General features: G+C 32.7%; 6 protein-coding genes and 2 pseudogenes across 16 annotated transcripts; 4 read left to right on the top strand and 4 right to left on the bottom strand.

The window, feature by feature from the left end:
- Window positions 1-964: 964 nt before the first annotated feature.
- LOC148626048 (uncharacterized) lies at window positions 965-12,040 on the top strand. 3 transcript variants are annotated; one of them, XM_088569656.1, is made up of 4 exons: window positions 965-1,016; window positions 5,509-6,207; window positions 9,633-9,890; window positions 10,357-12,040. In XM_088569656.1, exons 2-4 carry the CDS (start codon window positions 5,517-5,519, stop codon window positions 10,761-10,763), a joined length of 1,356 nt encoding a protein of 451 aa, XP_088425782.1. In that variant the 5' UTR covers window positions 965-1,016; window positions 5,509-5,516; the 3' UTR covers window positions 10,764-12,040. The 3 variants fall into 3 exon arrangements, with proteins under 3 accessions (XP_088425782.1, XP_088425781.1, XP_088425780.1); XM_088569655.1 differs by lacking the exon at window positions 965-1,016 and adding an exon at window positions 1,038-1,242; XM_088569654.1 differs by lacking the exon at window positions 965-1,016 and adding an exon at window positions 1,255-1,342.
- A 297-nt stretch (window positions 12,041-12,337) lies between these two features.
- Window positions 12,338-45,584, bottom strand: LOC148626049 (ectonucleoside triphosphate diphosphohydrolase 1-like). Of its 8 annotated transcripts, XM_088569658.1 has the most exons (8): window positions 44,941-45,584; window positions 41,488-41,529; window positions 21,199-21,532; window positions 20,213-20,399; window positions 18,164-18,405; window positions 16,509-16,798; window positions 14,876-15,038; window positions 12,338-12,614 (listed from the first exon to the last, which is right to left on the bottom strand). In XM_088569658.1, exons 3-8 carry the CDS (start codon window positions 21,527-21,529, stop codon window positions 12,466-12,468), a joined length of 1,362 nt encoding a protein of 453 aa, XP_088425784.1. In that variant the 5' UTR covers window positions 21,530-21,532; window positions 41,488-41,529; window positions 44,941-45,584; the 3' UTR covers window positions 12,338-12,465. The 8 variants fall into 8 exon arrangements, with proteins under 8 accessions (XP_088425784.1, XP_088425786.1, XP_088425790.1 ...); XM_088569660.1 differs by lacking the exons at window positions 41,488-41,529; window positions 44,941-45,584 and adding an exon at window positions 27,887-28,004; XM_088569664.1 differs by lacking the exons at window positions 41,488-41,529; window positions 44,941-45,584 and adding an exon at window positions 27,464-27,482.
- Window positions 45,585-47,726: 2,142 nt separating this feature from the next.
- LOC148626050 (ciliary microtubule inner protein 1-like) lies at window positions 47,727-52,502 on the top strand. The gene is made up of 3 exons (XM_088569667.1): window positions 47,727-47,814; window positions 48,996-49,080; window positions 52,206-52,502. Exons 1-3 carry the CDS (start codon window positions 47,759-47,761, stop codon window positions 52,455-52,457), a joined length of 393 nt encoding a protein of 130 aa, XP_088425793.1. The 5' UTR covers window positions 47,727-47,758; the 3' UTR covers window positions 52,458-52,502.
- Window positions 52,503-55,217: 2,715 nt separating this feature from the next.
- On the bottom strand, window positions 55,218-71,236 carry LOC148626051 (putative RNA-binding protein EIF1AD). 2 transcript variants are annotated; one of them, XM_088569665.1, is made up of 5 exons: window positions 70,768-71,236; window positions 67,553-67,639; window positions 62,169-62,277; window positions 58,262-58,370; window positions 55,218-55,597 (listed from the first exon to the last, which is right to left on the bottom strand). In XM_088569665.1, the coding sequence occupies exons 1-5, from the start codon at window positions 70,840-70,842 to the stop codon at window positions 55,411-55,413; spliced, it is 567 nt and encodes a 188-aa protein (XP_088425791.1). In that variant the 5' UTR covers window positions 70,843-71,236; the 3' UTR covers window positions 55,218-55,410. The 2 variants fall into 2 exon arrangements, with proteins under 2 accessions (XP_088425791.1, XP_088425792.1); XM_088569666.1 differs by having other exon boundaries at window positions 70,664-70,818.
- On the top strand, window positions 64,535-66,031 carry LOC148626052 (uncharacterized; annotated as a pseudogene).
- Window positions 71,237-80,517: 9,281 nt separating the features above from the next.
- On the top strand, window positions 80,518-82,316 carry LOC148626053 (toll-like receptor 4). The gene has a single exon (XM_088571207.1). It carries the CDS (start codon window positions 81,238-81,240, stop codon window positions 82,216-82,218), a length of 981 nt encoding a protein of 326 aa, XP_088427333.1. The 5' UTR covers window positions 80,518-81,237; the 3' UTR covers window positions 82,219-82,316.
- Window positions 82,317-89,623: 7,307 nt separating this feature from the next.
- On the bottom strand, window positions 89,624-91,409 carry LOC148626054 (uncharacterized; annotated as a pseudogene).
- A 34,671-nt stretch (window positions 91,410-126,080) lies between these two features.
- Window positions 126,081-133,992, bottom strand: LOC148626055 (uncharacterized). The gene is made up of 5 exons (XM_088569668.1): window positions 133,740-133,992; window positions 131,731-132,504; window positions 127,599-127,639; window positions 127,118-127,264; window positions 126,081-126,352 (listed from the first exon to the last, which is right to left on the bottom strand). The coding sequence occupies exons 2-5, from the start codon at window positions 132,479-132,481 to the stop codon at window positions 126,299-126,301; spliced, it is 993 nt and encodes a 330-aa protein (XP_088425794.1). The 5' UTR covers window positions 132,482-132,504; window positions 133,740-133,992; the 3' UTR covers window positions 126,081-126,298.
- Between the last annotated feature and the right edge of the window lie 7,985 nt (window positions 133,993-141,977).

Consider the following 141,977-nt stretch of genomic DNA (forward strand, 5'->3'; position numbering starts at 1 on the left):
TTTTAATTTTAAGTTTTACAAAATTTGACCGGGGTAACTTAGTGTGCGAAACAGTGCGCCTTAATGTAACTGTATAGTGCACACTAAATGTGTGAAAATAAATGTCATTTTCTGTTTGTTTGTGATTGATGATCCAGTCGGTTTTTTGTTTGCTTTTTTATAACTCAATATTTTACTAAAAACAATGAGTAGGGGTTTACCAGTCATGCCCGGTTACACATAAAAAGGGGGAGGGGCCTTACTTCGGGAGCAGATGTTTACACACAGAAGGGGGTAGGTTTATTTCGAAATGTGCTAGGCCTTTCCATGTCTGGACAGTTTTGCAATTCAGAAAAATGGTTGATGTCGTTTAATTAAGCAAAATAACGAACGTACAGTACAGGTGTAACACATGTACACATGATACACAGGGGCGGATCCAGGATTTGAGTTTAGGGGGAGCGTTAATTGAATTAAATGTCGTGCAAAGCAAGGCAAAACATATTATGGGGTGAAATTTGTGGTTCTTACCGATTTAGGGGGGGGTGGCGTACGCCCGGTACGCCAGTCCTTGAATCCGCGCCTGATCCGGACAGTACGACACGAGGATATTTCTGTTGCTCAATGGTGACCAGAGATCCCCCGCAATAGAATAGTGCCAGATGATCGCGTACTAATTTACATATATTGAAGTTTATTTATATCTAATTTCACTTTACGTCGATTGAAAAGCGTATTATAACACACATGCACCAATGACGGTCTCCAAATTGGGATATTTTCCCAAAAATTCGCGTTTTTCGTAGAAAAATGATTGTTTCAAAGACAAATTTAGGAAGTACACAACACTAAATTTATACCTCATACCACAAATATATTCGACCTTGTATAGTTTTAGAGGAGTTGCGGCTCAAAGAAATCGGTCTCTTCCTTTAGTAGTATTGATTATCCCGACTTATTGAACCAGTACTAGTTATCCAATGGCTTTAAAAATAGACATGACTTCATAATAAAACTCCCGCATTATTATCAAGAAGGTAAGTAGATTAAAACATGTATATATATACTGTAGGTTTGAGGTGATAAGTACTATTAAATGTCAAATAATCCAGCAATGAATGATACTTTGAACAGTAAAAGGGCAGCCGTTAAATAGGTCGATCGGGATTATGATTTTATTTTCCCGAAAACCAGTTTGTCAGTGTGTTTAAAAGCTACATAATTGTTCCTTATTTGCATGTTCCGTGGCACAGTGCCACTCAGGTAAGACGATAATGTAGTATATTCTGACTGTATAAATAATGATTTATTAAGCTACATAATTGTTCCTTATTTGCATGTTCCATGGCACAGTGCCACTCAGGTAAGACGATAATGTAGTATATTCTGACTGTATAAATAAGCGACAATCTACTGTACTATGTGTTTCTTATAATTAAAATATGTATGTAAAATGCGTACAGTCGTGCCAATTTGGTAAACCATTTTGGTGAGTTTTTGGTTGTTATTACCCCGGGCCGCCTTTCCGTTCTCATATTTCAGATTGAATAACCGAAAGGGGTACACAACACCCAAGGGCGGACTAAGATACTTTGAAAAGAGGTGGGAGTGCCAGTCTTGGTTCCTCAGTAAAAAGGGAGTAGAACTGTTACATTATTTGCCAGTTTTTGTCAATTTTACACATGAAAATGACAAATTTTCCAAGAAAAAGGGGGTGCCAACCACTGTAACCCCCTCTGGATCCGCCACTGACACCTAATGGAAATTAATCAGCAAAACGTTTTATTTTATCAAACTCAAAGCATCTTAGTCATAAACAAGTTTTGTTGATGAAGCTACTCTATGCCCATAGAAAATTATTCCAATCAAAAATGTGGTGAAAATTTCTTGAAATTTATATATTATGCTTCTTTTATCAATATATAACATTGAATTAAATTTCAAGACAATAAATATGAGAGAAGATGTTAGGTACCCTCTTAAATCGTGAAGCGTTCTTGGTACGAGTAATTAATACATTCTGCTTATTCAGGAAAACAAATTTACTATTATCGGGGTACATATATAGAGTACGTGTATTGTTTATTTTCAATATGAATTTTTAATTAATGGGGTGGTCGGCATATTGATATTTGTGTTGTGAAAATTTGGCGGGAGAAAGTTCCCTTTTTCAGCTGTGAATTGTTGAAATTTATCACACATGGAACAATTCGATAAATCACTGCTATCAATTTATGTATAAATATCAGTGGCCGTTCATGTCAAAATAGGGATATTTCTATCGGCTTACTTTCAACAAGTACCGGCTTACTTTTCAAAAGTATCGGCTTACTTGTCAAAAGTATCGGCATACTTATCAAAAGTATCGGCATACTTTTCAAAAGTAAGCCGATACAAAAACTTTATGCATAGTGAAAAAAGTAACGGCATACTTTTCAAAAGTATCGGCTTACTTTTCAAAAGTATGCCGATACTTTTGACAGAGTTTACAGAGATGTGTAGCCAATCAAATCGATCGTATCAAAGGTGTGAACCCATAATTAAACGCGCGCTTTCTTCTATGCGAGAGTTAAGATTAAACAAACCTCATGGCGGACGTTGGACCTAGATCGGAAAGGGAAAGATTTCTTCATCAAGTATTCTGTCATTAAAACTGCATACACATATTAAGCAAACTTTAAAATTACAAGCAGTCCATTACCTATGGACTTTAATTTTTCGTTCCACAAACCTCCTGGTCATATACTTTGGTTTTATTTTTTTTCTTTCCATATCAATAACGCGCATCTACAGTTTATTATTTTCTTTCCCAAAACGACCCCCTATCAACCTTTGGCGTATTTTTTTTATTTCCAAATTTCTCACTTGGTTTACTGCACCTGGTCTTGCTTTTCCTCGTACGTTAAACATTTATTTTTCTTTTACTTTTTTATGATTTTTGTATATTTTGTATTATCACTTAGTTCGTTATAGTTTCATTAGTATACATATTTTTTTCTTTCTTTATTTTGTTAGGTTATCAATTTCAATCTTCTAAATTATATAATATATTTAAACTATAAATTACAATATTATAGCGGGATAAAGGGTCGACCATACAGAGTCACTGGGATATATAGGTTACAGACCACCAACCAATGAGCATTTGGAACGTACGCAAAAATAGTCCTACGCAGAAATTACCCCTGTTCCTCATAGTGCTGTGAAAAAAGTTCTCATCTTATTTAAAAAATTTAAACAGTTTCTGAAAGGAAAAACATTTCTGTACATTTTATAGGTGCATTTTGCTTCTTGTGATGTGAAGCCTAATCTCCATAATGATTTTTAAATATACCCCTATCTTGTGAAAACACTGGGATTTCCCATGCTATTTATAGACCCTTCACTTCCGGTGACCAGTACTGCACTGCAAGTCTGCTAACCCCACATGCCATTCTGAGGATTGTGAGCTGACATATGTAGAATCATGCTGATATATAGTCCTCTGCAGGTTAAAGTTAAGGTAAAGTCCAGAGAAGCCATTGAATATTGTGAAATTAGCATAGAAGCCTATGGGAAGTGGAATTAGTGGTTTTTAGCCTATATACAGGTCTTTAAACTCCTATCGTCGTCATCTCTGCTACTTGAATTTGAACGAAAGCCTCACATAGATCATTTGTGTTGGTTTTCAGAGAAAGAAGAAATTTGCGGTGACTATGTTAAGACTTTTGGATAAGGATATAAACAGGATAATAGATTAAATAAAGGAGACAACATTTTATACCATTATGGTTAATTGAATTAATGCAATACATCATACATGTAGGCACCAATTATTATAGCCCTTATTGCTACTAATAAAATGAGTTAATTATTACCTGTCAGCCTTACTTGACTGATTCATAATTATACAATTAATTGTTTATTGTTTGCTATTGCTTCTTTAATTTGATCTTTTTAATTATTTATAGCTGAATTTTTAACTGTCACATGCCCAAAGTGGGCAAGCGATTTTATGTACAATATATAGAGAGATTGTTTATTTAATAAAAGGAAACGCTACTAATTTTAAAGTCTTCACTAAGCATCATTAATGACCTCCTGATGGGACAGACATAGTTTATAGGCAGATCCCTGGCGTTCAAGCTATCGCGTGGTTTAGGTGAGAAAATGCTCAGATGTAACGGAACATTGGATTGGTTAATATCTAAAACAAAATGTAAGCCGTTACTTTTGAAAAGTAAGCCGATACTTTTGAAAAGTATGCCGATACTTTTTTCACTATGCATAAAGTTTTTGTATCGGCTTACTTTTGAAAAGTATGCCGATACTTTTGATAAGTATGCCGATACTTTTAACAAGTAAGCCGATACTTTTGAAAAGTAAGCCGGTACTTGTTAAAAGTAAGCCGATAGAAATATCCCTATTTTGACATGAACGGCCACTGATATATAAACACATGCTCAATGCACATTGTCCCAGTTAAATACAATACTTCTCTACGTTTATATCCATTATGAACTATTCCGATGAAGCAATATTTTGGTTAAAAAATTTGGCGGGTGTGAATATCCCGTGCCTCAATATACCCATCTGCACCATGAGAACTGATTTTTTCAACGTGTCAGTTTCCATTTCCTCTTTCGTCTACCCTGGACTTCGCATTTTATGAGCAACTCGGCGGGTGTGTCTATAAAAGCAGGGGACGTTTACCCTACCTGTGCACCTGGTTCATGTTCCCAGTTTTTAGTGGAGTCCGAGTTGCTCATTTACTTTTGTTACTTTGTGTGTATTAATTTAGTTATTTTGTGTTCTGTGTTGTGTGTGTCTGCTTTCCATGTCCAGTCTTTGTCCCTGGATTACATTCTTTTGAAATCTAGAATCTTGGCTCCCTTGATTACTCTCTCTCAATACATATTATATGATGCACATTTGTTTGTTTACAACACACACACACACACATATATAGAAGGATCTAAAAATTTCCCAACGATGTTAGAACTGTCAAATTTGCGATGCAAATTTTTAGTCGTACCCTCCGCAGGATTCGAACTCGTACCGCTGTGACATATATGGCAACACAGTCTGCACAAAGTCCAGTGCCCTAGACCACTCGGCCAGCTAGTCTATATAAAAATACATGTATAGCTTTCGCTGGCCGGGTCATTCCACCTCGTAGGATTAATCTAGGGCTCTAACTTAGTACACGATGTATGGTAGTACGGGACAGTTCATGTAGGTGTTATTATGTAGTATATAGGATCAAATTAATGATGTATGTCACAACAAATCAATATTATACAAACGTCTCAGAATGTGACGACTCTATTCGCTACATTGTTCCATCGGATTAAATTGATACAGGGAATATTGCGGAGGGAACGACTAAACATTTGCATAGCAAATTTGACAGTTCTAACATCGTTGGGAATTTTTCAGACCCTTCTATAAGTTTACGTTGTCTTCCCTGTATCAATTTGATCCGATGGAGCAATGTAGCGAATAGAGTCGTCACATTCTGAGACGTTTATATATATAGTTCTTATTCAGGTTCAAAGATGACATCCACTTCAGTTGGGTTCCGTGAAGAGGGCAATAAAGTGTACATTACTGCCAAAGATAACGTTCCAGCAAAAATTCAGCTGGAAAGACTGCAAACAGCTTCAAACTTGTACTACAAATCATATAATACAAGTAAAAATATGGAAGAAAAAGTTTCCTCAGCTAAAAATATAGGAATGGTTTCATGGAGAATAGGCACATTAATGGATCAGCTTAATGAAAAGAACTCTCTGGTTTTACATTTCTACAAAGAAGCATTTCAACACTTATCAGAAGCATGGCAGAAATCACGTGACGTAAAGCCTGAAAACTGGCGGGATGGAATATGCTCGTCTGCCCTAAATGTCTGGGAGGAGTTTAAACAAGGCAGACTCGGTGAAATAGAAATCGGCATAAGGGTTAAAATATGGTATGATATTCTTCAGAAAATTTCGATACCAACAGTTCGGGCAGAATGCTATGTACACTTAGGAACTTGTCATTTTCATGCCGGTGTAACAGCTATTCAGGCGAAGGACTTCAAGACTGCAATGTACGAAATGAAAGAATGTTACCTACCTGTTACCGAGGCTACATCACTAGGAAAAAGTCTATCATTGGATCATATCACGAAGGACGCCGATACTCTAGAAAGTGACGTAACCATGCATTTATGTCTGGCTGAATCCATGCAGGCTAACCAAATAGGTATAATATTGATATATTGGTGTTGCCTCTGAGCATGGTTTCATCTTGTTATTGCTAACTTTAATATTATAATACAAAATTGCTGTCACTCTACATAGTTTTTGGGGAAAATTAGCTGGAACTTGAGTTATTGGCATGTGATCTTCCATAGGAAAACTAAAATATCTCTGGCAAGAATTTCACGTCGTTGATACTGTCAGTTGATTTTAATGAATTTTTACCTTTACAACACTTCATAAGCCCTTCTGGTATAATGAATCATTAAAAAATTATTGCAATACTTTGCAAGTTTCTTCAAAACTGCTAATTTAAAAAAAAAACAGATGAAATATTCAAATTTCCTTCCATAGAAAATGTTTGTTCAGGGTATGAGTATCTCGGGCGATATATACATGTATACTACACAGTGTACTCATGTGCGCTCATGGCGTCATATCGTTTCAAGCGTTTCACAAACTGACGTTAAGCCAAGTCAGCAAAGATCAGAGGTGGATCCAAAGGGGGTGCAAGGGTTGGCGCCCCGCCCTTTATTTGAAAATTTGTCATTTTCATGTGGAAAATTAACAAAAAATGGTAAACAATGACCTAAACCCCCCTTTTCTGAGGAACTCCGGTTGGCACCCTCCTTTTCAAAGCCCTGGGGATATAACGTAAAACATATTAGGTACGATGCATTATAATACGGAACTTACATTTACGGATAGGGAAACGCAAAAAAGTAGTTGCAAAGTTTTATAAAATGGATAAAACGAGAACAAGAAGACATTGATTCTCTGTCAGAGTGGTTAAAGGCCGTGAGGTCTTTAATTTTGAAACGAATGAACGTTTAAGTAGGTCAATGAGTGCCAAAGCTGCATCGGTTTTCAAAGACCCCGATGTAGCAAAAACATTGTCTACTATACATGACAAATATGTTGTCGTACCAGCAGACAAAGCCCCAAACAACATTGTTTTTGTCTGCAAAACCTTTTACATCCAATGTTTATTATCAGAGGTAGATGTGGAAAATAATAGCAGTGATAAGACCTATATTGCTACCACACTCTCCGAAGCCATAAATCTGTGCTATCCTCTTTTTATCTCTCTGCCAAGGACGATGATTGTGATTTACCGCCTATGTACTGGATTCCTAAACTCCACAAGAATCCATACAAACAACGTTTCATAGCTGGATCTGCAAAATGTACCACCAAACCTCTTTCAAAACTTTTAACTTCTATACTCACAACTGTCAAAGAGGGTCTACAGTCCTACCACAATACTTGTTACTCCTGTAGTGGTATTAATTCAGTGTGGATCTTAAAAAATTCGAAAGATCTTTTGGAGACAATCAGTTCAAGACTATTATCTGAATATAATAGCATTATAACCTATGATTTTCTAACACTGTATACTTCTATTCCCCATACTCAGTTAAAATCCCGACTTAAGAATATTATTCATCGTTGTTTTTCCAAAAAAGGTGGTACACCTAGATACAAATATATAGTTCTTGATAGAGATTCCTCATACTTTGTAAGAAATAATTCCAAATCATCTTCCAAATATACAGAGGAAGATGTTTGCAAAATGCTGGAATTTTTAATCGACAACATATTTGTCCAGTGTGGTGGACGTGTTTTTCAACAAACGGTCGGCATTCCAATGGGAACAGATTGTGCCCCTCTACTTGCTGACCTTTTCCTTATCTCTTATGAGGCTAACTTTATAGCTGATCTAATCCGAAAGAAAGAATATCGTTTAGCTAGATCCTTTAATCTCAGCTCCCGCTATATAGATGACGTATTATCTTTAAACAATCCGAATTTCGGGGATTTGATACATCGCATCTACCCCAATGAACTTGAGATAAAGGATATTACAGACACTGTGAAGTCAGCATCATATCTTGACGTGCACTTAGAAATCGATGGTAAAGGAAAACTATTGACCAAACTTTACGACAAACGTAATGTCTTTTCATTCAAAATCGTCAACTTTCCTTTCATCTGTGGCAACATCCCTTCAGCACCTGCGTATGGAGTGTTCATATCACAACTCATACGTTATGCCAGAGCTTGCCGAAACTACGCAGACTTTTTGTATCGCGCCAGAACTCTAACAAAGAGGCTTCTGGAACAGGGTTATGTTGCTACAAGATTGATGTCATCATTACAGAAGTTTTATGGTCGTCATCATGAACTTGTGGATCGTTATGGTGTATCCATCTGCACCATGAAAACTGATTTATTCAACGAGTCATAGTTTTCCTTCCCTCGTTTGTCTACCCAGGACTTGACTTTTTATGAGCAACTGTTTCTAGAAAAGCAGAGGACGCTTACCCTACCGATGCACCTGGTCCATGCTCCCAGTTTTTAGTGTATGTCTGTTGTCCATGTCTGGTCTTTGTCCCAGGAGTACATTCTTTTGATCACCGCTATAACCTTGCTTCCCTTGATTACTCTTTTATTAAATCATATTATAATTCACAGTACAAATACGGAGAGCAATAGCAAAAACGCTATTTATTTTCATTAAAATTTTAACTTAAAAAATTGAAATTAAGCATTATAATAATAGTGGAACGAAATCTCACCACAATGTCTTTCTATAGACCACAGTATAAATTCATACAAAACTATTTTTAACCAACATATGGCTCACGACGCATTTTGGGGCAAAATCAACCAGTACATTTCACCTGGTGAAATCTTATTATTGAATGTCAACATCCATCTTATTTAATTATTAGGGGTTACCTTATATGCCATCGAATTATAAAAGTCATCATCTAACTAACCTTAATGAACCTAGTTCGGAAAAATTTCAACGGACGTTGAGCTTTATCGTCGCGCGCCAAGTAGGTTGTGCGCTTACCTTAGTGGAGCGTATGACGTGTCATGACCGGATCCATACGCTTTGAGAAGGAGGGGTGCCAGCCGAGGTTCCTCAGAAAAAGAGGGTGCTGAACATTATTTGCCATTTTTTGTCAATTTTTCACATGAAAATGACATATTTTCCAATAAAAAGAGGGGTGGCAACCCCCTTCACCCCTCTGGATCCAACACTGCGTAAACTTTATTGTCGCAATCAATGATCATGGTTTTGTGTGTTTTGTGTGTTTTTGTATTTTTTTCTTATTTCTTAACATATTTTGTGAATTGATGTCAAAATATCACTGGGGAATTTCTCTCTTGAAAATGTAGGTATAGTTAATTTTTGTCGGCGCTCAAATGACAAGTATGTGTTTTTTATTTTGGCTCAAATGCCATGTGCCTGAATCTTTTCTGTAGGAGAGAGATGATTAAGAAACGCATATTATGCATGCTGCGAATTCACACAAACATTCAACGCACAAAAGAAACCATAACATCCTTGTAATAACGATCAAGTACCAAAATTTAGGCTGTAATCGTTACATATTTACATAAAATTTATGACTTAAGGTGAAGACTTATTCAAGAAGTTGTTGATGGAAGAAGAAAATCTCAACATTGATATGGTATACGAGGTAATCGATTGGCATAAACAGGCCGTGCTACGGACAAGGGAGATTACAGAAGTTGAAGTAGAGGCAATAGCGCTTAGCAGAATTGGCAAAGTATACGATAGAGTGCTCAAATTGAAATCTAAGGCTAAAGAATACTTGATGAGATCAATGCAGCTTGCAAATTCAATGCATCCTAGGACATTCCATGGAGAAGGTATTGTTTTTAGCAAGTTAAGGGAGGATGAATAAAAAATTTCAAACTTTTAAAAATATCAAATTTAAAATATTTAAAAAGACACTTATTTCGGCTTATGTGATTGAAGGGGTATATACTGAGGGGTTGCAGTGACCTTTAAATAGAATTAATTAATGTCTTTCACTAAAAAAAAAGTACGGTATTGCGGTTTTGGGGCAAAGGGTTTGATTTGAAAAATGTTTGCGTTGGTAGACAAACCGATAAAATGCTAAAATAAGCACCCTTCCATAATCAGCAGTAATGGAAAGTCCAAGTTAAATACTTACGATTGTTAGTACATGTATATTTAATATTTTGCCTTTTGTATCAACATAGATATTGTAAAATAAGGTATCCCATTAAACTTCTCCTCAGGACTTGACAAGCCCCATCCCTGAAAAAAGAAATATCAAACAGTAACTTATTTTTAAATAAATCATTGTAGAGTGGTTTGAGGAATGTAAAGAAATTCTTGAGAGATATCAAAAAGATGTTGTAGAACAGGAAAGTGAAGCGTGGCAAAAAGAACGAGAATCGTTTCTGAAAGAGTTAGAGAAAGAATTAAAAGATTTAAAAACAAATGATCAACAAAACACATATTCTAGATCGGAGGGCTTCCTCAAGTTTGTGTACAAGACATATCCACCAACTAACCCCGCGAACAAATTAGAAGGCGTTCCTGATCAAGGTCCGATGGATCCGTCAGACCTGAAAAAGGTTCTACAGAAGGCTGTTGTACATTACCATCCTGATCGTGTAGACGTGGAGAAGTTTGGGAAGAAAAGGAAAGTTCTTTGTGAAGAGATTACTAAGTATTTGACAAGACGATATGAATCGTTTAAAATAGGGTGATATGACGGGTAGTTTTAGCTTTTGAAACTGTTTAATTTTTGAATTTGAGTTGTTGCGTCTATTTTTTTATTGCAGTTTATTGGCAGTTTTTTGTTCTTCTTTCAAAACATTATACCTTATTTTGTTGGTGTGAACTTCGTCTCCTATAGCGTTTGTAAGTCTCGTTCTAATTTCATTTTTCTTACCGGAATTTTCTATGAAGAACGTGTTGAAGTCCGAAGACCGATCTGCATTTTATTGTTTGATTTTCTGTGATTAATTATGGGATTTTATTCGTACAAAGATTGAATGATTTTCGAAACCCTTGCAGCTATGTCAATGAAACTTTAGTGAATTATTTACTTATTTTTATGTAAGCTCTCTTTTAATTTTTGTATATTTCCGATTTTACGATTTAGAGTTATTGGACTTTATTTATAAAAACGAAAGATTTTAATTTTAGTAGTGGTTGCACATATTTTCATAACAATTACTATTGATGTATAAAACAATATAAATTTGTGATTTTTTTCCCGAGCTTTCAGACTTTATTCATAAAAAACGGATGCTTTCTCATCATTGCACAATACTTGATTCAAGCAATTTTCATGGAACTTTTTAGAAGTTTAACTGCTTTCCTTTTTTATTAAATGTAAGTTAAATATTTTACGTCAATGTTTAATCACAATCAAATTTCAGAGCTGTACCAATCTTGAATTTTGCGTCTATAGTTGCCTCATTTGTCAGTGTTGGACCTCTGCGGGCATATCCAGCTACGTTCCGTGAAGCATTTTATTTTGGAGTTCATACTGCAATTGATTTATTTTTCTGTGGTGTCTCGTCTCACGTTTTAGTTATTGTATTTTATTCTGTTCTCTACCCTGTGTATGCAAATCGTTTCAGTTTTCTGTTTTACGTTTAGGTTATTTAGATGGCTCTGACTTGCCCCTCTTTTTTTTGGACGCTTCAGTATTTTTTGCCGCTATTTTACAATATTTTCTTTAACAATTAGTAACTTGTGTTGGACTAATTGATTGATTGATTGATTGATTGATTGTTAGGGTTTAACGCCCGAGCAGCAATATTTCAGCTATATTCAGGCGATACAAATTAAAAAAGACGTAAGTGTTCTAGTATTATTGTGGTGTCTGAAAGTTCTTGATTTTATTTTTCCGGTGTGTAATATAATTAGTTTGTTAGTACAAGATGCTGTTTGTGATAGTGGCGGTAGATGATATCTTTGAGGAATTCTAGCCTTAGGGTAAACTAATAAACACTATTTCATCTTTGCTTTATAATATGTGTCAATGGTAAAGTAAATTGGAAATGTTACAGTACTTTTATTTTATTTATACACAGGGGCTTGCTCCCACTATCAAATTTGCAGATCGATAAGTATACTATCAAACACGCAGTCCGGCTAGTACTAATCTGTTTATAAACACTGTATTTAATACTGGAAGCAGGCTTTTGTGAAATATGTACGACTTTTTTTCAGTTAACTTTCTTTTCCCCGTTCAACTTGATATTCACGAATTACTATATTTTAAGTATATGTCAAACCGAATCACCTTCTGAGACAAAATAGATAAACATTATCTTCATGTATTTAGTAGTATATTTATTATAATTTGTAGTAAAAAGTATGAAAGTGAGAAAGATAAGTTATAAGGTTATTTACATTCATGCATTCACAGTATTAATCACGAAATAAAGAAACTAGTTACAATTTTGCAACACTGGAAACTAAGTATACAAATGATATTAATACATTTAGACACAAAATGTTTGGATATGAAATTGAACCTGCTGAAGTTCCGCAATATGTCTCAAAGACTTCTGTTTCATAAACTATAGCTCCTAATGTCCAGTCTGTAATAGAAATTAATATGATTATACTAGTATTTAACTACAGCGAGTGATATAGTTAACTTGATTAAATTCCAATCATCCGATGAACTTCCTTAGGTATTTAACTAAGCTATTATCTACCTATGGAATAATAGATTCTCAGTTCCGGTAATGGACACTCAATCAAGGGAAGACCACCTTTACTATTTGTAAAAAAAAACCACATAGGTCTATAATTATTTTTCCTCATTTACCCCAAACTCAACGAGTGGATGGGTATTGGAATCACCTTGTCGGTTCGTCATTCAGTCCGTCCGTCCGAATAAAGTATCCCAATGGATGAATTGATTTCAAATATGGTGTGTTGCTTCATATAGATGGGACATACGTTGTAAACCATTTAGAGTACTGTCGGATATCAACTTACGGTTTCGTGGGACTTTGCCACTTTTCACTGCATGGAATGATAGAGAACATTTTTGTCACAAAAATCTTGGTTCCCAATTGTGCATTGATTTATTTCACATTTGGTGTGGGGATTCATATAGATTGGGCATATGTTGTTACAGAAGTTATTTTGGTTGCACTACGATATTAACTTCCTTTACGAGTTGGGATATACCTATAACGACAACGCGTGCTACTTCATGTTCAATTTGCTATTGTTATCTTTGCCCATCAAATTCAGTAAATAGTTGTTACTTCGACTTCGATATGATGACAAACTGTGATATTTTCTTACTATGTACTATGGTTTGAATATAAAATAACAAGGTCATTAATTAAATCAAGTTTATAAGTGATCGGGATTCAGAGGACACTGACCGTTTCCTTCTTTTAGTGCTTCCTGTAAAATAAAGGGCTTGTTATGTCAAAACCTTAAAGTAGTTTATAATGAGGACAGATAAATTGTCAAAGAGGTCGTTTAGTAAAAGACGGTGAGATTTGGAAGATGACATTTTGTATTTTAATGGGAAAATGGAGAATCGATAGATATAAGACTTTTTAATAGTTCTAATTGTTAATTGTGAATTTCTAATTACAGTGAAACATATTTCAGAAGGTAGACCTAGGTAAGAGACACAACTCTTACAAATCATTGGAACGTTTGTATTCAGCATTTTACATCAATCTCGTGTAAGCATCAAAGTAACTTTGACTAATTTCATTGCGTTTCAAATGAAAGCTTGATATGCTTTGGTGCAATTGAATATGATACAAACATATCACTGATTTCAAGAATTAAGTCCCATACCCCAAGTCTACCTCCTTAAACGTAGCCCTTTTGGACTTAAAATTGGTTTGGTTTATACGGGTTTCCGGTTTACTAAGGTTCAAAATACTTTTATCAATATATATTTTGATATAAGTGTCATGTTTAGACAGGTTTTGGGATTATTTAGCTTTCGTTTTCGACAGGTGGCACCGTATTAAAAAGCGTGAAAAACTTGTAAAAAATAAGCGACTCTATTGACTTGTCTTTGTACATTATCGTTTCTCAGTTACACTGTTTAATGTTTTATTGTTTTATTATGTAGTTTTTATGCAATAACCCAATAATATTGCGACACTCTGGCAGATGTCCACACGTTGCACTCAATACACTATTTTATAAATCAAAGCACTATTCCGTTATTTGTTTTATTAGTTTCAAACATTCCAATTCAGATTTCTGGGGTTTAGAACACCAATAGAAGAGGAACGAACGTGTTAAGTGCTTTAGAGCAGCTGTTTATTTGTTTTGCTGTAATCGAATAATAATTTAAGCTTCAATCAATTTTAAAGTGAACTTAGTATGTATATTGTATGTAAGTGAATTAAAAACTTCAAAAGTATATCAGGGCCGGATCCAGACACTTTGAAAAGGAAGGCTGCCAGACGAGGTTCTGAAGAATAAGTGGGAGAGGGGTGTGCTTGGACATTATTTGCCATTTTTTTGGGTTAATTTTACGCATGAAAATGAAAAAAAATCATTTAAAAGGGGGAGCCAACCCCTTGCACCTCCTCTGGATCCGCCACTGTACATAACTACCTACATCCCAGGCTGTTAACGTTTACCATATAAAATATGGTACAATAAAACTGATCCTAATCGAACCCTGAATAATCCAAAAGCCTCTCTAAACCAGACACAGTCCCTTCATATAATTTCAAATGTATTTTGTACCTTAGTAGACCAAAGAACTGTCTAAATGGAACGAATTTAAAAGTCCAAAGGGTTTTAGTTAACAGGTTTCACTGTATAAAATCGATTCAGTGTAGAACTGTTTCAGTATACTTACCAACAGATATACCACCTATTTTACTGACTAATTTGATTTTTTTAGTATCAGGAGTGAAGCCATAGGCTTGGGACAGTAAGGCAGGTATGTAAAGTCCCATCATGCAATATGACGATCCGTACTTCCGTAAAATGGAAGTGTTATTTGTTGCATCGGTTAATGTCTGAAAAAAAAACATGAAACGGATGTTATACACTGTTTTTAAATGTCGTTTTTCTCTAACTTGAAATTGATAATATGTCAACTTCGTTTTGCTCATTTTGATAGTGTTCGATATCATTATTCTGGCAGTTTCAGCTGGGTCCATTCCTAAAAATAGGTTCCAAGCTGTGGTTTGCTCATTTTAGCCAAAATTTTACACGAAATTAACCCATTTTTTCGACAGAAAAAGGTGTTTCGACCTCTAATCTGAACCCCCCTTGATCTACCATTGATATGTCGACGTGAAATAAGCAATACTTTAATAACATATTTCTGTAGAAGAGATCGCGTTAGCCATTTATGTAAACGTAAGAACTACTTTCTACAGAACATATTCTTGTGCTTATTAATAGGAATAAATTCAGTAAAAAAAACCGCTTTAATGCAAACCCATTTTCTAAGTTATGCTTCTTGTAAATGAACGTTTAGAAATCAAGAAGTTTTATGGAAAATTACTCTGAAAGGTTCATAAGCCAACTTATATTTTTCAACTTTCACAAAATATATGTCCATGCGCCATTTCTTGGCAATTTACATGACTTACATACAATATAAAAATGTGCTAAATTTTTATCCCAGTCCTTCCCACCCTGTTTAAAATGCTGTGAAAAAATTAGATAAGTGGCATTTTTAAAGTGCAAAAAGAAATGCCTTTTTAAATTATTTTGAATGGAAAAAAAATATTCTGTAATAATATGTTTCCGTCAATAAAGTCAATTAATTCTTATTCATGTATTCCCGAGAGCTTGTTGGCGACATTTGTTTTTATTGAAAAATGAAGTCATGATCTGAGTATTCGAATTTTCAAATTACAAGGTTGAATTAAAATGTTTATATCCTACTATTGCAGCCGTTAACCAGCTCAGGGTCAATGTCCTTGAATAAGCCATTCAGTCAGGTAACATGCATTTAGTACGATAGAAGTTCCAACAGGTTTTTTTCAAAAATACCTGTATACTCAAAGATTATTTACCAAAACCGTCAGTATTACAAAATGCCAAAAAGCCATCACACACTTAGGCTACTTTTCTTGTATTGCACAGTTTATTATTTTTTTTTTATTTATTATTGTTTTATTTAGATCTTCCTATGTTTATATTTGGTTCTAATGCAGCTGATGAGAGGTTACTTCTTGAAACACTTGTAGAGCAATATTGTGAGTAGTATTTTCATAATTGTGAATAATAAATAAGTAAAATATTTCCACATCCAAAAGGTAAAAAAGAAATAAAAACAAATAAAACATGGAAAAAAAGAATGAAGGGAGGTCTAAATTTTCTGTCTTGCGCATTTCGTCAGGAACAAATATCACTGGACAAGAGAAGCAACACAAACAGCCAACCCAGAAGACAGAAAATAAAATGATCTTGAGAATATCAAAACTTAAGATTTTAGACTTTGCGGACTTGTGATTTTTTTTGTATTTACCTACCTTTTCACAGTATTCGAATGCTGTGGTATTGAGTTTATCTATATCTAATATCCCTGATTGGTCAGCTGCATTTAAGGAATTTGGTGCATAAGTAAAGGCAGCTATAGCATAGAAGTGATCTGTTCCTATAGAAGGCTGATATGTCCGACCAATTGCACAAGGTTTTGGATAACACATATCGTCTGCGGCACTTTTAAGGAAGGAATTGATTATTTTAAGGCACTTTGATGGATTTCCCTCTCCATTTAATGTTTTTGTTTCTCCTCCATATTTCGTGTCCCTAATATCTTCTGTTAAATTGAAAACATTACATCATATTTACATATAACTGATTTTTCCAAAATTATAAATTTGTTTACACCGAGGCTTCATTAATGGTGTTCCACTTAGTAGAACTTCCGGTGCCGGATTTGTCTTCCCATTTTAATATTTTTGAATTTAAATAGTCATACAATACATGTATTTGGTTCAAATTCCGCTAATGAGATATTACTTCAATCTCGTAACACGTATATAATATACATGTACCGAAATTTGCAATTCTAGTATGAGTGGTATTCTTGTATTCAGAATGTGTGAACATTTCTCAATTGGAAAGTATCTATTTATCTTTCCCTATACCTTACTTCTCGCAAATTTCTTGTTCGCTCATTTTTTATTTTCCATATTTTCTAATTTGCTAAATTATTTTAGATAAATCTTTTTCGATTATATTGATCTCTCTTTGCTAAAGAATACAGTTACACACAAAAGTACTTTTTCTTTATCTAAATTGCAAGGACAGGTTGTGTTTTTTCATTTCGATATACTGTGGATAACTTTTTTCAAAAGTTTTAATAGTTTAAAACTTATGAACTATTGTATTTTTGTCTTACAATTTTGTCAACGTTAACAAATTTTCAACATATGCATGTATCTTGATTATTCTACGTGATTGCATAGTTTTAATAGTTTTTTTCTAATGTATTACATGTAGTTAGCTGGAAACCCCAAAAAGTTTTTTTTTCTAATGTATTTAAATTTAGTTCACCAAAAAAGGAGCTTCACAAAATGCAGAAAGTTTTCATATGACTAGTTTTCGAATATTACAGCGCATATTATGATGATATTCAGGGGATATAGTTGGTCTTTCCTTGATTTATTGACCATTACCTGATAAAAAATCTTGGTTAGTTAATTGCCCAATTATGAAGATCTCTTTTTTAAAAACTTTCTATCATTGCATATATATTTAGTGATCCAAGGTAAATGGAAAGTTTAAAACTCATCTGTTTTGTCACCTGACCAGTTAACTACCCAAGACATTTTATCAGGTAATGGCCATACAATCAAGGTAAAACCAACTCTATTCCCTGAAGATAATTATATTACTTGCTGTAAAATATACATATATAATAAGTATCTTGCGTGTAATCAAATGTGACATTTTATATATCGGATAATGACAGGAAGCCAATTTCCAATCAATTTCTCAATGTTACATGTATCTACTACAAGTAGTCGGCTCATATCGTTGTTTATATCAAGTGCATACTTATACTTTATATCGCTCTTAAAGGACTAAAGCATACTTGAAATCAATTATCTCTCTTGAAAGAGCCCATTCTAATTACTTAATATGGTCATTATATTATTCAATTAACTGGTGTAATTACCTTTTAGCATGCATGGATTGTGATAGGATGAAAGTTTTGGGTTTTGCTGAATAACATATTTTCCTACTCTTTCTATCATATAGGATTGTCCATAATAAAGATAGCTATGTGCGTAAAGACTGTATCGTTTTCCAGCGATGCGGACTTGAAACATGTTAGCAAGTAATGGTCCGTCGGGCAAAAAGACAATCTGCGTCGAGCCACCGCCCATTTCCAGCACTCCAATGGCTTCAGATGGACCACTACAAATTATACATTACTTAGGGATATAAATAAAAGAATATCATATTTATTTCTATAACATGATATAATTTATCAATGAAAAATGCCATTCATAATCATACTGTCACACAATTTGAAATAGACAAATTTGACTTTGTGCAACCTGGCGAGTGTTTCTAGAAAAGCAGAAGACGTTTAACCTACCCGCGCACCTGGTCCATGCTCCCAGTTTTCAGTGGAGTCTGAGTTTACTTTTGTTCTTTGTATGTGTTATCATAGTTATTTCATGATCTTTGTTTTGTATGTCTGTTTCCCTGTCTAGTTTTAATCCCTGAATTACTTTCTTTTGATTTCCCCAAGAATCTTGGTTCCCTTGATTACTAATTCTACCTACTTAGTCGTCTAGCCAAGTGTAAGTTTTTATCCTCTTACTTTTAATCTTATTTTCTGAACTTTTTTCGCGTAGCTTTTTATACAAATGCACTTATCTGCGATTTACTCTCCGCTCCGCTCGGTAAGGTTTATCTGCAGCCCTACCTTATATACATTTTTGTAAACACAGACCATGGAGCTAAACATATGCGCGAAACCTTGAGAATATTATTTTTTCCCTTAAATTTAAACTGTTGCAAGCATGGCTTTGAGACACAATTTAACTATTTCTTGTAGTAAGAATCATCTATTATCTTTGCTTTACTCCAAAGTAGCTATGAGACCCACCCGTTCATCCGTCTGATACTGAAAAAAAAAATGCAACTTTCCTAAATATTAATTGTAGTCGAAAGCCATGTTAAAGCAGTCTGTGTCATTAGGCCGTTATGATTAACCTTCCAACAATATTTTTAAGCACTGCACCGGACCGACCGTAAGGAAATAAAATTTTGGTGAAATCAGCTATACCCAAACGTGAGACACATTAAATGAACACTTGTTTATTTTATTACGTTGCTTGTTATTGCATCCAACGCTCGTTACTGCATTGTGTGCACTTTGTACTAAATTAGAGGCGCATTAAATGTATGTTTTACATTAAAGCAATCAATTTTCAGGAAATTACATTACATTGTAGAAACGATAAGAATCTCATGTGGTAACAGATAAACTCCTTGCATAATCTTAGTTCTGTATTTCTTAATTAAAGAAAGCGGTACCATCAATTCTGTAGATATCAACAAGTATTAACAAATCAAAGATTGATTTAGATGCACTTGCGACTGCTGGCATCATCAATGTAAACAATGAATGTTTTTTTGGGTATTTCTAGGTTACCCTTGTCTAAACAGATTTCTCTTCAAGAAATACTGATTACTTCGTGTTTATTATCTAATCTCAGGAAATCTTGTTCTTAACTCTTTTATTATTGGCCTTTATCTGTTAAAAAGATTCCTTATTTTGTATTTTTAAACATATGAAATTTTAAGATAACACGGTGTAAACAATAATTATTAAATAAGGGGTTTCAAAAGGAGACCCCGATCCTTATGCACGATAATTTGGTGGAATATATAGAAAATCAATGGAGTGTGCCTCGTAGCTAAGTCACTGACCACACTCTTTTCAGATTTAAGTACTGGAAACTCTGGCAAGGGGCGTCAGAACAGCATCCTCAAGGGGTGAAAAGGCATCTTATGCCAAACGTGTTACAATGTTTTGATATTTGTCTGTGTGAAACCGTTAATAATTCATTTTATAATACACTGGATTTCGGTTACTCGCATACCCTATTTGCCAAGAATGTGCAATTAAACGGAAGGCGATGACTCAGCTGGTTTAAACTAATGCTATCTTCTTAAAATACAGAAGGTTTATGTGATGAAGATGTCTTACCGGTTGGACCCAAAAAATTCTTTGAGGTAGTTAACTGTTATCCAGGCGAATACACCCTCCTCCTCCCCGGAAAGGATCCTCACATTATGTCGATTAAAAACAAACGGATTTAATGATTTATTACTTAATATTGCCCTGATTTTACCCATTAGGGCAGCTGCATCTGATTCCGGCAACACCCGAAGACCTGAAAAGATGTCGAAAGAGGAATAGCTTTTATCTGTAAAGGCAATGAAATTATATGTCTGTTTCCTGCTACCCTTCTTACCTATTTTGTTGTGCTTACCCTAAACATTTTAAAGGCATTTTGCCGTAAGCACCTTTGAAGTCTAGCTTGTTTACCAACTAATTCAATGTAAAATGTTTTTGAAAAATAAAACCAATGCCCTACTTACTTACACTATTTTTTCCTTGCCGGTAGCAGGAAACAAGAACTACATTGTTTTCTAGCCATACTTTTCACCCAAAAAGAGGACGATAAGAAAGTAAAAAAAATTGCACATAAAAAAATCATATATATAGGAAATTTACCACGACGTATGAAAGTTCACGTAATTACGACGAGCATTTTCAAAGACAAGTATGATTTAATGTAATTATAGTTTCGGATCTCCATATGCATACATTTTCTAAGACCAATTTCATGAAGAGTTTCATCAAATTCTTTCTCCACTCAAATTTTGACCAATCAAATCATTTTCGGAAAAATTCAAGAATTAAAGATATTTCATTTTTTAAAAATGAAAACCAGGCCAAAACGCAACAAATATAAGGACCATTTACAGTAAGAGATGAAAAGATTGAAGTTAAGAGTATGGAAGAAAAACAGCTTGAGCGAATAAGAATTAGAACTTCAAAATGACGAACGTGACGGAATCAAGTAATTACATAAATATTATTCTTTGATTTTACAGTAAAGTTTATTGCAAATTAAAAAAAAAAATAGTTATGTTTATTCGAGTGTTTATCAAACAAAATAAACTTACCAGCTGTGGCTAATAGGTACAAAGACGTCGTGCTATGTACTGACTCTGGAATACTTTCCTTTACTTTGGAAACCAATTGTCCGATATAGTCGTCCAAAGCAGTAAGATTATGTACAAAGTTTGAAATTCCCGGAGATTCCTTGTGTACTTTACCGACTTGAGCTATTTTCAACACTGTATCCAAAGAAGTTCGTGGCGGCCAACGGTATATTTTTACTTTAGTACTGGTACTTCCAGCATCTAAAATAGCACCATAGTGCCACTGTGAGCTGCCGAGTGAAACTTCCGGTAAAAGTGTCATCACGCATATAATCAGGACATTTGTGTCCATTGCCTGAAAAAAAAGAAGAAAATAAGAAAAATAAGTTTTATTTCAGTTTTAATATACTAGTATATTGAAAGATATCATATTTTAGCGTTTCAAAAAGTTATCTAATTTATTATATATTATATTATATATTATTTAATTTCAGAAGTAACAAAGAAGTAAAAAAATGTCGTTTATCATCCCATAGACCACATTTTGTAAGGATTGTGACGCCATCAATCTTTTAATCATTTACTCGTTATATTTTGATACTTAAATTAAGTTATGAGGAATGACTGTTATATTTTTTTCGGAAATGACCTCAATGCCCGTGGTGCACACTTTAAAATAACCTGCAGTTTATTTATAAGTAGTGTGCACCACGTGATGGAGGTTATTTCTTCATAGACGAAAAAAATATAACATTCATTTCTTAAATGGATGTGAAAAGACACTATTTCATTTGATTTTTTTTCTGAAATAAAAAAAAAAAACAACTTCAAGTACTACGTAATGAACGTGGCAATGGACGCAAGACGATCTCTCGACTAGAGTACTCATTGATAATTATCAGATTATTTTCAAGTAGAAAGACATTTACAGCATTTTTTTTAAAGGTCATTCGATTTTTTTGAAACGATAGCTTTAATAAATCCTATATATTAAACGAGAGGGAAGGTAATTTTCTAAATATATAGAGCTTGGTATTAATTCTAAATGAGATAAGTTGATATCCATTGGAATTACTCCTTTATGTCATTCAGTGCATCACATTAATTTTTTTTTTGTAATGAGGAATTGCAAAGTACAATCGTTTGACAACCCTTCAAAAGTCGAACATCCCAAGCAACATAAACTTTCAGAGTGGTTTATGATATGTCAAGAAGTTTTTACAGTTCGTTTAATTACATACTCGGTTATTAGATATGCACGTTATTGCATAGTTTTAACAGTTACTGTAACCAAGGGAACAAAGATTCTAGCGAAAATCAAAAGAATATATTACAAATATAGTGAATAGACAGGGAAAATAGACACACACAACAAAGAACGTTGTCTTCAAAACGGAAGACAATGAAAACTTTAAAGTCAGCGTCAGAGAATCATTTCCGTTATATGAAGTAAAAAGTCATTTTTGCGGATACTATTTTTCGCTTTTACATTTACCGCGAAAATAGCGAAAATTAGTACACGGCAAATATTCATATTTTTACAATATGTCATGGAAATACTTCCCACGGATGGTATTAATAGGTTTTACAGCCTCAAAATATCAGTTCCTATCTTCGACCTTAATTGACAAATACAGCAATTGCATATATTCAGATGTATGAGAAATATATAATTGAACAAGACATTCGTATGTATAAAAATGTGAAAGAGTACTCAAGGGGAACCAAGATTCTAGCAGAAATAAAAAAATGTAATCCAGGGGCAAAGACCAGACATGGACAACAGACAAACACAATTAAGAACATAAAATAAATATAATAATACATACAAAGTAACAAAAGTAAACGAGAAACTCAGACTCTACTAGCCCGTGCAGGTCCGGGTGTTAAAAGAATAGGCCTGCAGCAGCGCTAAGCTTGTCGTAAAAGGCGACTAAATAGTGCTCAGAAACCTAGCCGGGGGCTCGGCGCTCTGCCCACAGAGCAACTGGGATGTTTACCCCAGGTGGTGGAATGGGGTACCCCTGGCATGTTACATGCTGGGGTTTTCAGGCTATAATACGGAAAACCTGACCGCAAACCATAGTGGTGCACCGTGTTGGGAAAGATGCACGTTCCTCGCACGTTCAAGAACCCTGATGTGGTATTCGATAGGAGTAGGAACCTTTGCGCTCCGCCATAGGATGCTAAATTGCCCGACTTTACCCATCCTCCCTTTTTCTAGTGGCAATCAAAATTTGTCGACCCTATTATCCTAGTGTCCCATTCTTTTTTTTTGTTCATTTCATGTTCATTTTATCATCCATTTTATGTTCATCGTCTGAATATAGCTGAAATATTGCTGCTCGAACGTTAAACCCCAACAAACAAACAAACAGACTCCACTAAAAACTTGGATTCAAACTGGCATTATGGCACTAATGGTATAGTTAAGTATATGAATATGCATGACAAAAGAGGAAGAAAAGTACAACGTATACCGTGGGAAAAATCACGATAAACAAAAGCATGATTTGATGTTCACTTTAAAATCGTACGTGACATTCGACCCAAGGAATATATCGTTTAACAAATCTCATTTTCTGTCTTAAAATATTTCACTATTACACTGGAATTATCATGTCAACAGACATATCGTTTTAATTATCATTACTTCTCTAAATTAAGTTTCAAAATACTCTATCCTTCTCGAAAAAAGTTTTGGTAATGACGGAGATAAATCACACTTAATTAAATACAACACATACTTTTATAGTGTTTTGATATTCTATATTGAGCTAATAAAATAACAGTCTTCTACAAATTAGCTTGATAATTTTTCGATATTCCATTTTATTTGTGACTCATATCGCCGATTCCTCCACGAAAATGTTTCAACAACAGCGATTTGACTTTTATCAGTAAGAATTTTTTTACTGCCTGTCGCTTTTCTTATATAGAGAAGTCATTATTTGTGTGATCTAGCTTTCAAAAAAAAAATAATGAACATAATTTTGACGATATCTTTGATAAAGAAATTCCTGAGAATTTCAGTATCAGTCCATCTAAAATTCAGACATTGTCCTTATTATTCACGGTGAAGAAAAACCTACAGGTCAAACAATGATTTTTCAATCTTCGTATGCTACATATTGACGTAACAATTCTCCTTTCAATATTGAGATCTGTACTTTTGAGAAAATCATACATTTATCTTCCATTAAAATCAACCATATTGAACAAAATCAAGAACGTTAACTCTTGCAAAGTGCTAATTTCATGTACAATCTATATACAATTTCTCCCAAAAGCGCAACACCCAAATGGAAAACTATGACTGGTTATGTTTTCTGTACCTGAATCTGAATAAGAAATAAAAGTGAATTTGTTGAGTTTTTGACATGCATGAATCACCTCCTGTCTGATTTTTATAAAGACTGCTACTTAACAGGTTTTTTTTCAAGATGAAGGAAAATGTTTTGTCCATTATCAAAATTCTGATTCTGATATAAAATGATATGTATGTCTTTGAAATTCTAATTGTATCCTATTAAGTATAAGCTCTTATTTGTTTCGCCCTATACATGGAAAAAAATGCAGAAATATATCGATAAAACGCAATTCACAAAACTTAAAACAATCCCAGATGGACTGCACCCATATAAATATATGACCATTGACCATGTATCTGATGAGATATATCGGGAGATGTAAGGAAGCTTAGGATGATAAATGGTAATCTGAAATCGATGTATACAGGTCGGAGTGCTAAGATCTGTTTCCTCACGCGATATGCAGGTAGGTAATCTTGAGAAACCTAGCATTTATCATCATTAGTTATCTAATTAGGCGCTTTTATACAATCGATCACTGAAGATCTACTGTATGATGTATTGAATATGTTATCGATATAAAACAAAAAAAGTTAATATATTCGTTTCAATCGCGAGGTTTCAACAGTGTACAGGAATTCACGAATAAAGATGGATAAATTTAAAAAAAAAAAAAAGAAAAGAAAAAGGAGAAAGTTCGTTAGACTTAGACCAAAATAAGAAAAAGGATCAAAAGTTATTTAGAACTATTTTTTTTTCAAACCAGCAACAAATCATGTGGAGATGAACAGAAAACTGTCAAATGAAATGATTTGCAGATGTCGATATTCATAAACCTGTCTCATCAGAAAAAATAACACTTTATATCAAGCAGTATCCATATGTTGCCAATTATCAACACAATATGTAATATAATAAGCAGGATTGATATCATTTATAATACCAATAAACATACGCTAACCTAGAACAATTATAAAAATAACTACATGTAGTAAACAGAAAAATAACTGTAAATTTTGCATGTAGACATCTTTTTTACCCTTTAAAGCAACCATGCTGCGACGGCTAGTTGCTTAAACATTGTATATTATGGGTTAACATTATCCAATGGATAAAAAAATGTCTTACCCATTATCGTCTATTCTAAGTCATTTTGAGCACATATCTCAAGACGACTATTAAAACATAGCCTCTTACGAAATAGGAATAAAATTTACATAGACATCCGGTTTTTATAAAATATCCCTCTAAAACATAGAAATGTTATGTATGAACATTTATCTAGAAAACTGGTTTTTATCATCAACCTGTTTTTGCTAAGATGAGGTAAATTAGATATTATGTAATGAAACTTCAGAAGTTGGAACAAAATGCCAGTCTAAAACAATAAGATTGTTTATCAAAAATTAGACAGACATAGAGATAAAAGCCAACAACTTCACAAAAATATTTAATTGTTAAGTAGATAGAAAGTAATGACGTCACATAAATGCTTTATAATAACGTCACAAAGTATTGTTGATTTAACACTAACAGCGTTTTGTTCAATTGACGGCAGAATCATAACTGGCCATAACACTTAATATGAATTGATGAAATGATACCGAGAAAAAAATAAAAAGTAATACTTCGGTGCCTGTTTTCATAACGAATATTTAACAATAAAAATTTTTTTCAATATTTATATTTGTGAACATTGTGATGAAAAAGAATATTTATAAATCTTGAATCTATTTACAACTAAAGCAATACAAGACTTGATAATGTACCTTTACACATCAGAAATGTACGTATTATTTTCGCTACAAGACATGTAATTGCTTCCATGCACATCCATACATCTCACATACTCTCTTTAACCATAATTTCAAAATTTACTACATTCATATCAACACTGTAAATATTCATTGTAAGTCAGTATTATGTAACTTACAACAAAATGAATTATTCAAATAACATTGCCTAAGATTTTTAAAAAAGGAATTTGGTGCAAAGATTTCTTACCGCAACTATTTCAAGTTATTCATTGTGCCTTAATTGTTGACCTCTACTTACGCAAACTATATCAGTGATAAAAAGGCATTATCATTAGCACCCGTAATTTAAATCCTGATTTCATAGACACAAAATAAATAACTCTGTCAACTTGCTACCACGGGATACGACGGGCCATGGGAGTGTTGTCACAACTAGAATACAGTATTAAGCATAAGTGAATATGTAGCAAATGCTTTTTTTACGATATTTATCTCTCTAAACCGAACAATTTTATTTAAAATAAAAAAGTGTTTCAGATTAGACAGGTCTTAGGGTACTATTAGCATGTCATGTCACTACACTTATAAACACTTCCTGTTAATTGACAAAAAATTAGCACATTTCCTGTAACAACTAAACTAAGATTGATTCATATTCACTCGTCATATCAAATACTGTAATATTGCTATAAATATAAAATGCACTTACATACACATGTATATATTTAATCCAGTAACGCAAACAATATAATAATGTGGTCAGAACACTATAACATATGCTGCTTATCCATCATGATACATGTTATCACACTGAAATCCTCCAGCTTGCCAAAAATCAAAAATATATGGGTGGAGGTTTCACTTGATATCATATGAATGCTTCGTCGAATCGTTGAAATTTCAAATGCCATGGAACTCAAATTTCACAGTGTCAATTAAAATTCATTTCTTAAGAACTACTTGTACAACAAAGTATAGTCATACGTTTGATATTATATAGAGTACATTTAGTTTTTGTGTAGACCTTTACCACTGAGTGTGTATATCTCTATGACCTTTACATTTAATTGTCAATGTAATTACATCTAGTACTTAACATAGCCCAGAGTCAAAAATAAGAATAAACTTTATAGCAATAAATGTCACCATCTTAGCGCTAAATTAAATTTGTTATTTCTTCTGAATTACAACTGTCCAATTATATTATATAATAATTACCAATGAAATTGGACGTGGTCAGACTATTGCTCCATTTTCATCTACATAACTTGAACTTCGATTCCTTCTTTCCTTTTTATGTACTTTCATGTACATATATTTTCACAATACACATGCATTAAATAAAACAACAATAAATAAAATATTTAAATTGCATTAAGTTATTTAAACATCTGAAGATCTACCAACATTTATTAACAAACACCGCTTACATATATCAAGAAGCGCCACAACTATTAACTAAATGTACATTTGTTCAACAAAAATGTTAATAGACATCGTTGTTTTAAAAAAAAACCTTGTGCCTTATCCAACTTTCACACTAAGCATTAGAAAGAGCACACCCATAAAAAAGCAGTTTGAGTTTAAGTAAATAGGAATTTAAAATTAGGGTTAGGCTTGACACCTGTTTAAGTAACTTACTTTTAAGGGTGAAACTCGGCCCCGAAGTTTTTCATCATAATGCTAGTAAAAATCATTTCATTTGAATTAAATATATAGTTTTTAAATGATTATGAGAGCGTATACTTAAAACCCATATTGTACATGAACAAATAATTGTTTTGTCAGAAAAAAACCAAACAAACCTACGTTTACCGGAAATTAAATATTAAGCATTTGAAAAATACTTGAACTGAATTTCCGTATATTTTGCAATGCCTTGTAGTACTACCCACATCACATCGCCAAAGGAAGCATCAAGAACATATAAATAAGTGAAAAAGAATGTAATCAAGGGACAAAGACCAGACAGGGAATAAGGGTAACAACAAAATTACCGAGCATTAAAACAGACACACACGACAAAGAACATAAAATAACCAAAGTAATAATACGTACAAAACAACTAAAGTAAATTAGTAACTTGGTTTTTTCTTACACAAAATTAAATATCTCAGTTTAACCATCTTTATATAAAACCATTTGTTTTGACATACTATGCTACTAATGTTGCGAATTATTTTCCACTCTACTACTCTTATCTTGAGAACGTACTTGGTCAGCTGTATCAAAATTGGCGTAGATTACACAAAAAATTGGAAGATATAAAACGTTCCGCTTACATAAGTCAGATTTCTATTTAAAAAATACGGAAAAATAAAAAATAAATAAATAAAATAAATAAAAACAAAAACTCTCACCAAACAACAACAACAACAAAAAAAGACAAAACAAATCAAACAAACCCGAGTAAAAACAAACAAAATTTGCATTCAATTTAAAGCAAAATATGTCGATGATACATGATCATTAATTTATAACTTTTATTTCAATTTTTTTTCACATTTAACATACTTTGCATACTACAAATGGTTTTTTTTAAATTGGCCGCAGAGTTGACGGTAAAATCCTGCAGTAATATGTGCATGTCCGGATATAGGAGTTGCAGTATTGCTTTATATGTTTGATAATTTTGTATAAGATCATCGTCGATGTGAATCTTTTAATAATACAAAACTAGTTGAAAATAATATGGAGTTATGGACTTGACCAAAGTCAATTTCTATTTGAACAAAAAACTTTGTAAGAGTTACATACAAATATAAAAAGTATCTACTACTTGTTCCCATTGTAAAAAAAAGATTGCTCGACAAAATTCATACTATATAGGAAAAGTATATGTCAATCTTTTATATGCCTTTAATCCTTTTTCGTAATGAAATTTCGATTCCGATTCACTTGTATCTTGGAGATGCATTTTATTTTGGTTAAAAAAGTGATTTGTGTGCTGTACCGAGATGTTGAACTTTTGAAACATTAAAGCGTGTATTTTTTGCCGATGCACATAAAGTCAAAACCCTTAAAACACTGAGGCATCGTTCCTTGTAATAAACACGGGCATACAATGTTGTAGAGTCTTTGACATACTTTTTAGACCTCAAAGGTCTTCCCATTCCGATAATTTTGGTTTTGGGTTCCTTATGTACATAATTAATTTTTGAGTCTTGAACTTCCTAAGTGTATTGTTGTAAAACTTTCGATAAGAAATTACTTCTTTAAACACATGTATAGCATAACGAAATAATTTTTTTCATAGACCGAAAAAATATAACAGTCATTCCTTAAATAATCACTTTTCCTTTAAACGGGCTTTACTTCAAGCTTCCTTCCCAACAGTAAAATTGCCTTAATTTTTATTCAATGAACAAATTATGTACATCCTCGCCAACAGACACGTACAGCGAATATAAAACTGATTGCACTTCCAATTTTACCCAAATGTACGTAACACGTCGTTTGATTGGTCACTCATTAATCAATTAACAATATCTATATGATTGGTATTTTGTTTATTGATTGAGGAATGACTGCTATATTTTTTCGGTCTAGGAGGAAATAACCTCGGTGCACCTGGTCCATGCTACCATTTTTAGTGAAGTCCGAGTTGCTCATTTGACTATGTTACTTTGTATGTATGATTTTAGTTACTTTATGTTCTTGGTTGTGTATGTCTGTTTTCAATATCTGGTCTTTGTCCCTGGATTACATTCTTTTGATTACCGCTATAACCTTGGTTCCCTTGATTACTTTCTCAATCACGTTGTGCACACTAGATAACCTGTGTACACCACGGGCATTGCGGTTATTTCAAATAGGCCGAAAACATATAACAGTCATTCATGATAATTTATTTTTAGTATCAAAATTTAACGCGTAAAGTACTGAAAAAGGTTGATGACGACATGGTCATATACAAAATTTGGTCTATGAGATGATGGACAAATTTTTGTTAATCCAAATAGAAAGCATGTTACTTCTGGAATTAAATTATACTCAAATAATCTTCAAAGCAAAAATGTATTCTACTTTTTACTGCTAATTTTTCATATGCAAAATTTATGATTTCGTTTTTTTTTAAAGTACACTTTTTTTTAATTTAGCTTTCCATGATCGAAGAATAAGCTTTTGATTAAAGCGGTTATAGGGACCAAAGATTCGAGCGGAAATTTAAAGAACATATTCAAAGGAAAAAGACTAGACAGGTAAATAGACCAACATAACAAAGAAAACGAAAAAACCAAAATATCACGTACAAAGAGACAAAAGAATACAAGCAACCCAGACTTCACTAGAACTGGGAGTATGGACCAGGTGCAAATATAGCTTTTCAAAACTATTTAAAAGAGTAATCAAGGGAACCAAGGTTATAGCGGTAATCATAAGAATGTAATCCAGGGACAAAGACCAGACATGGAAAACAGACTCACACAACAAAGAATATAGAATAACCAATCATACATACAAGGTAACAAAAGTAAAGGAGCAACTCGGACTAAAAACTAAAAACACTGAAAACTGGGAGATGGACCAGGTGCATCGGTAGGGTAAGCGTCCTCTGCTTTTCTAGAAACACCCGCCGAGTTGCTCATAAAAAGTCAAGTCCGGGGTAGACGAAAGAGCAAAGGAAAACTACGACACGTTGTATGTGTTTACATTGGTTCAAGACCTTATGACTACCTTCTGAAGGTATTATTTGTTTGTGCATTTGGAGATTGTCATTACTTCCGTTCTTTTTTCATTTATAATTATATGCATGCTTGTTCTTAACGAGTCTGCATACTTAATTTATATTTTGACTGTAAGGACATTTGGATACCCATCCATAATTTAATTTCTGATGTAACACGCTTTCTGATTGGATGGAAAATTATGTCGATCATCTCATAGACCAAACTTTGTAATGTGACTGTGACGTCATCAACCAGTTTTGCTGATTTACTCCTTGAATTTTGATACTAAAATTAAATTATAACGAATGACTGTTATATTTTTCGGTCTATTTGAAATAACCCGTGGGGGCACTTTTCAAAATAACCTGCTAGGCAGGTAATTTAGTGTGCACAATGTGATTGAAGTTTTTTCCTCATAGACCAAGAAAATATAGCAGTCACTTCAAATTATTCCGAATATCATCATTGTAGATGTTATCGTATAAAAGTCATTTGAAACACTGCATAAAGTTTATACCCAACAATAAAGAAACTTAAGTCAAGATGAAGGATAAGTACAGACAGGCATAAATATCCCTCTTCCTTCTTTTGTACTTCGCTTATTTACTTACAAATTATTTTGATGCAACAGATAAATACAGTATATGATATAGTCTTTGGCCTTGGAATATAATTTTGTTTACGTAATATAATAGCAGGTTTATAATATGTATCGTTTTAATTATGCAATCATAGAATGGTGTCATCATTGAGTAATTAATATCAGAACGTTTGAAAACAGGTACAACTGTATTTAATGCTTTAATACACAACAATTAATAGTGATTCTGCATTGATTAGTACATTTGAGTGTAAAATAAGACATTCGTCTCAAACAAAAAACAAAAAACAAAAACACCCCTCCCAAAAAAAAAAAACAAAACAAAAAGACAAAAAGAAAAAACAAACAAAAAAAAATACGAAAAAAAAACCAAACAAGAACCACAAAAAAACACAAAATATACCCCAAAAAACAAAAAGAAACAACAAACAAACAAACAAAAATCACACAAAACATAAAAAAATATAAAACAAAACACTGCATGAAGTGACAATTTTGGTTAGATCTAAATTTATTACTCTCACTTACTTCAACATGTATGCATGTGAGCACATTTCTTCATGATAATTATGAAATATAAATTGGATGGTACAGTTAAAGGGTACATTTTTTACCTTTCAAAATACATGCGAGAGATAGAATTGTCATCGTCATGTGCTTTATATGTGTACGTAATTGTGATGATTTAAGAACAATAAAGCGCTGATTGTGAATGATTTCGCAATTTTTTTTTTTTACCGTAAGACCTTTTGTTTAAAAAATAAGGTAAGAGTGTCCTGCTCCGCCAGTGATTCCCGCCATATTGCAAGTGAGTATAATCTAGCAATAATAATGCAATTCCGCGACACGTGTCGAACACTACTGACAAGGTTGTAATTTTAACTAACATCATAGATCGATTTTATCTCAATATGAAATTTTGATACTAGACATACTTAAGTGGCATTTGGTGGAAATATGATACTGTTCAATATTTTATTTGTTAATATAGTTACTATCATTTTGTATTTTAATAATTACTCAACAGTAAGATTGAAAAACAAACATACGTAGGTCTATTTATTTCGAAACATACTAGTATAATAATAGTGAAAAGATGTAGGGGCATAAAAATTATTCATAACATAGTAAAATATGTACATACAAGGAAAACTGCGGTATTCGTTCATTGCAAGGAGGTTTTTATGGTGCCACAATTATACGTCATTTAAAAGAACTGCCAAGAATTGTAAATTTTGGTCTTTTTTCGAACATATTCACATCCAGAAAACTATGTCCACACAAAAAAAACGAACTTATTAATTTCACATATGATGTAAATGTTTTCACTGAATATGAAGTTGTTTCTTGGGAGTGGACATCATTTCCTTGACAAAAATATGAACGGAAAGTGAACAAAAAGTGAAAATTGACAGTATATCTGAATTTTAGACAACTTCAAGCTACTCGTTTGTTCTTTTTATACAAGCATTATCGAAAGTCTTTGTGTGTTCTCTTTTGGCATGGATTCCAGTCTCCAAATTCACAATAAAATCTTTAAACACTGTAAGAATAACTTTCAGTGGTATTATTACTTCATCACTCCTTCTCGTTTGTTTTTATCTTTGTCAATATGACAAGTTTTTAATTTTTTTTTCTAATTTCAGGAATGAAGCATGTTTTAAACTAAACTACATTTGCAATAAATGGATTAGAAAGGGACGGCGTACCATGTGCCTTAGCGCAGCTGTTTTGAACCTAGAGTCATTTGTAGTATATAACAACAAAAAGTACCTTTGCATGTTAAATCATGCCTTTTTATGACAATTTTCCATGTAGGAATGTCCCTGTGAGTGGCATAAGGTTTAAAAGATATTGGATGTTAACTATACTTTAAAATACAAAATAATATCAATCATACAAAAAGTACAACGTACCTATCATCAGCATCATAGAAACCCAAACATTTTTAAGAAGTTTAAGATCCAAAAATAAATTATATACAAATTAACACAAAGTGCTAAAAAACCAAACATATTGAAATGTGAAACTAGATCCAGCAACGATGACTGAAATAAATTCAGGGGTAACACTAAGAATAATGCAAAATCGTTAATCATGAATTCGTACATTGGGAAGACAATTTTTTTTAAATGTCTCAAACCGTTTTTATTTTTAAAGATGATTGTACTGACAGCAGAATACAATGATACATATTAAAACTTATATTCTTAATAGGATCATATATCAGGTATACTGGGAAAGAACGAGTCCACTGCTTAAAACACATACTAAGTTGTTTATTCATGACCTACAGTTTTACCGCTGATATATACATTATAAATCGATTAGCAAGTCAAGATAGTGGTCGTGATACTATGTTTTCAAATTTGCAGCTTTTAAGAAAATCTTCCTTTAGACGATGAACAAGATATTTAAGTCATTGTTACGTCAGCAAAATCTTAAATAACGTAATTGTTGAAAGATAAAAAGAAAAAAAAAACACATCTGAAGGAGCACATGAAATGTTATCCAAGATAGATCACAGCATTTTTTGAAAAGTTTGGTCAAAAGTATTTCCTCTTCATCAATTTGCCTGAGCAGGTAAGTACGAGACAAATTTCATAGAGTGTGTGGTAACTTCAATCTTACATTCCGTTCTGTTTGTGAAATGCGATGGAGGAAACCCCGAAATTTCGTTTTGTTAAACATTTTATCATCATCTCGTTTTCGGGACGATGAAATAACGGGACTTGGCATCCGAAAGAGGCGTGGTCTAATCCACCAAACAGGAACGCAGAAACAAGACGGCGGAATGCAGGGGGTTCCGAATATTTCCATTTTAATGCTTAGTTATTACTACACGGTTAGGTCAATTCTAAGAATATGGTCTCATTTTGTTGAAGTAAAGCTATTTTGAGGCAGTCCGCACAGAAATTTCAAGTGTTTCAAAAGTACATATTTTTCTAATCTATAGTAAATGAGGTTCAATTAATTTAGAGATTATTGTTACAAAATCCAGTAGCCATGGTAACATAATGAAAAAATATAACTGTTTTCATTACAAATAAAGACTGCCTTTCCCAAACTAACATCCAAATACTATGTTTTATAAAATATCAGGCACCCAGGCCCTAGACAGGATGAAAGCATGCATGGAAGAGGTTGAAAAAGGGTAAAAATAACACTCTTTTCGATTCATTTTTTCGCAATTTTAGTTCCTAAAGTTCGTGTGAAATAATGTATTTTGAAAATTAGCCAGCTGATGCTGTGGAGAGAACCAAATACAACTGGAGACTGAAACGTTCCGGATACCATTTAAATTACACCTGTTTATCATTACATATATTACATCTGTCTATGTATAAATGCTTAACTACATTTAAACAATATATCCACCAAATTTCAACTTTTAAGTTTAAGTTTTACCAAATTTGACCGGGTCAACTTGCTGTACGAAACAGTGCGCATAAATGTAACTGGATAGTGCACCCTTATATTTCGTTAAAAAATGTATATCCCTAATTGGAGAAAAAAGTCGTTTGTGCAACGAGAAAACATTTCGCACACTTCCTGTTGAGAAAGAACATGCAAAAATACTAATGAATCTGTTTGCTCTTATCTTTGATGAGGTCATAACAAGGTAAAGAACCTTTATATCTTTTTCTATCATGATTTGAGGTATACACGTGGAACTGAACACCTGACAGGCGAAAACAAGAGTCCTGATCCTCGGAATCTCTTGGTTTACCAATCACATTAAAGTAAATAAGATGTGGAGGTTTTTGAGTTTTCAAAAAAGAATTAATCAACATGCCATGAAAGTTATATAGTCCCGCTTATCGGTAGCATTATAAAAGGGTTTGGTGGTACATTTAGCAGGGCATCGCTTCACAAAGCCAACGTAAGACCCACATTCACGTAAGTCCCTTTGGTTTGTTAATGATTTATTTGTACATAAGTCTTTCGAGTGTTTTGTAAAACAATTCCAAGAACCAGTAGTTAGAATACCAATACAGTTTTTTTGTATCTGTCTATACATGCAGATCTGTTCACGGTAAGTGTTTTGAGTTTTTCAATGATGCTATAGGAATTTATGAACAAGATTTTAAATGCATTTTTTCACAGTTAATTGGCATAAACTTTATTACTATCATTGGTAATAAATATATGGTCAACAGCTGTTCGCATAAAGAATAACGGTAAACAAGACTGTCTACTGAACTAGAAAAAACAATCATGTTCACAAACAATTACATATTCACCCTATCAGTAACAGCTGTCCACTGTTTTGTTTCGTTAGGATGTGTTTTACATACTTATGAAGAAAACAATTATCATTGATGTCAACAAGACGTTCGGCAGTAGATATAGTCCTGGTTATGCTGCCCGACCATCGTAATCAAATCAGATGAACGTCTATCACTTTTATTTTCACATGGTTTAAAACTCTAATTGTGTCATTTCTGAATGCTGCAACTACGTTAACGTACAACAATCATGATTTTACCTACAATTTAAGGAGGTAGAGCTAGGATAAGGGACATAAGTCTTGAAATCAATGATACATTTGTATCATATTCAATTTCACCAAAGCCTATCAGTCCGAGTTACTTTGATGCTTACAGAATATTGATGTAAAATGCTGAATATAAACGTTCTAATGAGTTTTTCCTCTTATGTGACATCATATTTATCTTTACAAATGAGAGGAGAATTGTCAAAAAGGATTCACTGCAAAATGCTTTTAAATTTCATGCTTTATTTAACTCAGACAATGAACTTTATGTTCGAAGCTGCAAAATACTGTAAAATCATTCTTTAAAAATGATTGAAGTAAATATATACTCATAAATTTATACAAATACGATGTTTATATGATATGTACGTCTTCCATATATCTGGAAATGCTTATCATGTATACCGGTACATATTAACTTCTAATTTTAATGTGTAACATATACCACGCTCTCACGAGCCCATTGATACGGACAATAAGTTTTCTTCTTCTTCTGTTCTTTGAATCAACCTTTCTGATATATTAGGTCAATTCATGTTCGATTATATTTATCAACAAAACTTGGTCAACTCAAATTTGGAATAAACTTGAAACCACTTTGGGTTGGGAATGACACGATTCAAGACACGGATTCAAATGTTCTAAATTTTTATCTTGTTTGTTGCGTACGTATGTTATAGGGGTCGTTGGATACAATATTTCTTAAACATTCTTATTGTTGAAATCAGTCTATCAACTAAGTATTTATACTTCCTGCATAATGTATATATACATTCTATAATATTATTTAGACAAAATGATTATATTTCAAAACAGGTGGTAGTTGTTTTAGTCTTGATTTCTTTCTTTTTAGACAGGCTATGATAGAACTTTCAGTTACTAGACTACTAAAATAGATTTATGGTAAACTATTTGCGTTGTTCACGTAGAAATAATCTCTGCATGTACAGCAAATTATGGTCATAATCATTTTCAAATATTTGATGTTCAGTGTTTCTGTAAAAATCAGGCAAAATTGGAAAAATCAGAAACATGCATGCCAAAAACCCACCGATCTGACAATATAATGTCACTCAAGGATGCTTTTTCTAAAACCACTATAACTCAATTGACCAATTTAATATGAAAAATATTAACTTTTTTCCTTGATTCTGATAGTGCAAATAGTCAAATTACACTTTCAAAACGCTGGTTTTTTATACCATGTTTCAACCACTGCCCGATTTTTACTTAGAATGACAATCAATTAACAATGTCAACATTAGTTTTAAAGGTACTTGAAGTTAACACAAGGAGATAAATAGGTATTCAATATCCAAGGCTGTGTTTTGCATTGAGCATATAGGTTTAACATTGTATTACATGTAGGGTTGGTCTGCGGTCGATTTGATCATCAATACTGGAAATTTATAGACCGTTCTCAAGTGAACAGAGAAGTTTTTTTTTTCAATTCCATTTGACATGTAAGTGTCAGATAAAATCTCTACCCATACAGCGCAAAATTAGGAACGCCTTGCATTATTTTATATAATTTAATGTAATTTATTGTTTTGAGTGATAAAGTATAACGAGTATGAGTATGGTGTATATGTCAAAGAGACAACAATCCCCACTTGGGTGAAAATATCAGCCCAAGGCTACCCATCAGTCTTTAATGAACAATGAGGAAACCCTCACACCACAGGGAAGGCTGCAGCTGCCCCCAAAACATCCTTATACACAGGTACAGCAAAAGAGTTGCCTCTAGTTAAGTATATAATTAAGAACGTTACAAAATTGTAAGAATTCAAAAGTGGTTTGACAGTCAACCAACTATTACGCTTATAACAAAACTTGCATGGTTGGTTTGTTATTGATTTTGAGAATCGTCGCTATTCTCTGACCTGGTTTGAATATTCAGAATTTAAGTCATATATTGCTAATTGAAGGTGGTAGATTCTTCACTAATGATAGATCCAGATCTGGAAGAGTTTGACTTTTATGTAGCAAGGAAAAATATATACAGGTGACGAGTTACATTAATTGCTAAACTTCCATCTGCAATCACTATAACTTCATTGTAACTATAATTATAATATGTTCAACTTACATCTGCATTCATCATTTTTTATTTCAAATATAGTCACACGTATTTGTTCATGCATTATTTATATTCAGTTCATAAGTTGTACTATTATGTCTCATATGAGACCTTTAGTGAAATAAAAGTTTCAAAAAGTTTCAAGTTTCTATATAATTTTTATCTTAAAAATCGCAAAAACCAAATGACAAGTTAAGGCTGAATATTTTTACCTTAACTACTCCTGAATTAGAAAAAAAATTAAATTTGGTGTCTTTTTGATGAATCACCTCCTTTTTAAATTTTAGAAATACTATTTCTATTCCAAGCTCCGAACAGCATCTGATGTTCGAAATTCATCGTCGACGCTGCAGCCAGCCGTCTCAGAAAATGCAAGAATCTTGCAAAGAAAATGCGAATATTACGCGACGTCATCCGACTGTCAAACGACGTACAATTTGAATAACGCCCGATCGAAGGCATGTCTGCAGCGGTTAGCGAACGAGGAAACGAACGTCTGCCGCAGCTTGGAGCTTGCTTCTCATGTTTTGAATCAGGTAGTTTGTATTCGGGAATTAAAAAAAAATCAGAGATAATCCAACTTATTTATTCTACTAAAATTGTACATTTTTTACAGATTAGAATGCTATTGTTAGGTCATTATCTTCTTGAATTTGATAATATTACAATTCGTTAAATATTATCCGTAGATGAACTTAATATTGTTATAACATTCGTCGCCCCGTTAAAGAAATATTCTTTAGTTTCTAGGTATATTTTGCTGGCGCAGCCGCTTTCTATTGAAAGCTCGCGTTTAGTTGTCCTAAATTTTGTTAGCGTGACAATATCTTTATTGTTTAATATGGTGAAGTAGTTTTTTTAAAAAGGATTCCTTGTGCAGACGGTAGTTAAGTACCCTCGAATACAATCTTATGTCACGAAAAGACAAATGATTTATAACATAAAAATAGGTGATGTGGCATGTTTGCCGATGAGACAGTCATCATCCAAAAGTAATTAAACTTCTACAGGACACCACACGGTCTTCAATGATAAGGAAAATCCGTACCTTAAAGCTGTAATAGCCCCAAAAATAAATGAAGTGAAACTATTAATAAAAGACGAAAGTCGACATTATCTATAATAGAAAAAATAAACGTAAGACAAATAACAATGAACGCAAAAACAATGACAGCCACTGGACTACAGGTTTCTGACTTGAAACAGACATATAAAGTATGTGGCGGAGGCTAAAATTGTTTGTGAGCGCTCAACGCTCCACTAATCTGGGACAGTGGTGGGAAAATACAACTAAAAATCTGTTGAATTCGGATTTGACTCTTGAGATTGATACAGAATACAATTACTTTAACAACTAGGACAAAAGGCAACAAAAGCTGTATCTACTTCGAAAGAGTACTCGCTTTTTCTGTAAGCTTGTTCAAAATCCAATTGCAACTGATAAGTACACTTTGTTTTACTTAAACAAAACTATTAATAAAAACACGTTCAACATGATTCGGTGAAAAAAATATGATAAAAGGTCTTCGTGCAAACGCAAAATCAGTTCTGCATTAAACTTTTTGTAAACTGACAAACGAACAATTACGGAATGACATTTTTAAAACTGTACAATACATATACGCCTAAGATGAATGTTGTAGGCGTATAAGCAATGGTAAAAAGACACCAGTTAGCTTAATTGACTTTAATTGGGCAATTAAAGTCTATTTAAGGGAACCCACATGTGGCTTGTGTAGCGTTCTAGAGTTTCACCACGGCTTCCTTGTTTTTTCATAACTATTTTATTTAAATTCTGTCAGATGGAAATCATTGTGACAAATAATTAAGAGCACGTATAGAAAAACAAAACAAACAAAAACAAACAAACAAACAAACAAAACAAGTACTCAACAAGTTCGATTGCTTGTACACTTCATAAAAAAATAGGCTTACTGGAATACTTTTCACTGTATTTAAAATTTATTCCAAAGTTTGAGAATATCTAGAAATCAAATTGAAAAGCCTTTCTGTTGAACTAGAAAATTGTTTTCTAGTAAAATGGCAGTAATGTCCTAACCAGTCCTAATTCATCATTGCTCATATAAATATTTTATAGAATGGATTCACCATGTCCGACAAAACTCGTAAAATCCCAGCACTGCGCCAGACACATAAAGCGTTAGTTCCTCGCATAGATCTCCTCTTAACTGTGAAACCGCTTACAGATAATACGGTTGTTATTCTCTGTGACAAATTATAGAGTTAATTGTACCGTAATGGTCTATCTCGACTATCTCTAAGCAATAAAGTCGAACAACAATACGGATATTACCCAGTAATTGTTATAAAGCATTGTTACGTTTGGCTTAATGTACAAGAAGTTCGTTGCCTTGGCCTAAATTACATAACATGTCTTGATCACTGACCCACTACCTCGAAAAGCGTTATTTTGTGATATCACAAGATTTATTTATATTGCATAAAAGAGAATTTCGTATTTCAAATTAAAACGTTTAAGACAAGTGCTCTGTATACATTGGGGAGTTTTACGAGTCTTTATTAAAACCGTTACACATCACATGTTTGAACGTAGATTAAAACGTCCTTTGCCATCTTTACGAGAAAGTATTGTTATTTTTTTAGTATAATTTTTTAAACAACTACGAGATGAAATGGACATCGAGAAGCACGATAGAAAAAGGGTATAAGAATGGCATATAAGGCCAACAAGACGAGAATCTTTTCCAGTCAAAGCAAATTCCAGGCGTTGTTCTTTTTCATGAAATTCGATAATGTCATTGGGTACAAAAATGCATGTATGTAGTACATGTAATATCCCCATCAAAACCAATCTTTGACTCAAAAGTATAATCTTTTAGAGAAAACGATAATATGCCATTTTTATAAAGTTTGTAAGATCGTCATTAACTCAACTCATTAATATATATACAGTGTATATGGATCAACTATTCAATTCATATTTCTTTACATTCCGTTCCATTGAAGATGAAGCATTCCCAAGTAAATAAATATAAAATACATGTATATTGCCGGGAAATATCAAGTTTAGGAACAGTCAGATCGCGAGGGTTCCCCGAGCTAATCTGACTGTTTCGCAGCGAGTACAAATATACTGATATTTTCAGCAATGAATATATACTGTTTTTATCCTACAACCACATTTTCTAAATAAAACAAGCGAAATTTGTCCACAATACTTTAAATTTTTCAGTAATCTTTTGAGTGGGGCGAGGGTACCTTTAAACTTGTTACCTGTTTTTGACGTTGCTCACAACTGAAAAGGTAACCAGGAGACGATATTATGCGACACTCTTTATTTGTATAGTAGACAGCTTACTTGCTGGATAAATATTATTTTTTCTATTAAGCAGAGTAAGAAAATGAACTTACCTATTTTTTTCTTTCCATTCCTCTCAAACCATCATTGCATACCTGTGATGAGATAATGTATATTGATCACCAATATATTAAGGTACATGAATGAACTGGGTAACCAACAGCAGATTGTTTTTAAATGATTAAATTGATTTGTAGAAGATCAAAAGATGAAATTTGCAAAGTTATGTAAATGCAATTCAAGACAGAGAAACATACTCTCATTTGCACGGTAGCCACTTAAGAACAATGGCGGATATAATACCTATAAAATTAACGTGTTGTAAGGTAATCGTGACGGAAGACTGCTTAAATTAGTTTTACATGTAAGTCGAATGAGCATGAACCTCGTTAAAGTTAATAGTAAAAGTGTTGCAGATGTATTGCAAATATCTTCCACGTAGACACAATAATACGAACGAACTCAAGGTTGTCAACTTATGTGATGCATGTATCACAAGGTCAAGCTCCCGGAAGTTATGTAAAGCAATGAATCGGTATCAGAAGCCAGTCCACTGATGACTGATGAAATAGAACTGGCAGTCAGTTTAGTATTTAGCTTGCATTTTGTTTTTATTAGTGATAAAATCATCTAATGGACTGATATAAAATATATAATGAAACAAGAACTGTTAATAATAACATGTTTTCACTACACTCGTCGTCTAGTCTAATTATGTTTAATTTTCTCCTTTGAGTACACAATAGAAACCTACAACGGAACTCTTATGACCACTATGGAATCGGCAGCTTTGGCTAGCCTCGAAACCTAGTCCCTGAAGAAATGTTTTTACCGACACAGGAACATAAAGGGTTTTTAGGGGTTAATACTTGACTTGGCCAGTTCATGTCTCATTAATATGTCCTTTCAATTTGTGATTTATTTGTTCGTTATTACCAATATTTTAGCCTGAAGGGTTCCAGTACAGTTATTGGGTTACAGAGGACAATCACCCTACCGGTGCACCTGGTTCATGCTCCCAGTTTTAGTGGAGTCCGAGTTGCTCATAAACTTTTGTTGCTTTGTACGTTTTATTTTGATTATTTTGTGTTCTATGTTGTGTATGTCTGTTTCGCTTTCCTCTTGAATCTTGGTTCCCTTGATTACTGTTTGTAGAGACTGGCAATTAGCAATGTTGAGCGCACCTCTGTTGTTTACGTCAAAAATATGATTTCAAGGTAATATTGGAATTTTAATGATACATGTATAATTCATCAAAAATACGCAATGCAAATACCATATTTTATTTTTCGGATTTCAATTTTTAATGGTAAGTAATTTTCTGATAATTCTTATATCAGAATAAGATGACTGCAGTCTTCATTCTCATTTACAGTGACTTACATTGCTGTTTTATTTGCAGTAGCAAAAAGCAAACTCCCAGGTGATGTACAAAATTACTGCACTGACAGGATACAGTTGGAGGTCGTTTGTTATTTTGGACAACAAACATTCAATTCATGGCAACGACCGTAAAATGTTTAAAGGGACGACCTTATCTATGGGCCACATATCCTTGTCCAAGAAGTATAATTAATTACTACGGAAGCAAGAGGAATTAGCGCACCATTTACCAAAGGAAATGCCTTTTTCAAACCAGGACTGTTGGGTTGTTTTCAACCTTTCGGTTTCTGCTTTGATTGTGCTATTTACTTTTGCCTGTAATTTTGTGTTTATCATTTCGGTAATTTTGTTATTACATCAGTCTACAACTGACAAGGTCATGCCGCAGAGTGTATGTAACGGGTCTAAAAAACTGTAAATTTAAATTATGCAGCAAATTTCTTTAGTCAAATTAGTAAAATATTTTAAAAATTACGTTCATTGGAAAGAAAATTTTGTAATTATATTACATTGTTTTCTAAGCAGGGCACAGGAACTTGCGCAAACACTGTTCAGAAAAGAGTGTAGATTAAGGTGGTAGACCTAGGGTAAGGGACATAACTCTTGAAATCAGTGATATGTTTGTATCATATTCAATTTCACCAAAGCCTATCAAGCTTTCATTTGAAACAGAATGAAATCAGTCCAAGTTATTTGATGCTTGCACGAGATTAATGTAAAGTGCTGAATACAAATGTTCCAATGATTTGTAAGAGTTTTGTCTCTCACTCTACGTCGACCTCCTGAAACTCGTCACTATAAACATTGTATAGTCGTCACCATGGCTTGATTGACCAATATGGAGTATTTAACATAAATAATCTAACTGTCCTTATCTTCACCCTTTACCGGACATAACCTTCAGCTTGCAGCAAGGCTGGTATTATATAAGAAGCAGGAACTGCTCACGTCTCCGGAGCTCCTACGTTCAAACTCTTGCGCCTCCGGAGCACCTGAGTTTATACTCGGTTTTGACTGTAGGCCGTGTGTTTTTTTATTTTTTGTGTGTGTACTTTTTAGTTCTTTTGTGTCGTGTGTGTTCTCGATGATGTTTTTTCTGTATCGACTTCCCTTCTTTGTACTTTTGGCATTGCTACGTCTTCTACAGGTTTTGCTATAATATACTTTTTTAGTACGACAGGGCATTTTTTAAATATATATGCAAACAGAAAAAAGTGATAAAAACAATTATCAGAACTATAAATAATAATTTCACTTTTCCAATAAAAGCATTTGGAAGAATTGAAAATTTTGGTCCTAAACCCTTTGAAATATTTATGTCTGTTAAATGACTTCAATAAATTAAATGAGTTTTTTTCAACTACTGTTATATGTTCGACACCTGTTATGATGTTATCTCCCGCCAACGTGTAACAATGCGCATGCTATTCAATTACCGGAACTTTAACGCATATCAGTCCAGATTGATAACTTCCATTGTCCCTGGCTGATAACTTACTTTCACTTCCGGTATTGTAAGATAAAAAACTGTACGCATCAAGATTAAATATGCAGTGATAAGTATATTTACAAGTTGCTTTAAATCCTTGCTTTGTTGGTCTTGATATAAATTTAATTATGTGTGCTGTTTGCTATTAAGCTGGTCAAACACGACCTAAGTTAACTCTTAAGTATGGCAGCTTTCTTTAAACATAGTGACATCATGAATCAAATGCAGTAGATGGTATTCCCCTAATTTACATTGGCATACAGAAAACTTTATTAAACAAGTTCTACGGAGAAAAAAAAATAGACACTCATATGCATTGCGATGACAATACACCAGTTTTTAACAGTAATTCGTGGTCTCTCTTATTTGGTCCTAACAAGTAACACATGCAAATACTTTTCGCTCCCGTAGAAACTGACGGTTCTGTAAATATGGTGAAGCAATTTACAGACTAATCCTATCAATTAACTAACGTTTAAATATTCACCAAACTTTAGATTAAATTAAAAAAACACACATTTGTATAGAAAAAATATTAACTGCGTCAATTTTTTCCATATTTGTATAAACTTTTTCTGATTGAAATTGAGAATATGAGCATATGCGTAATAACAAGTAGAAATAGATGGCCTACCTTGGAATGACTTTCCTTATATTGATAGTATCTGTTTATTGCTATTGACTGATTATCTGGATTATTGCATACACAAATACCAATATGGAATATCAATTTTCTGTTAACTGTTGTTGTCGCTTTCTCATTAAACTCTATGAGATTTTCCTATGTGTGTCATCCTGTTTTATTGGCCCCCGTCTCTCTATCAACCGTGATACTGTGATAGTTCATTGTTCTGGATGCATATACAGAGCATACTCTGTGATTCGAATTCTTTGTCTCAAAATGAACAGCTATTACATTTTGAGAAAATTAGGAAAACAGAAAACAAACTTTAGTATTTCCGATGATTGGTATTTCTTTAAAGATACACAAAGATCCCTTTAGCTTCCAGAAATGTTAAATATACTATGTAAGAATGATTATAACCAAATACCAGGAAATATATACAATTCAAGCACCAGGAAATATATACAATTTAATACGAATGTTCCTGTCAGTGATTATTTAAGACACTTTAGTTTATATCGAGCGCTTGTAAATTACAACTCAATCATGCAGAGGATACTAACAAGCACCCGAATGGATACAATCCAATCCGTCGACGAAAGCTTGCATAGTTTTTGCTTATCTATAAATCAAAAAAGAGATTACCGTAAAATACACAATCAATCACTATAGTTCATCATAGAATAACGGGGAATCCTGCTATTGAAATTGTTTTTCATTGACAAAAACATATGCTCCTCAAACTTCATCTTATCTATATTACATTCTTTCATCGTAGTCTGGCTGATTTGCTTATGAAACTATTCTTGTAATCAGAAAGATTGTAGAGCGTTAGAGTCATTTGTTATCAGTGAACGTCGAATTTTCTATATGATTCTTCTCATTTCTTTCTTTTACAGACCAAGCAGTTATCTTTATGTAACTCAGAGGAGCAATTATAATGTACTTTAAGACGATCTTCTTTTTCTTTTCGACGGCATGCTCGATTACGCAAGCTTCAAGGATTTGGAACCAACTTCGACCTTTTTTGTGTGTATTTACATAATATAAAATACAAGTACATGTACATGAATGAAATATTAAATAATTGTTATTTTTTGTTGTTGTTTCAAAATATCACATAGTTAAAAACCGAAACCTTTCGGACTACATATTTCGTTCGTTTTAGGCAGGTATTCAGTATACAGTACAAAAATTCAAAACGCATTGAAACTGGTATGAATGGACATCATTAGATGTCTGATTTACGCATGCTTCCCGTAGATCCAGGGTTTGGTTTAGACGAGTTTACTGTATTTTTAAATCATTACGTATTTTTTTCTCAAGAATCTGACTTCACTACCATGAACATACAAATAATAGTTATTATCATAAATGATACACTGACCGAAAAAGTAGCATCATCAGCTATCTGAGCAATGATACAACAATCGTCGCGGGAGTTCTGAGCTTGTAGTCAATCAATGGATATTATAAACAGACGATAGATAACATCAATGTTCTAATAATATCATCAGCGGGTTTCGTTAATTGTAATTACACGTATCGAATCGCAGGACGGATTCTCTAAGGTACAAATGCAAAAAGACAATTAACTGGTATACATTCGGAACAGAACACAAACTGATCACTTTAGTGAATCCCAATGAATTCCGATTCGATTAGGATTTTCCGTTATTAGATGAACTAGCCATGAGCCCGTGTAACATAGATAAAGCTAATAAAAACAACACCAAATTAATAGGACAGTAATTGATATACGAAAAGGATTACCTCATAATGTTGCAACTATAGATATTTTGAATTAGTGTTAGCGGATTTAAATGTGTCATATTAAAACGGGACACAGATGACAAATGACCAAAATACAATGAAATTATTTTCCTGAATAGAATCTTGTCCTAGTTTAACAAAATCTGGGTGAACTGATCGTGAATGTTGTGTTCCATTCTAACAACATAATTTGTAGAAGCAGATATCATCATTTTGAGTTCTCATGAATATTGCTACTATGGTCTTCATTATTTGATACAAAACATAAAAAAAAACGGTCTGATGCATTTCAAAAAATAAAAGTTTCGCGTTTTAAGGTTAATCAGAACGTGCCATACAGTGATGAAGACTTTTTGTATGCTCAAGATGGTAGGCATAACAGAAGTAATTTATCCATAATGTACTTGATTCTTTAGGAAAAGAAAACATTTAAAGGTAGTTCTTCATTATTTGAATTGATGCAATAATTAACTTTTCCTTCCCTTTCCTTTTCTTTTCTTTTCTTTTTACTCACTGACTTCTTCTTCGTCCCAGAAGATGGCGCTAATTTATCTTTGGTAGTTTCAGTTTTCCCGCCACAGAAATTTCTCTTTTTTATCTCTACATTTGTTGGATCTTCTCTATATCTTATTTTTCTTTCCAGAAGTGGATATTGTTTCTCCCAATTCTTTAATCTCGGTGTAACATTTTTACTGATTTGTCTGCATTCAACTCAATAGTGCACAACAAATAAATATGTCTATTCTTGAACGACTGACTGGCATATTTTGTTGGTTCTTTTGAGTACATATTCGTCATTGTGGCGTTTCCATCCGTCAGGTCTATAATTGAATCTCTTCGAAGATGACAGTTTGATATTATATAGTCCGACATGTTCTTTATAGTACAGTTTGTGTTAACGATTATGTCTTCATTTTCACCATGCCGAACAAAAACGAACACCATGACTGCATCAAACCCCTGTCTACCGCAGATCGACGTCGTCCTCTTACGTCGACGTCATAAACGTTATTATGTGACATATAGTCACTGCCATTTGTCATTTAGTGCATAAATGGCTAACAACGGGAAAAGATTGAACCTTAATTTAGTACATAACGATGAGATATGGTGAGTTGTTAATTTGTTCTTGTGTAAAGAAGTCTACGAACAATCAGGTGTATTGTCGAATTTGAGACGTACTCTATGATACTAGTGCTTCAAAGGGAGCTTTAAGTCCTGCATGTTTAAATTGTGAATTTAATTAATTACATTTAGAAGGTCCGACTTTTTTTTCGTTTTTCCCTTTTATCCGAAAAGAATGAGACTTAATATGTTATGCAAAACTGAAGGCGTTTTTCCTCTAGACAATTTAATTATATAATAATTAAGTAGCAGTCTTTGTAAGAATCTTGTTGCAAAGTCTATAATTTGTGATATACCCTTAAAAGGCTACATATTTTTATTTTTGTTATTAAGTTGCATTTTTGGTAAATGTGGTGAAATGTATAATTATTTATTCCAATCTGTCTGCTCGTAGCAGATAATTCACACTGAAAATCCAATAGTTTCTTTTTTATTTTAATGTTAACTTATCTCCCTTAATATTGAATTCTATAGTACATTCTATATAATTTTTATCTCATATGAACAGGGGTTATATGAAAAGCCACATGTTTCTGTTAACAAAAAAAAAATAACAAAATATAAAAAAAATGTGTAGGTTTTCCAAACATGAATCACATTTTGCATGATTCTTAATTGGAGTACTACTTAAGTCTGTACGCGAAGGCTATTAGTATCGATATACCTACTCCCAAAATTAAATGACTGCATTGAAATGATTTATATTTATATTTTTTTATTTTTTTTATAGGTAGCAGTCTTTATAAAAATTAGACAGTCCTTGAGGTGATTCATAAATAACAAAATCTATTAAATTCACCTTCATTTCTAATTCAGTCCACATAGCTTATCTTAGTTCGTTAATCGACTTATATAGATTGGCAATGCAATTTGTATTTTGCAAGAGTTATCGTTCTCGATTTGGATGATTTTCTTTTTCAAAAATGCAGCTTTGAATGCAGAAAAGGCTATCGTTACATGAAGATATAAAAAATTCACGATAAAAAAGCCAAAAACAAAAACAAAACAAAAAACAAAAAGACATTTGTTCGGTATTTTTTCTCTCACCCTGAATCACATCTACCATAGGCATTGTCTGAATTGTATATTTTTAAGAACAACAAATTTATTATGATTGTAAGCATGGTAAAGTTATTTTGAATTCCTTTTCGATTCTTTTATTAAAGGAAGGACCACGTTAGACACGAATTTTTCTCACAAAGATCCAAATGGCCAGAAAGATGGGGATATCTGGTTGATGAGTACAATTCAGTAAGTATGGAAACATCATTTTAAAGAGAGACTCAGCGCTTATCCTACAGTCAGTTATTATAGCAATTTATAGTGATTCTGATTTCGACACAAATCTAGCCAGGTTTCTGAGTCATTTTAATAGCTCTATAGGTAGAAATCTACCCGACATTAGACCAATGTGTCCTATTACCACAGAACATCTGCGTGATCTTTTCGACACTGCCTTTTAAGTTTGAATATCTGTCAATTACCTGGTTAATTATGACAAGATTATCAAAATTGGCAGCTACATGTACGCGTATTCCAACTTGTAAGACAGCATCACTCTATTTCAAATTGCTATAAAGGTTTTTTCCCCCGACGCAGTCGGTATTGAGTTCGCTTTGACATCACGTGACATCCATGCTGGTTAACCATAGCAACCTAACCAATGTATCTTGCAACCTCGAATTTCATTGGACAAACGTGATAGCAACCGTGAAATTTAAGGCTCCATTGGGAACATTGGTGTCCGGAATATTTTCGATTACATATATATATTGAACAATCTTTTATACATTGAATAATTGGAAATAGTCTACGTGCTGAACCAAGGAAATTATTGAAATATGAAACGTAGTACAGTGATCTCACATTTCGGTATTAACAAAACGAACTTATGCGTCGGCTGTTTTTTTTAAGGTAGTACTTGTTTGAAGTTTCGAGGTAAAAATGACAAACAAAAGCCACACGTGCATGACATGTACTCACGAAGTGAGAAAAAAACTGAACGTGGTATGGCCATTATTTAAGAAATAAATCACGGAAACTCCATTTATCATTGTTTAGCCAGAGGGGTTGAATAACGACATAAGAGGCCAGCCCGTGCAAAAACAATGATAAAATGAAGCTTCCGTGATCTATTTCGATTCTAATAGGACTAGTTTTTTTTCCATATTTTTTTAATAGACGTGGCCTATGTGTTACTCGACATGTTAGTCATGTGTTTATCATTTTTTTACCACGGCTGTGGTCAAAAGAGCTTTGAAGCATGCCATATTAGAATTCTTCATAACACGAATTTATCTGTTTTTGGAAAACATCCTTTAAAATTACAACCAGTTTCCAGCTTCCTTGATTTTTAAATTTATTTTGTTAAAGCCGAGCATTTTGATAAGGTCACTAGAACAGAAAGAAGAATGGATTGTTTGATTCTACATACAGTGATTGAAAGAAACAATTTGTATATCTATTTTTTTGGGATTTGATGCAAATCAATTTTTAGGAGCATGTTGTCAATAGGGGAATGGGGTATCAAATCAGTGAACGTAGAACAATATAAATTTCAATAACACAAAGTTCGTAATTGTACTGATTAGATACATGTATTTCCCTCAACTTTTGATTTTTTTTCTATACATACGTGTGTGTGTGTTTGTGTGTGTCTTACACGTCTTGATCTTTTAGTCAGGCCGGAACCTTATTGGGTGGTCGTATTCAATTATAATGGTCTCACTAATTTGTGTTATGTAAGTGATTTGCTGATCAGAGAACGTCCTAAACAAAATGATTTAGGGGTTTGTTTGATAAAGTATAACAGAAAATTATCACAATACCTTATTTTACCTTTTCTGATAATGAAGCTATCCACTTTTTTCTAAACAAAACAAGAGGCTCCCAGGAGCCTGAATCGCTCACCTGGTTGAATTCCGTCTTTCAAGGGCAATACATTTAACAAGTTGTCCAACGATTTTGATTCAAGAAGAATTTGGCAGGACTTGAAAGTTTCTGTCTATCATAGTTTTCAAAATATTGGCTGAAAACTGTAAAAAAAACCCCGTCATTTTTCCCATTTCAAGGGCAATAAATCTTATAAGGAGTCGTCTGACAACTTTTATGCATGAAGACTTTCGTAGTCTTAAAAATAAAGATCATTTCAGCTATTGAAAGATTTGGCTAAACCTAACGGTTTTTGGAGATATATGCGAAAAACTACTGTCTGACCCCTATGTTCTATGTTCAGAGGAGAAGATTTTTGAAAGAAATAACATTCAAAATAGCAAAAACCGTTGAAAAAGGACAATAACTCCAACATGGCTTAATGGATTAAAATGAAAATTTGACCGCTGCTGGATCTCATCATGCTGAACACTTTTACCCAGTCAGACTTTAGCTAAACCTAACGGTTTTGGAGATATATGCGAACAACTACTGCATGACCCTAATGTTCTATTTTTAGTATCAGCGGCCATGTTTTTGACGGATCAAAAATCCCCACATCAGTTCTATGCAGGATACCCCAAAGGAACATTCATACCAAGTTTGGTTCCAATTGGTCAAGTGGTTTCAGAGGAAAAGAGTTTTGAAAAAATATTAACGATGAATTGAATGAAATGAATTGGCTTAGTTACATAGATTCTATATTTAAACTTGTGTCATTACTTGTTAAGGGAAACCGGTAGGAACTTCCAACGCTAGCAGACGTAATTGTTTTTATAAAACTACTTTATATATGTCGGTTTATTATTTGGAAAATAAAATGCTCAACCTGGCACAGTTTGAGACCGCCTCAAAAATGGAATCCTGAACAGTTTTTTTTTTTTTTTTTTTTTTTTTTTTTGGGGGGGGGGGGAGGGGGCAATTAAAGACACTGGCATTCAAGCTATCATCAACTCTGAAAATGCAATGATTAAATATTTGACACATTTTAGACTGCAACCATAAGGTAAGTGTCCCTTGTTTGTCCCTTATTCGTGAATGGTTTCAATCACAACCCCAAAATCAGTCCCAGCACCTTCTGACGACATGTCACAATGCATAGGTAATTAGAAAGAGATCCATTTAATTATGGTAAAGTTATTGTTCCGACTTTACGAATTTGACCGTTCCTGTCCCCATTTTGGTCCCTAAAGTCCTAAACGCTTCAAGTCACAACCCCCACATCCTTTAGTGGTATGGCATCTTAAAGTAAAATTTCATTAACTAAAACTAGATGGAAAATTACAAAACTGCAGTGATAACACTCAAGACACACCCCCTTGCTTATTCTTTATTGACTAACATAAATTCAATACTAACAAAAAAAAAAAAAAACAAGACTCAGTTCTAGCTCTGCATAAGCGTCAATTGAAACCGATTACCTTGTATCTCATACAATCTTTCAGCTTACAAGAGAACTTCTGGGACCAGAAATGAAGTGTGTTCCTTCCTATGCGTCTAAAAAAACAGCTGACCTAAAACTACCTCCAATAGTACCCCAACATAAACGGAAGAAACCTAACATTCCGGATACCACTTCTAGATGGATTGGTTGGAAGTCTAGTACAAAGCTCGAAATATACGGGAAATACCCCAAATCACGTGGACAATGTGGTATTCTGAACTTACTAAATTGGCCAGAGGAAAGCCATCCGTGAAAAGCATGGTCAATATATATATATATATATATATGTTTGAAATGATGAGTGTGTTTTTTATTTGTTCTAAAAATGGCCGTCTGAGTGGTCTTTGAATATCGTGCTCGCCTCGGCTAGTGCAAGAGATCGTGGGTTTCCAGGCTGAATCACCCAGACTTTAAAAAATGGTACATGTAGTCACAATCTAAAGCTTTTCGTTCAAACTATAAGTAACATGGAGAACAAAGTGGTTAAATCTATCGATGTAAATTTGACTGTGTACTAATCCAAACTGTTAGTTTCCCAATGCCCAATGGTTTTAATTTTGCATTTAACCAATTCAATTAAAATGAAAATTATAATATAAAACACTGATCAAAGTTTGATACTATTTGAGTTACATATTACACAGAGTACCCCCAGGTACTCCCTAACCATTAATAATGACGGACAGACGGACGTACAGATATAATCAAGTGGCTAATATACCTGCTTTTACCGTATATTGATTAAGTGTCAGTCTTTGTAAGAATCAGGCAGTGGGTGAAACATGGTATTAAAAAAAACATTTTGATAGTGTAATTTGACTATTTGCATGAATAGAATCGAGGGAAAAAACAAGATTTTTCATATCATATTAGTGCATTGAGATATAATTTCATTCAGATGCACTGTAAAATGAACATTTAAAGGGCAGATAACTCTGTCAAAAAACCTCATTTTCCTATCATTCTATTGAAAAATCCAAAGATGCACAGAACAAATAAGATCAAATAATGGTGGTTCAAATAGAGAAAGCATCCTTGATTGAAATTATATTGTCAGATTGGTGGGGTTTTGACATGCATGTTTCTGAATTTTCCCATTTTGCCTGATTTTTACAAATACTTACACTTAACATATTACAGCTGATTGACAAGCAACATGATCTAGCTTTTTACCATATGTTAATTGTCAGATGAACATGCAATAGGCACATAATATTTTCTATGTAAATTAGTACATGGATTTAACTTCATGTCTAAATATTTATAGTTATGATGATAAAACCGAGACAGCCTTTTCACTTAGGTCATAATTAATATTATATCAAAAGATTTTCATAATCTGTTTAAAGAACCTACTTTAAAATATTAATTTAAGAACATAGTACATCAAGATAAGTGAGCCTTACTGTTGACAGTTTTTTTTTTACAAGATTTTATATAGATTATACACACATTTTTCACTATTTTACAATTAACAAAACTTTTAAGATTTAAAAAAAAAAAAAACTAGGGGACTTCAAACTTTTTTCCTGTTAAAAAAAACCCCAAATTTATATCCATTTCCATAGGACATATTTTAGTCAATTACCTCTGCCTTGAAATTGGCATTTGAAAAATAAATGTTTGGAAATTTACCATATTTTTTATGACATTTTTAAGATATTTTAAGGATATACAACAAAGTTTTTATGCCATATCAGAACTTATTTGATCATATATATTTCTATATAACTTTCCATGATGAAATAAAAAAGATGTTTTCTTTTTTCAAATCAGTATGATCTGCCTTGTGGTAGATCATACATGTACCTATAACACTGAACATTCTTTTCTGTCATCTTACAAAATCATACAGACATATTTATTTTCAAGGAAGTTATTATATTTAAAATGATGTAAAAATAGTATGTTTAAATTATTTTTAAAAATTTTTTGATATAAAGTTTGTATGGTAAAATAACAAACATTAATTAAATATAGCCTAGTTAAAGGGGAAATAATTGGTGGGAAATGTAATGGAAATTTTTTAGTTTTTTTTTATATTACAAGAAAAAAGTTCAGTGACCCCCAGTTTTCTTTTTGAAATTTGACAGAATGTCAGTTACATGTAAGTGTTCATTATCTGAATTGAGAAGAAATTCTAATTACCAGATTTTTGATAGTTTGCTAAAAAGCGAAATTCCCCACAGAATCCATATAAAAATGACTCGAATATCTAGATAAGTTCGGGCACCTATGATTCAAAAGTATGCTCATTCAAGGTCATCTTCCCGTAAAAAAACCCAGCAAAATCTATCTACCAGAAATATTAGGTATGATCAATCTTAAGTACCATTCTGTGTAAGTATCAGGCAATGGGGTACATAATTATTCTCAGCTTGGCAGGGCCTTATTTAGATATTCATGAATTTAGTAAATTTTGTATAAAAATTAGCAATATTGACTTTTCTGTTTATGTAATCTATTACAAAAGCTTCTACCTGTCAAGACAACTGGGAGAGTTGAGCAAAAGCAAGGAGAAGTTTTTGCTTATTTCTCCCTGTAGATAAGGCCTTGATTTTGGTTGTCTTTTAATATCTCAAATATATTCAATATAACTAGAAAAATGACCAAAAAGTCATTCAAATTTATCCTCAAACATTTTTGTTGTAGTTATTTTTTAACTGCCTTTAAAGGGAATAAAAGCAGGAAAAATTTTCCTCCATTTTCCATAGTGCATTTTAACTAATTTTGGCTTACAATGCATCAATATCTTAAAAATCATACTTTACAAAAACTTTGATAATTATTTCTGGAGGTTATTAGGTAAAAATACTTAAATGACGTAATTAAATTGTTTTTTCCTTAATGTGCCACACCTTATACACATTTTGCCTGATTCTTAGACAGAGAAGTACTCACAGAAAAGATTTTAAAATGTTTGAATATTATTTCAGATTACATCTGAGGTTCGTGGATATCACAAAGTAATGGCATAACACCACAAAGACCTTGTCTAACTAACAGATCAACATCTGTTCCATGTTTTATTATTATTATTAAGATGAAGATATTCAGAATATTCTCTGTGAAGTTCAAATCTGTCCAACAATTATTCATGACAGTCATTGATACCAAAATGGGTGATCCCTGATGGAAATATGTACCAGCTGCACAGCATAATACTCCCCCCTTGAAACTTCAGTCCAAGGAAACATTTTTTTTTTTCATGTCCCATTCACATTTTCATCACTAGAGTCATTGTCATTTTCCTCATAAACAGCCACATTTTTACGATTAGCATTGACAACTAAATCTCCGATTTCATCATCAGAACTGTCACTAGGGGGCAGCATGTCATCTGGTATCATTTTGTCATCTTCAGTAGCGCTGGAATCTGTGAAAGCCTCTGGCCTAGAAACAAATAAATTTTTGCTTACAATTTGATAAAATTAGATTTAAAAGCTCAAAACCTTGCAAACAAGCTCACCAATATGATAAAATAAAAATGGAGAAATCCCAAGGAGCTTGAAATCTCTCAGATGAATTTTAAATACTTACACAAAGTAAACAATTGTAACCTTAATGGTTCTGTAAAATCTACTGAATACATATATCTTGATTAGTAATCCTACTAAGAAACAATAAAAAAAAACCTAGAGACTCTAGAGAGCCTGAATCACTCACCTGGTCAAAAATATTCTTTTTAGCTTTCTAAAGCTGGACTCTTGACCCTACCATACTATTGTCACAAGAATCATTTAATCAATAGAGAGCATACAAGTTATCCAACCAGTTTTCATATTAAAAAATAAATCTCTCATAGTCATTTTTTTACCCTCCAGGGGAATAGCTCCAACTTTAAGCAACGGATTTTATGAAATTTTGACATAGGTCTGCCTCACCAAGCTGATAAATTTTTCCCTGAGAAAATTTGGCTAAACCCATTGGTTTTTGATTAATTTCAACAAATCTTCAATTTTTAGAAGTGATGGCCACGTTTTAAACAGATAAAAATAAAAAATTGTAAAGGATATCATATTAAAGATTCACACCATGTTTGGTATATGGATCTTTCTGAAAATTTCGAACCCTGCCAGATTTTAGCTAAACCCAAATGTTTTGAGTTATTTGCATTATTTTGCAATTTGAATCCTTTGTTCTATTTTTAGTAACAGTGGCCATGTTTTTCGCCAGATCAAAAATCCCACACACATATTGTTACAAATGTTCTACATAACATTCATGCTAAGTTTTGTTTCAATCTATCCAGTAGTATCAGAGGAGAAGATTTTTAAATTGGAAATGTAAAATTGGGGAAAAAAAAAATTTCAGGACCTTTAACTCATTCATTCGTCAACAGATCTTTCCAAAAATTTCAGCATAGGTCCATCCTATCAAGCTGAACAATTTTATTCAACTAAATTTTAGATAAACCCAAATGTTTCTGAGTTATTTGCAAAATTCTGCAATTTGACCCCTGTGGTCTATTTTTAATAACAGCAGACAAATTTTTTGCCAGATCAAAAATCCTCACATAAGACTGTTAAAATATCCTTAGGAACATTCATGCAAAGTTTAGTTGCAATCTGTAGAGTAGTTTAAAAGGACAAGATTCTGAAAAAGTTTACAGACCATGACGATGGACGACAGTGATGGCATTAGCTCACATGGCCTGTAGGCCAGGAGAGCCAAAAAGCGAAAATCAATTGTCATACCCAAATTTACAATAAGGTGACTCTAACGGTATTGGATAAGACAGTAGAGGATCTGTAACAGTATATATAAATAGACACATCTATCAGTAGTAACGAACATATATGAATCATTGCAGTAAAGAGTGGAAATTTCTACCATATAACTGCCAGTAGGTCACCAAAAAGAAATATGCCATGTAGGAGGATCATGAAGAATAAACATAAGAAATGGATGCATAAGAATACAATTTTTTTTTTCATGGTCAACCAGATTTCAAAGGTTGAAAAAGACAATTAAGTAGAATAAAGTCAAATCTGCCTTAGTAACCACCAGTTTTCAACAAAGATCTGCCTCAGCAACCACCAGTTTTCAACAAAGACCTGCTTTAGTAACCACCAGTTTTCAACAAAGACCTGGCTTAGTAACCACCAGTTTTCAACAAAGATCTGTCTTAGTAACCACCAGTTTTCAACAAAGACCTGCCTTAGCAACCACCAGTTTTCAACAAAGACCTGTCTTAAAAGACAATGATAAAAAATATCCCTATGAAGTAAAATCTATTTTTTTTAAATTTAAGCCAACTTGAAATAGATAGATATCATGAGAAACAGTAGTAAGAATAACACAACCTTGTTTGTCTATCTAGACATAGACTTCAACAAATTGGCAAAAAGTATTTTCCATAAAGTTATCTTTTTTTGTGGAATTCCATACTGAATATGAGTCAAGCATATCTCTATCTATAACAATGTGTAAAAAAAAATACAATGTATGTCTTTTGATGCTAACATTAAGTTGCAAGCAATGTCCTGCTAGGTACATATATACCTCCACTCGTACAGGGTGGTAATACTGGTGTCGGACAGTAACCAAAATCATTTACAATATACACATCTACATCTATTGGCAGCTGAGATAATTGTGATGAAATTTGGATGGACAGACAGAATGACTGACAGTCAAAGTGATTCAAATGTATCAGCCACTCATTGATTGGGGATGTAATATCATGACAGGTTTCTTCTATTCTAAATTGTCTTTGTAACAAAGCTGGTCAATTATATACAGTAAAATGGGAGATAACTCAAAATTACAAAATATAGCATTCAATTTTGAATTTATAAAATGGAAAGTTCACTAATTCAATGGTAAAAGAAAAACTATTTGGATGTAAAGTAGCAGTGGTAGATCCAAGGGGTTTAAAAGGTCAACCCCTCTCCCTTTCTGGACAATTTTGGCAAATCTCCCTGGAATAGAGAGACTAGTGATATAAGATACTAAATCTACTTACAGCTTAGAATCATTTTTACTGACATGAAATTTGATAAAAAACTCCCTTCATCAAATAAAGTTAGTCTTGATAAAAATATACACATTTACCATTTTCCTTCATCTTTAATGAACTTGATTTGTTCCTTGTAAAGAATTCTACAGATTTCTGCTTTTACTCTATCGCCTTCTTCAATAGGTTCTATAAACACAAAATCTCCTGAAATAGGAATAATGACATGTAAACATTTCAAAACAACAAAATTAGCAAAAAAACTGGAACACATGTGCCAAACTAGCCTCTTTACAGTAAAAATACCAATAATAAAGCTCATGAATATCAGGAAGCACTGAAATTCTAAAACATATAAAAAAAAAAAACAAAAACAAACAGAAAAAAACAACTAAAAATTGAAGAACCTTAGTGAAGGCGCTCACATACCCCATGTGTCTCAATGTTGGATACTTAAGTAAATTTGTTTGTAAGAGAAATACATGTGGAAGGACCCTGATAAAAAAGGAAAAAGAGTGTTTTTTAGGCTTTAGACCTTTATCTTCTAACTAAATTCTGTCAAACTCCAGACTGTGATTTCTTGGAGTTTTAGTTAAACCAAAGTAAATATAATTGTGGCGGAACAAAACATACACTTGACCTGTAACTTATCACGGTGAACTTATAAATCAAAAACCATGTCATAATCTGCAAGCATTTAGAAAAAAATGTCAGAAAAACGGTTATTTCTGTGAATTTAGCTAAGTTCAAGGCCTGTAATTTTGGTAAAAATCATTGGAGCGGAACCAACTACAAACTTGTCATGTAACTTTTCATGATGATTTATATACTAAAAATCATGTTACTATCTGCAATTGTTCAGAAAAGAAGTCCAGAAAACGTTTTTTTTTTTCTGTGAATTTTGCTAAGTTCAAGGCCTGTAATTTCGATAAAAATCATCAAAATGTAAACCTGACCTGTAACTTACCATGGTGAACTTATATACAAAAAAATCATGTCAAAATCTGCAAGCGTTTAAAAAAAAAATCCGGAAAACTGAAAATGGACTGACTGATGGTCAAAAACATTATACCCTTCGCAACTTCATTGCTTGGGGTATAATAAAAGTGAATTTCCTTTCAACATATGAATAACAAAACTCAAGGATGATTTAACGAGGTCAACAAACAAAGTGAAAATTGGCAAAATCAGAAGTAAGTATACAATAACAAAAAAAGGAATTGTGATGGTAAAATCCAGATTTCAAACAGCGGAATTCCATTAAAAAGTAAAAAAAAATTAGGCTTGAAAACTAGACAAAGTTATTCCCCTGCACACCACATGGAAGCATGTGTTTTACAAAGAACACTTATAGAAGGACTGCCTTAGAAACTTAATTTATATCCAGGAGACACGGTTGATAACCCAACACATATAATACATTGACTTTTATCAAAACAGGGCATACAAGGGAAAATAAGTTATGTACATAAAATAAGCCATGTACCCTAATAATATATTCACATGGATAAGTCAAACTATCTCTAATTTTGGGAACATTTAACAAAACCAAATCTTTCTGCCCTTCATACCTCCATTTAGTGTATGACCATCCTACAATATTTACATGTAAGTAGCACTCCAAGTAAGAATAATGCAAAATGTGATTCATGGTTGGAAGGCCTACATATTTTTATTTTTGATATTTTGTTTAGAATGTTATAGTAAACAGAAATTAACATGTGGCTTTTCATATAAAACTTGTTCATAGGATTTAAAAATTATATGGAATGTACTGTAGAATTAAAAACTAAGGGAGATAATTCTATAAATGACACTGAGGTCTCACTAACCACTTCCGGGTCAAATGACCACCCCCTATGTAGTACCAAAAACACACTGAACCTAGACATATGCATTGTAAGTGCATTATTTGTGTGTATTATGATTAAAAGTAGTCAAAATAAAGCTGAGAATGTGTACTTTAAAATCATATATGTAATTAACTACAAAAGTGTATGAATATTGTTTACATGTGTGAGTAATTTGCCTCCATGCTGTCAGTTAGCAGAACAGGTAAAAATGTGGATTTTCAGTATTATTTATTCAAGCAAATTTTGTGAAGAATTTCTACTATGATCGTACTATTAGCATAATGATTTTGGAAGCCTTATTTTCCAAGCTTCGCAACGGTATGCAGCTTTAAGATGTCATTTGTCCTGGGAATTCACAGTGAGACTTTGAAAATTACTTTTTTAACATGTAAAGTAATGGAAACGTTAGAAGTGGTTAGTGAGACCATAAATTAAATTATGGCATATTTCAGAGAAATGCATAATTTGAGGAAAATTGCCTTTCCTGGTCATTATTTCCATTTCCCCATAAAATCAGTATTGTGATATTGGTAATCTGGCTATATTTTAAGAGGTGCATTGTGCAAGGTATTTTAAAAAACAACATAGCAACAAGATTTTTATCAGTAACAGTGACTCATAACTTGACGTCATCCATGAAATACACAACGTCTCTGCTTGGGATATTCAAAGTACTCAAATAGTCACACAGCACAGACTAAGAATCACACAGTAATGAAATAGGTATGATATAAATTGTTGAAATCTGTTATTTTTTCATAATGATAAATGATATTTACTATTACAACTTCTTGAATTATCATAGGTATCAATTTGGTGTGACAAGTTAGTTAAAATTGTAATTTTTTAGTAATTTAGGGAAAATATCACTGAGGGGCATGATATAAAAATGACCATTTCTTTGTAATCCTATGTCTGATTTTGATAGTTTTGGTCTTATTAGACTCACAATACCACAAGCTTTCATAAAATGTAAAAAAAGAAAAACATAAAAACTCATAAAATGTTTTTAAGGTCTCACTAACCACTTCCGGGTCAAATGGCCACCCCCCTATGTAGTACCAAAAACACACTGAACCTAGACATATGCATTGTAAGTGCATTATTTGTGTGTATTATGATTAAAAGTAGTCAAAATAAAGCTGAGAATGTGTACTTTAAAATCATATATGTAATTAACTACAAAAGTGTATGAATATTGTTTACATGTGTGAGTAATTTGCCTCCATGCTGTCAGTTAGCAGAACAGGTAAAAATGTGGATTTTCAGTATTATTTATTCAAGCAAATTTTGTGAAGAATTTCTACTATGATCGTACCATTAGCATAATGATTTTGGAACCATATTTTCCAAGCTTTGCAACGGTATGCAGCTTTAAGATGTCATTTGTCCTGGGAATTCACAGTGAGACTTTGAAAATTACTTTTTTAACATGTAAAGTAATGGAAACGTTAGAAGTGGTTAGTGAGACCTGATGTACACAAAAGAAATGTAAGATTGGATTTTTCTATGTAAATTACCTGCTAAGACAAGACAGATTGCATTGAATTATTACGCACTTCATCATAAAAACCCTTAAAACCGCTTAATAACAAAATTAAAATGTGCAGCCTTTACCTATTTGGGGTGTATCACATTAAAAAGAATTTGCATGATTCTAACAAAGACTGCTAATTAAATGTTTCTTAATTTTTCTGACTGTTACATTTCTTTTATTATACATTTGTATATACCTCAAGTAATATTATGTGGTTTCATGCAGTATTGGACAATATCTATATCTTTGTAATATATGTCTCTATGACACTAAAATACAACAGAAACTATTGGATTTTCCTTGTGGATTATTTAATGAGATCAGACAGATTGGAATGAATAATTATACATTTCATCATACAAACCTATCAAGAAACTTAATAACAAAAGTAAAAAATATGTAGTCTTTTTTAAGGTGTATCACATTTTACAGAATTTGCATGGTTCTTATAAAGACTGCTACCCTACATCTCTACCTCATAAACTATAAATGAGGATAGTCAGATGAAGCATGCATTGCTATAATGACTGCTACCTAACATCTCCATCTCAAAAACTATAAAGGAGGATAGCCTGATGAATCATGCATTGATACAATAGAACAAAAAAGAGTTACCTCTCTTGATCCATACATTTTTCCTAAACCTGGTTGGCATACTAACAAGGAATGTTTCATTATCAGCAGTCTGTATTTCATGTAGGTTGTTGCCTCTTCCTCCTAAAACCTTTTTAATAACAAAAAAACATAAGATAAAAATCTAAAAATTGAAGGTGGATATATTCAATACTAAATAAAAGAACAACCTTCCAATGTCCCCCACGCAAAAAAAATAGTGAGCAAAACATTAAATTCACTGAAGTCCATGCGCATAACTTCCATAAAAATCAATCAACCATAACCAAAGTCGAACTTAATCTGTAACTTCTCATAGTAAGACTACATACAAAATCTAAAATCAATAGGTAAAAGCATTACAAAAAAAAAAATGCAGAAAACTGTAAATTCATTGAAATTTTCTAAGTCCAAGGGCCATAACTTCCGTAAAAATCATTCAACCGTAACCAACGTTGAACTTAATCTGTAACTTCTCATAGTAAGACTACATACGAAATCTAAAATCAATTGGTGAAAGCATTACAAAAAAAATTGTGGAAAACTGTAAATTCACTGAAATTTTCTAAGTCCAAAGGCCGTAACTTTTGTAAAAATCAATCAACCCTAACCAAAGTCGAACTTAATCTATAACTCTTCATAATAAGGTCACATACCATATGCGTCGCATGGGACAATAAATGCTTTAAATTCTACTCAGGGGTGTAGGAGGAGTAACCAATAAGAGGTGGGTAAACCCATGTCCCCATTTTCAAAAATGAAAAAAAGAACATGTCTTGCTTAAAATTTGAAATCCACAAATTGATTTGGATTAAAATCATAATTATGAGGTGCACAAAAGAAATATGTAATAAAGATTCTGTAAAAGTTTCATTTAATTCCATTCAGTGATGTAGGAGGAGTAAGGTATAAAAGATGGGTCCCTTACAATTTTTCATTTTTATTTTGATATTTAAATTAAAATAAAGATATTACATACAGTTAAATGTAAATGCCTTCTCATGTACGTTTTTTAGAACATTCTGACAAGTTTCTCTCGCCCATATCACTACTAACTACGACATAACAATACACATATAAGTGTCTTGTGATAAAAGAGTACATTATAGGTTCATACCAACAAAAAAATTGTAATATAATTTAGTACCATACTATGTAAAGGAAATGAATGGCACATAATTTTCCCCAATTTAGTCATTTTTGCCTAAAACATATTCAGTGCATCTAGAAAACAACCAAAAAGCATTTAAAGTTTATCCTGAAGCATCTGTCATGTAGATATTTTTTGACTGCTTATATAGGGGAAAAGTGCAGGAAAAATTTCCCATCATTTTTCCATAGTGCATTTCAACTAAATTTGACCTATCAATATCTCAAAAAGACAAATTTGAAAAACACTCTGATGGTTATTTCTGGTGGTTATCAGGTATAATGAAAGGGAAAAGTACTTAAAGTACTTGTATGTACATGTACATGTACCAAATCAATTTTAAGATATAGACAAACATGTTCATTCCAACGAATTTTGTCTCAATTGCAGAGTGAAAAAGCCTCTCTGTATAAATTCAAATTAGTGATAATTCGTGTATTAATTTCTAAATTAAAGTAACATGCCTTCTTGGTAACATAATACATGTACCTGTATGTTGACTCTGGACCCATATTTATACATTAACAAAACTTTCCTTCATAATCCAGTGATAAAGTATAAATCTTATCAGTTGAACCAGGGGCTCCAAGGAGCCTGAATCGCTCACCTTGTTAAATTTTTGCCTTTCAAGGGCAAAAACTCTAATAAGAAGTGGTCTGACAATTGACTCAAAAAGACTTTGGTAGGACTTATCATAAGGACCCTTTCATTAATTGAAAGTTACATTTATCTATCATAGTTTTAATTGACTAAAAACTGCTAAAAACATAATTTTTACCTTTTGAGGGCAATAACTCTAACATGGAGTCCTTCGAAACCTTTGATCCCTGCAAATCTTTGTAGGCTTCATCATAAGGATCATTTCTGCAATTTAAAGTTTCATTCTATCTATCATAGTTTTCAAGATATCGGCTGAAGAATGTCTGACCCCTATGTTCTATTTTCAGTTAAGGTGGCCATGTTTTTTGATGAATTGGAAATCCCCAAATCAGTTCTATGCAGGATACCCCAAAGAACTTTCATACCAAGTTTGGTTTCAATTGGTCAAATAGTGTCAGAGGAGAAGATTATGAAAATTTGTTAACAACGACAACGACAGATGCCAAGTGATGGTCATAGCTTACATGGCCTACCGCCAGGTGAGCTAAAAATACACCATATAATAAGATTTTTTTTTCAATTTAAAATCCTTCAATCTAGGTACAAATGTATTTACCTGGTATCTACTAAATATTGATTTTATCCTATATGAACAGTGGTATATACTGATATTATATATACTGTCAAGAAGAAAGGAACCAGCAAGTGAGATATCATTGTGCATGATACTTAAGATACATGTATGGGGTCGTCAAATTCAGTTGTAAGAGCTCAAGACATTATTTCCTGTAATTTGTGTGAAGTGGACCCAAAACTGAAATGGAAGTGCCTGAACTGTCAGCTGTTTATGTGTCACAAGTGTTATAAAAAGATTCATCCAAAATTCAAAAATGCCAAGGAACACAGAATAATAGACATTAAAGATGTGGGAAGATATGCTGGTCAAATTACTGAAGCAGACCTTTTAGACATCAAATGTAGGCAACAAGAGACCCAAGCATGTTGCCTATATTGCTCTACATGTGAGCTCCTGGTGTGTCCTGTGTGTATTACCCAAGGTTAAAAGGTCATGACTTCATAGATATTAAGGATATCTATATCAGGAAACATGAAGAACTTCAAATGAGTGAAATTGACAAAAGCAATAAAGTGCATATTCTGAAACTATCAGTAAAAAATGAGTTCACCATAGAATTACAATGATGTCACTATATAGCTGCCTGGGAAAATGGAACAATTTGTATGGGTAATCATACTAATAAAACTATCATTTATAGTCTAAATGGAAATACTATTACAAATCAAGATACACTTAACCATCATCCATATGATATGCAACCTTATTCCTATAGTACTGTCATAATAGCTGATAAAACCTCAACACTGAAGATTATACAGAGTGAAGATGGTACAATTAAAGATTCCAAATACAATGCCCACCCTTACTTTACTATAGCCCTTCATGTCACTTGGGACAACAGGATTATAATAGGAGCAAGAAACACTGAAAAGGCATTCCTCCCTGACAGTCGATGAGTAATTATAAAATATCACAGCTGAGGGAATATGGAAAGGACATGGAAATACGACAATGACAATAGGAAGATTTTCACATCTCCTCGACTTTTATCAAGTGCCAGTAATGGGAATATTTTTGTGTCAGACATACTTTCAAAGGAACTGGATGGGAGGATAGTGATTTTGAAGGAAGATGGAGGGATACTGAACACATACACTGGACATCGAGACATACATAGAGATGGAACAATTTTCATGCCACATGCCATAACACAAACTCAAATACATGTAATAACATTTTAATTGTGATTATAACACAGACACCTTACATCTACTGAACAGTTCGAGAGACTTCATGACCTACTTTGACACCAAGACTATTGGCATAATATATCCACACTGCATGACATTTAAAATTAATGGGACACTATTCATTGGTACTACTCCAGATACTGTTTCAGACAAGGCCAAATTGTTTGAACTAGAATTCAGTGAAATATTTTAAAGAAGTATAGCTTTTGAATTATGAATACATAAAATAAATATAAAATATAATTTTAATTCCAGAGAAAATAAAATTTTAGCCCATTTGCCATAATTTGGGTTTATTTATTACTCATTGCAGAAAGACAAAACTACTGATCAACAGTTGAAAAACAGATGTACAATACTTGAGTGGAAAATCTCGAAATTGGAAATGCAAAATTCGGGAAAAAATCCATTTCAGAACCCATAACTAATTCATTCATTGGTCAACAGATCTTTTCTAAAAATATCGGCATATATAAGGTCCATTCCATCATGCTGAACAATTTTAACCCCTACCAGATTTGAGCTAAACCCAACTATTTTTTATCTATTTGCATAATTCAGCAATTTTATCCCTATGGTCTATTTTTTTTTTAAATGGTGGCCACATTTTTGGCAAAATCAGAAATCCCTGGAATCAGATTGTTAAACATACTCTACATAACATTCAAGCAAAGTTTTGTTTCAATCCATTCTGTAAATTCAGAAGAGAAGATATTCAAAGTTGAAAATGTAAAATTTGGGAAAAAAATTCATTTCGGGACACATTACTCATTCATTTGTCAATGGATCTTTCTGAAATTTTGGCATATGTCCATCCAATCATGCTGAACAATTTTACCCAGTACCAGATATTAGCTAAACCCAACTATTTTTGAGTAATATGCATAATTCTACAATGTAACTGCTATGGTCTATTTTCCGAAATGGCAGCCATGCTTTTAGCCAGATCAAAAATCCCCACACCAGGATTGTTCAAAATACCCTAAGGAACAATCAAGCAAAGTTTCATAACAATTTCTTAAGTAGTTTCAGAGCAGAAGATGTTTGAAAAAGTTTACGGATGAAGACGACGGATGACGGACCCATAGTGATGGCAATAGCTCATATGGCCTTTTGGCCAGGTGAGCTAAAAACTGGACTGTTTATATTAGGACAAAATCGATATTAATTTTGTTTCCAATTATCCCTACCTAACCATAAAAATTGGCCCTTTCCAAATAATTTTATTGCCATTCTCTGACAAGATTTAAACAAGTTTTTTCAAAGCAGCACTTTTCGCTTCTTTGACGATGATTTTTACAGAACCAGATGAACTTTGGGGAAAAAAATTTTCCTACCTACAAATGCAACTTCCCAAAACCAAGAAGTAGGGTCAGGTAAGGGGAAACAAGCTTTATTTTAAGTGTGGCCTTATTCAACAAGTAAACATATACATGTACCAAATAGATTCTTATCTTAAGCCTTATTTACCATAGATATAACATGAAGTTAGCAGTTGCACATGTGCTGGGTATACATACTCCTACTTGTACAGCAATCCCAAGAAATGAGAAATTGATATCTGCTAGTCACAACAATGTATGCCCCCATCTAATTAAAGTCATACACCACATTTGAAATCAACCAAATCAAATTTGAAATAAATTCATCCATTGGGGGCTCAATATAACTGTGACCACATTCAGAGGAGTGGACAAAGCCATTCTGATATACCACCCACTCATCCAGAGGGATATAAACAATGTCATATTCATTTGCATTGTCATGTGCACTTGTTTGTACATGTAGTTATGCACAGTATACTTACTTTGACAATTTGTTGTTTGTCCTCTGGTAAAACAAACTCATCTAAAACTTCTTTGGTTACATGCTTTCTTTTTGTGGCTTTTGACATCTACAATACCAAATGAAAAGCAACCATTATAAACAACAAAATATCACATTTAGTATTTTTTTTACAAGAAACCACCAATGTCATTTCGAATATGCTTCACTGATAATTTCATGATGGACTTAAAATTTAACCAGGTTATTAAAAGCTAACATCTCAAATAATGTTATGGACTGTTTACTACCTACATTATGTAACAGTGACACTAAGCCATTCCCAAATTATTGCTGATTGACATTAATCACATCTACTCAATATCCAACAACAAATAAAATGCATTTTGTGAAGATCAGCACCCTCCATTTTGTGCTGATACTTGACAACAATACAATACTATTGGAGGCAATTTCAGAGGGTTTTATAGTAATATTTTCTTCTTCATTGACATGCAATACTGGTTTTCTCCACTTTCTTTATTAGTGACATCTAGGAACCTCAGTTTTGAGAAGTTCTTTCATAAAGTTAAACAAACACATTAACTGTAGTACATTTTTGTGATCTTGAGGAGGTAGACCTAGGGTAAGGGACACAAATCGTTGGAACGTTTGCATTGAGCATTTTACATCAATCTCATGTAAGCATCGAAGTAACTTGGTCTGATTTCATTCTGTTTCAAATAAAAGCTTGAAAGACTTTAGTGAAATTGAATGTGATACAAACATATCACTGACTGCATGAGTTAAGTCCCTTATCCTAGGTCTACCTCCTTAAATGAAAAGATGAAAGGATAACAAGGGTTCAGATTTACTCTCTGGAGTGAAAGGTCCTGGACTTTTTTTGCATCCTATTCCATGATGAAAGATCCTCAACAGGAAAGTAAAAAGTCCTCAATAAAAGTAATTTAAAAAAAACATGGTACAAGTAGGCCCATATACTACATGTTGGTAGATGAAATTTAAAAAGTCCTGCATCAGATTTTGAGGGTCCTTGACCCTGTAACAGAGCTTATTTGAACTCCTGAATAAACATTTTCATAAAATAAAGATATTCAAATTATAATTATAGGTTTCATAATGTGTAAAAGTTTGATATCACAAAATAATATGAGAAAGGTGAAACCTTAAATACTCCCAAAGAAACACCTACATGTAAGTCCTTTAATAATTTTTGTCATCCCTGTTACATGTTATTGTCATGGTTTAAAATGTCCAGCTTTGGAACTTTGGGTTATCAGTTTCGTAACATTTGGCTGCCATGTTTGACCATCCATATCTTGGAAAAAGCTAAGATTTGATTGTATTTAATCATCGAAGCTAGCTATGTTTCCTAGACTGGTGTGGTTCTCAATTAGTATACGAAAATGAAGCTGCCAGGATGCTGTTTTTAAGCTCTTGATTTTACATGCACAAACTGGATATTGATGGTTTTTCTAGCCATAAGTATACTGAACCCAATTGATGATACAACCATGTATCAACTCAAGTTACAATGTACATATATGTAACAAACAAGCCTCAACAAGTACTGTACTACATACATATAAAAATGTACATGTATGTACATGTTTGGTGATGAATTTGAATAAACCAATATTGGTATTTTGTGAAAATCAAGTTCAGTAATATATATTTCTGAAGGAATACTTGACTGCTTGACAATTGGCCTTCACTACGTTATGGCAAATACATGTACATGTACATTCTGGCAATTGTCTACCTGTTACAATGTATGTCACCAGTTGTTTAGGAAAGTGATGTAAGAAACTTATGTGTAACAACATTGCTTTAGATTTTATAGACAGACTATACTATACAATACTACCTCATCTTTTTTCTATTGGGAAATTATGCAGCACTTTTTAAATTTGGGAAATTTTAAATAACCATATGAAACCTTGAATTTGTAGTTCAAAGAATTAATCTCAAAGAAGATGTAAAGAAAAAAGATACAAACTGTAAGTCATAAACAATTGATCATTGTAATTTTGAAACACTATATTCTACCCTTTGGCTACCAATTGGGAAATACATGTACATGTAGTTCATCAAGTTTGCGATTATTTTTGAGCCATTATTTTGACAAATTGGGAAACTTTCATTTGGGGAAACAGCCTTTAATACTTCAGAGATAAATTTAAGCAAACAATACTACTGAATGATGTGATGTCACAATTATCTAAAAGTTCGATAAGTAGATAAAATCACAGAGCATTTAAAATTAACTGATAACCAATACCCAAGGTGGCTTCTACATGTACATGTACTTAACAAATAAAATGATTACATAGATTTTTACTTAAAAAGACTTACAATGTAAGACATTGCACCTTACAGTGTAATCTACAGTGAAAAAAAGAGAACTTACAAAAATAGTTCAATTCCTACATGTAACTGGTTATTATATTATCATACATGTTTTTGTATTTTTTTTTTGGTATTTTTTACTCATGACATCAATTCACTACTGTCATGAGCATATTTTATTGTATTTTAAATAGTTTTAGCCAGTGTTATCCACATTACTCATGGACTTAATGTACCAGTCTTGCATTTCAAATCCGTGAGTTGGTGCGTGTTAAAACATAGAGAGTATTATAAAAAGTGCTTTTCTTTTTGTTGCTATATAAATTAATTTTGTCAAAAAATATTAACTACTTGTACATGTACAATGTACATGTATATGAACTTAAGACTTTTAAAAAAGAGCAAAGTTTTTGTTATGAAAATCAAACACTATAACATAGCAATGTCTCTCTGAAAAGGCAGGTTTGATGAGTGCAAATTGAAATTGAAAGTAGAGTAAATGCCTATTTATACATAATTTATTGTAGGTCAAGACTACAATGTACTTTTCTTCCTGATCTTCGTGGACACCCCTTATATATATTTTGGCAGAAAATTAAATTTCTACATGTCGTTAGTAATGCACGAGCGAAGGAATTATTGAATCATTTCATTTTAATTTTACAGCAATCCTAAAGATATGCATTTCACTGACAATGTACATGTGTACTGCAGAACAGAAGTTTATGGGAATGGATACAAACTGTTATGAATTTGAAAACTAATACGAGGACAATAGACATACCTCTATCAAATTCTTTTTAAAGATAACATAAGGTTGCTTTTGTCAGTTCTTTCCATAAAACTCACATTAGAGTTTAATTTATGATTTCAACACGAGCAACTTGCCTTCGTAAAGAGGATGTTGTATAAAAGGGAAAGAAACATCAATATATGTTTAGAGTACCGGATATTTCGTTCCATTCCGATTTCGTCCCAGAAACACTCCAAAAAATGGTAGTATTTATAGATTGAATCAAAACTATTTAAAAATTAAAGTAAAAATATTAAACTTATCAAAAGTAAACGCCGAAGACCAAGGCAGGTCAAACCAATGTAAATAATAAAATAATCGATGGAACATCAGCACACATTTATTTATATAGTAGTTATCAGTTCACAAACCAAAATGTGTAAATAGACAAAACATTCCCATAAGCAGGGGCGGATCTAACAATTCAATATTTCTTAAATAAATAGAGGCGTATAATTGAACTATACAGCTAAGCGGAGCGGGGCTCCATTTAAAACTTTTTAGGGGCAAATGTTTTAGGAAGTATCACAATTTAAGCAAAACTAAGCATGTTTTCAACTCATAGATGGATGACCCGTCCCTTTATCAATTTACAGAATTTATGATTTTGTGTTTAAATGCATGCAACAAAATGTGTCACTGTTGATCAAGGATTTTTTGTGGGCCCTGATGGGCCCCTTTGGAGGTTCTCTGGTTCCGCCACTGCAACAATCAGTAAACCGGAGAGCAACTATGCAAATTTCTGCACATTAAAGTTCTAAAGATACGATAAAATAATCATCTAAATTAGATTTGTTGGGGATTTGACCAGGAATTTATATATCCCAAAAGGCAGCGGAAATCGCCAATCGATAGTACAATCACTGTGAGCACGTGACTGTGATTGCCATGTATTGTCAATATATTATCTGTGCACATGGTACAATAGTCTTGGTATGCTTATTATCTAACGTTTGTGTAGGCTTTGTATCATAATACCGAATTATTTGTAATTCCAATAAAATATGACCCAGAGCATTGACTAAGAAGTACAAACGGAAGAGTTGTTCGGAACATGTACATTATTTCCCTCTCCTTTTGTAAAAATGAAAATTTAAATGTCGTGCAAAACCTTGACCTACTATATACATGTATTTCATTTACGTTTGTATTATAAGCTCTATTACACTTACAACATGATCACGAGTCTCTCCATTAAAGATTTCGTGCAACTGTTTTACATATTATACACGTAAACCAAATATTTATGACATGTAAATAAATGTTTCTATTTCCTTAATTAGCACCAGATCAAAATATCCCCGTCAAAATACATCGGTATGTATATTTTCCGGTGATTGATTTTAGGAAGAAGAGAAGTAAAACCAAACGAAGAGAAAGCCCTTGACAAAACATCACATGGAACACCAAAATCACAACATACAAATATTTATTACAATAAATAACCGGAGTGTACACATAGAAAAAAAACATTAAAATGATCTACAAGGAGCCCACTTAAAACGGGGATAAACTCATGCGCCCGGGAGGTTGAATACTGGTGGCTCCTTACTTAAGTCATACTATTCCTTAAAGTTCAAGTCCAGTGAAGAGGAAGACAGTTTTAAGTCGCTAACCATATTCGGAAAAGATCACTAATTCTTTATATTACTACTGGTCGATCATGGCGACGACCGTAGAACATTTGACATGTCGACTTTAAACTAGCCCCCTTGCAGCCTTATTTCTAGAAAAGTGCATAATGCCTTGCAAATAACTGCTTTACTTGTACCAATGATCTTGAACTTGCCCAAAATTACTGACAAGTTAAGGATCGTAGTACCCACGGTGTTACAAATTTTGATATAATTATTTCTTTTTAATCCATCTAACATAAAGCTGATTCGTATGACACTTTGAGGTCACTGGTCATATTGGATATATATCATATTTACCAGTAAGGTATGGTCATAGAACGTTTGAAATAATGACTAAATCTATTGGCAACAAATCCCCGTCTTATTAGTTTATGCGTCATTCGCTGAACACTCCAGGAAATAGACGTAGTTGTCGCAATATCTAGAAAAGCGTACGAGCCGGACGACAAAAAACCACAGGTTCCATCAGCTGGAATGTTACCGGTAAAGGAAAGGATAAATAAGAAAATCAAAGTTGTCGCGTTTATCACACACTTTACTAGTAGATGAATGCTATATATATATAATAACTTTGTTGCTAAATGTATCGTACCAATCCATCCACCAAACTCAACAATTTTTGTAACTTCTTATATGAAGTGTGAACAGCTTCTTATAGCGGAAATTGAAACTAAAATACTGCCAATTTGCGTTCCTTTCCTTTGAGTCAATGTTTGGACAAAGTATGGTTACAGGTGCACAATAAGTGCCCATAAGGACACCTACTGTTGAAAAATAAACATTCCAAGTTTTTCGAATTTGTCTTTGGTCTCATCATCTGTACACTTTTTGTTAAACAGAATTATTTTTCAGACGTTTAATTTGTTTGTTATTTTCGAAAGCAAATTTTTCCAAATACCACATATGAAACATCAACGTATCGGAGGTTGGACGCATTTTTCAGTATCAAACCATGTCCTGGTACTATTCCATCAGACATATAATGTGAGATTCTCAGTGTTTCTAGCTTATGATCGTCCATTCTGTATCGTAGTAATTTCTGTTGCCTTTAGCGTCATTGTCTGTTGTAAATACTGAATCTGTCTGAACTCCTTTTGTCATGAACGGTCTAGGATAAGAAGATAATCCATAATTGTAAAGGTAAAGCGACGAAAGATATTTATTTTCAGTTGGAAAATCTGTTTTTCTTTTATAGTTATATGAAGGAAAGTCATTAAGTTTGAGGTAATTGACAGGGAAATATGAAATAGCTGTATACGAATAATCAAAAAGTCGTAAATTCTTTAGTGCGCTGATAAATGAAATAAGATCAATTGACTTTTGCTCAGTGAGCATTCGAAATCTATTCCCTGTCAAGACTAGTCTTTCTATGCAATGAAGATATCTAAAGTAGAGTAAAGTCCCTTTTTCAAACGTAACAATGTTATTTTCTCCCAGAAGTAAGGTTTTGATGCAAATTGCTTGTAGGTACTGCACCATGTATTTCTGTAGAACTATCGGTTGGTCTTCTTTATAACCAGTCCGTACAAACGATACTGTATCAAGACATTTGCTGACGAACGGAAATAGAATTTTGAGAAAAGTCGCCACTGAACAACAATAAGTCCAATAAACACTCAATGTCTTTAATCTATTAAAAGGTCCAAATGCATTAACTCCAGGAACGTCTAGTAAATTAAGACATTCGTTGAGGGAGAGTTCTTCCAAAGTGTCAGGCAAGTCGATAAATGTTTCATTCTTAATATGTAAAATGTAACATCTTTCGAACTTTATTACTCTTAACAACCTAAGGTCTTTTAACCCACTGCTTTTAAAAGTTGCTTCAAAAGTCAGTAACATTTCGATTTGAATGTTTCAATTACTAATCTATTTAATTAATGATGATAACAAATGATCCAAAATGATCGGCCAATTTTTTGCCATAGTCAAAGAAGGAAAGCCCATATAATAGATGATACTACCAAGGCAAAACCTAAAAGACCTAAAATTGGAAAGAACTGCAATGGTCCTGGCTTGGTGCAGAAAAATCCGATGGAAGTGATGGATCGAAATGACAAAAGTTGTTCCGAATTTAACTATCACCATCTATCAAAATTGAATTGAAGCCCATTGAACTTCAACTGAACTGATACAACACACCATCAAATATGGGGTAAATTATGACAAGATGATCATAACTGACAGTTATTCAAACCTATGTTAGTAGTCCTGTCTTTGTGCATTTTTTTGATATTAATATTAATTAGATCATAGGGTCTTTAGATAGAAATTAAAACACTATCTTTAAATACGGTTTTTGACATGACATAGGTTGTGTCCTTATAGTATGACTTGTGATGTACCGTAATTCTCAACCCAGTACGGGAAAAATTGAGATTGATTTTACATTTGATGGGGACACAACTTTTCGTAGGTTTAAACTGGTCTGGAGCTGGCATGTCAATTAACTGTTAGTAGTCCTTACTTTGTATATTTGTGTAACGTATAATTAGTTTCTTTTTTTAAAAGAGACTCAGACCTGTTTGAACTGATTTTAGGTGTGTTTAATCGTGTTATATTGTTCCAACAGTGGCAATATTTAAAAGGGGGTAGGTTATGGTCGCGCCTAAGAACTTTATCCCTACAGCTTTTTTGTGTCTGTCATAGGTCAGGAATTTCGGGCTTCTCTATGTTATTGTTTCGTTTTCACCTTCAGTTTACTTTTATGCTGTTGGAGTATGTAGGGGCTATTATTTTGCTACTCTTGTGTATAATGTTGTTATAGGGCAACCCGCATTCTGCCCTGTGGTGTGATGATTCCTTCATCGTTCATTGAAGATCAATGGATGGCCTTGAGCTGGCCTTTGTCATCCCGGTGTGGTTGTTATCTCCTTGGCATATCCACCATTTCCATTATCGTTAAAGAATAGGTCAGCATATTGTTTATATGATCGTATTGATGATGCCTTTCATTAGATTTATAACAAATCTTTGTTTGACTATGCATCTGTGCATGATGTGATTTCTTATTCGATTTGATTGATTATAAGTGCACTTTTGAGTCCCTTTGTTTTTGAATCCTCGAGCAGTGAATGACTATCATGAAGACAGTAAACGCAAAGTACTATGCCACTATACTACACTTTTGTTTTGTCGACGTCGTCACGTTAGTGACGTCGTCTTGGGTGCAAGAGAGTTTGAAGTAAACGTAAAACATTCAGCGGTATTCATTTTTGGCCATTCCACATCCTCGTCTAAATAATGGTGTGAAATTTGAGGTAGTATGGAATTGAAGTTAAAATACACAAATGATGACAATCGCCAGGAATTCTCAGTTTGATTCGGAGGAGATATCGGAAGAAGATATGGCAGAAGAAGTCGACGAAACAGATGAGTATATGTTCGCACTTTACACTAAACTAAAACAAATCAAAAACTATATGTTATCCCTAAAGTCATCAAACCCAACTCCAATCACACATCAACGTAAAAAACTAAACCCAATGGCCGAAAGCTTTGACGCAAGTACGAGTGACTCATAAAACACTGCTACAATGTAATACCGATGAGATCAGAGCACCAGGGAGACAACCCACCGCATCTTGCGAAAGTGTTCCCATCTCCAATCTCGCCGTGAGTCAAACAATGAGTCAATACACACATGGCATGCATGATAGTGCATCACACAGCAAAGATGTTTCACATTACACATACACGCAAGATCACGCTCAATCAATATCTCACGCAATACACTACAATCACAATACAACTCTCACTGAGATACAGAAATTCAGTGATCTAAAGGCGCAACTTCGCATGACAACTACCGACGCAGTAGAGGGATTTCCCCTTACTCGAGATAATAACGTTACCGCAGTTCAATTATTGGTAGACGTTTCGGGTGACCCCACAAGATAATACACGAATATATGAAGGCCCTCGTGGATTTGCCTGCACCTTCAAATGAACTTCACAGCTTAAGGAGTAATACCGATAAATTAGAGGCCTACTTCAGGAATCTTGAATCTTTAGGTAAGACACAAAGTATGTATGGAGCACTATTCGTAACCGACTTGTTGGGAAATTACCAGTTGATATAATGAGACAAATTGCAAGAGAGAACGGAACTGATGATATAACACTTAGAGACTTATGGAAGGCAATTTTGAAGGAATTGAATATTTTAGAAGTCGGACATTTGAAAACAATAAATGAGCCCAAGTCAACTGTTTCATGTTTTACTTGTACGAAACCCGAAAACAAGAGACAAGTAAACGATAGTCCTACTATGGAAAAGAAAAAGCATGCATGCGTGTTTTGTGGAGAAAATCACTCTGCGACAGACTTCAAGAAAGTATCAAATGTAAAAGCAAGAAAAGATTTCGTTAAAGAAAGGAAATTATGTTTAACTGTCTAGGCCGTCACTGAGCTCGAGATGGGGTGCCTTTCCAAAACTATCAGGCTCTAAGAGCAATCAAGGGAATCAAGGTTAATAGGGTAATCAAAAGAATGTAATCCAGGGACAAAGACCAGACATGGAAACATACATACACAACAAAGACTATAATGTAACTAAAATCATACATACAAAGTAACAAAAACAAATGAGTAATTCGGACTCCACTAAAAACTAGGAGCATGGACCAGGTGCACCGGTAGGGTAAGCGTCCTCTGCTTTTCTAGAAACACCCGCCGAGTTGCTCATAAAAAGTCTAACGATATACATGTACGTCCAGCCCACATGAATAGGCATCAGACAGATCTATAGAAATGTGTCAGTGGAGTGAATTTAAAGTGAAAGTAGCTTTTCAATTGATTTAAATCAGATCATAAACAGAACATAATTGTTTTAAATATTTACAGCATCTTGATCCGGTATGCTTAATTACCTCTTTTTCCAATAAACAACCATTTCACATATCCTATCATGCCCCTTTAATCTATCGTAACTCATATTATTTTAGGCAAATACGTTTTGGTTCAAGGCAAATGATGATAAAGACATCTTTCTTTGTTTCAATTCAAAAAGCTCTTTTTGAATCTTTCTACATTTTTTGACACTGAATTGATCCTTGAAAGGATTAACAAGAATTTAAATATTGTTATTAGAAGCATTTTCAACCTTAAGATCTAGAGCTACAACCGTTAAAATGACTTCTTTGTTATATTTTAAATGTTTAATTTTACAGTTTATTGATACGTTGCTCCTTATAATTATTAGTATAAAGTAAGTTGTGAACTTCAAGGAGGATTCCAGTATCTATTTAAGCCCAAAATATGTCATTTATATAATTCTATAACTATATGCCACGTTATAACATAACTTACACCTAATTATTATTGGCATTCCATTGTTAAATTAAAAATTATATATGTTGTGAAGTGGATCGAATTAAATGTAAATAAGAATAATGAATAAGTGAACAATAGCCGCGTTTTAAAAATAAAAAGGAACTACATACAAATAAAATATATATAAAACGTAAAAAATTAATGATTATGGGAACAAATTTTCGGCCTTACAGCTTTCGTCAGGGACGAAATGTATTGAAAAGAAAACAACTACCGACCCACACTACAGAGACAAGGTGCCCTCAAAAATATGTTGAATTATCTTTAAAAATGTCATCTTTCGTCGCTTTACCTTTACAATTATGGGTTATCTTCTTATCCTAGACCGTTCATGACAAAAGGAGTTCAGACAGATTCAGTACGTACAACAGACAATGACGCTAAAGGCAACAGAAATTACTATGATACAGAATGGACAATCACAACTTATTTGCCACGTAAGCTAGAAACACTGAGAATCTCACATTATATATCTTATGGAATAGTACCAGGACATGGTTTGGTACTGAAAAATGCGTCCAAACTCCGATACGTTGATATTTCATACTGTCAAATAGCTGAAACATCTTTGTTTAATGGTATTAAAATTGATGGCGAAAATAATGTACAACATTTGGATATTTCCGGTATAGATTCAGTGCTTTATGGACCAAAAGTGTCCGATGTTTTATCTCGCATGGACAAATTAGAAACTCTCGTCATGCAGAATGCCAACCTTGGTAAAAGAATAAATTAAAGAGAAAATGTTTTAGGACTATTCCCTAATATCAAAACACTAGATTTAACTACTAATAATATTTGGTATTTGGAAAAATTTGCTTTCGAAAATAACAAACAAATTAAACGTCTGATTCTGACAAACAACTTCTTTTCGTCAGTTCCAATGGATGTGCTTCAATTAAAAGAATTGGAGTGGTTAGATTTACAAGATAACCAAGCAATTGACGTCATAGTGACCAATTGGCTGGACAAGCAGGTTAAGATTCGGTCAGGTTTTACTCTGTAGTTAGTCGAAAATGTATTCATTTGCACGTGTGACACTCTCGATTTTATCAAATGGATTTTTCAGACTAAAGTTACATTAGACAACGTGAAGAAAAACTACACGTGTAGGTTAGGAAACGGAACTATAGCTTAAATGTCAGATATACAAAGGCAGTTTCACCATTTGTTCTCAGCTTGTGATAGGTTTTGCATGAAATTTTAATCAATAAGGCAAAATCCTATCACAAGTCCAATTAATAAAGCTAGGCTGAAGCTAGTGAACAATTAAAAGCGAATAATTGTATGTTCATATCTGATAACCTAAAAATCAAAGTATACCATTACGAACCATCAATTTTATTTCTTATAAAGCCGATAATAAAATCATTTCATTTCAAAATGAAAAAGATCGAAAGTTTTCCAACTATAAAACGGTGGGGGGGGGGACCTCACTTGGACAGCGGTAGAAAGCTTTATACTATACACATTTTGTTAAATCTCTGATCAAATTGGACTTTTACTCACGATTTCTCATGGGATCATTCGTAATGTATTTTAGCCAAAAGCAATTTTATTAGGACACCAAACATGAATATCAATTCTGATGTGAAACAAAAAATTGATATCAGCTTTGCCTTTACATTAGAAACTATGTTTGAGCGAATCATGAATTTCTTATTCAGTTGAAAAGTTCAAAGCTTTGAACTGACGACGTCATACTGTATAAGTATCATCTTTTTTTTTTTTAATTTTTTTAAATATTTTGTTTTGTTTTAAAAACAAAATATAATAAACAGGCAGAAAACAATAATATCAGCGATAACTTTTCTTTCGTAATATTTTTTGTGATCTTTTTCTTCCTGCTGGAAAGGAAAAAAAATAATTAGATGATATTTTTGTTTTTAAGAAACTCGAAGTATGAGGGTTTTAGCATATTTAGCTTGTACTTTGGAAATATTATGTTTATTGCTGAGATTAACATTCTGTCACAATTGCACAATCACTATAAATAATCTAGAAGTGTACGCTGACTGTAATAGTCGACAATTAAATGAAGTGCCGGATGATTTAGGACCAAATATTGCTCATCTAAACATGAATCATAATAATATGAAAGAATTGTCATCGACGGCATTGAGTTACTACCCAAACCTCGCTTCTGCAACATTCGAAGTCAACAACTTAACATCAATAGGTCACGATGCATTTACCAACTTAAAGCATTTACAGACTTTGATTTTGAGCAATAATTGTATTGAGTTAAATGCATACAATGATTCTTTTCGGGTAATACAGTCGCTAAAGCATCTGGACTTAAGCCGAAACGTACCTAGGCAGACCGGACCAGGAACACCCAGTACTAGGACCTACCCAAACTTTGGAAACTTGACAGGTTTGGAATATCTTTACACTGACTTGACTTTTGAGGCAAATTTTAAAAGCAGTGGGTTAAAAGACCTTAGGTTGTTAAGAGTAATAAAGTTCGAAAGATGCCACATTTTACATATTAAGAATGAAACATTTATCGACTTGCCTGACACTTTGGAAGAACTCTCCCTCAATGAATGTTTTAATTTACTAGACGTTCCTGGAGTTAATGCATTGGGACCTTTTAATAGATTAAAGAAATTGAGTGTTTATTGGACTCATTATTGTTCAGTGGCGACTTTTCTCAAAATTCTATTTCCGTTCGTCAACAAATGTCTTGATACAGTATCGTTTGTACGGACTGGTTATAAAGAGGACCAACCAATAGTTCTACAGAAATACATGGTGCAGTATCTACAAGCAATATGCATCAAAACCTTAGTTCTGGGAGAAAATAACATTGTTACGTTTGAAAAAGGGACTTTACTCTACTTTAGATATCCTCATTGCATAGAAAGACTAGTCTTGACAGGGAATAGATTTCGATTGCTCACTGAGCAAAAGTCAAGGGATCTAACTTTATTGATCAGCGCACTAAAGAATTTACGACTTTTTGATTATTCGTATACAGCTATTTCATATTTCCCTGTCAATTACCTCAAACTTAATGACTTTCCTTCATATACCTATAAGAGAAAAACAGATTTTCCAACTGAAAATAAATATCTTTCGTCGCTTTACCTTTACAATTATGGATTATCTTCTTATCCTAGACCGTTCATGACAAAAGGAGTTCAGACAGATTCAGTACGTACAACAGACAATGACGCTAAAGGCAACAGAAATTACTATGATACAGAATGGACAATCACAACTTATTTGCCACGTAAGCTAGAAACACTGAGAATCTCACATTATATGTCTTATGGAATAGTACCAGGACATGGTTTGGTACTGAAAAATGCGTCCAAACTCCGATACGTTGATATTTCATACTGTCAAATAGCTGAAACATCTTTGTTTAATGGTATTAAAATTGATGGCGAAAATAATGTACAACATTTGGATATTTCCGGTATAGATTCAGTGCTTTATGGACCAAAAGTGTCCGATGTTTTATCTCGCATGGACAAATTAGAAACTCTCGTCATGCAGAATGCCAACCTTGGTAAAAGAATAAATTAAAGAGAAAATGTTTTAGGACTATTCCCTAATATCAAAACACTAGATTTAACTACTAATAATATGTGGTATTTGGAAAAATTTGCTTTCGAAAATAACAAAAAAATTAAACGTCTGATTCTGACAAACAACTTCTTTTCGTCAGTTCCAATGGAAGTGCTTCAATTAAAAGAACTGGAGTGGTTAGATTTACAAGATAACCTTATCCAAGCAATTGACGTCATAGTGACCAATTGGCTGGACGAGCAGGTTAAGATTCGGTCAGGTTTTACTCTGTTGTTAGCCGAAAATGTATTTTGCACGTGTGACACTCTCGATTTTATCAAATGGATTTTTCAGACTAAAGTTACATTAGACAGCGTGAAGAAAAACTACACGTGTAGGTTAGGAAACGGAACTATAGCTTCAATGTCAGATATACAAAGGCAGTTTCACCATTTGTTCTCAGCTTGTGATAGCGGCGTGTGGGTACAGATTGGGATATGGAGTGTTTCCGTGTTATTAGTGGTAATTGTTGTCACTGCTGTTATATATAACTTTAGATGGCACATCTTGTATTGGGTATATAAAAAATTTAAGAAAGTTGTAGAAAGAGAAGTCAAGAGAGAGTTTGACCATGATATCTATCTGTCTTGTGGGCCAGATGATGAAACTATTCGATGGGTAAAATATACACTTATGGTTAGAATAGAAGATTCATGGAATATGAAGATTTGCTTTGAACATAAAGATTTTTTAGCCGGTGAAGCTTTTATAAGTTGCTTGATGAAGGGAATCAAACACAGCAGACATACGATATTTGTCATAACAAACGATTTCATTAAGAGAGAATGGAGTAGTTTTGAAATCCAGCGAACAACTTTTGGAAAGGTTAGAAAAGAGATACAGAAAATTATTGTTATTCTGAAGGATGTTTCACGAGATAAGTTTCCGAGTGAGTTTTATGACATTTGGGATCATATAACTATAATTGTATGGTCAGAAACTGAAGACTCAAATGGATGGGATAAACTTCGGATGACTTTGTATTCGGACTCCTTATGAGTGAGAAGCAAACACTTGTTTGACATAATTTTGACGTGCGTGGAACATGTTTCTGACTTGTATATAACTTTTACTAGTTTTAAAGATTTTTTTCCTTATGCGTTTGTACTTGATTTCGGGAAAAAAAATATTAGCCTTACCTGATGACCTCATATATAAAATAACCTTTACGACTTTCGGTGTAGCAACGTAAAAAAAAATTCTTTTTTGTACTCTTTATAGCACCATGCATGCCTCATTCGCAACTGAAAACAAAACTAAAAAATCAGTTTAAAGCTGGTGATATGCGTACTACGGTCAAAAGAGGTAAATACAGCTTGTCATAAAAGGTATCCAGAAATCTTACGTCGTGAAAAATAATTCTGTTTAACAACAAGTGTACAGATGATGAGACCATTTTTGAAAGACAAATTCGAAAAACTTGGAATGTTTATTTTTCAACAGTAGGTGTCCTTATGGGCGCTTATTGTGCACCTGTAACCGTACTTTGTCCAAAAATTGACCCAAACGAAAGGAACGCAAATTGGCAGTATTTTAGTTTCAATTTCCGCTATAAGAAGCTGTTCACACTTCATGTCAAAAGTTACAAAAATTGTTGAGTTTGGTGGATAGATTGGTACGATACATTTAGCAACAAAGTTATTATATATAGCATTCATGTACTAGTTAAGTGTATGATAAACGCGACAACTTTGATTTTCTTATGGAAAATCATTTATTCTTTCCTTTACCGGTAACATTCCAGCTAATGGAACCTATGGTTCGACTCGTACGCTTTTCTAGATATTGCGACAACTACGTCTATTTCCTGGAGTGCTCAGCGAATGACGCATAAACTAATAAGACGGGGATTTGTGGCCAATAAATTTAGTCATTATTTCAAACGTTCTATGACCATACCTTACTGGTAAATATGATATATATCCAATATGACCAGTGACCTCAAAGTGTCATACAAATCAGCTTTATGTAAGATGGATTAAAAAGAAATTAATTATATCAAAATTTGTAACACCGGGGGTACTACGATCCTCAACTTGTCAGTAATTTTAGGCAAGTTCAAGATCATTGGTACATGTAAAGCAGTTATTTGCAAGGCATTATGCACTTTTCTAGAAATAACGCTGCAAGGGGGCTAGTTTAAAGTCAACATGTCAAATGTTCTACGGTCGTCGCCGTGATCGACCAGGAGTGATATAAAGAATTAGTGATCTTTTCCGAATATGATTAGCGACTTCAAACTGTCTTCTTCATCACTGGATTTTAACTTCAAGGAACAGTATTACTGATTTCTTTTAAGGAGCCACCAGTGTTCAACCTCTCGGGCGCATGAGTTTATCCCCGTTTTAAGTGGGCTCCTTATATATCATTTTAATGTTTTTTTTTCTCTCCGTACACTCCGTTTATTTATTGTAATAAATCTTTGTATGTTGTGATTTTAGTGTTCCATGTGATGTTTTGTCAAGAGCTTTCTCTTCGGTTGGTTTTACTTTTCTTCTTCCTAAAATCGATGACCGGAGAATATACATACCGATGTATTTTGACGGGGATATTTTGATCTGGTGCTAATTAAAGAAATAGAAACAGTATAGATTTATTTACATGTTATAAATATTTGGTTTACGTGGATAATATGTAAAACAGTTGCACGAAATCTTTAATGGAGAGACATGTGATCATGTTGTAAGTGTAATAAAGCTTATAATACAAAAGTAAATGAAATACATGTATATAGTAGGTCACGGTTTTGGATGACATTTAAATTTACATTTACAAGGGGAAGGAAATACTCTACATGTTCCGAACAACTCTTCTCTTTGTTACTTCTTAGTTAATGCTTTTGGTCATATTTTATTGGAATTACAAATAATTCGGTAATATGATACAAAGCCTACACAATCATTATATAACAAACATACCAAGACTATTGTACCATGTGCACAAAAAATATATTGACAATACATGGCAATCACAGTCACATTCTCACAGTGATTGTACTATCAATACGCGATTTCCGATGCCTATTGGGATATATAACTTCCTGGTCAAATCCCCAAAAATCTAATTTAGATGATTATTTTATCGTATCTTTAGACTTTAAAGTGCAGAAATTTGCATAGTTGCTCTCCGGGTTACTCATTGTTGCAGCGGCGGAACCAGAGAACCTCCAAAGGGGCCCATCAGGGGCCACAAAAAATCCTTGATCAAGAGTGACGCATTTTGTTGCATGCATTTACACACAAAATCATAATTCTGTAAATTGATAAAGGGACGGGTCATCCACCCATGAGTTGAAAACATGCTTAGTTTTGCTTAAATTGTGATACTTCCTAAAACATTTGCCCCTAAAAAGTTTTAAATTGAGCCCCGCTCCGCTTAGCTGTACAGTTCAATTATACGCCTCTATTTATTTAAGAAATATTGAATTGTTAGATCCGCCCCTGCTTATGGGAATGTTTTGTCTATTTACACATTTTGGTTTGTGAACTGATAACTACTATATAAATAAATGTGTGCTGATGTTCTATCGATTATTTTATTATTTACATTGGTTTGACCTGCCTTGGTCTTCGGCGTTTACTTTTGATAAGTTTAATATTTTTACTTTAATTTTTAAATAGTTTTGATTCAATCTATAAATATTACCATTTTTTGGAATGTTCCTGGGACGAAATCGGAATGGAACGAAATATCCGGTACTCTAAACATATATTGATGTTTCTTTCCCTTTTATAAAACATCCTCTTTACGAAGGCAAGGTCTCAGTATCGTATTAATTTTCCCATAGACTTCTATAGTGAAGTGCATATTTTTAGGATTTTTTAAAAAAAATATGTAAATTGATTCAGTAAAACTTTCACTTATGTGGCATTTCTAAGGACATGTGAAAAAATAATTTCCCGCAAAGAAAATAGGGTGAGTCCACGAAGATCGGACAGAAAAGTAGTCTTGAACTATAAATAGCCATTTTCCTTACTTTCACTTTCGTTTTGCACTCACCAAACCAACCTTTTCAGTGGAACATTTTTATGATATTATGGTAGATTTTCTCTTAAAAAAGTTCTTCATCTTCCAGTGTGATGTTTGCTCTATTTTATAAGTCATTGTTCATATCTTTTGACAAAACATTAGTTTGTAGAGAGGCAAAAAGAAAATGCACTATATTTTTATAGCATCCATGTTTTGACGTACACCTGCTCAGGGATAGGCAATACGATACTGGTACCGCAAGTTGCTCGTGTTGAAATTATAAATTAAACTGGAATGTGAGTTTAATGGAAAGAACTGACACAAGCAACCTTATGTTATCTTTAAAAAGAATTTGATAGAGGTATGTCTATTGTCTTCGTTTTAGTTCTCAAAGTCATAACAGTTTGTATCCATGCCCATAGACTTCTGTTCTACAGTATACATGTATATTGTCAGTGTAGTGCATATCTTTAGTTAGAATTTTTGTAAAATTAATATAAAATTTTTCAATAATTCCTTCTCTCATGCATTACTAACGACATGTAGAAATTTAATTTTCTGCCAAAATATATATAAGGGGTGTCCACGAAGATCAGGAAGAAAAGTACATTGTAGTCTTGATCTACAATAAATTATGTTTAAATAGGCATTTACTCTACCTGAATTTCAATTTGCATTCATCAAACCTGCCTTTTCAGAGAGACATTGTTATGTTATAATGTTTGAATTTCATAACAAAACGTTTGCTCTTTTTTAAAAGTCTAAGTTCATATACATGTACATTGTACATGTACAAGTAGTTAATATTTTTTGACAACATATTGATTTGTAAAGCAACAAAAAGAAAAGCACTTTTTTTTAATACTCTCCATGTCTTAACACACACCAACTCACAGATTTGAAATGCAAGACTGGTACATTAAGTCCATGAGTAATGTGGATAACACTGGCTAAAACTATTTAAAATACAATAAAATATGCTCATGACAGTAGTGAATTGATGTCATGAGTAAAAAATACCAAAAATAAAAAAATAAAAAAAAAAAAAATAAATAAAAAAAAATAAAAAAATACGGAAACATGTATGATAATAAAATAACCAATTACATGTAGGAATTGAACTATTTTTGTAAGTTCTCTTTTTTCACTGTAAATTACACTGTAAGGTGCAATGTCTTACATTGTAAGTCTTTTTAAGTAAAAATCTATGTAATCATTTTATTTGTTAAGTACATGTACATGTAGAAGCCACCTTGGGTATTGGTTATCAGTAAATTCTAAATGCTCTGTGATTTTATCTACTTCTCGAACTTTTAGATAATTGTGAGATCACATCATTCAGTAATATTGTTTGCCTGAATTTATCTCGGAAATATTAAAGGCTGTTTCCTCCAATGAAAGTTTCCCAATTTGTCGAAATAATGGCTCAAAAATAATCACAAAACTTGATGAACTGCATGTACATGTATTTCCCAATTGATAGCCAAAGGGTAGAATATAGTGTTTCAAAATTACAATGATCAATTGTTTATGACTTATCTTTTTCTTGACCTCTTCTTTAAAATTAATTTTTGAACTACAAATTCAAGGTGTCATATGGTTATTTAAAATGTCCCAAATTAAAAAGTGCTGCATAATTTCCCAATAGAAAAAAAGATGAGGTAGTATTGTATAGTACAGTCTGTCAATAAAATCTAAAGCAATGTTATTACACATAAGTTTCTTACATCACTTTCCTAAACCAACTGGTGACATACGTTGGAACAGGTAGACGATGTCATTTTTGTAATTTTAGTTTAGCAGTAAAAATGAACTTTCAAAGGGCAGATAAGTCTGTCAAAAACATCGTTTTTCTAACAATCTATTGAAAACATTTTGAGCAAGTCCATCGATACAGTAATAAAAAATGGTCTTTTCAAATCGAGAAAGCATCATTGAGTGACATTATATTGTCAGATCTGTGGAACTTTAATATGTATTATGTAGCACTCCAGATAAGGATCATGAAAAATGTGATTCACGGTTGGAAAGAGTAATCAAGGGAACCAAGATTCTAGCAAAAATCCAAAGAAAGCAATCCAGAGACAAAGACCAGATATGGAAAACAGGCCTACATAACAAAGAACATTAAGCAACTAAATACATACAAAGTAATAAAAGCAAATGAGCAACTCGGACTCCACTAAAAACTGGGAGCATGGACCAGGTGCACCGGTAGGGTAAGCTTCATCTGCTTTTCTAGAAACACCCTCCGAGTTGCTCATAAAAAGTCAAGTCCGGGGTAGACGAAAGAGGAATGGAAAACTACGACACTCTGAACAAATCAGTTTTCATGCATGGTGCAAATGGATACATCGTAACGATCCACAAGTTCATGATGGCAACCATAAAACTTCTGTAATGATGACTTCAAACTTGTAGCAACATAGTCTTGTTTCAGAAGCCTTACTGTAAGAAGTCTAGCGCGATACAAAAAGTCTGCGTAGTTACGGAAAGCTCTGGCATAACGTATGAGCTGTGATATGAAAACTCTATACGCAGGTGCTGAACGGATGTTGCGGCAAATGTCAGGAAAATTGACAATTCTGAATGAAAAGTCATCACGTTTGTCGTAAAATTTGGTCAATAACTTTCCTTTACCATGGATCTCTAAGTGTAGGTCCAGTTATGACGCTGCTTTCACAGTTTCTGTAGTATCCTTTATCTCAAGTTCTTTGTGGTAGATGCGATGTATCAAGTCCCTGAAACTAGGATTGTTTAACGATAGTGCGTCATCTATACATCGATATGAGATTCAATTTATTTAAAGCCATATACAAATCTATCTAATACATCTTTTATACTGCTAATTATACATGCAAATCACATACTGACATTAACAAATTAGGATGATTGATGTTTTCTTCTACTTCCTTGCAAATATAAACAAGCTTCTAACATAAATTGATGTACTCCGAGCATAAAAAAAAGATAATAAAATTTCAAAAGCGTTGGATGCCAGGCAGAAACACCCTCCAACCATGTTCAAAGTGATAATTCCAGCAAGACATGTCCTGATGTTATTAATATATATCTATATCTGGACCTTATTAATAGAATCGGTACTTTGATTAAGGCACTTAAGTATCAGTCCATATAAAATTAAGACTCTGCCTATGGTAGAGTGATTTATGGTGTAGAATAACCCATGGTCATATGATGCTTTCTTGGTCTACATATGCTATATTTTTTAGTGATATTGGAACTTTCTGTATTTAGGTCTTTACTTTTGAGAAAACTACACTTTAATCTCCCACTAATATCAACCAAATCATGCCAAATCAAGAACAATAATCTTGCAAAGTGCTAAGTTCGTGTACACTATATAAATTTAATCTCAAACACTACACACCCCAGATGAAAAAAACAAAGACTGGTTATGTGATTTATAATGGTTTCTGAACAAGACATAAAACTAAATTTGGTGGGTTTTTAACTTGATGAATCACCTCCTGCCTGATTTTTAAAGACTGCTACATATTATTGAAAACTAAGGCATCTCCTCTAATTCGAACCCTACAATAAAAAAAAGTGATACAATGAAACCGAACCTTGATAAATTCGAAAGAAAAATTCTTTGAACACTTTTTAGTCCCTTAATATAAATTCTAATGTTTTAACAAACCTAGGCAAATATACACCTGTCTAAATCGAGCAAAATTTTAGGCCCAAAAGATGTTCGGTCTGAACAAGACTCACTGTACATGAAAATAAGGTTTCTTTGGGACCGAAAAAGTTGTAAATCAAAAGTACTATTTGCCATTATTTTTGGGTTCAAAAAGTGCAATAATACCTTAATACTGGTAAAAGTAGGCTAACGTTTTCTTCAAGAAATGCGCATTGGGACGAAAGTGTAAGACGATGTCACGCTCGTCTAAAGTCGTTCCCTTAACCAATGAAACGTCTTAAAATTGGCATGAACATATTCAAAACACAGGCAAGATAAACTTGACTTCACTAAATACTATGTTCTAAGAAATTCCGTCGCTTCTCCAGGAAAAGCGAACAAAATATGTATGTTTTCTCCGCTACGCTCCACTCGTGAAAAAGATTTAATTTCGTGAAAGAGTAACCAAGGGAATCAAAATTCTATCGGAAATCTAAAGAATGTACACATGGACAAAGACCAGATATGGAAAACAGACACACACAACAAAGAACATAAAATAATTAAAATAATACATACAAAGTAACAAAAGTGAACGAGCAGTTCGGACGCTACTAAAAAAACAGGGGGCATGGACCAGGTAAACCGGTAGGTTAAGCATCCTCTGCTATTTTATAAACACTAGCGGAGTCGCTCATAAAAAGTCAATAACAGGGTAGACGAAAGAAGAAAGGCAATTATGACACGCTGAACAAATAACCCTGTTTCAGAAGCCTGATAGTAAGAAATCTAGACAATGATCGTCATGTGATCCCAAATGTCATATACCTTATTTGGAACATTATCTCGCGAAACCTTTTTCAAGATTACTATGATTTTTTTTTGTATATCCATCCTCACTTCTTCAAATAAAACCCGCCGTATTTCAAAACTTCCCCATTCTATCCTAACAAAATCGTCAGTAATAACAAATATGGTGTTTCTACTTTTATCAAACACATCATCACCAAGTCCTCCCCAACATTAAAATCCCAATACTCAAAACACAACGTCATCTTCCAAGTCTTTAAGTTTAACCATAGGTGAATTTTTCACCCGTTCAATAGAATCATTTTCTGGACCACATGATAAATAAACTCCATGTTCTAGTCTAGCATTAACACCCTACTCATAAACTTTCTTAAATCTTTTATATACCCAATACAGAATATGCCATCGGAAATTAAACAAGATGGAACACACAACAAGCATAACAACCGCGAAAGAAACACATCAAATACCGACTTTAAGCCATACATCACTACTACAACTTACAAAGAAGTCGTGGAAGGTACCATTAATCATAGTCATTGATGTGACACTGCTATTCTGTAATCTACACCTATAACTTTTATTTTGGAGGTCAAACTTAAACGTTGTTCGAAAAACCCATTTGACAAAACCCAAGTTATCACAATTGCATAGAAAAACATATTTCCTGACAATAAAAGTGTAAAGTTTGTCCGAGTATACGACTGTTCATCAAACCAATTCGTTATTGAACTATCTGTTGTTTGAATTAGATTTTCTCTTAGATCTGGTAGTTCGTGAATTCATGTTGGAATTGACAAAAGTGAATTGTTTCGAAGAATCAATTGTTTAACTTGTCTATTGCTTTTTAACACAATATCGTCTAAATACCAAATGCCATTAGAGGACATGTCCAATATTTCGATGTTCGGAAATCTTGTTAAGATATTTTCTTTTACATTTACTATTTTTACGAGGTTTGCTTCTTTTATTACTAAATGCTTAACTTTTCCAATGCGAGATATTACCGCAGTTTGATTCGATTCATAATGCATGGAATCTATTCGGGAAATCTTAAAAAATTAAACATTATTTTCACCTTTAAAATGCACCCGTTACCTAGCGCTGGTGCTTCGAATTGACAATATGAAATATCAATGTGTTGCAGATTTGATGCATTATATATCACTAAGCCGAAAGCTGGTATTATTCAAAAGGACAGATAATGAGACAATTTCTAACTGGGGAGTTTTTTTGTGAATATAAAATGGGTGCTGTAATTCACAGTAGCAATATCATAATTCATGGCGTTAAAAGGATTATGAAGGTTTTCACTTTTTTTGGATTCTTGGTTTTTCAAAAATTGCCTTTCTGTACTCTTAGCTGGTAATTCAGAATTGTTTGTAATTTTAGATATTTTCATACCAAATTAATATATATTGACGTATGAAATAGCAGTCTACGAATAATCAAACTGTGTAAGATTTGTGAGTTGTATGATAAAAAGATAAAGTTCTCTTATCTTTTGTTCGGTGTAAAGTTGAAATCTGTTTCCTGCCAAAACCAGACTTTGAAAACAATGAGGATATTTAAATGAAAACAAAGTTCCTGTTTCAAATCCAACAATTTTATTTTCTCCCAGAACTACCGTTTGAATGCATATGTTTTGAAGATACTTCACCATGTACCTTTTTAGAACAATAGGAACAATAGGTTCGTCTTCTTTGAACCCACTTCGAGTTATTGAGATGGTATCGAGACTTCTGTTGACAAAGGGATACAACATTTTCAAAATTGAATCAAATCCGCTAGGTCGTGACCAATAAACCTCTAACACTTTCAGTCTATGAAAAGGCTGAAGAGCATTGATACCAAGGACATCTCTTAAAACACGACATTCATACAAATATAATTCTTCGATCGTATCCGGAAAGTTTACAAATGTTCCGTTTCGGATATAGAGAACACTATTCAAACCATAAAATCTTAAGTGATAAACAGTTCTTAAGACTATTGCTATTAAAATCTGAGGTAAACGCCATGTCAACTTTCAATGTTTCCATTCTTGTAAGGCTTCCTAAATAAGGGTATACACTTGGGAATCCAGATGTGCCTTGCCAGTGAATATTTTAGTGAATAGTCTTAAGTCAAGAAAAATAAATAAGTTGCGGGTAAGTATTAAATGATTTTGAATTTAACTCCTGCAATAAATTGAATCTCATATCGAGATGTGTAATCCTAGACCCTAAATCCTCTGGCACTGTAGTCAGTTGTCGATTTGAACAGTCAGCGTACACATTTTATTTCTTTGTAATGATTGTGCAATTATGACCAAATGCCAACTCAAGTATCGAATACAATACTTGAATACTACAAGAAAGTCTTGAAACTCCATTATCAACACTTTGTCGTTAATGAATAGTGTCATGTGAAACCCGCCCCCGAAAAATAATAATAATAATAATAATAATAATAATAATAATAAATATTAGTCCATGTCCATTTTTGTTTTCCCCACATTTTTTTTTAGTTCTCACGAATTCCTCGTCTGTATTATTTGAATTCTGTAACTTTTGATAATGCTTGAATGCTTTTTAAAAATAACTGAATCGTTTTAAGATTGAGACAATATAAGTTACATTGTATTTTGAAGTTGGGATTTATAAATATAAAGATCTTACGATAACTTAACTAAACTATATTAATATTATCAAGACATCAAGAAAAGAAAATGGAGATGGATTGGTAACATCATCCGTGATGATCAAGATGACATCACAAGAAAGGTAATATTTTTGACAACTCAATGGAATACATGCAAAGTCGACCAAAATCAATTAGAGGAGAACATCATAGAAAGAACTTAAGTATAAGTTTTTGTAAAAATCAGGCAAAATGGGGAAAGAAACAGACACATGTTTTTGAGTCGGGGTTTTATTTGAGTATATCTATGGTACACCTAGATATAATTATATTTCGTTCTTGGTAGAGATTCCTCATACTTTGTAAAAATAACTCCAAATCATCTTCCAAATATACAGAAGATGTTTTCACAATGATGGAATTTTTTATCGACAACATATTTGTCCAGTGTGGTGGACGCGTTTTTTCAATATAATGGTCGGCATTCCAATAGAAATATATTGTGCTCCTCTACTTGCTGACCTATTCCTACACTCTTATGAGGCTAACTTTATAGCTGATCTGATCCGAAAGAAAGAATATCGTTTAGCTAGATTATAAAATCTTAGTTTCCGCTATATAGATGACGTACTATCGTTAAACAATCCTAGTTTCAGGGACATCGCATCTACCACAAAGAACTTGAGATAAAGGATACTACAGAAACTGTGAAACTGGACCTACACTTAGAGATCCATGGTAAAGGAAAGCTATTGACCAAACTTTACGACAAACGTGATGACTTTTCATTCAGAATTGTCAACTTTCCTGACATTTGCCGCAACATCCGTTCAGCACCAGCGTATAGAGTTTTCATATCACAGCTCATACGTTATGCCAGAGCTTTCCGTAACTACGCTTACTTTTTTGTATCGCGCTAGACTTCTTACAGTTAGGCTTCTGAAACAGGGCTATGTTGCTACAAGTTTGAAGTCATCATTACAGAAGTTTTATGGTTGCCATCATGAACTTGTGGATCGTTACGATGTATCCATTTGCACCATGCATGGAAACTGATTTGTTCAGAGTGTCGCAATTTTCCTTTCCTCTTTCGTCTACCCCGGACTTGACTTTTTATGAGCAACTCGGAGGGTGTTTCTAGAAAAGCAGATGAAGCTTACCCTACCGGTGCACCTGGTCCATGCTTCTAGTTTTAGAATGATACAATCATTATTTTATTCTATTTTTATTTTATTAAGTACCGTTATAACTATGGTTTATATTGCAAAACTATTTAGATAAACCATTGGCCTAAAATTGGCATTTTAATTTAGCGTGGGCTTTATTATATGCAGCTCAAAGCATCTCAAGACACTTGAATTAAAAAATTCTAATTTAGAATCATTTTAATGCTGATAAAATATTTAAAAAAAGTCAAATGTTACTCGTAATGACAACTGAAACAAGCACTCAGTTAATTGCTAAAAAATTTTTTTTTAACCAATTCTTACAGTTATTAGCAATTCTTAAAAGATTTTTGAATGATATTCCTTTCTTGCCAAAATTTAAGTATTCGACAGACTACTTTTTCTAAGACAAAATACCCCAGTGTCATCGGAGCAAAGTTTACATTAGGTTTGTTTTTCATCAACAATATATATCTTTTATCGCTTTTATTTGTAATATTATTATATAAATCTTAGTTACTTTGGTGGTTTAGCAAGTATGTGTGTAAATTGTTAATACCGACCGAACATCAAACATTGTGAATTTGTATTTTCGTCTGTGTTAGGTAGTACTTTTCGGTTAGGTCAATTCTGAAAATTTGATCTCATTCAGTTGAAATAAAGCAGTTTTGAGGCAGTCCACACAGAAATTTTTAAGTGTTATTCATAAAAAGTACATATTTTTCTAATCCTTGGTGTGTTGAGGTTCAAATAATTTATAAGTAAATAAGTGATTATTTTCATATAATTCAGTACCACGGTAACATACTGAAAAAAAATATTGATGAGTTTTAGTATAAATCAAGGGTGCCTTTTCTAAAATAACAGCCAAATACTATGTTTTATAAAATATCAGGCACTTAGAAGACTAGCACAGGATGAAAGCATTCATGGAGGAGGTGGCAAATAGGTATAAATAAAAACACCTTTTTCAAGTCATTTTCTCACAATTGTAGTTCCTAAATTTCGTGCGAAATAAGGTATTTTGATAATCAGCCTGCTGTTGCTGTGGAGTGAACCTATGAGGCAGGGCACTGAAATGCTCTGGATACCTTTCTTCATTTAAATCCTTTTATTTTTGTTCTTTATGTCTAGTATAGTGGAGAGATTGTCACTTTTTTACTTTGTGTTCTTTGTTGTGTATGTCTGTTCTCCATGTCTGGTCTTTGTCCCTGGATTACATTCTTTTGATGATTTCCGCTATAACTTCATTCCCTTGATTACTCTTTAATTAAAAATCTATATAGAAGTTAGGCACTGCCAATGGAAAATAGATACTTGTTGCAGAAAATAAAACCGAACAAACGATGTAATGCCTTTTCATTTTACGTACGCCACATTTTTATAGTCATTTCTTCATACAGATATGTATTTTGAAGTAAACCATCTTAAATCATCTAAAGATGGATAACTCTAGTGAAAATCAAATTTAATGTACAGTCTAAATAGGAGTAATCAAGCAAACCAAGATTCAAGCAAAAATCAAAATAATAAATTCCAATGATAAAAACCAGACTGGGAAAAACAGACACAGACAATAACCAAAATATGATGTACAAAGAAACAAAAGTAAATGTGTAATACACTAAAAATGTGAGCCTGGTCCTAGTGCACCAGTAGGGTTATGCTTATTTAGAAACGCCCGCCAAATTGCTCATAAAATGTCAAATGCGGGGTAGACGAAAGTGGAAAGAAAAACTATGACACCGCGAACAAATTATTAGTTCCATGGTGCAGATGGATAAACTATAACCCTTCGCGAGTTCATGATAACGACCATTAAACTCCTGAAGGACATATTTGTCCTCTAATTTGTAATCGATAATTTCGGTTACTAGACCTAAACTTCTTGTTTTTCCCCAATTACTGAAAATAAAAATCATACGAATTATTTGTTCTGTAGGGAATCAAAACAGCTGGGAAATGGTAGGTTTTAAGTGTTCCCTTTACTTATGTACAGAAATGGTTTCATGCAGTACCATTTCTAATATTTTGACTATTTTAATAAAATAACACCGAATCCAACAAAATGTATACTGACAAGGTTGATCTTGTCATATTTTAACGAATAACCTGTGTAAGTAGCTATAGAGAGAGTTGTAATGTTCGTGTTTGTGTGGTTGATATATGCAAATATTTTGTTTTATTTACTTATTTATTTTGTCTTTACTAGTATCTATTGATAGGATTTTTGGGTGATCATTATATATGAAGTTGTGGTTTGTAAGTGTACAACCTTCCTTTGTAGAATTGTAGAATTTCTCATTTGATTAGCCTTACTTGTTATTCAATTTAGTATGATATTGCCATCCTCTAGATACGTGTGGTAGAGAATGTAAGCAAATCCATATACGAAACCATACTTCCCCATGATGCCACTTTTCTCGTATGACCGTCGCCGTTTCTTTGCTTTTGGAACTCTGATATGCAAAATAACCGAATGAAATATCTGTCGAGTGCAAATATTATCGTAACGGGATGTTAGCGGTATCGTTCTTTTATGTCGGACACGTAATTTTTTGCCGTTCTTTAAAAATATTCCGCGCCGTCTCTTTCGTCTCAGTCCTCAATCATGTCATCTTGCAGTCATTTTGTTCCCGGGCATTCCTGCTATAGATTCTATTGAGATTTGATAATGTTAGCGGCATATATTTTAAGCAGAAATATACTGCGCACATTTTTCTCTTGTTTTCTATATTGATTAACTTGTTCCTGGGCAGAGTACAATCTTCTGAAACCAAAAAAAAAAAAAAAAAAGAAGAAGAAGATGGCTGTCCACTGCATGAGGAGTTGCTTTCAATTTTACGTACATGGTTTAACAGCTCATTATTTCACCTTACTCTTTTTTGATGATATTTGAAAGTTCTCTGTAAATTGTAAATTGTAAATTGTATGTTGCGGAATATAAGTTGCAGTTTGTGTATTGTCGGTGTCTGACCATTAATTTTTTTATTTTTTATTATATTTTCCGTCTTTTCTTTTCCTACCTCACTGTATTTCTTTGAGATCGCATTCGCTTACATTATATTTGATTCTCTATATTTCGCTAAAACCGAATCTAGAGGAATTATGGATATTTGCACTTAAGATTTATTATAAATTCATAACCTACAACATACAAATAGCATGGTCAGGTTCATTAATTCAATAGTTTATTTTTGCTACACGTTCGTCTCATTTTGGTATTAGACTTTTTTCAGAGGCTTACCATGTTTGCTCCCACAATAACCCCCTCGACACTTTACAATATCATGATGGTATGTCTTTGTTCTGAAAAGCACCAAGTCAATAAGATATGAACACAACAGGTTAGCTTAAAGTAGCAGACGAACTTGATGTAATTATTTTTCTTTCAACTAAGTTAAAAATAAGTTATCTTCGGACCCTTTATTAATGATTTCCGATTTTTAAAATATATCCATTTTACATAAAACTGTTTGAATACTGAGTGTACCGTGAAAAATCATTTTCTTACCAGGAAAAGGAACTGTTTGCGATCAGGGATTCAAATGAAGCAGAACAGACATTTTATTTATTATATTATGGTGGTTCGCTCATGTATGAAAAATGGTTTTTGTATGAAAATTAATATAAAGTATAAAGCCTCAAGACATTTTTTTCTCATTCAAAAATCATTATTCCAAATAAATATTGGTTTTACAAAAGAGGGTTTTATGTGAATTTTAAGCACTGACGAAAAAAGAAAATTGGAATTCATTAGAGGAGAAAAATTCAGGTACTGAATTAATTTGCGAAATTTCAAATTTAACATAAATTAACTCCTTTGTGCATTCTGTTTTATTTTTGCAAAAAAAACTCGCCTAGCTAATTACTTAATGCTTATAAAGTAAGAGTGAACGAAATGACTTGAACTCATTTTTTTTTTCGGAAAGAAACTGGACGACATCGAGTTTTACAAGTTTAAATGCTTGCCACAAAGATAGCTTGTGATCCCAATTTGATTTAGTAAGCATAAAAAACACTAATCTTTATTTCATATAAATGATACAAAATCGTATTAAAACGTTTTAAAAATCAATTAAGCGTATAACTCTGAATTTTAGTTACTACCCATTGATATCTTTTTATTTATCCTTTTATGTTATTATTTCAACATTACACACAGAACTTTTATCCAATAATCCTTTTTTCATAGTCCTGAATTTGACTTCGTTTTTTAAGTTTTAAGCGGAGCGAGGTGACTTGAAATTAAAAAATAGATTTATTGTAATTTGCCATTATAAAAAAATCCTGTTCATCTTTGAACCAAGGTTATAGGGGTAGTCAAAAGAATGAAATCCAGGGACAGAGACCAGACATAGAAAACAGACACACACAACACAAAGCAACTAAAACCACACACAAAGCAACAAAAGCAAATGAGCAACGGGGTAGACAAACGAGGGGAGGAAAACTATAACCCGTCGAATCAATCAGTTTTCATGGTACAGATGGATAAACCATAAAGATTCACAAGTTCATGAGGAATATGAATGAAACGGGTTGTTCAACCCAAACGTGAGAGAAAATTATACATAATAATAAAAAAAAAAACAAAACCAAATGAAACAAACACCCATCACCCCTCGCCTATAAACAAATTAAAAATGTATAGTTGTCATTTCTTATAAATTATTAAGTGTCAGTCCCTGTAAGAATCAGGCACCAGGTGAAACATAGTACCAAAAAACCCATCATTTTGATATTGTAATTTGACTATTTGCACCATCAGAATCAAGGAAAACAGACAAGATTTTCCATATCATGCTGGACCATTGAGTTACAATGTCATTGAAATGCACTGTAAATGAACATTTCAAGGGCAGATCGCTCTGTCAAAAACCTCATTTTTCTAACATTCTATTAACAAATTTCTGAGCAAAGCCAGTGAGGCAGAGATCAAATAATGTTTTTTTTTCAAATAGCGAAAGCATCCTTGAGTAAAATTATATCGTCAGATCGGTGGGCTTTGATATGTATGTTTCTGATTTTTCCCATTTTGCCTGATTCTTACAAATACTTACACTTAAAACATATAATGCAAACCAGTTTAACAGTAAGTGAACAATCAGGACTCCAGAAAGAAAAAGGAAGTAATGTGTAGGTCGTGTTATGGCAAGCGTTCTCTGCTTTTCAAGAAACACCCACGGAGTTACACACATGAGTTCTACTCGGGGTTAAAATGAAAGAGGGAAACTGAGTCATTGTGTACGATTTCTTGGTTGAGATGGCAATATCGTAACAATAAAGGGAATGGTTGACTTTTGCCTTGTGGTCAACATAGCTTTGTTATAAAATTACATTCATTTTGTTATATCTGAAAATGTATTAAGATAATAAAATTTCCAGAATAAAAGATTTTTATCGAAGAACATTAAATCAACAAAAACTAGACTCAATTACTTAAAGTTATATTGATTGATTTTTCAATTCTTTTTTTTTTTTTTGCTTTGTTATCAAACATCATTATTTGAATGTGAAATAGATTAAAATTATCTATGATGTGACGCGTGCAAGAAATCGAGTTCTTGGTGTTAGGTTATCGAATTTTCGAAATTATTAACTTTTTTCAAGCATTTCAAGATTTTATATCATTACGTTTTTACAAGGCAGCCACAAATATTTAAAACTACATCTACTATTGCCTTTCGAGTTTAAACGTTAGTTATGATCAGAATTACGTATTGACATCAAAATAGAAGAACAATACAGAAAAATAAAAGTTTATTTACATTAAACAGAGACGATCTAAATACACATTGTAGCTAACAGAATAAATCACAATTACATACACTACTGAAGATAAGAAAACATGAGACCACAAAAATAAAACCAAAACTAAAGCACTTGCAATATGAACTCCAAAAAGTAAACAAGAATGCAGAACCATCAAACTCGGCATTAAAACGAAATTCCGCTTTTTTTTGTGATATTTATGGTATCTATGGGAAATTTGAGAAATCTACAGACTAAATGATGACAAAAGAAGTGCCCGATATGCATTTAAGGGTCACGACAGACCGTTTTGATGAGAAAAGACTAAACATTAGACAAAATTTGCTTCTTTACATTTGCTTTTCTCGAATGATTGAGAAAAACGGATTAGATTTAAACAAAATCTGAGAATTTCGAAAGGCCTGTCTGTAGCAGTTAATAAGACAGGAGTCGAACTTCTGCAGCTGCGTGGAGCTTGCTGCGTTAGGGGTTAATCTTTGTGCTATCGGTTATTAATAATACAATAGAGACTTGGCGGATGTTTCCGGTGGGTGTTTCCAGAAAAGAAGAGGACGCTTCCCATACCGGTGTACCTGGTCCATGCTCCCTGCTTTTAGTGGAGTCCGAGTTGCTCATTTACTTTTGTTACTTTGTATGTATTATTTTATTTTAATGTTCTTTGTTGTGCTTGTCTGTTTTCCATGTCTGATCTTTGACCGTAGATTACATTCTTTCAATTTCTCCTAGAATCTTGGTTCCCCTGATTACTCTAACCAATGCAATTGCAATCAACCAGTTATTTCCTAATTTTCGCTTCCACAGAGAATTAAAAATAAATTCTTGAATAACGAAAAATAGTTTCAATTTGTTTCTTGGACAAGATAGACATAAAGAAAAGCTTACTCTATAATATATAATTTTATTATTAGAAAAATATGGCCATAAAAATAGACACAAAAAAAAAAAGCAGATAATGCTGATGATAATCAAGAAAAAGGAGGGTACACAGAAGCAGAATATATCGAAAACTGATATGGTGAATATGTCAAAGAGACAACAACCCCATCGGGATGAAAAATATCTGCTCAAGGCCACCAATGGTTTTCCAATGAACGACGAGGGAACACTCACATCACAGGACAGGCTGTAGCCGGCCCCTAAACAACAATATACACTGGACTGGTACAGCGAAATAGTTCCCATATATAATCCAGCAACATAAAAGAAGCATTAGAAGAGTAATCAAGGGAGCCAAGATTCTAGCGGAAATCAAATGAATGTAATTCAGAGACAAAGACCAAACATAGAAAACAGACACATACAACAAAGAACATAAAATAACCAAAATAATACGTACAAAGCAACAAAAGTATAGGCGCATAGATAGGAAGTACGAGAGAGAACAAAAGAAAACACACAAACAAAAACAAATCTAAGGCATGAAACTTGCAACTGCTGCTTATATTATACAGTAAAGGTTCGGCCCCGTATTTGTGAGTAAAGAGAGTAATTTTCAAATTTATTTTTCATAAATAGAAGCATAAACATTAGTTAGACCTTCTGAGGATCAATAAATTATACGACATAACAAAAGGATAACTAAAAAATATCAACACTTTTTTCAACAGGGTTGTTTATTTCGTTATAATTTGATGTACACTAAGACTAAGCAGTTTATACATGTAAGTCCACCTTAACTTAATTCCAAACACAAAAAATTAAATTAAAAATTCAATCTATCTACTGTTACCATCTCACATTGTAGAATATTGATGGATTTTAATTAATCATGGAGAGAGTTCCCCTGTTTTATATTCATAGAATGCATGGCTGTTATCCATTTGATGCCTGGTTGGAAAATTAGTGTTCATTGTCACGAATTTGATTATTTCAAATAGCTATGTAAAAACCCTGTTGGAGAATGAGAAAACTAATTTATCATCTATTAAAATCTTATTCCGATCCATTATCTCGAAATGATTATGAAATTGTACCTGTTACTCCTGCTATGTAAAATATTTCTTTCAATTTAAAATTACTAATTCCAAAAAAGTGTTTCGGTCTCCATAGCGATGATACGCGGTCTGCATGTATATGAACAGCATACTGCATTTTTCCCATTAAAGTCAATTATACCAGAAATTAAACATTTGTTTTGACCTTGTTTAAACTTAGACCTAGTGATTACATATAATATATATATAAAATGGTTATATAAAATTCATACTCGCAAGTAAAAGAAATAATTATGGCGCAAATATTTTGGAGACAGAAAAAACACTTATAAAACCAAAGAAAACCATAGAAAAAAGTGAGTAAAAAACCTAGACTAGAAACAATAAAAATGGTATTTCAGTATTTGCCGCTGCCATATATAAAAAAAAAAGAAATGCCTAATGATTGTAATCATACGCTTGAAGTCATAAGAATACATGACACTTTCTTCTTTTAGAATTCATGTGTCATAGAAAAGCATTCATATGTTTTATGACACATTTTGATTCTTTAAGGAGGTAAAACTAGACTAAGCGGCACAACTCTTACAAATCATTGGGACATTTGTATTTAACATTTTACATCATTCTCATGTAAGCATCAAAGTAACTTGGACTGATTTCATTCTGTTTCGAATGAAAGCTTGATCTGATTTGGGGAAATTGAAAATCATACAAACATTTCACTGATTTCAATAGCTATATCCCTTACCCTAGGTCTACCACCTTAGAAAAAACAATGTGTCACAAAAATACCCACTCACATTACTTTAGTTTTTAAAATAGCATACAGGCACCTTTTATTCACGAGTTTTATGTTATATCAAAAAGTAATATTGAAATAAAAACAATGCAATATTTTATATCACAAGTCGATTCTACTCATTTCATTTTGAAATATAACGGATTGCCGTTGTCTGTATAACCGACCTGAATTACAGATTCTGGGTGTAAATGATAACCTCCAAGTAGGAAATTCATTTGTACGTATCACTTCTCTGACAATCTAATTCCGTAACTATAACGGTTAATTTGCTCACAGCTGGAAGGTGATAAGACCTTATAGAAATTATAACTGTCAGAAAAAAAAGTTATTTATCAACGGGAGTTTTTTTTTATGTCTATTAAATTTGTTATTTGAATATTACTGGTGACAAAATCTAAATAAAATTTCAAAGAAAATTAGATTTGATCTTAAAAATATAAGCATTGCATTTAAAATGTTTAAATTATAAGGAAAATTGTATCATTTCTATTTAGTTTTTTTTTCCATTATTTTAACCTCTTCATCAAGCTGTCTTTAAATATCTTTAAGGAGTGTTTCGCCTACTCTTCATAACATTTACCACAAATGTATATATAAAAAAATGAGACAGAACCATAATCAACTTCCACTGTCAGAATAATCAAGGGAACCAAAGTTCTAGTGAAAATCAAAAGAATGTAATCCAGGGACATGGAAAACAGACATACACAACAAAGAACACTAAGCAACTAAAATAATACATACAAAGTAACAAAAGCAAATGAGCAACTCGGACTACACTAAAAACTGGGAGCATGGACCAGGTGCATCGGTAGGGTAAGTATCATTTGCTTTTCTAGGAACACCCGCCGAGTTGCTCATAAAAAGTAAAGTCCGGGGTAGACGAAAGAGGAAAGGAAAACTATGACACGATGAACAAATCAGTTTTTTTTCTATTGTATTGTCAATTCTATTGTTTTTCCCTATTTTAATCTCTTCATCAAGTTGTCTTTAAATATCATTAAGGTGTGTATCGCCTACTCTTTATACCATTTATCACAAATGTATAGCACAAAAAATGAGACAGAACCATAATCAATTAGATTGATGCACTGTAAAACAAATCCAAAGAACTCCCCGATTGATTTCGTAGAAGGTTTGTAATGTGTAAGACCACATTATGTAGAGTCTATAATATCTGTAGAATTTATTTTCTCAGTGCCCTTGTTTTTATTCCGAATGTACGATGAACTGAGAAAAAATGCTAAAATCAAATCAATAGATACTCTTTATTTCAATATCCTGTTTTCTAGTTGTATTTAAGAAATACGGCAGCACTGGTGTGTCATGTAAAACATGAATAACTACTCGTTCGTACAAGTTACTATCTTGGGCGCAGGAGATTCATAACATATACACACGAGTTAACATTTTAAAGATCTGAAATTTGTATTTTCTACAATACTACAATGCACAAAAATACAATGCACATTTAAGGGAAATCAATGGAGCCAGGATTTTAACGGTATTCAAAAGAATATAGTCCAATATAAGGGTATCGTCACAGATGAAAGGAAAAATAACGAAACGGAACGAGAAGTCATTAAGTTTCCCTTTCCATCGATATTTAGAGTAATTCAAGATAAGGGACTGACATCATAGTGTCTGTAGTGTATTTTATATCAATTTCCTTGGAGAAGATGTATTGTATCAAATCCTCAATTGTTTAAAGTGTGGTTCAGGATAAAACGACATCTATAAAGCGGAAACTGATATTAAACGATCTAAAAACGATGTTCCTCTTTTTTTTTTAGATTAGCTATAAAATATTACAAAAATGAAGGAATAGTTCAGCGTGTAGTAAAATTTATTCCTTCTGGAATCCCAACCGTGTGATGAAAAACACGTGCACCACACTGGACAAATAAATCGTGGATACTAACTTCCAGCATTTCGACATCTTTTTCCGAAGGCAAAATACATTTACTTTGACTTCACATCGCTAGCTATGTTTCTTATTTAAGGATTATTTGTTTCTTTATTTCGCCATTATATAAATAATGACCAACTTTAGAACAGTCTTTAAAATTTCTTTAAACTTTGTATGAAAAATACTGAGGAACGAGCCACCGAACGGTTTTTCTTGTCATTTGTCAAAAAAAAAAATCTCATTAAACATAAACAATTTCCCGCCAATTATCTTCCTTTGATAGAAGCTTTTTAGAATTAATGTTTACAAGTTTTCTAATTTAAGTTCATGTCGAAAATATAACAAAATGGTCTAAAGTTTTTACATCAAAACACGCACTAATCGATCAATGAATGTATATATTTTTATTGTTTTCTTTCTGTTTCAAATTATATTGCTTAAATATACCATTAACCGGCAAATATTTTCAAGAGATTTACAAAAAGAAATCGTGTTTACTACATTGCAATAAGAACCTATATAAGTTGTTTTTTCCCTAACGAAACAAATATTTGCCTTGTAAACTGTAAACAATTATTTGCCAGTGACAGGAAATTGTGCCTCCAAAAAAATTGAAAGACTTCAACCTTCTATAAAATGGCCAAGGTCCATCCTATAAGTAATAAAGTGGTAATTTGGTTTCTTTTGCAACGGTAATATAAACAGTTACATTCTTTCCCTTCTGTAGTATAAATGTCGTTAGAATATACGTAAACATGGTCACCATCATCACAAATAAATATAATCTGACTATTTAGCTACCGTGAAACCTGCCTAAACCGAACCACTTTTGATGTAGTTTAGACTGGGTTTTGGTGTACAAAGGTTCAAAAACTGATCAAAATGGATCCCAAGGAGTGTTTGATTAGACGGGATTTCGGATTCATTCGGGTTCAAATTAGAAATGTTTCACTCTATCTGAAAAAATTAGTAGAACCTCCGCATAAGAATCATGCACAAAGTGATTCATGGTTGGAAAGCCTACATATTTTTATTTGTTTTTAATATTTTGTTTAAATAGTTATAGTAAACAAAATTGACATGTGGCTTTTCATTTACCCTTTTTCTTGGAAGATAAAAACAATACAGAAAGTACTGTAGAATTCAAAATTAAAAGGGAGATAACTCTGTAAATGACACCAAAAATACTATAGAAACTACTCGATTTACAGAGTGAATTATCTCCTAAGAGCAGACAAAATGAAATGGAATGAATAATTATACATTTCATGATACAGACCTATAAAGTAACTTAACAAAAATAAAACTGTGTAGCCTTTTTGGGGTGTATCACATATTACAGAATTTGCATGATTTTTACAAAGACTGCTACTTAATAACAATGAAGTTATATATTGATTTCAAAAGAATTTTATTGCTATATATTTGATTTGTAAAATAATGTTATTTTGCACACCAAGAAAGAAAACCCATAGTTTGTTCGTTTTTTTACATCACGAATCTACCTAAGGCAATGTCTGAGTTTTATTTGGTTTATTACTTAAGATAAGAGTTGGTCCGTAAACAAGTCTGAGACGATACTATATATAACGTCAGTAAAACGTTTGATGATAGAACAGCTCTTTTATTAACAATGGTAAAGTTGTTATTGCATATGTATCCTTTCAAATGTTTCTTAGCGTCAATAACCGCTAAAAGGTCTGTGAATATAACTGAGTATTGACACGATACAAGGGTTAACAGAATAAAAAGTATGAGAAATATTAGAATGTGCACAATTTACAGTTAATGAAATAACCGAGATGTCTTTTTTTTTCTGTTCTTCGAGTAACCAGAATTAAACGTTTCATTATTTCAATAAATCCACCAATATTTAACCAAATGAAGTTCTATATGGTTGTCAAATGAAAGATGCTTTGAAATTCAACCTTTCCAGAAAGACCTTCCACGAGGATGCCCAACTCAAAAAATTTGAAGGTTAAAAAAATAAAATGTAAAATCAGTACTGTATTCCTGACTAACAGCTAAATATAGTTATCTGAAGTGAAAGAAAATCGAGCAACGAATTTCGAGTAATTTATAAGTTAAAAAAATGATTCGATTGATTCAGAACAACAATATATTTATTCTGTCAAATATCTGCCTACTCGATGATCTTTCATTGTAAAATCATTCTAATATGAATAATTTTTATGGATATACATAAATTGCGTAAGAGCAAAATTACCTTTTCGTATGTTAACTATATCAATCAAATGAAATCTTAAGTGCTGGCTTCTGTTATCGTCAGAAGTGTCAGAAGATACAGTCAAGTAAGTTTAAAGTTACAATTGAGTGAGTGAAAGAGGGAAAGTGAGTTATCTCCCTTTAACGATGAAATTGCAATGCATTTCATATAATTGTATATCTCGAAATACTGACAGTTAAAAAAGAAATGAATGCAATTTCTGCATTTCAGATAACATTTTGATTTCATGGCAATATTTGTTTGCTTCTTTTCTACCACCCACTGCCAGATTCTTACAGAGAATATCACTTAAGAAGTATTTGTTTGTTTGTTTGATGGGGGTTTAACGTCCGACCAGCAATATTTCAGCTATATTCAGACGATGAACATGAAATTGATGATAATATGAACATGAAATGAAAAAAAAGGATGTGACACAAGGATAATTGGGTCGACAAATTTTGATAACCACTAGAAAAAAAAGGCGGATGGATAAGAAGTGTTTTTCCGGAAATTTACAAAATATCTTTCCTTTTATTGTTAATTCTCAATAAAATTCCTACAGTGTAGCTGTCACAAACAGACAGGATTATTGTTTTCTCTTTACCTCCTTGTTCTTTGCTGATTTTTACTTCATTAAAAAACATTCGATCTAGCAGTCGAATTTCGCCACTAAAAACTTATCTTTTCTTTGAAAATTTAACAACTATAACAAATAAAGACTGTCACTTGAGACTTCACTGTTGTTTATAATAATAATAATAATAATAATAATAATAATAATAATAATAATAATAATAATAATAGACAACTGTCCAATTATCCGTACATTCGTACATTCATATGATTTTTGTACGGATTTAAAGAAAATTACTCTTATAAATATAGTTTTCTTCTACTTAATTGTAGTCCTGTGATTAAAACATTTAAAGCGGTAAATAAGAATCGGCGTTTGTCTTTTTTTTTTTGAATAAACCAAATTTCCAGCACCAAGGTTCTATCAACAAAACAAAATGAACTCCGTCCTCTGTACTTATATTTTATCTTACAGATTTTGTTAATTGTTGAAGATGTTGAGTAAGAAAACATACAGACACCCATAAAAAACTCTATCTTATATGAAAATTTATAGTTTTTCGTAAGCCAACGTACTTAAATAAAGAGGGTAGTTGTTCTTTCCGCAATCAGCTGCATAATATGACGGACGAGTATCAAATCCATGTCCACCCTAAATGAAATTTACGAGTGCAAGGTGTCGCTTATCAATTAATGTTTAAGTGCCTACCTACATATCACAACCCTTTGATCAAATTGTTTGGAGAAAATGTTTTCAACCATAATAATTAATTATAAGTACAAGACAGTTCTTGGGAGTATGTTATTGTAATCATTTACACATTGGCTGGATCGATTGTTTTATATCGAATGTTAAAAAAATTGAAGTGAGTACTACACCAAACCTAACAAAATATATATCTATTCTACTATGACAAAAAGACTACTTCTTCGTTTGAATCGCCCGAGGGTAGATATCTCTGGTAATATATCGTATGAAGTATACAGAAATCATATAAGAATAAATAGAACTAGAATTGCCATTGCGAGCAATAGCGAATGTCGCCCCCGACAACCATTTAAGTTCCCAAATTTAATATTGTATTGTTATGCTATGGCAACTCCTTTCACAGACTTATTTTCAAATGTGTAGCTATTCACGTTGTTGAGATAATGCTGTGTCCTAGATTGTGACCTAAGGCAGCCATTTTGAAAATGGCGACTTTTGGCAGAATTTTTGCTTGGATACCGAGGTCTGAGTGATACGCTTTATATTACTCAGTTTCGTTAAATTTGTTCAATGAATAAAAAACTTATGGCCGTGTGAAAAAAGTGGATTTTGGGATCCATGAAATTTTCAGTTTTTCGTTTTGATTCACTTTTTTGGCTTTATTTCATTAGGCTCCCTTAACTGTACCACCATACCAAATTTCAAGTTTCTAGCCCCCTAGGTTTCCGAGATATTGCAACGTCCTAGATTATGAATTTTGGTAGCCATTTTGAAAATGGCGGCAAATCGGCTAGAAATTTTTATGTGAATTCCGATATATTAATGAGACGCAGCATACGACAAAGTTTCATTAAAATTGCCTATTAAATAAAAAAAGTTATAGGTGTGAGAAAAAAGTGGATTTTGGTATCCATGAAATTTTCAGTTTTATCGTTGCCATGGTAACTGACAAGTATCGATTCACTTTTTTTGCTTAATTCTATAAGGCAGATTGAGTTCTCCCACGACACCAATTTTCAAAGTTTCTAGCCACCTAGGTTTCCGAGATATTGCAATGTGCTAGATTATGAATTTTTCACGTTTACGTCCATGTTAACGGTAGCCAATTTTTTCGCCAAAAGTTCTGGTGCACCCCTTCTCAATACCATCTACCTCCATACTAAGTTTCAATTCATTGCCTTTAGTGGTGCTCTATAAAAACTCTGGACATAAATCATTGAAAGAAAAATAATTATAATTAAAATTTACGTTTCCACGAAACGTGTAAAAGTCGCCCCCCCCCGTTTCCTGATCTATCTTTTTGAGAGATAAATCGTCAATTCAAATGCATATTATTAATCGAGCCAGTGGAAAGAACCTGGTTATCAAATCGCGGTGGCGGCCATTTTGAATATGGCGGTCGATGCGTAATTCAAGTTATCGACTGAACCGCAGATTCGTAACCGGGACGACTTCAAGAACCTAGATATTAATTTTCATCAAAATCGGACAAATTAAAATTTTCGAGCGCGGTGGCGACAATTTGAAAATGGCGGCCGAGACGCGCACATTTTTTTTCGTGATTTGGTTTGGAAAATTGAGTTTAATTTATACACCCAGTTTCGTCAAATTCTGATCAGCGGTTTTCGAGATATACGATGTTCCAATTTCGGGTGTAAAAAATGGGTACCTTTAGTCCGGCAGCCATTTTGAAAAAATGGCGGCAGCTGGAAATTTTTTTGAGGTTCTGCATCCTTTGAAGAGTAGTTCTAACATCTTGAAAGTTTTATCTCATCGGACCAGCCACTTTTGAGAAAAAGGGCGGACACTTTCATCAATTTTTACGACAAGAGAATTAAAATAATAATAATAATAATAATAATAATAATAATAATAATTAGAAGAAACACAGTAAAAACAATAAGTCACCGCCACTTCGTGGTCGGCGACTTGGTAATAATAATAATAACAATAATAATAATAATAATAATAATAAGAAGAAGAAGAAGAAGAAGAAGAAGAAGAAAAAGAAGAAACATTATAATAACAATGTGTCGCCCCGACATTCGTCTGGGGCGACATAATAAGAAATCAAAGTATAAAAATGTCCTTTTCTCTTTTTTGTTATATAAAGAAATGGTTAAATCGGACAATTCAGCACAATGATAACGTCATGGTAGTGCCTATTTGGAGGAAGATGAGCGAAAACCGTCGTACAATTATCATAATGATTAATCAAATCATAAATTGTAATGTACCCATCATCTACGCTTTTACTCTACATAAACTTTGTTTCGTATTTTCTTCAGTATATTAGTTATTAAGGCTAGTCTAAAATGAATTTGCAACCATGCAGATTATATCAGCCGTTTTGTTTTGTCCGAATTCAACTATCACTGAGAGGCTTACTTAACCATTTCTGTTAATATTTCTACGAAATAATCGTGATGTTGTCTGAGTTACAATTTTATTTTTTAAGTTTTTGAAAGATCAAAGTAGACCTAGAATATGGGACACAACTCTTACAAATCATTGAAACGTTTGTATTCAACATCTTACATCAATCTCATGTAAGCATCAAAGTAACTTGGACTGATTTCCTTCTGTTTCAAATGAAAGCTTGATAAGCTTTGGTAAAATTGAATATTATACAAATATATCACTGATTTCAAGAATTATTTCCTTTACCCTAGGACTACCTCCTTAAAGTTGTCTACATGCGTTTAAGGACTGCCATAAAATAAATTTCTATTATGGTTTATCATTTTTCCATAGATTATATATGATGATGAGAGGTAACTCGTTGAAACACGTGAAAAACATATCGGGATTTGCAATATATATGTTTGGTATTGTTTATATTTTATTACCATTGATCAATGCCACTGCTGGTAGAAGCTAAGGCCCCAGAGGGTATTCACCTATCTAATAGACAGACTTGCCTGACCCAGAATTATATCAGATTTATTTTATTCAGTCATTATTTTTATCAATATTTGTAATATTATAAATTTCAAAATATCTAAAACACTGAGGGTTCATTCCTTGTATTGCACATGATAGAAAATCTCTGTGATGGATTTGGCTTCATATATTAAGTAACTGTCTTTGTAAGAATCATGCAAAATCTGAAAAATGTGATACACCTCAAAAAAGGCTACATATTTTTATTTTTGTAATTAAGTTGATTTATGGGTCTATACTATGAAATTTGTAATAATTCATTCAAATCTGCCTGCTCTTAGGAGATAATCAACATTGAAAATACAGTAGATTCTATTGTATTTGAGCGCCATTTACAGAGTTATCTCCCTTAACTTTGAAATCTACAGTGCATTCTATATAATTTTATTTCCTAAGAACACGGGTTATATGAAAAACCACATGTTTATTTCTGTTTACTATGGCAATTCAAACAAAATATCAAAAATAAAAATATGTAGGCTTTTCACCCATGAATCACATTTTGCGTAATTCTTAGCTGGAGTGCTACTTAATAATTCATGTTTTTGAGTATTTCTGGTATGCAAATTGTTTTGGAATGAGGTCTTCCGATATATTTGATTCTAAGGCTGCTGATGAGAAATTACTCCAAGAAACACATGTACATCATATTAAAATTTGCAACATGTATGATCGGTATTGATTGCATTTTATGTTGAGTTAGTCTTTGATGTGTTACATTCGTATTTAAACCTTTCATTAAAATGGATTGATTAATACAACTTTGACACATAAAAATGTGTTGTGAAATTCACTTTCTTTCGTCGTTTCCTTATAAAGTAAAGCGTTTCATTACATACAAAACGTCGAATTTTGATCTATTTTAAATGTGATGTACATAATAAAATAAATGTAAAGCATTTCATTGATTAAGTCGTGAAATTCACATGTTTACTTCATTTCTTCATTTGGTAAATTGTCTCTATGCAAATCTTATATGGCGAATTCTGTATTCTTCCATACTGTAATGTAGTGGTAAAATCAAAATACCACATTTGATGGACTCATATCGAATGTTATGGACATGGCGAATAACCGAACATGCGTTTGTTTTGTTTGTTTTTGTTTTTTTTTTTTACAATGTTAATATATAGAGAGCAGTGATTTACCGAATATTTCTTGTATAACAAAATGATAATTCACACTGTGAAATAAATTCTGTAATATCACTCTCGGACTTTCTCCCGAATTTATGTTGAAAATTGCCACGAATAACGGAAGAAATCCATATAATATAAAGGATAATCAATTGGTTATCGTGAATAAACAAAATATGATAATCACTTGTGCAAAAACGAATTAAGATTCATCTCGTGCACTCGTTAAATCTAGGCGTTTTTCGTCATTCGTGATCATTTTTTTTTGTACTCAGCCTTTCCAATAATCCTATTTATTATTTAATTGTGGATTGTTAAGTATATGAAATTGCTGAAATTGTAAACTTTTTGAACGATTGTTTTTGCGAAGAGACCTATTGTCTCGTCTATTTGATATGCCGCGTTATACCACCCTCTTTGATTCAGACTGAGCGTCTAATTTATCATTCAAAAAAAAAAAAAGAAGAAAAAAAGCAAAACAAATGGCTTCAAATGCTTTCCTATTGTGCAACATATAAATTCCATTTCAAACTTGAAATTTAAAGATCCACTCTGTCTAGGAACGTTTTTCAGTATTATTTATTGTCAGATATGGTATTAGTCTAGTATTTGAAAGCTCAAAAAATAGCGCCTCATTGAAAAAAGGCTCCAGAGAAACAAAGTGAGACGATGCAGTTTGAAAAACCAAAAACAATTTATTAACTGTCTATATTGCTTGTTTTCTACAAAGATAACCAATATGTTGTACATTTCTGACAGAATCAACAATATGTTATCGACAAGAGGAAGAAATTAAATATTGTGCTTATTTTACATAGTATTTCTTTGGTATTGGATACTTTTATAGAAAATTATTGTTTCAATAAAGTTCGGAAAATTCAGTCATATCTAATCATTTTTTTCTTATAGACTGATTTATGAAAAAAATTAATCAAAACATTTTAATTGGATTTACGATGATCAAAACATTTTTTATGACATATATACCTTTTCGACTATAAAATTGAGACAATGAATTTACATGGTACATTTTTGTTGTATAATTGTTATCATTTCAACTACAGAGCTGATCGTATTAAAAGTGTATTAGTTAAGTTTGATTGTACATATTGATGTATACAGGTTGAACATACAGGTGATAAAGTGCAATTTGATTTAACATACAGGTAATGAAGTGTAATTTGATTTAACATACAGGTGATAAAGTGTAATTTGCTTTAACATACAGGTGATCAAGTGTAATTGGATTTGACATACAGGTAATGAAGTGTAGTCTACTTGGAGATGCAGACGTTGAAGTGGTCTGATTTGACATACAGATGCGAGAGTTTAGATTGATTTGACATACAGATGTTGATTTTTTAATTGATAGTACACATATACATGAAGTGTATATTTAAGTTTGTCTTTTGGTACATGCAAGTCATAATAATAGTGTTCGTAAGTCTCATTCTCGATTTTTTTAAAAATCTGTTTTTCTACTTTTGAAAGCATTCAAAACAAGAGACTGATTTTTAGTTAGTTTGGTACTTCAAGGTACATTTATATGATGCAGAGTCATCAAAATTTTCGTTTGAGTTATTACCAAACTAAGCCTTAGAGTAGTTTAGAAAAATAGTGTCATCATCGTTTTAACGCAAATGAGGTGTTTGTTGATGACATTGTAGTCTTTACTCTACTATCTACCATTTCCTATGATGCTTTGAAATGGGAATCATGTTACTGACCCTTTCTCGTGAAATCATATGATCACGCGACGAGACTAACGAGCCCTATACGCAGATATGATGCTATACACACAAAGCTTCTCCAATTCTACATTGAAGAATTATTCAATATTTCAGAATAAAACATGTGTCGCGTGAGCAGGATGAGATAATATAATGTCATTTCATTAACCTTTTAATCGTCTTTTGTCAATCAAGTTTAAGTACAAAATAGTGGATAGAGTGGAGCACGTACGTTGCTTATGTCAAGTGGAAGTGCATTAAAATATGATGATGATGATGATATATCACAAAGACATAAGACTGACTGTGTACTTTTATAATAACATTGTGTACATGCTATCATTTATTCACTAATTTGTTGTTACAGCTTTGAACATCTCTACTGATGAAGTCGCTTTGTCTATCGACGAATATTTATCTATATCGTAAACGATTTATTCTGTTCGTGCATGAAAGCAAAAAGTTGATTTCGTCAAGGTAATTATAACATCATATCAAGACATAAACGATGATTCAATTTTATAAAAGGACATCACTTACTTGGAGCAAGTCAATCCGTACCAAGATTACCGTAAGTTTATGCTTCGTTGGTAGATAATGGAAATACATCCAAATAATGCCATGAGAATAATGTCAAACTGAAACATGGTTAAAAGGCAAAAACAAAGAAATTCTCAGCATTTAATAAAAATAGTAATATTTTTTTTAGTAATGTCCTTGTGTAAGTCGAACTTTAAGGCTAATTCAAAGACTTGATATTCTAAAATTACCTTTTACAACGAATAACTATATTTTGTTAACGCATTAGGATTCAATATAATGTCCTGCTAGTTGAAAACCTTATAAAATATTGTATAAATAATTTCTGCATAAAATCATTCTTAGATATATGATTTTATAAAAATTATTATTGCAATAAGACAATGTCTCATGAGAATATTCATTTAAAATTTCATTTAATGTTGCTCTTAAAAACAACTTTTTAAAAACGTTTTTTAGTAGAGTTGGATGATACTTGGTTTGCGTGAACCGTAAAAATACTTGTGAATATTATTTCCTTATGTCTCCTAGACACTGTTATTTACAACCGCATATTTAAATACGAAATTTTCAACAACAACAAAAAATTAAAAAAAAATAAAAAATTGCACCCACGTAAATAACACTTGCGTTGTACCATGGTACAATTATTATGTATTTTGTGTTTCTAGGTCTAGACAGATTTTGAAGAATAATCTTAAAGAATCTTGAAGTCGATTTTGTTTTTGTTAATTTTTGTGAAATGTTTCTCATATCTATAGTCAAACTATATCTACATTTGAAGTGTAGAAGTACATGCGTTGAATGATAATGAATCTCGTAGCTTCCATCCAAAATTCCCGGTTCTTTCTTAGATACAATGAATCGACTTAGTGAATTTCTGGTTTATTTTTTTAAAAACACAACAACAGCCAAGAACATAGGATCGATAAAACATATATATGATTGAACAGGTGTGCTTAAACCAATATAAAAAACATCAACCAAGAATTTGCATAGGAAATATACGAGAAACATAGTTCAATAAATGCAGCTCATTTTGTGACCAAATTTTCTACACATAAGAAATAAAAGATATGAAAAGTAGACGAGTAAGAAATATCGAAGTGTTGAAAAAGGAGAAATCCACCAAAACGATAGTGCATTGGGAATTATTTACTACAACAGAATGCAATCACACACACCACAAAGGAACCAGATCGAAACGAGAATTGTAAAATGGAGAGAACAAAACAAGTCATAGTAAGCAGGAGCTATTCAAAGATAACAACTAATGGGGTATAACATTTTTTTTTGTCGGCCGTTTCAATTTATGGTATTGTGTTTTTCCAGTGTCGTAATATTTACATAAATACTAGACATTTTAAAATAATACTACTAAAAGACCTAGTATCTGGACTAATCATATTTATGTATATGCCTTAAAAGAATGCGGGTTGATATACGAGTTTAAAGACATTTTATAATCTGAAGCAGTATTTGTACCTTTGGACCAGACATATTATCGAAATTCAGTGTTTGTTTCCTTTAAGGATTATTTATCCAATAAAGTATTTAAGTTTACATAAATATATACGTCAATGCGGTCTTACGACTTTTGAAGGGCTTTTATAAGTCTGTTAAAACTTGACTTCAAGGAAAACTAGATAATGGCGTATTATTGTCAGCATTGATTAATCGATATGAGGTGTTGACATATTTGATCAATAGTTAATGTTTTCCGCAACGTTTTTGTTAATACTTAAATAATATGGAAAGCAAACTTTAGATATTTCTTCCAAAAGTGTTCAATGTATGTATATTAAAGCATTCTTATTTAAAGACGTCTTTGGTCATGATGTTATAGCAATGAACTTACCCTGTGTTAATATTTGACCCGAAACGTAATTTTTTTTAGATTGTTTCATTTTTCTTCCAAGAAAAACGTACAAAGAAACAAAATTAAAAGAACAATTCCGGCTCCACTAAAAATGGGAGCATGGACCAGGTGTACCCGAAGGATAAGCGTCCACATCTTTTCAAAAATTTGAAAGCCTAGTACAGTTTAAACGAAAGAGGAAAGGGAAATTATGACACGGTGAACATATCGGTTCTTGGTGTTTATCTACTTAAAAAAATCTAAAAATTTAAACGATTGAGATTTGTTTGTTTGTTTGTTGGGGTTTAACGTCCGAGCAGCAATATTTCAGCTATATTCAGACGATGAACATGAAATGGATGATAAAATGAACATGAAATGAAAAAAAAGGATAGGTCTTAAGGATAATAGGGTCGACAAATTTTGATTGCCACTGGAAAAAGGGAGGGTGGGTAAGGTTGGGCAATTTAGCCTCCTGTGGCGGAGCGCAAAGGTTCCTACTCCTATCGAATACCACAGCAGGGTTCTTTAACGTGCGAGGAACGTGGCATTTTTCCCAACACGGTGCACCACTATGGTTTGCGGTCAGGTTTTCCGTATTATAGCCTGAGAACCCCAGCATGTAACACGCCAGGGGTACCCCATTCCACCACCTGGGGCACACATCCAAGTTGCTCTGTGGGCAGAGCGCCTAGCCCCCGGCTAGGTTTCTGAGCACTATTTAGTCGCCATATACGACAAGCTTAGCGCTGCTGCAGGCCTATTCTTTTAACACCCGGACCTGCACGGGGCTAAACGGTTGAGAGGAGATTTCGGAAAATGTTTATTTTATACATTGATTTTACTTTATTTTAATGACATCCAGAGTTACACAACACATGTTATTTGCAACGTCACCAATCTCACCAGCATGATTATCAGTCATGATTTAGGTAGTTCATCAGAATGTCAGTCTAGAGATAAATTCCTGAGGTCCTGTAATGGCAAAAGTAACTTTTAATTTGAGGCCGACTGCATACCTTTTTCTTGTACCATCTTTACATTAACATATTTCAATTTATTTGAGTGAGTTAACCATTTCTTAATCGTTTAACTTAATATTTATGTAATACACATCACAGTGAACACTTTTTATTAATGGAGATAAGTATACTTTATCTCTAGATCCATTAATCTATTGAAAAGCTTAATTGAAGCAAATACATAAAAAACATAATATGTTTCTAGAAAATTCATGTATTTACTGGAATATTTTAATAAATACATGTATTTCCTTGAATCAGTAGTAAATACATGTATTTACTTAATGTCAGTATATACGTGAATGTACAAAGTACATATATTTCATGTAACATACATACTATTTTTAAGATTAAACCATCGACTTAAAAATAATTAGGTTAATAACATCATGTTTGTCTGTAGCTGGCACTAATACAAGTTGATGCATTTTTCATTTTGTCAAATTTGCCATGAATTATAATCAAAATTTTGTCGACGTGTAGATGGGTATATTTCTTTGATCAAATTTCATTTACTTTTTTTTCTCAGTAAACAATCCTAGTTTCGGGGATTTAATATATCGCTTCTACACCCAAAAAACTTGAGGTAAAGGATACTACACACAATATGCAGTCAGGCTCATATCGTGACCTACACTTACAGATCGAAAAAAGAAAAACACGAAACCAAACTATATGACAAGGGTGATGACTTCTAATTCCGTATTGTCATCTTTTCTTTAATCTGTGATAACATCCCTTCAGTACCTGCATATGGAGTTTTCATATCACAACTCATACGTTATACCAGAGCTTGATGTACGCGGACTTTTTGTACCGTGCTTGACTTCTTACAATCAGAACATGGTTATGTTGCTACAAGATTAAAAACATTACAGAAGTTTTATACATATAGTTGTTATTTTGAACTCGTGGATAGGTATGGTGTGTCCACCTGCACAATGAGAACCGATTTGTCTTCGTTTTCCTTTTTTTTTCATTTGTCTACCCCGGACGTGACATTTTATGGGCAACTGTGTGGGTCTTTTGAAAAAAGCAATGGACGATTTTCAGTGGTATTAGGGTTGCTCTCTATTTTTGTGTCTTAGTACCTGTTATTTTTTTTATTTATTTTTTTCTGTTGTGTGTGTGTGTGTGTGTCTCTCTCTCCATTTTTCCTGAATAATCTTTATCTTTGAGATATATCCTTTTGATTTCAGTTCTAATCATTGTTTCCTTCATTACTCTTTCTATCTTTTATTTTTCTTATCATGTTTGTATTGTCTTCTTTTTGCAGTATGCAGGACTTTATTTTGTACCAAAAACCACGAACTTTGATTCTATATTCAATCGTTATAAATTATTTTAATTTCATGATATTTCAACACTTACCTCAAAGGCACAAACAGAATGTTCAATACCAGATGATGCCCATATATTTAGATTAAAACTTCCTCAAAAACAGTAAATATTTTATATGTCACCTGGTGCTGATTATTCAGGACAGAGTATATTGACCTTTGCGATTGTAGTTATCTAACAGTTAATTTTAAGTAAACTTTATTCTGTTGGTTAATTCCGTTTTTCTATTATGTACTTTACAGCATCATTCTACTCATAGATCGTGATACAATATGTTCCAGACTTGATTAACCTCAGTGTTACAGAAAAACAGGACACAAGAAATGAATACTTTTTACGTTTTTCCTTAGGCTTATTACATCCAGTCCTTCTACACATAAAAATACCGAATAGTCAGAGTATACATTTAAGGAATAACATGGCATCATAGTCATTCTATTGTTGTGGGTTGTAGATCTATTTAAGGAAAGACTTCTGTATTTTTTTCGGTCTATGAAGAAATAACCTCAATCACTTGGTGCACAGTAAATAACCTGAGTAGCAGTTAATTTTTAAGTGTGCACCACGGGTATTGAGGTTATTTCAAATAGAACGAAAAAACATAGCAGTCATTCCTTATAATAAAATTTTAATAAAGATTGATGACGTGCCAGTCATATAACAAAATTTGGTCTATGAGATGATGGACCGAAACCTGTTATCCAATCAGAAAGCGTGTTACATTTGAAATTAAATAATAGTACTGTAATCGTACATTGCCGATGTACGTTGGACTTGAAGAACTTCTTAAACAAAATGTACAAAGTGAAATCGAACTGAAAATATTTACCTTATCTGAGATATATATATATACAAAGGTCTGAAAAATTCCCAACGATGTTAGAACTGTCAAATTTGCGATGCAAATTTTTGGTCGTTCCCTTCGCCGGACTCGAACTCGTACCGCTGTGGCATCTATGGCAACACCGCCTGCACTAAGTCCAGCGCCCTAGACCACTCGGCCAGCTAGGCTATATAAAAATATAGCTTTCGCTGGCCGGGTCATTCCTCCTCGTAGGATAAAAATCTAGGGCTGTAACTTAGTACACGATGTATGGTAGTAACAGACAGTTCATCTAGGTGTTATTATGTAGGATAGATGATCAAATTAATGATGCATGTCGCAACAGATCAATATTATACAAGTCTCAGAATGTGACTACTCTATTTTCCCTCTATCAATTTGATCCGATGGAGCAGTGTAGCGAAAAAGTAGTCACATTCTGAGACGTTATATATATATATTACAGAACCACACCAAAAGTTACAAAAACAGTTGTTCAGAAAATGTCCTAAATTAAAGATTTCTTCATACTTTAATCTTGTATTGTCAGAATGATTTTAAGTTCATTTTAATCTCCGTCGGTATTGGAAGACTTTTAAAAGCTTGCATAATCATTGATATGCAGTTGATTAGTTTCATTTCTGATTAAAATGCGAATTTATCAGACAACTGAACGATTGGGAAATCTATTTGGTTCTGTATGAACACACTGACTGTTACAGTGAGTTCATTTCGATATTTTTTAACATTTTTTTCCAAATCTGTTTGACGCATGATGCATGGTTTTAAAAATTTCTCTGTTCCGTTAATATGCCTCACTTCGTAACGTACTAGATATCGATATGAAAAGGTGTAAAACGAAGGTATAGTCGAAATTGAAATTACGTCAAAAGACATAAAACAACTAATATGAGTGTGTTTCTGACGTTACGATTATTATTAAGGTGAATTTCAGTAAAAATTAATAAATAATTTGAACATGAAACACAATTGTTTCACACTGCAAATCGCTATTTATATGCACATCATTTTCAATTATGTACAGAGTCTCCTTGTCTTAACCTATATGTTTACAAAGATAGCTGTCAGAAGTAAAATTTGGTCTTTTATTAGGTTTTAAGTTGAACTTACAGGCTTTTGGAAGAAGTAATCAAGAGACCCAAGATTCTAGCGGCAATTAAAAGAATCCATGGACAAAGAACGGACATGGAAAACAGACACACCCAACAACGAACATATAATAACCAAAATAATACATACAGGTTAAGAAAAGTAAATCAGATACTCGCAATCCACTAAAAACTTGGAACATGGACAAGGTGCACCGGTAGAATAAACGTCCTCTGCTTTTCTAGAAACACCTCCGAATTGCTTATAAAAAAGCAAAACCAGAATAGACGAAAGAGAAAAAGAATACCATGACACCCTGTACGAAGCAGTTCTCATCGTACAGATGTATACACTATAGCGATCCACGATGACGATCATACAACTTCTGTAGTGATGACTTTTAGCAACATAACCCTGTTTCTGAGCCTCATTGTAAGAAGTCTAGAGCGGTTAAAAAATTCTGCGTTGTTACGGTAAGCTCTGGCATAACTTGAGTTCCAATATAAAAACTCCATATGCAGGTGCTGAAGGGATGTTGCCACAGATGCAAGGAAAATTGACAATACAGAATGCAATAGTCATCACGTTTGTCGTATAGTTTGGTCAATAGTTTTCTTTATCAATGAACTCTATGTGTAGGTCGAGATATGAGGCTGACAAAATGTCTGTAGTATCCTTTATCTTAAGTTCTATTGGGTAGATGCGATGTAGAATAGTTTAACGATGATACGTCATCTCTATAGCAAAAACTTAAAGGATGTATTAAATAATGGAAAAAGTGAATTCGTTCATTTGGTCCTGGCATGTGTGTGTGTTTTTTGTTTTTGTTTTTTTTTAATGATTTCTGATATTTTCCTTAAAATGACCTAGAATTTACTTAAAATCATTCTAGATATTTTATAAAACATACATTTTTTAATCTTCTTTGCGAAGAAACCTGTTTCAGCCTACTAAAAATGGAACGACTTCTGGTTTACTACACCCTATGGTCTTTTGCGAGGATAGTAGTGTTAGGATCATTTTCAAGCATGTACACAATATATTTTTTGGAATTTTATTTTTTTCTTTAGTCTTTTTCATGTTTTACACCTTATTTATAATATCAGACAGGTATATGTTAGTTGACTTCCGTGGTCCTGGAAGAATTGCGATGACTTATCTAGGGACCGAGTTGTCCAGTTATATTAAACTTCCGTATTTGGCACACGTGATCTACAGCAAATCATTTCTTGTCAATATGAAATCTGGCCTGTAGTTGTTTTAAAGTCACAGGTTAAATTCATTTTGATTACTGTTATAGTGATTATTTCCTCTACAGTCACCTTACGTTTTGAAATCCCCACAAAGCCATGTCTTAAATGGTGTTTTAGAACAGATGGAAATGAAATATATAAGAATACACAATATATATATATTGTGTATTATTAAGGTTATTGTGGTTTCAAATTTATTTTAACACAAATCCTGTAAGTTCAAAGGATAAAATTTGTCGTGATACCTACTTTAAGAAAAGTTCATATGCAGTCTAAGGATTATAAATTCCGTCAACCTCTTAATTATCTATGGTCCTGACATCTCAGTCATTAAATGGAATTCAGTTGGATGTAAAATTAAGAAGCTAGAGTTTAATCCTCTGGTTCGAAAATATAATGACAGCATAATTACGTTTATATTAGAAGCTCATGGACCGAAGGAACAAAGGTTCTATTTATAAGGATCGAGTGTCAGAAACAAAAACCTAAACCATTCCCCGGATGAAGGTTTTCTATTTTAATCTCAAAATGGTAACTAAAACATCTATTTTGGAATCTCGGTAAAAATGAATGTAGGAGATACAGATTGAATTTAAAAAACACAGATCGATTTCAAATATTGAAGAAATATCAATAACCCATACTTTGATAGCATACGTTATTAAAAATGTGGGGATACGGAAATTGAGAGATGACTTTACAAGTCTGATAGACAACATACGTTGTATGATCAAACAAGCATGTAGAACTAATCATGGAAAGTGAATATGTACCAGTATGGTACAAACAGTGAGAGAACATGGTTAAAAATGAAAAAACATATCTTCTGTTAATAACAGTACACAGTGTGAATAACAAAGCAACAATTAAAAAAACAGCAAAAGTGTAAGTTAACAGAAATAAATTATCAGAATGGAGGTTAAAATTTACATTATTGCAGTATGTACTTCCATTGTATGTACCATAAGGAGTGCCTTTAACATTAATTTTACACAGATTGTAGATAAATAGCCACTTGAATTTAACATTTTTCATGAAAGTAACACTGTATAATGTTAAAAGACAATATTAAATGTTGAAGCAAGTGCGACAACAATGTAGAAAAACAATGACATGCATTTGGTTTAGCGACAAAATGTCCATACTATTCGAATACTAAGCGTAAGAGCATGGATCTAGTTCACCAAGTTGATAAGACAGTCTTCCCTACTAATTCTATACTTTAGGTTGTTTGAAGGGCTTAAGGTAGGCAACAAATTCTAAAAAAAAAATTAACCAAACTTAACAACCTTACACAAACAAATTATAGGGAAAAATCATAACACAATCTTGTGTTGATAATATTTCCGGTCACTTAACAAATAGCAAATTCTGAAAGGTTCATATATATATGAGTCCCTATAGAAAGCCTCTGATTTCTTACCCGAGTGATGAGAAATTCTTCAGCACGAATGAACCAGATCGAAACGAGTGAAAAGTCTATATATTTCTCTGAGTTTCATTATAAACCAGTGTAAGTAAAAGCGCTTCATTTTAAAGTGCAACCTATATATAGAAAGGAAGAATATTACCATCTTTTCTCACTATTGTTAATTTGACTTAGGTTGCAAAATCACAAATTGCCTGTTATGTCGCCATTGTGGTTTTCATTGAATGATACAAGGCGTAATGACGGGTAGTATTGACTCAAAAACGCTAATTTATTGATATAACGTCAAATTAAAATGCTATTTACTCGACTTTGTAAAGTTATATTTTCTGATTGAATTTGCCAGTAGACGTTTGACGAGATCTTATCTTTTTCTGTTTCCATTTTGACCGAATACAAGTTATTACCATTAACTCATGTAATATATTTTGTTTTGTAAAATTTCTACTTGTGCAGTCATAGTTGATACGACTATAGTTTAAAACAAATTTTAAAAGTGTGAAATTCGATTTATCATCGTAGAAGCCGTTGCAATAATGTGCTATTCTAGTTAGAAAAGAGAAAATCATCAATTTACATGCAGATTGTATAAACCGGGTTGTAATGGAAAGAATTATTTCCACACTTTTGACGTAAAAATTGATAAAAGCCATTATTTTAGTGATTAGATTCATTCCTGTCAGTCAATAAAACTAAACTCCTTACCCCGCACTCAGTTATTACCAAACAAATGAATGAACTGGTGCTCGAAATACTTAGACATTGTTTTACTCTATCCGATATGCATTAGACTTACGATTAAATCTCATTATCTCTTTGAACAAGAAGTTTGATTAAAAACTGAGTAATTATATGATTCTTGAAACTATTTTATTAATATATTATTTTATTAAAAATGAAGAGTATAACTCCATCCAACAACTATCCAAGACGTTTGACAATACTAACTGAACAATGCTTGTTTTCCATAAACCGGTTCGTACGACTTTCATTAATTTTTACTCCTGGTCAGAGACGAACCACTAGGTACGAACCAATAATAGAACACGAATATATGGTTCAAGTGGAACGAACCATACAATAAAAAGTACTATAAGTTAAAAATCAATTTACCTTCCATTTTTTACGTATTTACTAATTTAACAAAATAGTTACTTTCTTGCACTAGAAAAAGCACAGAACGACGAAGCCATAAATTTTCGATTAACTTCTTGCAACATCTTTTGTACCATCTATCAGAATACATTTGATAATGATTACATAACTATCAAGTAGGAGCATGGAAAATAACTTCAACTTCGGAAAATTAAAGTAACTAAGATAAAGTAGAATAAGTGAATGACATGAATCAATTCTGTTACGTAATTCTTTATATGTTCTTTTAGTTTAATTGATTATCTCGCAGAAAAAGTGTGCTTAAATTTGGAACAATTAAGCAGGAACAATGATTTGAAGAAAAACACCTCTACAATGAAAATGGTTATACCCATCAATATATGAATTATTAAGTTCTTCTTTCGTCTACCCCGGACATGTTATTTTATGGGAGTAGAAAAGCACAAGACGCTTGCCTTATCGGTGCACGTAGTCCATGATCCCAGTTGTTAATGTAGTCTAGTTTCCTGATATACTTTTGTTCTGTGAGCGTGTTATTTTTCTTATTTCATGTTCTTAGTTGTGTCTGTCTATTGTCTTTTCATAGTTGTTGTCCATAGATTGTAATCTTTTTTGATATATTAAAGTTCCCCTTGATTCACTTTCTACTTTGTAATAGTTCATGTTAATTTAATGTATTCTATAAACATCAATAATTGAGAATTCGAAATGTAATGTAGCCATTATCACTCACCAGGAAACCCCAGTTGATGTTTGAACTTATCGTTAAAGTAGAATATTATACTCCGACTAATGGATATATATTTTTGAGGTTTCCAGGAAGAAACTGAAAAAAATCAAACCGTTCTGTTCTTTAAATACTAATACTTCTAATATGATTTTAAACTTTGCCTATCAGGGACGGGGCTATTTGTAATTAAATTACATTAAACTTTACTGATAATGTACCGTTATGTTGTTATTCGCTGATGTCTCGACCAACGAGAATAGGCCAGACTTTCTTTAACACATGATGTGAATCTGCTTTAAAAGTTCAAACAATCACATCCAAACTGCATGCGTCACTTCCGACAGAACAATTTTGCGTCATTCATATTTTGACGGAGGACCTACATTTGCAGGAAATAGCTACAGCTTCGTCCTTATAAAGTATTAAATGATACAACCTAATGATACATTTGGTACGCCATGTCATAAGGGTCATTTCATGATTAAAAATTTCTCTCAATGTGTTATAACCGTATATATAGCAGCGAAAACATGAAAATAACATAAACTCCACTTAATTACATGATTAATGTACAACTTATGCCATAAGGAATTTTTAAAGGCCTGAAAATAAGAATTTTACCCTACCATCGATAAAATGTATATGTTTGATTACTTCTTGCACTTTTTAAAAATAAACGTGTATTTTTTTTATTTTGATCTGTCAATTTCCATTTTTGGGTTATTTGATTTAGACGCTATGGACACTGTCACTGTAGTATGCCAACAAATAAGATAACAATTAAAGTACCATCATTTGATTTTAAAGGGTTTGTCAAATAGTTTATTTAGTCTTTCAAGGAACTTTATAATGTATTCAAGACATTAAAATATGCTGTAGGCCAGTTGTAAAGATTTTAATGGAGTCACCAACCCCCCCCCCTCAAAAAAAAAAAATAAATAAAATAAAATAGAAAAAATACATCAAACATTATGTTTTGCCTTTCTTACGCAACAACTTGAAAAGTAGTTCTCAAACGACTTTGTCGGAAAAGAAAAAATGCTATTAAAGTTAAATGACTATTGCAATATTAATTTTTGAGATTTCTAAAGTTATAGATCAGTAAAATAGAAACATTACATAGTAATTTCAATTTTGTTCAGAGTATAATATTGCTTTAGAATAACAATCATTATATAATTACATTTATTTAATCAATACCAAGGCCGTCATTAGAACAAATCCAACGGTTTTTTTTTCTCAAAACAATTCATTTATGAAATCAAATCGTTTCCATTTTGTTCCGTTATGTACAGAAAACGTAGGCATGATTTCGATCATTACCTTACCGGTGCATATTGGCCATCTTGGCCATGCTCCCACTTTTAGTGGAGTCCGAGTTGCTCATTTGTTTTTTGTTACTTTGTATGTATTATTTTAGATACTTTATGTTCTTTGTTGTGTTTGTCTGGTCTATGTCCCTGGATTACATTATTATGATTTCCGCTAGAATCTTAGTCCCCTTGATTACTCTTACCATATATATAAGTGTCGTCTGTCTGTTGCCATTTTATCCGTAAAACTAAATAAGCTTCCCAGTGGTTATATATTTTTCTATAGCTAGATTATTAACAAAGTTGTTTTCAACTACATACTACATGAAATGAGGGAAGCAGTAAGTTAAGGTGGAAACGTTGTGTTATTATATATTTTAATACATAACATTTTCGCATGCATTGCATCTGAAATAAACACAAATTGCCTGACTTTTGCAATGTACGTAAAAATAATGTTAGATAGACCTCAATGTTTTATGAATCACCTCTCAACGTGTTGTTCAAAGCCACTCCTTTCAACAAGATAATCAAATCAACGAAGCGAGTATCTAGTTAATTGAACCTTGCTTTTATTTAAGAATGCATCATACTTCATCTGAGTCTGACAGGAGTGTTATCTGGTCGGTGCAAGGTTGTGCCTAAAAATACATTGATTTTGTATACAAATTTTATTTTTTGAGTAAAAAAATGACACATATAAAACAAAAACAAAAAAAGAGGAACTATTATGGGTGCCTCTAATTTAACATGCAACAAGCAACGACGAACATAATTGTAAAGTTTTATTTTATTTTCTTGTTGCTTGCTTTTTCTCCGTATACCTGTCTGTCATTTGAATATAATTAAAGAACAATACACAGCATTGATGAAAAGGATGGAGCAATGATTAATCATGTATTACATTAGATTCTAAAATATTTTTCATTTATTACTTCCTATTGAATTATCGTTTTAAAATAAAATTACTTTCAATATGAAAACTCATTTTCTTGTTTTTCATCAAATTTCAATTTAAAATATGTACTAATGTTTCTGGTATTTAAAGCTTAAGTCATTAAATCCTTGTCGATTGCTTGTATAAGAAAATATAGTACCAAATGTAAAATATCAGTTACATTTATATATACTTATATGCTCAAAGCCATATGATTACTTTAGTATATATTGTTAACACTAATTGTTGTTTTATTATGAGAATGGACTATATTATATGGCGGCAAAAGGTTTTTACAAGTCTTAATTAAATCATTGTTTATGAGTCGAGATCGAAATTTGCCGAATTTATCTGTAATGGTCAAGAATGAGATTTCCCGAGATTTTCAGTTGTATGTTGGGTCACGTCAGGACCATATTTGTCTTACTTTTTTGCATCTCTTTATCTTACCATTTATCTTTTATCTTACCTGTCGTGAAACAGATGCTTTCATATCTTTGAGTTTTGCTTCATACTTGTGACAAAATCTGGCTGTATATGTCATTGCAATAATACAGACTGCGCCGATAATTCCAATTGCAATTGGTATAAGGACACTTATCAGGTACTTTTTGTCCTATGTAAAATAATACAAATTATTGTAATTGATACTTTGATTCAGAAAACAAAAAAATTACTAAATAGGGGAAACAAAACAAGACAGCAAAAAAAAACAAAAAAATACAAAAACAGAAAAACGCAAAAGTAAATTGTAGGGGTGAAAAACTCTTCGAAATTCAAGCTGAAACAATTCATTATACTGAGAAACGAATTCATATCACTAATGGACAGTTTTTTTTTTTAATTTTCAGAACTTCATTGCGATTTTTTACTGCATCATCTACTTCTCTACCAGAAAAGATTTTTTTTTCTGACAACATATGCAGAGATATATTTTTAAAAGTTTTTACCTTCCAGACCAGACTACCGAATGGTCCATCTTCAATTGGAACTGCAAAACGGAATAAATAGTTAGAAAACAGTCGTACAAGTTCCTGATTGTTTTGAGCACGGTTTTATAAGGTAAGTTTTGGGAAATGAAGACATCATGAACTGTGTAAGTGCATATACCGGTACCACACAACAAAAAAGGTGTTAACAATATATCCAGAAACTATTGAAATGTTTTATGTTAGCGAATATCGTGAAAGAATGATATTCACAATAATTTATTCAATCAATCCTGTCAAATTATGATGAATCGCAATAAAAAAAAATGCACGCGAAAAGTTCCTATTTTAGCTTTAAACGTGTTGAATAATCATATTCTAGCCTAAACGATACATCTAGGTGGTCCCATTATCATGGTATCAAGTGAAAACCAAGGACTGAATATATTGCGAATAGCTTTGTTGGTTAAGACCTATTTCACATCACACCTTGTATCAAATTTCCTACTGCCTCTTGTGTTTTAGTGTTCCTAAATAATCAGGGTACGAAAACATGAAAGCTTAAGGTAACAATTGTTTTATTTAAAAAAAAGATTATTATAAAACTTCATTTATGAAATTTTCTCCATTCCAAGTTTGATATCCCTTAGCTAAATCTGGAATTTTTTTATGTAAGATGTATAGTTCTTATATATTTTACATTTCGTCAATAATATCTTATTTTGCTTTAGGTCTCAGAATCGTATTAATTTTCCCATAGACTTCTATAGTGAAGTGCATATTTTTAGGATTTTTTAAAAATATGTAATTTGATTCAATAAAACTTTCACTTATGTAGCATTTTTAAGGACATGTGAAAAAAATAATTTTTCGCAAAGAAAATAGGGTGAGTCCACGAAGATCGGACAGAAAAGTAGTCTTGAACTATAAATAGCCATTTCCCTACTTTCACTTCCGTTTTGCACTCACCAAACCAACCTTTTCAGTGGAACATTTTTATGATATTATGTTAGATGTTCTTCATCTTACAGTGTGATGTTTGGTCTATTTTATAAGCCATTGTTCAAATCTTTTGACAAAACATTACTTTGTAGAGAGGCAAAAAGAAAATGCACTATATTTTTATAGCATCCATGTTTTGACGTACACCCGCTCAGGGATATGCAATACGATACTGGTACCTTTACTAGTGATGAATCAATGTATCTGAGGTCACATGACACATCTTCTATAATGGTTGCTGTTTAAACAGCATTTCCCCTACACATCAATGAACGTTTAACGACTGCAACGTCCGAAAAAAAAATTGCACTGTAACACTTAAGTATCAATCTCTATCAAGTAATCGAAAAGTAAACCCAGCTATGATTAATTAATTAAAAGGCAATGGATTGTTCTCATTACAAAGTCCGCAAAATCGTTATTCTGCAAACAACACCATTTAATAAAGTTTAACAAGTCTTCTATTATAAGAGAGTGCCAATTAAGAAGATTCATATCACTTCATAACATTTCTGTAGGCAAATTATTGTTATTAAGAACTGTCTCGCAGATATGGTATAAAGGTCGTGATAACGTCTGGATGACTTAAGTAGCTGAAATGGAAGTCTTGCTCTCAGTGCATCAGCTGGAATAGTCTTAGTAACTGCTTTTATAAATAATAACATATACTTTGTTCCTCAATTTACTTTATGCATATTTATGAAATTAAAAATTAAATTTAATTTCATAATACTAATAAAAATATTGTCCATGCATGTTAATATTGGAATAAATATTGCTCAGCCTCATTTAAAGTAACAATTGAGCGGGTGATGTAATACAATATACGCCATTTTACACTTAAATGTGTTCTGATTGGGTTTCATTGAACGCAAAGAAAGATGTTCAACATTCAATTCAATACGACTTTGAATACCAAAATATAAAATGCCAACAAGGAACTACTGTCATGTTTAAATGGTTGTAGAAGCAGAGACTCATATCGATATTGACATCTACTAGTTTGAAACCTATAATTTACTGACTTATACCAGACAAATTGTATTCTGCTCTGCTGGAAAGAAAAAAGGCAAATTACAACAAAAAAAAAACAACATTGTAACCAAACTGGCTTAATATACATTACATTTATTTGGTTATTTGAAAATAAACGAATAAGTTCTAATTTGATAATTAGGAATTTTATAGTAAAGACTACATTAAACACATGTTATTAGATATTTAGAATTATTCATACTTATTGAAGACCTTACTGGTTTGGAGTTATACGCTGGTACTTAAGTTGCATTTCACTTTTTCCATTCTTTTTTTCTTCCATTATACAAATATCATCACATTTTCTTTTCCATAACACATGTATTATCTTTAGAAAGCTAATTTTATCATAATGATACAGCTGATGTACATTGTTAGGATTAAAATTGTCAATTTTCGATAGTGGAAACCCTGAATAAAAAGTAAATTAATATGACCCCAAGCTGGAATAATATCAGAAATATCAACATCGCCTCTCTCATGAAAACTTCACCAGAATGATACACTTATTACAAATCACTTTTGTTAGTCTTCGTTAAGAAAGTTGGGTATAAGCCACTTGTTCACAGAATAGTTTATTCTTAACTAAAAGAAACATCTGAGATTCTGAAACGGTCTTCCTTTTTAACACAAACATGTGATAAACGATTGAGATTTCTAGTTAACAATAATTGTTGCGTAGTCTTTAGGCTGTGAGATGCAGTACCTAAATACCGGCAAAACTACCGAAGCTACAATTATGGGACTATTTAGATACATCAAATTCCATGTACATGTAATGATCCTAAAAACAGTAGTCTTTACATAAAGTCTGTCTCAGGGCAGGACACAAAACGTGTTTTTTCCCATTAATGTGATACTGAACATATATTTTAAAATAAAGGAATAATATTTGTTGATGTAAAAGTTGATGAAAACCAAGTCCTTCCGAGAGCATTTATACGTAAGTGTTACTTTTAATAAAGCAAAAGTATAAAGCCGAAACTGCAATCTCGCAATGAAATTATATCAGTCTGGGTTTCGATTTTCTTCCACTAAAACAAATTTTCCCACTTTGTTAACAGATTTATAATGGAATTGGGTACGTATGAGCAAACAAATCTATTTCCTAAATTGCAATAAATCTTTTCTTTCCAGACTTAAAAGGAGATACGATTTCCAATTTTCCAGAAAGGATTAATTCACTTAAAAGCTAATTTTACGATTCCAGTTTAGAAACTTTTATCCTGTTAGCTGTCAGTTTTCATTATTTTACCTTACAAATCAAGATCCTTAAAAGTATGGAGCGGAAGTGAAGGTCATAAACTTTTATAAGACTTCCTTGACAATGACATATTATCTATCATAATTTCTGAGCATGATTATTATATTGTAATGCAATGTCTTTCTGTTGTTATCACCTTGACTTTTTATGAGCAACTCGGTGGGTGTTTCTAGAAAAGCAGAGGACGCTTACCCTACCGGTGCACCTGGTCCATGCTCTCAGTTTTTAGTCGAGTCCGAGTTGCTCATTTGCTTTAGTTGCTTTGTATGTATGATTTTAGTTACTTCATTTTTTTGTTGTGTATGTCTGGTCTTTGTCCCTGGATTGATTACATTCTTTAACTATCGCTATAACCTTGATTATTCTTAACTATTTCGATGTTCTGTATTATTCAACTAAACTTGAGGCTTTGTGCATATTTTCAAAAAAGTTGTTGATGAACACAAGCCATTTCTTCCAATTTTAGTTGATTTGTTTTGTAGTAAAAAGTAATAACGCTAATTTTAGAATAATTAAACATGAAGTTTTAAAGAAAATATATACTTATTTTTAAAAAAGGAAAAATCAAGTAAAAAGTGCTTTACGCATTTAATGTTAATTCTTATCTTATATTAGAAACTTCATTGATATGCCCGAAGTTCCTGATATGAAAAGGCTTCATGTTAAGACAATCCTAAGCTTTTAAAAGTGGTATTTATATTGTAAAGAAATTAATAAGATTTTTTTACAATGTTTGAGACTCCATTTGTTTTAATAAGTCGTCTATAATTTAATATTGCTATGTCTTAATTTGGTAAGGGTTAGTAACGAAGGAAAACCATTGAATGGTGTCCTTTAAGGGAATATACCTACCAAGACTTAAATGGTGCATGGTTTTATGATGTAACATCTGATGATAGCTGTGTCTGTATGGTTTATGGCGATGATGTTTAGGAGTGGTTGTCAATAATTTAGCTGTACCAGAAAACTTTTCATGTCGTACAGACTTTTGTGTATTGGCTTTTGTCATATCCCAAGGTATTGTAGAATTTACCATAGGATTAAACTTTGTGTCTCTTGACTCAAAGGTAGCTTCGTCGACGCTTTTTTCCGAAAAATCTTTATAGCTATTAGAGACTACTTCTGTTTGACTGGAAGTACTGTTCGTGTAGCTTATTTTATTTGACTCATTAACTAGCGCTTCTTCTGTTGTATCTGCAGATGTTGTAGATAGATTTAGTAATGCTGGCAGCTCAGTCGTTTTCCTGATGCTATCTTTTTCACGAATTGTTTGATTATTATCCATCTCCTTTAGCATTACATGTTCATCTTCTGTTTTAAGTAACTCAAATTCAGATCTATTCACGTTTCCCTGTGTTTCACGATGAGTAGATATGTCCGTTGACAAATTTGAAGTTGTTAGCCTCGTCTTGTCTGTGAATGTTTCAGGGTAATTTTCCTCACTTAATGAAACTCCCATGTTCGTTTTATTGACTTCTATTCTATTGTCTGAATCTCCATAGCTTAAAGATGTCAAATTCATAAATGAAGATTCTGGGAAACAAATTGAACATAATACAACAGAATAAAACAGGAAACAATATATCATCTGTCTACAAGTCATATTTCTCGTGTTGATTCAGGTTTCTGAAAACGAACAAAACAAACTGTTATAAAAATGGATAAAATCTATAGTAAACCAAAAAATAAATAATGTGGAGATAAAAAATAGAATGTGAAGTTTATTGTAGAGTGTTGAATGACAAAATTACCGAAATAATTAAATTGAAAAAAAGAAAGGATATGGTGAAACACAACAAATGCACCAACATACAATTTTGGTATAAAATACTAGTATTAAATTCCATCGAGATTTCCAAAAGATCTCCAAGAATTGCAAATACAACTTTAAGTAAGCTCTAAAACGCCCTGACATCAAGAGTTATGCAATCCATGGTAACAGAACAGTGACACTTCTTTAAAAGACATTCAAAAACCAAATTAAGTTACATATTACATGCATTACAAAATTATATTAATATAAACACTTTCAGTATTATTTAATTTTAATCTATGGTCTTGAAAAAATTAAAATTAGCATGTTTGAACTTTCCAAAATGAACCGTAATGGAATTGCAAATCATAAAAAAATATATCATTCCGTTAATATATATTTATGGTTCATGTAAGTCGTCTTTGCATTTTACATCATACTTGATTCACAGTATTTTGCATTTTAACATTTAGGTGCTCAATTAACATAATTTGTATTTTCCTAAATGTAAAATTTTCTTTGGGATCTGAAAATAATAATAAAAAATAATAATTTTATTTTTGGCTGAAAATTGTAAATGCAGTCATTTTTTTTTAACTTTCTGCTAACACCTAAGAATATTAATATATTCTAATATTATTCCATTAAGAATATTTCTCTATGCAGGTGTTTATATGCATTAGCCTATAAAAATATCGTCTCAAATTGTATATAACTATATCTTAGTAAACAATTTGAATTTTTCTTATCTGCGTTCCTTAGAATAATGATACATTACGGAGAAAATTGTTGAAGAAGTTTAATGCTACCTTAATCAAACATGTAATTAAAATCTGTCAGCAGTTCTTTGTTAATCCAAAATAATGTAGATTTAAACAGAAGAATATATCAACCCGTACCAGAAATTTCTATCCACTACACAAATATGTTTCCTGAAATTTAGAAACATAATTTCTTCCTTTTTTAATGGGACCAAGCACTTTAAGTTCGAATGAAAACTTTCATTTCTACTATGATTCTATTGCACTTTTTTATTTGTGTTGCAACTATTCAAGTATTTTAATTCCTTTCAATAATTGATATTTCGTAAAAAAAAAAATAAACTTACCAAATCTTGTTTTTTTTTCACTAAATGTTCCAGTAAATAAACAATTCATGCATAACTCCTTGACATTTTTTTCAGACATTTTAATGTCTCTTAATTCCTAAAAAAAGGCTACATTTGCCAGCCTGTAGGATTCTTCACTCCTATTATAACTCCCTACTGACTACTGGTTATATGAAATAAATCTATACAGTAGTTGAAAGTTAACAGATGCTTAGGAGCCAATGCTCACAAGATGACAATTGGTTCCTGTCGATGTAAATGGTAGTTTCTATTTCAGAAAATCAATTACAAATGATAGGGCTTTGTTTTCGCATTAATTGGATTAGGTGGTCGCTTAGATTGAAATAACTCAAATGTTATCAATTCAAATCTTTCCACGACATGGCTTTATGAACATGTAACTTGTAGTATTTGCACCTGAAGTGTAATAATAAAATTACCGAACTGATAAAGTATAAGTAAGATCCGAAAGGAAAAGTAAAACCGGTGAGTTAGAAACAACCGCATCGGTACTGACTCGGTACAGGCATGGAAAAAGTGGGTTAAACAAGGACTTTTAACGCGCTTAACCTCCCGCATTCTTTACTGTCAATTATTATTTTTAGTATATTACAACACAAACAATGAGCATAAAGTATTACTTGTCGAAATCGGTAAAATTGGTAGTCAAAACATTTCAGAAAAATTCAACAATGAATAAGTAAACAATAAATAGAAGTAAATACAATAGTTTCCAATAAAACCAAAAAGAGTTAAAATAAGTTAAAATAAGTCTTGAGCTTTAGGGGAAGACTCGTCAAGTTTACGGTGAAAAAAAATAAGATACAAGAAAACAATAAAGAAAAGAGATGGATTAGGAAAATCCATTTTAATCTGCTTGTCAGAAACAGAGTATATCTTAATAGAATCTGGATATCAGAATTAAAACCTTTTTTATGCAGCGTATGAGACGCCTGTCTCTCAGGCAATGATTGTGCATCAAGAAGTCAGAATTGTTGCTACTTAGATCTGGCATACCTGAAAATCAGAAAAATATAAACACCATATGCATTAGGAGGTAGTATATTACTGAACACAAAAGGTAAGTTTTAGAAATAAAGAAATTTTCTTCCCGCCTGACTAAAAAATATTTAAACTTAGTTTTTCCTTTTCTATGGTTCTAAACCCCTTATTTCTTTTTCAAGAAATAGAAAATTCAATGCGACATTGAGCATTTTGTAGGTATTTGTTTAAAAATGCTGATGACTGTGTATGTGTACTGATTTGTTTCATTCGTTAATATCTTTTTCATACTATAATGGGCAAAATTGCGTTTGATGTTGCATATAAAACAACATATACCTTTTAGACATTGATGTTTGCGTTAAAAGTCTTAGAATCTATGACATAAAAAAAGACCCGAAAACTAATGACAACCGAAAGTGCACAATCAAATCTTCATATTATATATACAACGTCTCAGAACATCGTAGGGAATTTTTCAAACCTTTATATAAAGGTCTGAAAAATTCCCAACGATGTTAGAATTGTCAAATTTGCGATGCAAATTTTTGGTCGTTCCCTCCGCGGGACTCGAACTCGTATCGCTGTGACATCTATGGCAACACCGCTTCCACAAAGTCCAGCGCCCTAGACCACTCGGCCAGCTAGGCTTTATAAAAATATAGCTTTCGCTGACGGGGTCATTCCTCCTCGTAGAATTAATCTAGGGCTGTAACTAGATACACGATATATGGTAGTACGGGACAGTTCATTTAGATGTTATTATGTAGAATAGAGGATCAAATTAATGATGCATGTCACAACAAATCAATATTATACAAACGTCTCAGAATGTGACGACTCTATTGGCTACACTTCTCCATCGGACCAAATGATACAGGGAAGATATGTACACGTATAGAAAGGTCTGAAAAATTCCCCACGATGTTAGAACTGTCAAATTTGCGATGCACATTTTTGGTCGTTCCCTCCGCGGGACTCGAACTCGTACCGTTGTGACATCTATGGCAACACCGCCTGCACAAAGTCCAGCGCCCTAGACCACTCGGCCAACTAAAACCATTTTATGTTGTCGTGCAGTATGTGGACAAACAGCAGTATAACTAACAATATGTCTGTTTACAAGCAGTCGTTGTATAAACAAGTGGTACTCCAAACGTGATTTTTCATAATTTTCAAGTGTTATCGAAAATATAGGCTTTATAATAACTTTTTGGTTTATTTTGAAGAAGTGTCATCGTTCTGTTATTGTGGATTTCATCACTTTTGTTGTCTGGATCTTTTAGAGCTTACTTAAAAGTGTGTTTTTGAAGGCATTTTTGTGATCTCTCTGAGTATTTACTATTTTAGAAAGGTTATACGACGGTGCATGTGTTGCCTTTCACTATATCTATTACTTCTTCTAATGCTACAAGTTTAAGAAAACTCCATCAAATGTAATTAACTACATTTCTTGTCCATAAAGTACCAGCAGAGAAACTAATTAAATAAGGGTAATTTGACACAAATGAAGTATAATCCTGATTTTTATTTTTCAAAACTTAAATAATTCCTCAACGTAAAGATACTATTGGAATTTCCCAACATTGAACAATTATCGTTTTGTCTAAATTGATATTTGCTATCTAGTTAGAGAACATCACACAGTAATGCCATGATGTTTCATCCTAAGCTGATTGCATTAGATGAAACGTAGTCAAGTATTCCTTCGAGATTTAAGTAATTTTCCAACACCAATTTTGTGTTTGCTATTTTTTTTATGGGATCAAAGATCTCAGCCTCATTTGCTCAAATACTGCCTTTGGAATTAACTCAGATAGCGTGTCACGTATCGGATAATGGCGGTTTTTATCGTGAGACAGTAATTGCCTAATCGTTTTGTTTGCTAATTTACAATTCCATTAGAAATGCAATTTTTTTTGGCAAAATATCCGCAACATAGAACAAAGGAGAATGAAAAAAATTATATCTGAATATACTGCTTACCTTCATTTCTTATCGAGTTTTTAAAATGCATCTTCACCTTATGTACTGTGGATACGTTTCATTGTTTTGGAGCCACCCTTCTGATAAAAAAAAACATAGTTTGTTGCTGGCCTAAAACTTTTTCTTAATTTGCTGGAGGATAAAAGGGAAAACGTGCACCGATTCGACCAAGACTTTGAAACACAATATCGGCTCGAACCAGTGAAAATGCACGACACAGCCTCGAATTTTATAACGGTTCTCAGCTTCATTCAGATGTTTTGTTACTTAATACGTCTTCGATAAAAAATATCTCCAATAGTGCATTTTTATTTCTATTCCTAAAAAATTGTCTTTATCAAAAATTATTTAAGAATTTTTGTAGAATCAAATATAAGTAACCCAATACAAATCGCAAATCTACAAACAAAACATGCTAACTCGTCCCCGTTACTTAATAATTTTCACAACAGATAAGCGCGATCAAAGAGGACACTTCGTATCAAACATATAAGATGAAAACAAGCAGGACATAATTATACAGAACCAAGCAGTATATAAAAGAGTTCTGAATAACAACCCGTACGAAGGGGGGGGGGTCATTTTGAAACAAATGTTCAAAATGCGAGATGAAAATAGGTAAATCACCATAAAGTCGGGAAAATGTAGTCCAAATAGCCCTTAAAATTCCTCGCTACGTGCCTGGTAATTAAGGGTTGAACGAGGATGGATGATGACTAAACATCAAAACAACAAAAAAGATAGAAGGTTATTCAGTATTTCACTGACGGCCAATCTCAAGAGACAATACCAACCGACTTAAACTTCAGAACAAAAGTAAATCTAAACTACACTTCATGCTTGACATTCAATGTCTAGCATGACGTTGACACAACTGACCATACGCAAACATACATTATTATCTGTTCTACTGTTCTTTCTTGAAATAGCTATACCATTTTTCAAAATCATGAAGGGATAAAAAGGATGCTGAACAAGCTATATGTAGTCTGCTATATCTCGAGCTCTTGCTGATATATTGAAAGTAACAATTTACCAAAGAAGGTGTTGTTAATGAACAACGCATCATTGATAAATCTGTGTGTGAAATTAAAAAAATAGCATCTTTTCTACTTTTATTCTTTACGAGATTCTGAAGAAAATCAGTGTCGTATGAATACAAAAACAAGTCGTTTTTGGAAAGGAGCACAATAAGTGCCCATTAGAATGCCAATTTGTAATAATAAGTCTGAACGTCAGAGTGGAAGTTACTTATAAATTCGTGGCCAAGTTTCAGCAACTTAATTTCACAGCTTCCTTTTAGATCTGTTGACTTATATGATGGCCAACGATGTTAATGTCTACAATATGCTCGAAGAACTTATATACAAAGTAAGGTTGGCCAGTTTTTGCTTGTAAAGTATTTTCTCCATTACATTTGCTTGCTAACATTTTTCTTTACTGTACAAAATGTTGAGGTAAGTGTGGTAATAATTTTGCTTTAAAATAATTTGATATTTGTGTTGGTTTGTATACTGACAGGTAGCGCTTTTTTCTGATGATGATTTTAAATATTCTTTTGGTATATTCAATTGTTATTCCTTCTTTGTGCCTGGATGGGTGGTTGTCATTTTCAAGCGGTAGCTCCACATCGATGTTGTCAGGTGTAAATACTGTGTTGCATTGTATATTATCTCTGCTTTTTACCTGTTTCAATCACTAATACGTCTTTTTGATAATTTTATGTGATTTCATGTTTCCTTTTATGTTCGTTAAGTAGGTAGAATTGAAGACTTTAATCATGTGGTTGTAACGATAAGCTAGCAAGAACCTACGAACTTGTAGTATTATAACGGCACTACAAGTATTAAATTTCCTTTGAAAGAAAATAAGTTCTATTTCATTCTAGAATCAAAAACCAAAATATAAAGTGTTAAGTTTATTCGTGTACTTCATTTCCTAAACTTTCTTAAAACAAGAGGCGCTCAGAAGCACTTCATTGTCTGTTTTCCATGTCTGGTCTTTGTCCTTGGATTACATTCTTTTAATTTCCGCCAGGATCATAGTTCCCTTGATTACTCTTTTAAACAAACATGTATAATATAATATTGCTAATATTTCTAATTGATTAAAGTCATAATTAGAATTTGTATCTTCATCAAAACCTTATTTAGTATGTACTTATTTGAACTGTGGACTGCGAACCGATTGACGTTAATGACGCCACAGTACTAAGTTAGTTTGTGGAAAATAAACAAGATGAGAAAGTGACAACCAAACATTTTTTTTACTTCGTAAATTTCGAATGATCAGAGAATCGTAACATGTATATATATCGTTATAGAGGTGCATTATTGTCATAACCTATTTGTTTTACGAATTAAATGTGAGGAAAAAATGCTTGGGATGGATATGCATATAATGGCTTCAGTTTGCATTGCGGTAGATGCAAGATTTTATTTATGATTTCGACCAGGTAAATCATTATTTGTTCTTTGTACGTAATTATATATTCCTTTTTACAGTGTGTGTATTGTACTGTATGATGTGTATTTTCATCCTACTGAAACTTTTAAACATTTGAGGAATGATCATGAGAGGAATAGGTTTGTTACCCTGAGGCACCCACTATTTCCTGAGTCAACGCCAAAGGTAATAGTTTGTTTCGAGGGGCCATAAATATACTGTTTCCCCGAATGAACAGTAGATAAATTTTTATTATAGTGATCCATGATAATGTCTTCATGTGGAGTTCGACTTTTATTACTTTGTATGTATTATTTTGGTTATTTCATATTATTTGCTGTGTCTGGCTGTTTTCCATGTCTGGTCTTAACGGTTCAACTGGAATGGTATCAGTGATTGAAAACAGACTCCAGGTGTCCAAATCTCTCTCCGTTCGTCCATTTAAGGGCCAGAGATTGACTTTGGTTATTTTTTTACCACTTAGTACGGTAAGTCTTATATATATATATATATATATATATATATATATATATATATATATATATATCGCTGAATACTTTTACCAAGGCGCGCTTTGTACTCCATGTAACTCTAACAATGGTTCTGCTTAGCGTTATTGTAGTGTAATGTCTCACCTTTTTTAGAATTTTTTAAACATTGTTAGATGTACAAATTTATAACTGAATCACATGATTGTTTTCATTCTAAAACACTAGGAGATACGTTTATTGTTAAAAAAATATCTAGTCAATAGTTTCTAAATGTAGTGCAATTATTTTTATATATTCTACTCGAAACTAATATTTTCCAAAGGCACCGCGAACCATAAATCTTAATGATATCGTCGCATCTGACTACTCTTTAGCAGAATCACTTTAGGCTCATGGGATTGACTTATGGCAAAAACCTTTAATTTACACATTACTTGAGGTTTGCAAGCACAGACGCATTTGATTCCGTTCTATAAGGAAATATAACACTTCGGTAATTTAAAGTACCATTAGACCGGACGGTTTATCTAGTATTTCTCATTTCGAATGATGAATAGTACAAAAAATACCAAGCATATATACATTGTTTTTTTTTTAATATGTTTCGATTTGCTGTACACGTGTTTCAAGGAGTAAAATCTTATCAGCAGCATTTAATCTAGGCAAGAACTCCAACTATAATATTTGATTTTAACTGATTAATTTACTGTTGAAACAAAGACGAAATAAACTTTACATTAAGCATAAGCGATTGTTTCGTAGTAACTTAGTAACTTAATTTTAAGACGGTACGGATATAATATTAATATATATATTCCGGATTAGTTTGGTTACAAAGACCTGAAAGATTTAAGAGACTGTCCATTCAGCAGTTCCTTTGATATGGACGGCACTAGGTAAATGTTATCCCACTGTATGTTTTATTCCAAAGACCTGTTTATATCATGTATGTCCAATAGTGCAAATATTTTCATAAATCGGCAATTGATAGCTCTGAAAAATTATTCTAAATTTATATAGTTCTTGGTAGAGATTCCTCATACTTTGTAAGATAAAATTCCAAATCATCTTCCAATGCTGGAATTTTTAATCGACAACATATTTGTCCAGTGTGGTGGACGTGTTTTTCAACAAACAGTCGGCATCCCAATGGGAACAAATTGTGTTCCTTTACTTGCTGACCTATTCCTCTTATGAGGCTGACTTTATAGCTGGTCTGATCAGAAAGAAAGAATATCGTTTGGCTAGATCCTTCAATCTCAGTTTCCGCCATATAGATAACGTATTATCTTTAAACAATCCTAATTTCGGGGATTTGATACATCGCATCTAACCAAAAGAACTTGAGATAAAGAATACTACAGACACTGTGAAGTCAGCCTCATATCTTGGCCTACACTTAGAAATCGATGGTAGAGGAAAACTATTGACCAAACTTTACGACAAATGTGATGACTTTTCATTCAGAATTGTCAACTTTCCTTTCATCTATGGCAACATCCCTTCGGCACCTGCGTATGGAGTTTTCATATCACAACTCACTCGTTATGCCAGAGCTTGCCGACACTTTGCAGACTTTTTGTATCGCGTTAGAACTCTAACAAATAGGCTTCTGGAACAGGGTTTTGTTGCTACAAGATTGAAGTCATCACTACAGAGTTTGATGGTCGTCATCATGAACTCGTGGTTCGTTATGATACATCCATCTGCACCATGAAAAATGATTTATTCAACGAGTCATAGTTTGTCTACCCCGGACTTGACTTTTTATGAGCAACTCTCCGGGTGTTTCTAGAAAAGCAGAGGACGCTTACCCTACCGGTGCACTTGGTCCATGCTCCCGGTTTTTTGGTGGAGTCTGTGTTGCTCATTTGCTTTTGTTACTTTGTACGTATGATTTTAGTTACTATATGTTCTTTGTTGTGTATTTCTGTTTTTCATGTCTGGTCTTTGTCCCTGGATTACATTCTTTTGATTACCGCTATAACCTTGGTTCCCTTGATTGCTCTTTCATAAGAAAGCGACCAAATTTTGCACAAAATAAAAAAAAAATTAACTCACTTGTTCAATGAGTTTCTGTGCTTCCAATGTAATTTATTTCTTTTCAACAGCTGCAGTTGATCAAAAATCAACATGCAACTTTGAGAAAGGATGTATTTATGATATGAAATAGATGAAAAAAATGAAAACAAAATGTGTCATCTGCCATCCACTGCCTGATTTTTGCGTGGGCGCCCACTTAAATAATATCCAAACAGTAATAATGATTTATTTTTTGACAAGCCAGAAGCTTTTAGGCATTGATTTGCCCGCT

This window comes from Perna viridis, chromosome 2 (assembly GCF_037379345.1).
Source record: "Perna viridis isolate PV_CMFRI_1.1 ecotype Kerala chromosome 2, ASM3737934v1, whole genome shotgun sequence".
Taxonomy (NCBI): Eukaryota; Metazoa; Mollusca; class Bivalvia; order Mytilida; family Mytilidae; genus Perna; species Perna viridis.

Bases quoted from the DNA above. Each gene is read 5' to 3' on its own strand.
- LOC148626053 (XM_088571207.1), top strand. From the start codon at position 81,238: ATGTGGTATTTGGAAAAATTTGCTTTCGAAAATAACAAAAAAATTAAA.
- LOC148626050 (XM_088569667.1), top strand. From the start codon at position 47,759: ATGGCTAACAACGGGAAAAGATTGAACCTTAATTTAGTACATAACGAT. The intron at 47,815-48,995 runs GTGAGTTGTTAA...CTTTTATTAAAG, and splicing joins GTACATAACGATGAGATATG to GAAGGACCACGTTAGACACG. The intron at 49,081-52,205 runs GTAAGTATGGAA...ACAATCTTTCAG, and splicing joins TGGTTGATGAGTACAATTCA to CTTACAAGAGAACTTCTGGG.
- LOC148626048 (XM_088569654.1), top strand. The intron at 6,208-9,632 runs GTATAATATTGA...TTATGACTTAAG, and splicing joins CATGCAGGCTAACCAAATAG to GTGAAGACTTATTCAAGAAG. The intron at 9,891-10,356 runs GTATTGTTTTTA...AAATCATTGTAG, and splicing joins TAGGACATTCCATGGAGAAG to AGTGGTTTGAGGAATGTAAA.
- LOC148626049 (XM_088569658.1), bottom strand. From the start codon at position 21,529: ATGGACACAAATGTCCTGATTATATGCGTGATGACACTTTTACCGGAA. The intron at 20,400-21,198 runs GTAAGTTTATTT...ACATCTTTTCAG, and splicing joins GTACCTATTAGCCACAGCTG to GTCTTCGGGTGTTGCCGGAA. The intron at 15,039-16,508 runs GTAGGTAAATAC...TTTTTTTTTCAG, and splicing joins CATTCGAATACTGTGAAAAG to ACATTAACCGATGCAACAAA.
- LOC148626055 (XM_088569668.1), bottom strand. From the start codon at position 132,481: ATGACTTGTAGACAGATGATATATTGTTTCCTGTTTTATTCTGTTGTA. The intron at 127,640-131,730 runs GTAGGTATATTC...TCCGTTTTGCAG, and splicing joins CATGCACCATTTAAGTCTTG to TTCCAATTGAAGATGGACCA. The intron at 127,265-127,598 runs GTAAAAACTTTT...TATTTTACATAG, and splicing joins TCGGTAGTCTGGTCTGGAAG to GACAAAAAGTACCTGATAAG.
- LOC148626051 (XM_088569665.1), bottom strand. From the start codon at position 70,842: ATGGAACGAAATATCCGGTACTCTAAACATATATTGATGTTTCTTTCC. The intron at 62,278-67,552 runs GTAAGTATACTG...GTTATTAAAAAG, and splicing joins ACAAACAACAAATTGTCAAA to GTTTTAGGAGGAAGAGGCAA. The intron at 58,371-62,168 runs GTAACTCTTTTT...TTCCTATTTCAG, and splicing joins AAATGTATGGATCAAGAGAG to GAGATTTTGTGTTTATAGAA.